This window comes from Erythrolamprus reginae, chromosome 2 (genome assembly GCF_031021105.1).
Source record: "Erythrolamprus reginae isolate rEryReg1 chromosome 2, rEryReg1.hap1, whole genome shotgun sequence".
Classification (NCBI taxonomy): Eukaryota; Metazoa; Chordata; class Lepidosauria; order Squamata; family Dipsadidae; genus Erythrolamprus; species Erythrolamprus reginae.
Window position 1 is genome coordinate 342,144,864 of NC_091951.1, and position 131,343 is coordinate 342,276,206.

Sequence of the window (131,343 nt, forward strand, 5' to 3'; positions counted from 1 at the left end):
AACTCCCCCTAGAGATTAGAACTGCCCCTACTCTCCTTGCCTTTCGTAAGCTCCTTAAAACCCACCTTTGTCGTCAGGCATGGGGGAACTGAGACATCTCCCCCGGGCATATACAATTTATGCATGGTATGTTTGTATGTATGTTTGCTTAGTAAATGGGTTTTTTAAAAATATTTTAAACTATAATTTAGATTTGTCATGAATTGTTTTCTTTTGTTGTGAGCCGCCCCGAGTCTGCAGAGAGGGGCGGCATACAAATCTAAATAATAAATAAATAAATAAATAAATAAATAAATAAGTAAGTAAGTAAGTAAGTAAGTAAGTAAGTAAATAAATAAATAAATAAATAAATTATGGGTGTGGGCACTCAAACATTTACAATAGTGTGAGCCCACGCTTTTTCGCCATCCGAGGAAAAAAAGTTTCACCATCACTGGGCTAGATGGATCATACAAGCCTAATTGACATAATAGTGTGCTAAAGAGAGGGGGGAGAACCATTGCCCCCAGAGCCGTGATGACTCACTTTTCCGAGGAAATCCCAGTCCTCAGAAGTTTAAGAACATAACTGAAACACAAAGCAACAGTGGAGTGCAATTTCATTTTCTTGGTTCCTGTGTCTGCCCCGCTCCCCTCGCCATTTCCTTCCTCAAAGTAGTTGTTTCTGCTTTCTGTTAGTTCCACTCAATTTCTCTTTGCCTGCAACGACAAAATTAATATCTTCCTTACCACCTGCAAGGCATAATATTCACTGTTAGCAGCAAACACTGTTTGAGTTATTTTCGCATGCTGCTAACGCAAAAGAGATTTAGTGGGATTCATATCAAAATAAATGAAATTTCGTTAAAAATAGGGCAGGCAAAATAACCTGTGAATAAATCGCTCTCCTTTGCAAATGATAACTGGTTCCCTTCAATTTTGCTGTGAAAGGGACTGTGTCTGTTTCTCTAGTTTTCTTTGGAAAATAACATTTAGAACTTTTTAAAAGAAAAAAAAATCACAAACCACAACCTAGATATTTGATGGGCTGCCACAAAGAAGACGGGGGTCGAATTATTCTCCAAAGCATCAGAGGATAGGACAAGAACCAATAGTTGGAAACTAATCAAAGTCCCAAGGACAATTCCATCTGTCCATCCATCAACCTGGGGTGGGGAAATATTGACCCCCTCAGAGAGGGTTCGCAACTTGGGCATCCTCCTCGATCACATTAGAGAACCATCTTTCAGCTGTGGCGAGGGGGACGTTTGCCCAGGTTCGCCTGGTGCAATAGTTGCGGCCCTACCTGAATACCTCTGAGACCGCCTTCTGCCGCACGAATCCCAGCAGCCAATTAGGTCCCACAGAGTTGGCCTTCTCCAGGTCCCGTCGACTAAACAATGTCGTCTGGCAGGACCCAGGGAAAGAGCCTTCTCTGTGGCGGCCCCGGCCCTCTGGAACCAACTCCACCCAGAGATTAGGAAAAACCATGCGATAGGGGAAAAAACTGCAAAGCATTTTTTAATTAATATTTTTGAAAAACCGTGGTATAGACTTTTCGCGAAGTTCGAACTCGTGAAAATCGAGAGAACACTGTATTTTCACAGCTCTCTTTTTTAGATTTAGATATATTGGATTTATATGCCGCCCCTCTCCGCAAACTCGGGGCGGCTCACAACAATAATAAAAAACAGTACATAATAACAAATCCAATGCCCACCATTTTACTTGTGTAGTGCAGTGATTTTCAACCTTTTTTGAGCCGCGGCACATTTTTTACATTTACAAAATCCTGGGGCACACCACCAACCAAAATGACACAAAATGACACCCTAAGACACTCTCCTCTCTTTTTCCATCCCTGTCTCCTCCCCCCCTTGAGTGTGTGTGTGTGCACATTCTTGAACCATTTCCAAAAACAGGTGAGGGCTGGGGGTTTTCTCTCTCTTATTTTTTGGGTGCTTTTATGATATGCTTTAAATCAAGAGTCACTTTTCTCTCTCTCTTTTGTTTCTCTCTCCTCTCATTCTCTGTCTCAATCATTTTCTCATTTCTCTTTTTTTCCTTCCCTTTTTGCTCATTTCTCTCTCTCTCTCTCTCTTCCCCTCCTTTTCTCTTTCTTTCTCTCTCTCTCTCTTTCTTTCTCTCTCTCTCTCTTGCTTTCTTTCTCTCTCTCTCTTGCTTTCTTTCTCTCTCTCTCTCTTGCTTTCTCTCTCTCTCTCAGCAAAAAGTTGCGAGACCAAAACCTGACCTTCCTTCTTCGCGGCACACCTGACCATGTCTCGCGGCACACTAGTGTGCCACGGCACACTGGTTGAAAAACACTGGTGTAGTGTACAGGTCCTCAATGGAAGGCAGGTTGGCAGCAACTGTTTTTTCTGCAGTTCTGATTATACTCTGAAGTCTGTGTCATATCTCTCACATTTGCTAAAGTTTTTTGTTTTCTTTATAGTTCTTGAGTAGGGTCCAGGGCTACAATAATCAAAACCACGGGAACAGGTTGTTCTTTCAATCCTACATTCCTCTGTAGGACCACGGAAACTGAGCAGCAGGAGAAAACAGACCCTGTAACATAAATACAAGGAGGGAAAGGAAGACAAGCTCTGCTATACCTTGGGCAGGACATGAAAAAGCAAAGGACAGCATGCTCCACCTAGCCAGGAATACCCACAGGGAGATGTAAGGGTGGAATGGAGAATGAGCTTCTAGGGTTGATGAGAGTTCATTGACTTAATGGGTCATCAACTGTAGGATAGTTTTTTTAAAAAAACAAGGCAATTGCCAACCACCTGGGAATATGAAAGCCTGACAGCCCGAGAGAAAATTATAGCCTTGGGCCATAACCAGCTGCTGAAGGAAAGGGAATCAAATTCTGGAGCCAACCAGGTTATCCTTTCTGAAAGTTCAGAGGAGAAAAAAGCAGGTTTGAAGGAAACTACACAGGAGCCGAGCGCATTTGCAATGGGTTGAGAAGAAGACCATGAAATCTATTTCTGCAAATTTCGTAAAGTCTTTTTTTCTAAGACTTTACAAAATTCTACTTTACTCAATAGAGTAATAAGTTATTACTATATTGGCATTGGACCAGAGTACCTCCGGAACCGCCTGCTACCGCACGAATCCCAGCGGCCGATAAGGTCCCACAGAGTTGGCCTTCTCTGGGTCCCGTCGACTAAACGGGACCCAGAGAAAGAGCCTTCTCTGTGGCGGCCCCGACCCTCTGGAATCAACTCCCCCCGGAGATTAGAACTGCTCCCATCCTCCTTGTCTTCTGTAAACTACTTAAGACCCACCTATACCGCCAGGCATGGGGGATTTGAGACATCTTTCCCCCAGGATTATTATAATTTATGTTTGGTATGTATGTGCTGTCTGGTTTTTAATTATGATAGGGTTTTTAGTTTTTTTAATATTAGATTTGTGCCATTATAATATTGTTTTTATCATTGTTGTGAGCCGCCCCGAGTCTTCGGAGAGGGGCGGCATACAAATCTAATAAATTATTATTATTATTATTATTATTATTATTATTATTATTACTATTATTATTATTCTCTCCCTAGAACAGTGATGGCGAACCTTTTTTCCTCGGGTGTTGAAAGAGCATGGGCGCATGCTATTGAGCATACAGGAGTGCCCACACTCAATGCATGGGGAAGGCGAAAACAGCTTCCCCTTCCTCCTGGAGGTCCTTTGGAGGCTAGAAATGGCCTGATTCCTAGCTTTTGGTGGGCCCAGTAGGCTCGTGTTGCACCCTCCCCAGGCTCCAAAGGCTTCCTTTGAGCTGGTGGAGAGTAAAAACACCTTCCAGCCACCCTGGAGGCTCTCTGGAAGCCAAAAATGCCCTCCCAGAGCCTCTGTGTGAGCCAAAAATCAGCTGGCCAACACACACATGGACGCCGGAGCTGAAAGTAGGGCAACAGCTTGGGTGCCAGCAGATATGACTCCGCGTGCCACCTGTTCCCAAACTCTCTCAACCCAAGAGGACAGAGCTAGTAGCAGTCAACATTTTTGGATCAGTGGTGAAATCCAATTTTTTTTTACTACTGGTTCTGTGGGCGTGGCTTGGTGGGTAGTGGCTTGGTGGGCATGGCAGGGGAAGGATACTGCAAAATCCCCATTCTCTCCTCACTCCATGGATATTTCAAACCCTCCATTCCCACCCGACTCTTTGGCCGGCCAGAGGTGGTAGTGTATTTGCTGGTTCTCTGAATTACACAAAAAATCCACTACCAGTTCTCCAAACTACTCAAAATTTCTACCAGTTCTCCAGACCCTGCTGGACTTCATCCCTGTTTTTGGATACCTTCATAGTTGACTTGCCTGCTATTCTTCTTTGCTTCCCCCTTCAATTCCTGTTGCATTATTTGGTTGCCGATTGGTTTCTGGACACAATTCAAAGTGTTGCTAATGACCTATAAAGACCTACATAGCATAGGGCCAGGTTACTTGCAGAATCGCCATCTGCCATATGAGTCCGAGAGACCGGTTAGATCCCACAGAGTCGGTCTTCTCCAGGTCCCGTCAATTAGACAATGTTGCTTGGCGGGAGCTAGGGGAAGAGCCTTCTCTGTGGGGGGGCCAGCTCTCTGGAATCAGCTCCCCTCCCCAAGATTCGAATTGCCCCCACCCTCCAAGCCTTCCGCAAGAGTCTTAAGACTCATTTATGCCACCAGGCTTGGGGCAATTATATCTTAGACCCTGGCCAAGAAATGATTGTATGATTGTTGTTTGAATTGGTATGATTGATTTTTATGTAGTTTTAATTAATTGGATTTAGCTTACTGTATCCTACTGTTTCTTTTATATGTTGTATGCCGCCCCGAGTCCTCGGAGAGGGACAGCATATAAATCCAATAAATAAATAAATAAATGAATGAATGAATGAATGAATGAACGCATGAACGAATGAACGCATGAACGCATGAACGAATGAACGAATGAACGAATGAACGAATGAACGAATGAACGAATGAACGAATGAACGAATGAACGAATGAACGAATGAACGAATGAACGAATGAACGAATGAACGAATGAACGAATGAACGAATGAACGAATGAACGAATGAACGAATGAACGAATGAACGAATGAACGAATGAATGAATTTATCAACCTTGCAGGAGGAAAGCTTACACTTATCTCTTTTTTTTTACTTCTTTTTTTAAAAAAAATTTAAAATAAATTTTATTTAAACACAAAATACAAGCATTAAAAGTCACACAGAAAAAGAAAACTCACACAGAAAAAGAAAAAAACATTAAAATAAAAGTTGGACAATTTGTGATGCACCTGTAATAATGGTGCTTATTTACTATTACATGAACTGTATATACATATATACATGAGCTTTGGCCAAGATCTCATTCCGGTATATCTTTCGGTTTTTCTTTTATGATCGATTCTCATACTATCTACTTCCCATATTATCTACCATTTATTAACTCTCTGATTTTACTTTTTTTACTTTTTTCCATCCAGGGATGAAACCTACTCCAACAGTTAATATACTTTTGCTTATATGCTACCCAATCCCTGAAGACTCAGGGCAGCTCATAACAATAAAACTGACAAAATATGAAAATCAATTAAAACATTAAAACAGTATAAAACCCCATTAATCTAACCAATACAGTCATATCCTGCATACATACTAATCAAGACTTGCTTCAGACGGGATTAAGATGTTAGTCCTCACGGCTCCCAGGCCTGCTGGCAGAGTCAGGTTTTCAAGGCTTTTTGGAAGGTTAATAGGGCAGGGACAGTACAGACCTCAGGGGATGGCTGGTTCTGAAGAGCCGGGGCCACCACAGAGAAGACCCTCCCATGCGGCCCCGCCAACCAGCATTGCTTAGTCGATGGGACCCAGAGAGCCCTGTGGGCTCTAATTGGTCACTGGGAGATGTGTGGCAGGAGATGGTCCCGTAAATAGTCTGGTCCTAAGCCATGTAAAGCTTTATTTATTTATTTAATAATTTATTTATTCATTCATTCATTCATTGTTAGAGTTGAAAGGCACCATGAAGACCATTGAGTTCAACCCCCTGCCCAAGCAGGAACCCTATAATACACCAGTCAAGTGGCAGTTCAATCTTCTCTTTAAAATGCCCAGAGTGTAGGAGTTCACAACATCCACTGGTAGGTTGTTCCAATGGTTTATCGCTCTGACCATCAGGAAGTTCCTCCTTATCTCCATGTTGAATCTCTCCTTGGTCAGCTTCCAGCCGTTGTTCCTCGTCCGGACCTCTGGTGCCCTGGAGAATAAAGTGATCCCCTCCTCTCTGTGACATCCCCTTGTATACTTGTAGACTGCTATCATGTCCGCTCTGGCCCTCCTTTTCTCTAGGCTATCCATGCCCAGTTCCCTCAGTCTCTCTTCGTAAGTCTTGGTTTCCAATCCCTCAATCCTCTTGGTTGCTCTTTTTTGCACCTTCTCCAGAGTTTCAATGTCTCTTTTGAAGTGTGGTGACCAGAACTGAACACAGTACTCCAGGTGTGGTCGGACCAGGGCATAGTAGAGTGGTATTAAGACTTTCGTGGTCTTGGAGTATATTCCCCTGTTGATGCCTTTATAGGTGATAACACCTTGAATTGTATTGTATTGTATTGTATTGTATTGTATTGTGTTCCCCTTTATAGGTGATAACACCTTGAATTGTGACCAGAAACCAACTGGTAGCCAGTGCAGCACACGGAGTGTTGTTGTGATGTGGGTATACTCACAACAGCTTGTGCGGTGGCGTTCTGGACTAACTTGCAGTCTCCAAACACATTTCAAGGTTCTCCTGCTTGATCAGGGGTTTGGACTAGAAGACCTCCAAGGTCTGTTGCCACTCTGTTCTTCTATTACTCTGGTCCTTGCGTGGGCTCAGCCTATTATTACCCTCTTACCCTCTGTATGTAAGATAAGCTCTCATTTCTTCCTCTGTTCCTTGACCTTTTCTCCCCCCCCCTGCCTGTCAACAGTATCCCATTCCATTATGGAGAAACAAAGATAGAGTTGCCCCTTGCTTATTATAAGGCAGAGGGTAGATCATCTGGTCCTTGGGGTGTTGTTATAACAGAGCTCCCAGCTGCCCAACCAATCCAGCCCATAATGAGAGCTGCTTGGCTTTCTAAAGATCACAGTTACACAACCCATGTCCAGAGGGGTTATTTTTCCGTAGCATAAAACAAAAAGGAAAAAGTATTTCCAACCCTGGAAAACAATGCAGCTTTTACAGAGAGCAGAATGGTTTTTCGTTAAAAGCAAAGTCTTACAACCTAGTTCTGTTTCCTTCCTCCTTTCTTTCTTTCATTTGCTAACTGCATTAGTTGACTGTGGACATGCTTTAAGCCTAATATGTATTGATTTCAGAAGAGTGTTTGACAAAGAACCACATGAGATTCTGATTAGCAAGCTAGTTAAGTGGAGAGTGGATAGAATGAAAATTAAGTCAAAGCAGAAGCTGGCTTAAAAATCATGTCCATCGAAGGTTCTGCATCATATTTGAAGCAAAGTGTGCTGTTGTAAGGTTGATTCCTAGGTTCCTATATTCTGTACAATATTATTATTATTATTATTATTATTATTATTATTATTATTATTATTATTATTATTATTATTTAGACTTGTATGCCGCCCCTCTCCAGAGACCCGGGGCGGCTCACAGCACCAATATAAACAATATAAGTACAAATCTAATAATTATGACTACAAAACCCTCATCTTAAAAAACAATCAATATATCACAATCATATCCACGCATAACTTTTAATGATCAGAAGGGTGGGCATGTCCTAGTTGCCCCATGCCTGGCAACATGGATGGGTCTTAAGGCTCTTGCGAAAGGTGAGGAGGATGGGGGCGGTTCAAATCTCTGGAGGGAGCTGATTCCAGAGGGCCGGGGCTGCCACAGAGAAGGCTCTTCCCCTAGACCCCGCCAGATGACATTGTTTGGTCGACGGGACCTTAAAAAGCTCTCCTCCACCTTGGCTGAAACTCTGAGCATAATTTTTAATAAATCTTTCAGTACTACCTCCCTACCCACACTATGGTCACTTGCCACAGTCATTCCTATCTTCAAAAAAGGAGATCCAAGCAACATTGAAAATTACAGACCTATCTCTTTGTGTTGTGTCACCTGCAAAGTTATGGAATGAATCATAAATAATCCATTACACTCTACTTTGAAGCTAATAACCTACTTTCCAATAAACAATTTTTTGTTTTATGGTTTCAGAAAAAAATTATACTGTAATCTACAACTCTTACACTGTAAAAACATTTGTACCACTCAACTTGACCAAGGTAATCCAATTGATGCGATCTATAACAACTTTTGTCTATATCAACTTTTGCAAAGCCTTTGACTCAGTTGTCCACAACAGGGCTTTAAAGGTCATCACTAACACTTTGAATTGCGTCCGGAAACCAATATGCAACCAATCAGAGTCCCAGCTGATCAGGAGGAAATGGGGATTTTGCAGTAACCTTCCCCTGCCACACCCATCAAGCCACACCCACCAAGTCACGCCCTGCCCACCAAGCCACATCCACAGAATTGGCAGTAAAAAAAATTGAATTCCACCACTGCCTCTATTGTAGTAATAATGATGGCATTCCCACATGCCTTGGTGAACAGGCAGCCCGACGTACTCCTTACAAATTATGTTTGCAAGTGTAATTATAAACAAATTGAATCAGAAACAAAAATACGATATGCCTATACGTTGAGGAACTCCTTAACACAGTTTATGTACAGCAAGTACAGAGTACAGAAATCAATGTTCTGTGTTCAATGTGTTCTTGCTAATTATTTGTGGAACATTTCATTTTACAACCAGTCATTTCCCACTATGATTTGTCTATTAACTTTTGATACGCAGGGAGTTGTTGGGGTTTAATTAAATCCACAGACGGCTGTTTCGTTATATGAAGCAACCACTAGAGGGAAGAAACGGTTCATTTTTTCCCCCCGTTCTTTTTTACCACATCGGTAAAAATCCAGCCACAGATATTCCCAGACGATATTAATTTCCCATCTTGGGTTAAATAAAACAAAAATAAAACACAGCAGTAATTAAAATGGATCCAGGATAAGAAGCTGCTTAACAACTCATGTAAACTAATTTGCTTCCAAGCATTTGTACATAATATTGTTGATAAATAATATCAGCATTGGTTTCCCAACAAAATCAATACAAATAGTCCTCAACTTATCATGGTTCATTTAGTGACCATGCAAAGTTATGACACTGAAAAAAGCGGCATGGACGTTTTTCACACTTGTGACCATTGCAGTATCCTGATGGTCACATGATCAAAATTCAAATGCTTAGCAACTGGTTCTTATTTATAGTGTTTGCAGTGCACTGGGTCATAGTATCCTAGAGCTGGGGTGGCACAGAAATAAAGAGACATTTCCTAACAATTGTGATTGTGATTGTGATTGAGATTGTGATTGTGATTAGCCACCCCGAATCTTCAGAGAGGGGCGGCATACAAGTCTAATAAATTATGATTATGATTATGATTATGATTATGATTGTGGTTGTGTTTGTGGTTGTGGTTGTGGTTGTGATTGTAATTAGCCACCCCGAATCGTCAGAGAGGGGTGGCATACAAGTCTAATAAATTATGATTACGATTACGATTACGATTGTGATTGTGATTGTGATTGTGATTGTGATTATGATTGTGGTTGTGGTTGTGATTGTGGTTGTGATTGTGATTAGCCACCCCGAATCTTCAGAGAGGGGCGGCATACAAGTCTAATAAATTATGATTATGATTATGGTTATGGTTATGGTTATGGCTATGACTATGGCTACGGTTACGGCTACGGCTACGGCTACGGTTATGGTTACGATTACGATTATGATTATGATTAGCCGCTCCAAATCTTCAGAGAGGGGGCATACAAGTCTAATAAAATATGATTATGGTTATGGTTATGGCTATGGTTATGGCTATGGTTATGGTTATGGCTATGGCTATGGCTACGGCTACGGCTACGGCTACGGTTACGGTTACGGTTACGATTACGATTATGATTAGCCGCTCCAAATCTTCAGAGAGGGGGCATACAAGTCTAATAAATTATGATTATGATTATGATTATGATTATGATTATGATTATGATTATGATTATGATTATGATTATGATTATGATTATGATTATGATTATGATTATGATTATGATTATGATTATGATTATGATTATGATTATGATTATGATTATGATTATGATTATGATTATGATTATGATTATGATTATGATTATGATTATGATTATGATTATGATTATGATTATGATTATGATTATGATTATGATTATGATTATTAGATTTGTATGCCGTCCTTCTCCTAAGACTCTAGGCAGCTCACAGGATACAATGTAAACAATACAGCAACAAATCTAATCAATTAAGATTGCAACTAAAAACCCAGTAAGTAAAATCAATCAGCCAATTCATTCACAACCACACATTTCATTTATTAAACAGGGTGGGGGAGCTTGATCTAATTGCCCCATGCCTGGTGACATAAATGAGTCTTAAGCTCTTTCGAAAGGCAAGGAGGGTGGGGGCAGTGCAAATCTCCGGAGGGAGCTGATTCCAGATGGCCGGGGCCACCACAGAGAAGGCTCTTCCTCTGGGCCCCGCCACACGACATTGTCTGGCCGACGAGACCCGGAGAAGGCCAACTCTGTGGGACCTAACCAGTCGCTGGGATTAATCAATGGAACAGCTTGTCTTCAAAAATTGTGAGTGGTCCATCACCGGAGGGTTTTTAAAAGAGATTGGATAACCATTTGTTTGAAATTATATAGGGTCTCTGGCTTGAGCAGGGGTTGGACTAGAAAGACCTCCAAGATCTCTTCAAACTCTTATTCTGTTATTCTGCTATGACAAACAAACATTTGCCTTCTCCACGCAGTATTATTGACTCTCTAATATATGTTTCTGGTGGCAGTGGTAGTTTTTACTGTTTCTGTGTCCAGAATTACATTTCTTTGTATAAAATACCAGTTAACTATTCCTTGTTCTTCAATATTATTAGAAAGATATAGATGAGCCAGTGAACGTTTGTTTACCAATTGACCTTACATTAACACAAAAGCAAATTTATTCACAAGCAAACATGCTTCCCATGTTAATGTTAATTAACAAATACTGATTGCCGAGTCTATTTTTTCCCCTGATGTGTGGCTTATTCATTGTTGCACAAATATCTGTGCACAACCCATGTTATCTCAAGATGCACCTGCTTGCTTTTGGCATAGGCTTCAGTACTTGGGCTCTTTTTTTGACATGCCCAAAGAATAACAGGTAAATAACTTTGCATTCTTCCACAAAATACCAGACAGCGCTGTCAATCACTAGCTAGATATATATACTAAGCCAGTCAGCGAAGCAGTGGAAGTGATGTGCCGGTGCCTGGAGGCTGTTGGGATCTGGATGGGTGTCAACAGACTCAAACTCAACCCGGATAAGACGGAGTGGCTGTGGGTTTTGCCTCCCAAGGACAATTCCATCTGTCCGTCCATCACCCTGGGGGGGGGAGTCACTAACCCCCTCAGAGAGGGTTCGCAACTTGGGCGTCCTCCTCGATCCACAGCTCACATTAGAGAAACATCTTTCAGCTGTGGCGAGGGGGGCGTTTGCCCAGGTTCGCCTGGTGCACCAGTTGCGGCCATATTTGGACCGGGAGTCACTGCTCACAGTCACTCATGCCCTCATCACCTCGAGGCTCGACTACTGTAATGCTCTCTACATGGGGCTACCTTTGAAAAGTGTTTGGAAACTTCAGATCGTGCAGAATGCAGCTGCGAGAGCAATCATGGGCTTTCCTAAATATGCCCATGTCACACCAACACTCCGCAGTCTGCATTGGTTGCCGATCAGTTTCCGGTCACAATTCAAAGTGTTGGTTATGACCTATAAAGCCCTTCATGGCACTGGACCAGAATATCTCCGGGACCGCCTTCTGCCGCACGAATCCCAGCGACCAGTTAGGTCCCACAGAGTTGGCCTTCTCCGGGTCCCGTCAACTAAACAATGTCGTTTGGTGGGACCCAGGGGAAGAGCCTTCTCTGTGGCGGCCCCGACCCTTTGGAATCAACTCCCCCCAGATATCAGAGTTGCCCCCACCCTCCTAGCCTTTCGTAAGCTCCTTAAAACCCACCTCTGTCGTCAGGCATGGGGGAATTGACATGTTCCTTCCCCCCTAGGCTTATAAAATTTATGTATGGTATGCTAGTGTGTATGATTGGTTTTAACTTGTGGTGTTTTAAAATTAATTTAAATATTGGATTTGTTTACATTGTATGGCGATTGCTGTGAGCCGCCCCGAGTCTGCGGAGAGGGGCGGCATACAAATCTGATTAATAAATAATAAAATAAATAAATAAATAAATACTGTTTGTTTTGGATTTTGGAAGCTGTCTAAATCCAGGCATAAACCGGTTTATATTTAATTGTACTGTCTAAATCTAGGCAATTGTGGCTTATCCAATAATCCATAATTAGATAAATAATAGATTCACATGTTGAGTGGACCAGTGGAGGGCTGCAAAAAAATTTACTACCACATTGTGGGTGGTTGCTTATTTTGTGGGTGTGGTTTGTTGACCATGTGACTAGGTGGCTTGACGAACATGTGGCCAAGGGTGGCTTAAAGGTCATGTGACAGACTTAAAGGTGGCCCATTTGACATCACTCATGTCAAGGGTTTCAGTTAAAGTTAGGGTGCCTGGCCTCTCCTCACCTCAAAAAGATACAATTTCCCTTACTATTAATGAACATCCAAAATATACTATTTAATTCTATATACATATGCCATATGTGTACATACATGTTACACACAGGCACACAAAAATATACATTTTCTACTATATAAAGTGTATGTCCACACACGCACGCACAGCTCTTCTAAAATTATACACATTCAACCTCATTTACTGTGATAGGAAAAACATACCCAGAGGTCAATCGTGGATAGTCTAAGGGAAAAATGTTGGGGGTCTGATAATGAGTTCCACGCTTCAACAACTCGATTGCTAAAGTCATATTTTTTACAGTCAAGTTTGGAGCGGTTGATATTAAGTTTGAACCTGTTGCGTGCTCTTGTGTTATTGCGGTTGAAGCTGAAGTAGTTGTTGACAGGCAGGATGTTGCAGCATATGATCTTGTGGACAATACTTAGAACATGTTTAAGGCGTCGTAGTTCTAAGCTTTCTAGACCCAGGATTGTAAGTCTAGTTTCGGAGGGTATTCTGTTTCGAGTGGTGGAGTGAAGGGCTCTTCTGGTGAAATATCTTTGGACTTTTTCTAGGGTGTTGATGTCCGAAATTCGGTGTGGGTTCCAGACAGGTGAGCTGTATTCGAGGATAGGTCTGGTGAAGGTTTTGTAAGCTCTGGTGAGTAGCATGAGATTGCCGGAGCAGAAGCTAAGTAGGATCAGGTTGACAATTTTAGAAGCCTTTTTGGCGATATTGTTGCAGTGGGCTTTGGCACTTAGGTCCTTTGATATTAGTATTCCAAGGTCTTTTACTGCGTGGGGGTTGTTTGTCAGATTTTGTTTATTTAGTTTGTATACAAGGTTCGGATTCTAAACATATCTAGTTCCCACAAGCATTCATGATATGACTTAGCCTCCAGATCCCTTATCAATTTTTTGTTTCTCTTCTCTGCGCTCTTTGTTGGTTTTAATATTGAAAGAAAGCAAAGGAGAACCAAATTTATTTATTTATTTATTTATTAGATTTGTATGCCGCTCCTCTCCGCAGACTCGGGGCGGCTAACAACAGTAAAAAGACAATATGAACAAATATAATATTAAAAGTAATGTAAAAAACCCCAATTTAAGAAACCAATCATACATACATACATACATACATACCATAAATTTTATAAGCCTAGGGGAAAGGAATATCTCAATTCCCCCATGCCTGACGACAGAGTGGGTTTTAAGGAGCTTACGAAAGGCAAGGAGGGTGGGGGCAACTCTGATATCTGGGGGGAGTTGGTTCCAGAGGGTCGGGGCCGCCACAGAGAAGGCTCTTCCCCTGGGTCCCGCCAAACAACAATGTTTAGTAGACGAGACCTGGAGAAGGCCAACTCTGTGGGACCTAATTGGTCGCTGAGATTCGTGCGGCAGAAGACGGTCCCGGAGATATTCTGGTCCGATGCCATGAAGGGCTTTATAGGTCATAACCAACACTTTGAATTGTGACCAGAAACTGATCGGCAACCAATGCAGACTGCTGAGTGTTGGTGTGACATGGGCATATTTGGGAAAGCCCATGATTGCTCTCGCAGCTGCATTCTGCACGATCTGAAGTTTCCGAACACTTTTCAAAGGTAGCCCCATGTAGAGAGCGTTTGTGGTTTACCTAATCTTGAATAATAATAGCAACAGCAATCTGTGTCTCCGGGCTGCCACTTACTCACCAGTTCTACCATTACCTGTTTGTGCTCTCTGGAGGAAACTCAACCTCCCTCCCTTTCCCATGTAAGTAAGGATCCTTTGTAACGTTATGCAATAAGCTGGCAGCAAAATGTGAATGACTCATTGATTCCCGGTAGTATTTCATCCTCTTGCCAGATGCAAAGAGGCAGCCATAATGTCTGGGCACTGCCATTACTGCTGCTGGGTAGCAGAAAGTTTATGACAATGAGCAATAGGAAGAGTTCTCTCTGCTCACCAGCACCACTCCGCTCCCCTGTTCTCATACAGCAGGGAGGTCCAAGGTTGGCATCTTTTAAGACTTGTGGACAGGGGCAGGCAGTACAGAGAAAGAGCAACAAAGAGGATTAGGGGATCAGAGGCTAAAACATATGAAGAACGGTTGCAGGGACTGGGTATTTCTAGTTTAGTGAAAAAAAGGACCAGGGGAGACCTGATAACACTGTTCCAATATCTCAGGGGATGCCGCAAAGAAGAAGGAGTCAACCTATTCTCCAAAGCACCTGAGGGTAGAACAAGAAGCAATGGGTGGAAACAGGGCCACCATCAGGAATTTTGGGGCCCCATACAGCCTAAGTGTCTGCCCCCCCCCGGCCATTTTAAAACTACTGCCCCCCAAATCCGGTGCCATGCCCACCATGGCCACACACCCTGGGCAAGCCCTCCCCCGGCCCTCTGAGGTCAAACACAGCCCTGATGGGGCCCTCAATGAAATTGAGTTTGACACCCCTGGCCTAGAGGCTAAATCCTATGACCAAGGGCTAAGAGAATGAGTATGTTTAGCTCAATAAATAGAAAACTGAGGGGGAATACAATAGTAGTTTCCCAATCCTTAAAGGGCTGCCACAGAGCAGATGGCATCTATTTATTATCCATGCCACCTGAAGGTAGGACAAGAAGCAATGGGCGGAACCTCACCAAGAAGAAATGCAATCTGGAAATAAGGAAAAACTTGGGACTGGGCGGCATAGAAATAAATAATAAATAAATAAATAAATAAATCCCTTCTTTTTTATTAAAAGAAATTAATAGAAACATAGAAACATAGAAACATAGAAACATAGAAACATAGAAACATAGAAACATAGAAACATAGAAACATAGAAACATAGAAACATAGAAACATAGAAACATAGAAACATAGAAACATAGAAACATAGAAACATAGAAACATAGAAACATAGAAGTCTGACGGCAGAAAAAGACCTCGTGGTCCATCTAGTCTGCCCTTATACTATTTCCTGTATTTTATCTTACAATGGATATATGTTTATCCCAGGCATGTTTACATTCAGTTACTGTGGATTTACCAACCACGTCTGCTGGAAGTTTGTTCCAAGCATCTACTACTCTTTCAGTGAAATAATGTTTTCTCAGGTTGCTTTTGATCTTTCCCCCAACTAACTTCAGATTGTGTCCCCTTGTCCTTGTGTTCACTTTCCTATTAAAAACACTTCTCTCCTGAACCTTATTTAACCCTTTAACATATTTAAATGTTTTGATCATGTCCCCCCTTTTCCTTCTGTCCTCCAGACTACACAGATTGAGTTCATTAAGTCTTTCCTGATACGGTTTATGCTTAAGACCTTCCACCATTCTTGTAGCCCGTCTTTGGACCCGTTCAATTTTGTCAATAATAATTTAAAAAAACCAAAATCCATTACTATTAAAACTAAAACAACCAGCAAAACTATTAATAAAAACAGGTGAGGGCTGGGTTTTTTTCTCTGTTATTATTTAAGTGCTTTTACCATATGCTTTAAATCAAGAATCACTTCTCCCTCTGTTTCTCTCTCTTTTCTGTCATTCTCTGCCTCAATCATTTTCTCATTTCTCTTTTTTTCTCCCCTTTTTTCTATCATTTCTCTCTCTCTTCCTTCCACTCTTCTCTCTCTCTCTCTTTCTTCCTCTCTTTCACTCTCTTCCTTCCTCTCTCATCTCTTTCTTTCTTTCTTTCTCTCACTCCCTTCCTCTCTCATCTCTTTCTTTCTCTATCTTGCTTTCTTCCTCTCTCTTACTCTCTTCCTTCCTCTCTCATCTCTTTCTTTCTTTCCTTCTCTCTCTCTTTCTCTATCTTGCTTTCTTCCTCTCTCTCACTCTCTTCCTTCCTCTCTCATTTCTCTCTCTCTCTTTCTATCTCTCTCTCTCTTTCTCTATCTTGCTTTCTTCCCCTCTCTCTCTTTCTTTCTTTCTTTCTCTCTCTCTTTCTCTCTCTTGCTTTCTTCCTCTCTCACTCTCTTCCTTCCTCTCTCATCTCTCTCTCTCTTTCTTTCTCTCTCTCTCTCTTTCTCTATCTTGCTTTCTTCCTCTCTCTCTCTTCCTTCCTCTCTCATCTCTTACTTTCTTTCTCTCTCTCTTTCTCTATCTTGCTTTCTTCCTCTCTCACACTCTTCCTTCCTCTCTGATCTCTCTCTTTTCTTTCTCTCTCTTTCTCTATCTCTCCCCCTCTTTCTCTCTCTCTCTTTTTCTCACTTTCCCTCTCTTGTTTTCTTTCTCTCTCTCTCTTGCTTTCTCTCTAACACTCTTTCTCTCTCTCGTTCTCTTTCTCTTGCTATCTCTTTCTCTCCCCCTATTTCTCTCTCTCTCTCTCTCTCTCTCACTTTCTCTCTATCTTGTTCTGTCATCGCTCTCACTCTCTCTCGTTCTCCGGAAGCTGGCAAAAGTAATTTTCAATTACTTTCAATTGTAATTTTCAATTACAATCAACCTATCTCTCCTTCCTTCCTTTCCCCCCTCCTCTTTTCCTTTCCTTCCTTCCCTTCCCCTTTCTCCTTCTTTCCCTTCTTCCTTCATTCCAACCAACCAACCTATCTCTTCTTCCTGTTTCCTTCTCCTCCCTCTTCCCCTTCCTTCCCCTCCGTCTTTCCCTTCCTTCCCTCCCTATTTTTCCTTCCTTCCTTCCCTTCTGTATCCTCCTGGCCCTCTCTTCCCCTCCCCTCCCCTCCCTTTCCCCGACGAGGGCAGCCCGTAGAGTCACACCCATCCCGGGCCGAGTTACAAGAGCCGCAGCCGGGCGGGGAGCGCCCCACTCGCTTCGTTCCCGCGGCAGGGCTCGGTCAACAGTAGACGGTCTAAGGTTAAAATTGTGGGGGGGTTTGGGATGAAACCAGAGTCAGGTAGTGCATTCCAGGCATTGATCACTCTGGTTTCATCCCAAAGCCCCCCACAATTTTAACCTTAGACCGTCTACTGTTGACCAGAGGTCTGTAAGGGACATTCATAAGTGCACTATCATGCCTACCATCCCCTGTCCCCATTTATTCATGTCTATTTCCTGTATTCGTAATCATGTTTATAATTATATCTGTTATCTTATACATGCTTTGACAAAATAACAAATAAAATAGTGAGAAGCAGAAATCATAAAGAATGAGTGATGGCTATTTTGCAGCAATGTTACACTTTTCAAGCAACAGCACTGATTTAAATTGACAGAGATCTTTTCCCCCCGTCTGCTGAAATAAATTCCCTGGGTTTTTATAAGGGGGAAAAATGGTCACAATTTGTCCCAAACATCGTCCTGATCATGTATGACTGTTCAAATATTCCTAGAAACATTCTGAACCGAATTTAACATTCAGTTCAGTTTGATCTTGGCTATGACTCAGCAGGAAGTGAAGCACCGACAGTTTGGAAAAAGAAGCAAAATAATCAACCTCTCAAGTTTCTAGAATTTTATTAGAACTAGAATTCCAAAAAAAGATGTATAGTCCTGAAATCCCTATTCACATTCCTAAATAACCACGTGAAGGTCTTTTTTGCAAATGCAAATGCAATAAGGATACTCAGAGGGAGCTAATCAAAATACTAAATTACCGGTAGTACAGTGGTACCTCTACTTACTGTTGTGGTTGCTCTGGCCCAGTTCCTGCCCCAAGGACTGTGGATGTGGGGGAGACATCCACATGCTGCAGGCCTGTTTTGCCCCCGGTGGAATCTGCTGATGAAGGCTCCTCTGACCAAGAAGACATGAGTGACAGGGAGGAGGAGAGTGTGGCAGACAGCTCAGAAGGAGATCAATTATCTCTCTCCTCCTTGGATTCAGAACAAGAGTTAATGATACAGCCACGCATGCGGAGAGCGATGCATAGGCAGCAACAACTGAGAGATTATTATCAAAGAAAATGAGGCCACCTGTGGTTGGGTGGGGCTGGGGTAATTAGTGAGGCTGCTTTAAATAGCAGCCTGTGGGTTTAGCCATTGTGGAGGATTATCTGATTGTTGTGTTTCGTGACTGCTTTGCTGACTTTGACCTTTGTGGGCTGATTTTTCCCCACTTTGAAACTAAACCAGAGCAAAGTGTGTTTCACTTTGTGAAAGAAGAAGGACTGTGAATTGCCTCACAGCTGCAAGCTAAGTATCACAGAACTGATAAGGGACTTGTACAAATTACCAGTTTGTTTGGAGACGAGTGCTCTTTGCTATACAAAAAGAGGGCTTAGTTTAAGTGAATTTTCATTGTAAAGAACATTGTTTTTAATTTTCAAATGTGTGTGTGTGTGAAATTTGTACCTGTGAATTTTTGGGAGGATTCTACCAGAGAGCCCGACAGAACACTTACTAACTTAATTTGTTCCATGACCAGGTTCTTAAGTAGAAAAGTTTGTGAGAAGAAGCAATTTTTCCCATCGGTATCAATGTAAAAGCAAATAATGTGTGCAATTGGGGAAACCACAGGGAGGGTGGAGGCCCTGTTTCCTCCCAGGAGATTCCTAGAGAGGCCTCATCGAGGCTTCTCCCCGCCTTTTCTGGCCCTGTTTCCTCCCAGGAGATTCCTAGAGAGGCCCCATGGAGGTTTCTCCCTGCCTTTTCTGGTTACAGTTTTGGAGGTTCAGGTCTGTAAGTGGAAAATGGTTTTTGAGAAGAGGCAAAAAAATATTGTATACCCGGTTCTTATCTACAAAAGTTCGTAAGTAGAGGCGTTTTTAGGTAGAGGTACCACTGTACTTCGTACAAGCTATTGGTGCAGGTTTTATCAATTTTGGAAAAGATCCATTGGAATCAATGGGGCTGAATTTGCTCATTCCTACTTAACTATGACAAAATTTGGAATCAACCCGGTGAATCTTGGTTTCAGAGAATTCTAGAATGCTATGCATTGCATGAATGTTGCCTAAGGAAAAGAAATTGAACGTAGGTTAAGCTGCAGAAGACAGAATTATGTTGAAAACAATCCTGGAAAGGTAAGGCCAAAAAATAAAAATAAAAAATATGTGTGTAGAAGGAGTGCTTCTTAGTCGTTACCAAGATCAAATTGGGTCTTGAAGACAGAGATTGCAATGGTGGAGTTTCCCCAAAGATGCTTATCAGAAGATAACTGGACTTTCTTGGTTTGAAGAAGCTTCTTGGAACAGAAGCAAAATATTTTTAAGAGGGGGGTGGAAAGAATACAGTGTTTGGAGTACTGTGTTCAGTTCTGGAGACCTCACCTACAAAAAGATATTGACAAAATTGAACGGGTCCAAAGACGGGCTACAAGAATGGTGGAAGGTCTTAAGCATAAAACATATCAGGAAAGACTTAATGAACTCAATCTGTATAGTCTGGAGGACAGAAGGAAAAGGGGGGACGTGATCGAAACATTTAAATATGTTAAAGGGTTAAATAAGGTTCAGGAGGGAAGTGTTTTTAATAGGAAAGTGAACACAAGAACAAGGGGACACAATCTGAAGTTAGTTGGGGGAAAGATCAAAAACAACATGAGAAAATATTATTTCACTGAAAGAGTAGTAGATCCTTGGAACAAACTTCCAGCAGACGTGGTTGGTAAATCCATAGTAACTGAATTGAAACATGCCTGGGATAAACATAGATCCATTGTAAGATAAAATACAGGAAATAGTGTAAAGGCAGACTAGATGGACCATGAGGTCTTTTTCTGCCGTCAGTCTTCTATGTTTCTATGTTTCCCTCTTTTACCACGGGTGTTACATTCCAGGATCACCTGCGATAAACGAAAATCTGCAAAATAGCATACAGGAAACACTGTAAACATAAAACAGTAAGCGATTTTTGCAAAGTGGTGAGGGAACACTGTAAATGTAACATTTTAACACCATATGATTCAATAAAACTTTCTCCGGGGCAAGAAGCATCTATAGAGGCGAAAACAGTAGAATAGAATAGAATAGAATAGAATAGAATAGAATAGAATAGAATAGAATAGAATAGAATTTTATTGGCCGTGTGATTGGACACACAAGGAATTTGTCTTGGTGCATATGCTCTCAGTGTATATAAAAGAAAAAGATACATTTGTCAAGAATCATGTGGTACAACACTTAATGATTGTCATAAGGGTCAAATAAGCAATGAAGAAACAATCAATATTAATAAAAATCTTAGGATACAAGCAACGTTACAGTCATACAGTCCTAAGTGGGAGGGAAAGGATGATAGGAATGATGTGAAAAACTAGTAGAAATTGAAGTGCAGATTTAGTAAGAAGTCTGACAGTGTTGAGGGAATTATTTTAGTAGCGTTCAGGGAAAAACTGTTCTTGTGTCTAGTTGTCTTGGTGTGCAGTGCTCTGTAGCGACGTTTTGAGAGAAGGAGTTGAAACAGTTTGTGTCCAGGATGCGAAGGGTCAGTAAATATTTTCCCCACCCTCTTTTTGACTCTGTGCAATATACAGGCCCTCAATGGAAGGCAGGTTGGCAGCAATTGCTTTTTCTGCAATTCTCCTCTGAAGTCTGTATCGGTCCTGTTGGGTTGCAGCACCAAACCAGACAGTTATAGAGGTGCAGATGACAGACTCAATGATTCCTCTGTAGAACTGTATCAGCAGCTCCTTGGGCAGTTTGAGCTTCCTGAGCTGGCGCAGAAAGAACATTCTTTGTTGTGCTTTTTTGATGGTGTTTTTGATGTTAGGTAACCATTTTAGGTCTTGAGATATGATAGAACCTAGAAATTTGAAGGTCTCTACTTGTGATACTGTGATGTCTAATATTGTGAGAGGTAGAAGGGTGGAAGGGTTTCTCCTAAAGTTTTGCGCTACCTATTGTGCTACCTGTTCTGTCGAGCTCTCTGGTAGAATCCTCCCAAAAATGCACAGGTACAATTTCAGACACACACACGTTTGAAAATTCAAAACAATGTTCTTTATACCGAAAATCCAAATAAACTAAGACCTCTTTTGGTATAGCAAAGAGCACTCGTCTCCAAACAAACTGGTAATTTGTACAAGTCCCTTATCAGTTCTGTGATACTTAGCTTGCAGCTGTGAGGCAATTCACAGTCCTTCTTCTTTCACGAAGTGAAACACACTTTGCCCTGGTTTAGTTTTAAAGCAGGGAAAAATCAGCACACAAAGGTCAAAGTTGGCAAAGCAGGCACGAAACACAACAATCAGATAATCCTCCACAATGGCCAAACTCACAGGCTGCTATTTTTAGCAGCCTCACTAATTACCACATCCCCACCCAACCACAGGTGGCCTCATTTTCTTTGATAATAATCTCTCACTTGTTGCTGCCTATGCATCGCTCTCCGCATGCGTGGCTGTATCATTAACTCTTGTTCCAAATCCAAGGAGGAGCTAGACAATTGATCTCCTTCTGAGCTGTCTGCCACACTCTCCTCCTCCCTGTCACTCATGTCTTCTTGGTCAGAGGAGCCTTCATCAGCAGATTCCACTGGGAGCAAAACAGGCCTGCGGCATGTGGATGTCTCCCCCACATCCACAGTCCTTGGGGCAGAAGCAGGGCCAGAGCTAACCACAACACTACCATTGAGGTCCCGCCACAAGGAAGGAAGTGAGATTCTCCTGTAGCTACAGCAGGGTGGTTGAGACCTGTAAGAATTGGAGGCCTGTGCTGGAAAGCATGAAAAGCCCTCTCTGGAGCTCCCAGCATCCTGCTTCCATGTTCAGTGGAAGAACTGCCTTGCAATCCATGGACCTGACGTATTTACTGCAATATCCTGTTTCTATTTGCGCATTCTTGATAACTCAAGGGTTGCTCTGCACACGACTCTGACAGGATTGATGATAGAAAGATGAAGAGAAAGTGTAGGAAGAAGATGTAGAAGTAGAAAATATTGTAAGATAATGTACGAGGGTCGCCCAGAAAGTAATGCACCACATTTTTGAAATGTATGCATTTAATTGTTTTAAATATTGAACACAATGAAACTTACACACAAAAAAGAATGATGTTTCTTCTATACTCCCTATTTTTCTACGTAATCTCCATCCCATTCTATGGCCTTCCTCCAGCGAGATACAAGGCCGTGTAGGCCCTGTCGGTACTACTCCTTTTTCTGGTCACAAAGCCTTGGAGCTCTGCTGAACCGTCTTCTAATGGCCTCCCGCTCTGTGCCCAGCGACTAACCATACTTCTGTCGACTGCAGATTGTCCATAAACTGTACAGCAACATTTGTGAATGTTCCCAATAGTTCGTTCTCTGCAGTGAGAAATTCAATGACAACAAGCTGCTTGTAATGTACATCAATTACAGATGCCATTTCGAAACACTGCTGCAGCTACGTTGTCTGAAGAAATGCAAAACTAACACACGTACCCCTGACAATTCAAATAATATATATCCAAAGAATCGCATTCGTACCATTACTGTGGGCTGAGAAAAAAAAATGGGGTGCGTTACTTTCTGGGCAACCCTAGTAAAAAATGTATACTGTACAGTGATCCCTCGATTTTCGGGGGGAATTGCATTCCCAGACTGCCCGCAAAAGTTGAATTTCCACGAAGTAGAGATGCGGAAGTAAAAACACCATTTTTGGCTATGGACAGCCAAAAACTACCCCCGTGCACCCTTTTCCAAGGCCACGCAAGGAGCCGGGCTTGAAATTGGGGGCGGGGAGCGAAGAAAGTGCGGAGACCGGCAAAGATTGCTTTGAATGTCAGCCACCCCCCCAGCGCCACCGGCCCCCTCGCCGCTACCCCCCGCCCGCCTGATCCACCCCTCTCACCGGCTTTCTTGGGGCACGGGTCCTCCTGCAGCAGCGCTGGCGGCTACGGCTTCTCATCCTCCTCATTCGGCCGCTAGCCACTCTGAGCGCTTTGAGAATGCCCGCCCTGCCCCTCTCGCAGTCCCTTAGCTGAGAGCGCTTTCGTCCCAGCTGTCAGTGAGGGGACTGCAGGAGAGGCGGGGCAGACGTTCTCACAGAGAGAGAGCAACAGACAGAGCGAGATAGAAAGGAGAGAGGGAGAGAGAGAGAGGGAGAAACAGAGAGAGAGAGCAAGAGGGGGGAGAGTGGAAGATAGAGAGAGAAAAAAATGATAGAAAAAAGGGGAGAAAAAAAGAGAAATGAGAAAATGATTGAAGCAGAGAATGACAGTAAAGAGAGAGAAAGAGAGAGAAAAGTGACTCTTGGTGATGACATATGATGTCATCGGGTGGGAAAAATCGTGGTATAGAAAAAGAACCACGGAGTATTTTTTAATTAAGATTTTTTGAAAAACTGTGGTATAGCCGTTTCGCGAAGTTTGAACCCGCGAAAATCGAGGGATCACTGTATATACAAAAAAGAATGTTAAAAAAGGCTGTAGATCTGCTTTAAAAACTATTGTAAAATGTGAAAAATGTAAGAAATATATTTTTTTAAAAAAGAAATGAATATCCCTTCTATCCCTTCCTAGTTAAAAACAGGATGAAGCTAGTGAAAACTGTAATTTGGATTGGGGGCAATGTGGGAAGGGGGACAGAGACACAAGAACTATTTCGCCTCTGCTTTCAATTCAAATAGAGCTACAAATGTAGGCAGTTTAAAAAATATTTAAATTATGTCTCGCTCAGTCTTTTGTAGGTTGCCTGTTTAATTTTTATTACCCTTGGGGGCTCCAAAGCTGGAAGGAGTCCAAATCTTGCTGAAGAGTTGAGAAGACTGGTAACATGCAGTTTAAAACTTTAAACTGAGCAATAATGCAAGACATATTAATTAAAATCTACTACTCCCCGCTGAGTATTATTTTAAAATGTTAGCAACCAGCAAAGATTTACAAACAAAGTCATCAAAGGCTGATTATAGAGGCCATTCACATAATTCTAGGTTTGCAAATAACTTTTGGTCGGGCAAAGCTTTTCAAATGATACCATGGGGGCGGGGTGGTGGTGTTTCAAACTATGGTTCCATGGTTGCTATTTTTAAATGATCTTTTTTGCACTACGGAAGAGGTTGGATCAAAGCCTTAAATGGCCCCTGTTAAGCTCTGGGAGATTCCTCATTTTAAACAGAAGAACCAGCCATGATTGTGGTCAGTGTTAGCTGAAATGTAAATATTTCAATTGAAAAACAAGGAGCTTTCTCAACTTATATCTGCTTAGAAACAATCCAGGCTAGATAGGAAATACAGTGTTCCCTCGATTTTCGCGGGTTCGAACTTCACGGAAAGTCTATACCACGGTTTTTCAAAAATATTAATTAAAAAATACTTTGCGGGGTTTTTTCCCTATACCACGGTTTTTCCCACCCGATGACGTCATATGTCATCGCCAAACTTTTGTCTGCCTTTAATAAATATTTTTTTTAATAAACTTTAATAAATAAACATGGTGAGTAATAATCTGAATGGTTGCTAAGGGAATGGAAAATTGCAATTTTGGGGTTTAAAGTGTTAAGGGCTGGCTTGTGAACTTTTCTTAGCCAAAAATAGTGTATTTACTTCCGCATCTCTACTTAGCGGAAATTCAACTTTCGCGGGCGGTCTCGGAACGCATCCCCCGCGAAAAGCGAGGGAACACTGTATTCTCAATTCAGAAAAAGAGGAAAACATTGAACCACAATCAGTGAGTCACAACACTCTGTGGAATAAACAAACCCAAGTTATAGGGTGTAACTGATCACTGGCTGCTGATCAGTTTCCGGTCACAATTCAAAGTGTTGGTTATGACCTATATAGCCCTACATGGCATCGGACCAGAATACCTTCGGGACCACCTTCTACAGCACGAATCCCAGCGACCGATTAAGTCCCACAGAGTTGGCCTTCTCCGGGTCCCGTCGACTAAGCAATGCCATATGGTAGGACCCAGGGGAAGAGCCTTCTCTGTGGTGGCCCCGGCCCTCTGGAATCAACTCCCTCCAGAGATTCGAACTTCCCCCACCCTCCTTGCCTTTCATAAGCTCCTGAAAACCCACCTATGTCACCAGGCATGGGGAAATTGATATACCCCTCGGCTGTTACATAGAAACATAGAAGACTGACGGCAGAAAAAGACCTCATGGTCCATCTAGTCTGCCCTTATACTATTTTCTGTATTTTATCTTAGGATGGATATATGTTTATCCCAGGCATGTTTAAATTCAGTTACTGTGGATTTATCTACCACGTCTGCTGGAAGTTTGTTCCAAGGATCTACTACTCTTTCAGTAAAATAATATTTTCTCATGTTGCTTCTGATCTTTTCCCCAACTAACTTCAGATTGTGTCCCCTTGTTCTTGTGTTCACTTTCCTATTAAAAACACTTCCCTCCTGAACCTTATTTAACCCTTTAATATATTTAAATGTTTCGATCATGTCCCCCCTTTTCCTCCAGACTATACAGATTGAGTTCATTAAGTCTTTCCTGATACGTTTTATGCTTAAGACCTTCCACCATTCTTGTAGCCCGTCTTTGGACCCGTTCAATTTTGTCAATATATTTTTGTAGGTGAGGTCTCCAGAACTGAACACAGTATTCCAAATGTGGTCTCACCAGCATTCTATATAGCGGGATCATAATCTCCCTCTTCCTGCTTGTTATACCTCTAGCTATGCAGCCAAGCATCCTACTTGCTTTCCCTACCGCCTGACTGCACTGTTCACCCATTTTGAGACTGTCAGAAATCATTACCCCTAAATCCTTTTCTTTTGAAGTATTTGCTAACACAGAACTGCCAATACAATACTCAGACTGAGGATTCCTTTTCCCCTGTTCTGTTTTATGTATGATTTGTTTGGATTGCATGATTGTTTTTTAATAAGGGTTTTAAATATTGGGGGTTTTTTAATATTGGATTTGTACATTGTATTGTTTGTTGTGAGCCGCTCCGAGTCCTCGGAGAGGGGTGGCATACAAATCTAATAAATTATTATTATTATTATTATTATTATTATTATTATTATTATTATTATTATTATTGCATAAGTGCACTAGCGTGCCTCCCGTCCCCCGTCCTATTGTCTCTCCTGTATCTCTCCTGTATTTCATATCTACTATTCTTCTATTCTCTCCTTATCATACTTTTCTACAATTCATTTATTATATTTATTTATTAGATTTGTATGCCGCCCTTCTCCGTAGACTCAGGGCGGCTCACAAGCAACAATAAAACAATGTACAACAAATCTGATAATTTAAAAAACACTAAAAAACCCATTATTAAAAGCAAACATACACACAAACATACCATGCATAAACTGTATAGGCCCAGGGGAGATGTCTCAATTCCCCCATGCCTGACGGCAGAGGTGGGTTTTAAGAAGCTTACGAAAGGCGAGGAGGGTGACAGCAATTCTAATCTCCAGGGTTGAGTTGGTTCCAGAGGGTCGGGGCCGCCACAGAGAAGGCTCTTCCCCTGGGCCCCGCCAAACGACATTGTTTAGTCGACGGGACCTGGAGAAGGCCAACTTTGTGGGACCTAACTGTTCGCTGGGATTCGTGCGGCAGAAGGCGGTCTCGTAGATACCCTGGTCCGGTGCCATGAAGGGCTTTATAGGTGATGACCAACACTTTGAATTGTGACCAGAAGTTGATCGGCAACCAGTGCAGACTGCGGAGTGTTGGTGTTACATGGGCATTTTTGGGAAAGCACATGATTGCTCTCGCAGCTGCATTCTGCACGATCTGAAGTTTCCGAACACTTTTCAAAGGTAGCCCCATGTAGAGAGCGTTGCAGTAATCGAACCTCGAGGTGATGAGGGCATGAGCGACTGTGAGCAATGACTCCCTGTCCAAATAGGGCCGCAACTGGTGCACCAGGCGAACCTGGGCAAACACCCTCCTCGCCACAGCCGAAAGATGATGTTCCAATGTCAGCTGTGGATCGAGGAGGACGCCCAAGTTGCGCACCCTCTCTGAGGGGGTCAATAGTCCCCCCCCCAGGGTAATGGACGGACAGATGGAATTGTCCTTGGGAGGCAATACTCACAGCCACTCCGTCTTGTCTGGGTTGAGTTTGAGTTTGTTGACACCCATCCAGTCCCCAACAGCCTACAAGGGACCACAAACACAATCCACACACACCCAATCAACACCAACTCCAATGTTGCTCCCCATTAGAATACAGGAGTAAAAAAAAAAAGCTTCATAAATCATAGAAAAGGCAGAATTCTTCCCCAATCAGGAACTTTGGAGATGAGGCTGAAATGTCGAAAGAAAAAATGAGTCAGAAGTAGTTTATGCCGCTATGAGGCCATTCATTATATGTGTATTAATTAGTTTTGTCTAGTTAACCATTTAATTTCAGGAGGTCAGTTTTCCTGGAAATGTCCCTTCTTATTCTATCCAGAGAGGAAAGCACACTTCATGATTTTTCTTGTAAGTGCTGTAAACTTTAATCCAATGATGAAGCCAAGACTATTATTTCGCTGAGGTTTACGCTTCAAAGCTTTTCCAGCTAATGCAGCTGTTGCAAGTCAGAGGTTTACAGTATATGGAAAAGGTAGCAATGCGAGTTTTCCACTCACCTTTGAGCTCCTACCTCTGATATACTGTACAGGATGTAAGACATCACAGCCTTTGGGCACCGGTGTCGTTTCAAAAGGCAATTATATCTATCTGCTGAGATCCTTGAATTGTGCGTGTAAAACGTGAGCCAGTAAATGCCCTATTTTCCAGTAAAGTCTTTTTTTCCTATTAAAAAGGAACCTTCCCCAAAATGCCAGTAAAGCAAGATGCTTTCATACTCAAGTCAGCCCTAAAATCCAAGGGAAATAAATTCCCTTGTGCTAATAAGTGAAATGCACAGCAAAAACAAGATGCCCATGGCAACTCCAAATCTCAACTAGCAAATGCTCTGTCCTACACATTGGGAAGAAGAATCTGAACTCCAAATACGAACTGAATAATCAAATTATCACAGATAATCCCCACTCGGTTAATAGACCTTGGTATACTAATAACAAAAGATTTAAGTGGCAAATCCCACTGCAACAACATAGCCAAGAAAGCTTCAAGAGTTGTAAACCTAATCCTATGTAGCTTCTGCTCTGGCAATCTCACACTATTTACCAGAGCTTACAAAACTTTCGCCAGACCCATCCTCGAATACAGCTCATCCGTTTGGAACCCATATCGCATCTCAGACATCAACACCCTTGAAAATGTCCAAAGATACGTCACCAGAAGAGCCCTTCACTCCTCCACTCGAAACAGAATACCATATGAGACTAGACTTTCAATCCTGGGCCTACAAAGTTTAGAACTAAGACGCCTTAAACAAGATCTAAGTATTGCCCACAAGATCATATGCTGCAATGTCCTACCTGTCAGCGACTACTTCAGCTTCAACCACAACAACACAAGAGCACACAACAGATTTAAACTTAATATTAACCGCTCCAAACTTGACTGTAAAAAATATGACTTCAGTAACCGAGTTGTCGAAGCGTGGAACTCATTACTGGACTCCATAGTGTCATCCCCAAACCCCCAACACTTTACCCTTAGATTATCTACGGTTGACCTATCCAGATTCCTAAGAGGTCAGTAAGGGGCGAGTACAAGTGCACTAGAGTGCCTTCCGTCCCCTGTCCTAGTGCTCTCCTATATCTCCTATACCTTTCTTCTATTCCTATATCTCTTCTTCTATTCTTTCATTGATATGTTCTATTCCTATATCTTCTTTTCTATTATTTCTTAGATATATTTTACTATGAGTATCTCCTCTATAACCTTCATCATGTATTTTAGTATATGTATATAGATATATACCCACTAAAACCCTCATTGTGTATTGGACAAAATAAATAAATAAATAAATAAATAAATAATAAATAAAATATTTGTAGAAGGTACCGGTAATTAGATTTGGCAACGGACCAGAATATCTCCGGGACCGCCTTCTGCAGCACAAATTCCAGCGACCAGTTAGGTCCCACAGAGTTGGCCTTCTCCAGGTCCCGTAGACTAAACAATGTCGATTGACGTGGCCCAGGGGAAGAGCATTCTCTGTGGTGGCCCCAACTCTCTGGAACCAGCTCCCCCCCGGACATTAGAACTGCCCCCACCCTCCTTGCCTTCCATAAACTCCTTAAAACCCACCTTTGCCGCCAGGAACTGAGATATCTCCCCCGGGGCCTATACAATTTATGTATGGTATGTTTGTATGTATGTCTGATTAATAATGGGTTTTTTTTAATTATTAGATTTGTTATGAATTGTTCTATTGCTGTTGTGAGCCGCCCGGAGTCTACGGAGAGTGGCGGCATACAAATTAATAATAAATTTCTTTTTGCATCTGTAGTTCCCCTTCCATAACACATCTTTATGGGGCAGCCCCTTAGAAAGGATGGGTTACTTATTTTCCATGATATTTGCGCTGATAGTTTTTGTCCTGGATCCTATTATCCGTGGCACTCACCTACAGTATGTTTGATTTATGCAGCTGTTGGGGCACAGCAATGGGCAATGAAAACAATGGGCAGCTTTTGCAAGATTGGCCTAACACTAAGGAGCATGGAGCCCACAAAGATTTTATCCTAAAAGGCTGCCCTTTTGAACCAAGGTAAGACATTAATCCAGTGCTTCTCAATTATTTTTTGTTACACCCCACCCCATCCCCCAGGAAGAAGTAAACATTTTGCAACTCCCCAACTCTCCGATCTGGGCCCCAGTAGAATTGTAGTGTTAATATTTATTATTTTGCTTATTATAAGCTACAAGCAAACTCTTGGCTGGGGAAGGCTGCTCTACCCACTTATTTATTTATTTATTTATTTATTTATTGTTTGTTTGTTTGTTTGTTTATTTTATTTATTTTGTCCAATACACAATGAGGGTTTTAGTGGGTATACAGTGGACCTCATGATACGAACCCCTCGTCTTAACGAACAACCTGAGATACGAACCCGGGGTTCAGAAATTTTTTGCCTCTTCTTACGAACTTTTTCCTTCTTACGAACCCACCGCCGCCGCCGCCGAGAAGCCCCACCGGGTTTGGCGTTCGGGTTCAGGAGGACGCCGAGAAGCCCCCCGGTTGTTTTAAAAGACGACAGCTGGGCGGCGGGGCTTCTCGGCGGCCTCCCGAACCCGAACTTTTGCCGAACTTCCGGGTTCGGCGTTCGGGAGGCCGCCGAGAAGCCCCGCCGCCCGGCTGTCACCTTTTAAAACAGCCGGGGGGCTTCTCGGCAGCCTCCCGAACGCCGAACCCGGAAGTTCAGGTTTGGCGTTCAGGTTCAGGAGGACACTGAGAAGCCCCCCCAGCTGTTTCAAAAGGTAACAGACAAGGCGGCGGCGTTTTTTTGCGGTTTTTTTTCCGTTGCACGGATTAATTGAACTTACATTGTTTCCTATGGGAAACAATGTTTCGTCTTATGAACTTTTCGTCTTACGAACCTCCCCCCGGAACCAATTAGGTTCGTAAGACGAGGTATTACTGTATATCTATATACACATAGTAAAATACATGATGAAGGTTATAGAGGAGATACTCATAGTAAAATATATCTATGAAAGAATAGAAAAGAAGATATAGTAATAGAATATATCAATGAAAGAATAGAAGAAGAGATATAGGAATAGAAGAAAGGTATAGGAGATATAGGAGAGCAATAGGAAAGGGGACGGAAGGCACTCTAGTGCACTTGTACTCGCCCCTTACTGACCTCTTAGGAATCTGGATAGGTCAACCGTAGATAATCTAAGAGTAAATTGTTGGGGATTTGGGGATGACACTATGGAGTCCGGTAATGAGTTCCACGCTTCGACAACTCGGTTACTGAAGTCATATTTTTTACAGTCAAGATTGGAGCGGTTAATATTAAGTTGTGTGCTCTTGTGTTGTTGTGGTTGAAGCTGAAGTAGTCGCCGACAGGTAGGACATTGCAGAATTTGATCTTGTGGGCAATACTTAGATCTTGTTTAAGGCGTCTTAGTTCTAAACTTTCTAGGCCCAGGATTGAAAGTCTAGCCTGGTAGGGTATTCTATTTCGAGTGGAGGAGTGAAGGACTCTTCTGGTGAAGTATGTTTGGACATTTTCAAGGGTGTTAATGTCTGAGATGCGATATGGGTTCCAAACAGATGAGCTGTATTCGAGGATGGGTTTGGCAAAAGTTTTGTAAGCTCTGGTAAGTAGTGTGAGATTGCCAGAGCAGAAGCTACGTAGGATTAGGTTTACAACTCTTGAAGCCTTCTTGGCTATGTTGTTGCAGTGGGCTTTGGCACTTAAATCTTTTGTTATTAGTATACCAAAGTCTTTAACAGAATACCCTACAAAAATAGACAAACTATCCTGGGTCTTGAAAGCTTAGAACTGCGGCGCCTAAAACACGATTTAAGTATTGCCCACAAGATCATACGCTGCGGCGTCCTTCCGGTCAACGGCTACTTCAGCTTCAACCGCAACAACACAAGAGCACACAACAGATTCAAACTTAATATTAATCGCTCCAAACTTGACTGTAAAAAAATGACTTTAACAATCGAGTTGTCAAAGCGTGGAACTCATTACCGGACTCAATAGTGTCAACTCCCAACCCCCAACACTTCTCCCTTAGACTCTCCACGATTGACCTCTCCAGGTTCCTAAAAGGCCAGTAAGGGGCGTACATAAGTGCACTGATGTACCTGTCGTCCCCTGTCCAATTGTCTTTCCTTACCCCTTATATCATATATATTCTCTCCTTCCCATCTACTTCTCTTCTTTTTTTACTTCCTATCTTTATATATATTACTTAATGTTTATTCTCTTTCATATGTATTGTATATTGGACAAAGAATAAATAAATAAATAAATAAATAAAAATAAATGTGTAGGACTTACCTGGGAGTAGGTCACACTGAACTCAGTGGCGCCTGTTTTTGGTTAGGCAGGCATAGGCTACCATGGTTATGGCCCTCTTTTGACAGGGGGCCAGGCCAGCTTAATCAAACCGATGTTTTGGGGTTGCCGGCCTGACTCATAAGCGCTGCCTTTCTTGAGCACTTACGGCGAATGGTGTGGAAGGAGGTTTTAGGGTGCCGTTCGAAGCTTTTGCCCAGCTGCAGAGGATGTTCCTCCTTGTCCAGCAGCAGGTTCGCCACACCATTCATGGCTACCACGCTGCCCGCCAAGAACAAGAGGAACCCACGCAGCCTTTGCGACCCGCCTGGCTTTCTCTTTTAGGATCGGAGCAGCGTGCAACTGGGAAAACACTCAGTGTTGTGGTTAGCTCTGGCCCTGCTCCTGCCCCAAGGACTGTGGATGTAGGGGAGACATCCACATGCTGCAGGCCTGTTTTGCCCCCGGTGGAATCTGCTGATGAAGGCTCCTCTGACCAAGAAGACATGAGTGACAGGGAGGAGGAGAGTGTGGCAGACAGCTCAGAAGGAGATCAATTATCTCTCTCCTCCTTGGATTCAGAACAGGAGTTAATGATACAGCCAGGCATGCGGAGAGCGATGCATAGGCAACAACAAGTGAGAGATTATTATCAAAGAAAATGAGGCCACCTGTGGTTGGGTGGGGCTGTGGTAATTAGTGAGGCTGCTATAAAGAGCAGCCTGTGGGTTTGGCCATTGTGGAGGATTATCTGATAGTTGTGTTTCGTGACTGCTTTACTGACTTTGACTTTTTGTGTGCTGATTTTCCCCCGCTTTGAAACTAAACCAGGGCAAAGTGTGTTTCACTTTGTGAAAGAAGGACTGTGAATTGCCTCACAGCTTGCAAGCTAAGTATCACAGAACTGATAAGGGACTTGTACAAATTACCAGTTTGTTTGGAGACGAGTGCTCTTTGCTATACCAAAAGAGGGCTTGGTTTAAGTGAATTTTCATTATAAAGAACATTGTTTTGAATTTTCAAACACGTGTGTGTCTGAAATTTGTACCTGTGAATTTTTGGGAGGAGTCTACCAGAGAGCCCGACAGAACACTCGCAGTCTGGGGGAATCAATCGAGAGGGACCATACATGGTCCCTGGAGTCACATATGCTTCCCTGGTATTGCGCCCCACTATTTGAGAAGCACTGCACTAAATAAACGTAAATTGTGGACTACATGTAGCCCATTGTACAGAAGCTGCTTGAAAATAAAGCTACATGCAAGATGTGAATTGTGTGAAAAGCTAAAATTATCTGCAAGTATTTCAGTATTCAGGGGGCATGTTGGATCAACAGCTTTAATACATGCAACACCATGCTTAAAGCCAGACTGGCGTTAAAGAGTGTGGTTGGTGTTTATCCAAGCATTTATACAAGTATAAAATTACTACAAAAATTGCTACCCTTTGAAACTATATTAGCATTCAATCTTTTTTTCCCCTTCTTTTGCTGTTTTTGGTCATCCCCCAGTGGAATATAATTCTTCTTTTCAAAATCTGGCTATATGTTTTCGTAGCATGAACAGAAGCATGACCTAATAGCATATAATTCATATTAGCAGTCTCTTAGGGCACATTAGATATCCCCGAGCAGCTAATTCAGATGTCTTTGACAATGAGAAGAATGTGGCATTGAGCCTTTTGGTATACATGGAAACTATTATGGGATCATTTAATCACATGCCCAATTTTTGAGGCACGTTGGCATGCCACCAAGCAGTTTCTGAAAGTTAGTCTATGAAGCCTGGTAAATTGCCAACATCTACTGAGCAATAACCAGCAATCATACTGTGGCAGATCATGAAAAACAAAGGCAAATTGTTGGTGTAAAAAAGTGTAGTTTATACCATAAAAATGTAGCAGAGATTACCAAAACCTTTTTTGGACTTAAAAGATTAATTTGAACTCCTACAAAGTGTGTTACGAGCTTGGCTTATTCATTCAATTATTTATATGTAATTTGGGAACAATAAATTATATAAGTTACTGTATCTCCAGAAGGCAATTCACTTTGGATTTACAGATTTCAACTCTGCCTAATTCGGATCTCCCAGATCCAAACTCATCCCCACTGCTTCGCTGTTTATTGCCAAAGACTCTAGAAATGTTTTAAAATATGTTCTGCTTATTCTAAAGATTGTGAATCCCTGTTTAAAGCAGCATACAAAACCCACAACAGTAAACATGTCCACACAAAATGCTTACTGAGAGCAAGTCAAAGGGGCTGAATTCACAATGTAAGATTTGTTAATGAAACACACACACACACACAAAATTAAGATACTCCCCTGTGTTGAAGACCCACTTGGCAGTGGGGCTATTGTCCCTCTTTTTTTAAAAAAATGATCAGACTTGGGCAGCTAAAGCAAGGTTTAAAAACCGAGAAACTTTTGCAAGATGATTACAACCATGATCTAGCGATCAGTTTAAAATTTAAATCACTGCAAAGAATAGCAGTTATTATAGAGGCACAAGGAACTAAAAATATCGGGCAATGTTTAAGAGGCGATTTCAGAAAAATATGCCCAGGAATTAAAGTGACAATTTCAGCTATCTGCTTAAATTTAAAGCACCTAAACTCATTAAAGCACCTGCATATTTTCCTATTAAAAGTACCAAGAAGATATAAGGCAATGTCTCATGTGCCCAGATGTGGCTCCGCATGCTACCTTGTGCGTCCTGGCACACATGCACTTTTGGCACCTGTTCTGTCGAGCTCTCTGGTAGAATCCTCCCGAAAATGCACAGATACAATTTCAGACACACACACGTTTGAAAATTCAAAACAATGTTCTTTATACCAAAAATTCAAATAAACTAAGCACTCTTTTTGTATAGCAAAGAGCACTCGTCTCCAAACTGGTAATTTGTACAAGTCCCTTATCAGTTCTGTGATACTTAGCTTGCAGCTGTGAGGCAATTCACAGTCCTTCTTCTTTCACAAAGTGAAACACACTTTGCTCTGGTTTAGTTTCAAACCAGGGAAAAATCAGCACACAAAGATCAAAGTCAGCAAAGCAGGCATGAAACACAACAATCAGATAATCCTCCACAATGGCCAAACCCCACAGGCTGCTCTTTATAGCAGCCTCACTAATTACCACAGCCCCACCCAACCACAGGTGGCCTCATTTTCTTTGATAATAATCTCTCAGTTGTTGCTGTCTATGCATCGCTCTTCGCATGCGTGGCTGTATCATTAACTCTTGTTCTGAATCCAAGGAGGAGCTAGATAATTGATCTCCTTCTGAGCTGTCTGCCACACTCCCCTCCTCCCTGTCACTCATGTCTTCTTGGTCAGAGGAGCCTTCATCAGCAGATTCCACTGGGAGCAAAACAGGCCTCAGCATGTGGATGTCTCCCCCACATCCACAGTCCTTGGGGCAGGAGCTGGGCCAGAGCTAACCACAACAGCACTGAAGCAAAAAAAAAAAAAAAGTTATATCAGCCTCTGCAATTCTTCATGTTCTGCTTGCATCGGCTTCCATTGAAATGGTGGGAGAGGGCACTGGAATTTTGGGAGGGGGGAAGATGTGCTGGAGAATTCTGGGTAGAAGTTTGAAAGCTGTTGGGGGAGGGTTAGCACCAACATCCTCCTCCTGGCACAGTCATGCATCATGGACATGTTTATCGTAGGCTCAAGGTCAACGGCCATTGCATACCAGATGTTGAAAACCTAAAGGATAATGCACCCACCTGACACCTAAGGACATAGGGTGTTGTGAGCGCTCCTCGTCCACCTCTGGCAATGTCAAACTCTGAGGAGGATGAGCCAGGCCCCTCTTGATACCCTAGGCCAGTGGGGTTGCCAGCTGATGCAGAGAGTAAGAGTGATGGAGAAAAAGACCTGAATGAACTCAAGGAACTACCAGAGGTGGCAGATATGTCAATGGGGGATTGGTCCGAGTCAGAGGACAAAGGGAACTTTAGAGTGGATGAACCACTCTTAGATGCTAGATTCAGGTTACAAAGCAGACATAACAACCCTTATATGGTAAAAGGAAGTAATTTGTAATTTTAACTCTAGGGGGTTTGCTGACTATTCCCAGCAGGTATAAAAGGGAAAGATCTTGTGCAATTCTGGGTGGAGTTTCAACGTTGGTTTCATGGATGCTGTGTTAGATCTGGGGTTCTAGAAAATGCTCCCCTGAATACCTGATTTCTCCTCTGCAAAAGTCCTCTGCGAGACACTGCCCACCTGTCAGAATGCGGTGAACTGAATTGTATACCTTATGACTCATTGCCTGTCTTATCTTGTTGGAATGCCATTAGGCCTGAAGACGGTGCCTTACCCCGAAGCTTATCTGATAACTTCACAGCATAGAAATCTATTCCACGAACTTTTAAAGACGGAATTCTGCTCGTAAATGTTGCTTTTTCAAATAGTGTAATTCAAAGCTTAAATCGTAGGTTTTAGACATTTCTTTCGATCTGAAAAGCCCGGGATAGAACATAGGGATTGAGTGGATGGCCCAGGGACTGTTGGGGAGGGTTTGGGGATCTTTGTAATGCGCATTCTGCACATCATTTCCATCAGACTTTGCTTTACTTTTGATGCGTTCACTTCTTATCTAGTAAAAGTGCTCTTTGAAGTCCAAATGGACTCTGAGTTTTACTTTCCTAGATCCTGAAGGGAGGCAGATCTGACAGGTTTATTTATTTATTTCTTAGATTTCTATTCTGCCCTTCTCCAAGCGACTCAGGGCAGCGTAGAACATGGTAAACACACAGAATATACACGAGAAATCTAATTCTTTATAAACATATGCAAAATTAGTAAAGATCTAAAACTCCTTATGCAATCATCCACATTCAATCATTCATATCAGCTGGGGACAATCTTGTAATTCATGGTCCCCATGTTTGCCGGCAGAGGTAGGTCTTCAAAGCTTTAGGAAAGACCAGGAGGGAGGGGGCAGTACGTATCTCCGGGGAGAGTTCATTCCAGAGGGCTGGGGCCGCCACAGAGAAGGCTCTTCCCCTAAGTCCCGCAAGACGACATTGTCTGGCTGATGGGACCTGGAGAAGGCAAACTCTGTGGGACCTAATTGGCCTCTGGGTTGCATGATCTAATTATTATTATTAATAATAATAGTAATAATAATAATGAGGCAGAAGACAGTCCCATAGGTTTGCCATCATTGGACCAGATGATTTCCAAGGTCCCTGCCATTATTTTATGTTCTGGAGATAACAATCTGGGAAGAGCTTTATGTTGGAAAGATGCTTGGTTAGTTGCCTCTGAGTCTACCTTAGAGAAGAGGAAAGCTCAAAATCTTTCCTAGATCAAGTTGAAAATAGGACAAAGTACCGCAGACATTACCAACCTAAAGAATGACTGGGGTAAATGCTCTCTGATATTTCAATCCCTGATCAGGCCTGGCTAGTACTGTACTGTAACTTGCATGGATTTCACTGCTATCTGACTTACACACACAAACATCTATATAGGTAGTCCTTGAATTACAACCAAAATTCAGCTCAAAATTTCAGTTGTTAAGTGAGACATTTGTTCAATGAGTTTTGCAGCACCTTTCTTGCCACAGAGATTAATTGAATCACTGCAGTTAGTAAGCCAGTTGTTAAGTGAATTTATTTATTAAATTATTATTAAATTTGTATGCGGCTTCCCCTTTGACTTTGCTTGTCAGGTCGCCCATTGGGATCACATGACTTTGGGGCACAGCAGCCGTCATAAATATGAATCAGTTGCCAAACATCTTAATTCGGATTACATGATCGCTCCAAAGGTCATAATAGTGAAAAACTGAACCCTCAAAACGATGCTATAGAGACTGCAAAACAACTAGACACAAGAACAGTGTCTAAACCAGTGTTTCCCAACCTTGGCAACTTGAAGATATCTGGACTTCAACTCCCAGAATTCCGCAGCCAGCATTCGCTGGCTGGGGAATTCTGGGAGTTGAAGTCCAAATATCTTCAAGTTGCCAAGGTTGGGAAACAATGTGCTAAACAAATAATTCCCTCACCACTGTCAATCTATCCACTAAGTCTGCACTACTATTACTATTAGTTTTTTCTCATCGTTCCCATCACCCATCTTCTCCACCTTACTTGTTGCTTGTATCTTTACAATTTATATTAATATTGTTTCCTGGTTGCTTATTTGACCCCTATGGCAATCCTTAAATGTTGTACATGATTCTTGACAAATGTATCTTTTCTTTTATGTACACTGAGAGCATCTGCACCAAAGACATGTTCCCCAAGGTCACCCCCCCCCCTTTGCTTCGCACCCCCTATTTCTATTTGAGAAATACTGGGTTAATTATTCTGTCAGGAAATTTTTCGTTAGTACTAAGTTGCTTGTCTCCTTATTTAGTTTCCACCCATTGCTTCTTGTTCTAACCTCTGGTAGGAAAGAAAAGGCTTTTGTGTGTGTGACTGTGTATTACTACTTTCAACTTCAGATCGTGCAAAATGCATCTGCGAGAGCAATCATGGGCTTCCCTAGGTATGCCCATGTCACACCAACACTCCGCAGTCTGCATTGGTTGCCAATCATTTTCCAGTCACAATTCAAAGTGTTGGTTATGACCTATAAAGCCCTTCATGGCATCGGGCCAGAATATCTCTGAGACCGCCTTCTGCTGCACGAATCCCAGCGACCGGTTAGGTCCCAGAGAGTTGGCCTTCTCTGGGTCCCGTCAACTAAACAATGTCATCTGGCGGGACCCAGGGGAAGAGCCTTCTCTGTGGCGGCTCCGGCCCTCTGGAACCAGCTCCCCCCCCCCCGGGAGATTAGTATTGCCCCAACCCTCCTTGCCTTTCGCAAACTCCTTAAAACCTACCTCTGGCATAAGGCATGGGGGAATTTCCCCCCCAGGCCTATATAGTTTTATGTATGGTATGCTTGTGTTGTATGTTCTTTTAAATAATGGGTTTTTAGATTTTAAATATTAGATTTGTTCTCTGTATATTGTTTTATTATTGTTGTGAGCCGCCCCGAGTCTGCGGAGAGGGTCGTCATACAAATCTAATAAATAAATAAATAAACCCTTCGAAGTTTGAACACCACACCTCACCTCCCACCCCCACCCCCATGCTCCTTCGACAAGTCCATTCCCACAACCCACTAAACCTGATTCAACCCTCGCTTCGGGGCGGAGAAGGGCGTTCATAGCACGATGCAAATCCAGCCAGCCGGGTCAAATCAAGGCCTGCAAAAGAGGCCCGTTTCGGCCTCCAGGTCTCCTATGAAGACCGCCCCTTTCCCCGAACCCCACAACAGGGCTCCTTTTTTTCCCGCCTTGGCGCCGCTTTTTCTTCTCCTCAGGTTTTTTTTTCCCTCTGGCGCCCCGTCACAATACCCGCCGGGCCAACCCAACAATCCCGGGCCGCCGCCGCCCTCCCCGCAGCCGAGATTGGGCAGAGCCAGCAGGGTGGGCCGCGTGTGGATGCTGCCCGCGGGGACCGGACCGGAGGCGGAGAAGGAGCCCGACAAACCGCCGCCGCCACCGCCACCCTCGGCATTCGCCGCTGGTCTCGCGGCCGCCCGCCAATCCCAGGCGCCGCCGCCGCCGCTTCCCGCCGCCGAGCCCCGGCCCCTGCTTTCCCCCGCGCGGCCGCCACCCAATCGCCCGGCTGGGGGAGCGGCGCGGGGCGGGGCTGGAGTTGCCCGGGCCGTCACCGCCGCTGCTGCTGCCTGCGGCCGCCGCTGCCGCAGCTGGAGCCGGCGGAGAGAAGCAGCAGCTGCAGCAGCCGCCGCCGCAGCCGCCGCCATGGAACAAAAGAAGCGCTGAGGCGAGCGCGGGCCGTGGCGGCGGCGGCAGCAGCAGCGTCGCCATCAGCGGTGGCGGCGGCAGCAACGCCCAGGCCGCCCCCCAAGAGACAGCAGCAGCGGCGGCGGAGGAGGAGGAAGAAGAGGAGGAGGAGGAAGAAGCAGCGGCCGGAGAGCCCGCCGCCGCCTCAGCCGCCCCAGCATGTCTCCGGGCCCCGCGTAGCCGGAGCGCCTCGCCGTCCCTTTCTTCTTCTTCTCCTCCGCCGGCCATGCCGAGCGGCAGCGCCTCGCCGTCGCCTCCCGAAGAAGAGCCTCCCGACTTGGGAGCGCGGCTGCTGCTGCCGCCGCTGGCGGCCGCCCCGCCCAGGCCGCCGCCGGGCCTGCTGCTCCAGTACCACCACCACCACCACCATGCTCAGCCGTCTTCCCCTCAGCCGCCGCTGCTGCCGGACACGGGGCTGCTGAGGGAGCGGCTGGCCGCCCTGGGCCTGAAGGAAGGCGGCGACGAGGCCGCCCGGGAGGAAGAAGACGACGAGGAGGAGGAGGAAGAGGAGGAGGCGGCGCCTGAGGAAGAAGAAGGAGAAAGAGGCGGCGGCGACTTGGAGCTGGACTTGGAGGAGCCGCCGGAGGACGAAGAAGAAGACGACGAGGCCGCTGAGGAGGAGGAAGAGGAGGAGGACGAGGAAGGCTTCCTGGAGCCCCGGGCAGGCGGCGTCCTCTGCGGCCCGGCCTCGCTGCTTTTGCTGCCCCCGCCGGCCTCCTCCTCGCCGCCGCTTTTGCCCCCGGGGTTGGGCTCGGTCCTGCTGCCGCCTTCGGTCTCTACACTACCGCTCGCCGCCGCCGGCTCGGCCTTCGAGGTGCCCGAAGCGGGAGCGCTGGGCGGGGCGCTCTACGGGCCCGGCGACGATGTCCACGCCGGGGTGATGGCGGCGATGCTCTCGCAATCTTACGGGCCGCCCGGAGCGGCGGCGGCTGCAGCAGCGGCGGCGGCGGTGGTAGCCGGGATGCCGCCCGGGTCGGTTTTGAACGGAGAGCAGGCGGCGCTGCTGCGAAGGAAGAGCGTCAACACCACCGAGTGCGTCCCGGTGCCCAGCTCCGAGCATGTGGCCGAGATCGTGGGCCGGCAGGGTGAGTTGATGGCGGGCGTGGGCCTCGAGGTAGACCGATCCCGGGAAGGGGATTCCTTCCCTCGGGGAGGTAACGGGGTGGCGGCCCTTTGGGGGGGAACCAGTAATAGTCTGCTGCCCCCGGGGGGGAGACGCAGTCGGGTAGTAAGTTTATCCACGATTTATTGAATACTTAATAGTTTTTTATTGACCTTCCTTCTCTAGTACCTTACTACAGTGTTTCCCAGAAGATATTTGGACTTCAACTCCCAGAATTCCCCAGCCAGCGTTCTCTGGCTGGGGAATTCTGGGAGTTGAAGTCCAAATAACTTCAAGTTGTCAAGGTTGGGAAACACTGCCTTACTACGATCCTTAATTCAAAATAGGAAATAATTAAATAGTATATTTTTGCCCATGAATGCTTTAATCATTATCTAGAACTGAACTTTTATAGCAATTCAAGAAAACTGAGCTACCTGCCTAATCTTTTGTCCTACTGAACCTTGTGGGTTCAGCACAAAACCTGAAAATGTGACTGTGCTCTTCAAGAAATAATGCTGTCTGTCATTTGTCCTTTTTGTGGCTATTCAAATAATGGGACTTAATCAATTGAAAAAGAGTCCAAGCACCTCTTTGAAAACTTATCTTGGTGGGTAAGCCACCCCCACCCAGTCATATGACCTTTAAGTCACCCCCTGGTCACATGATTGTCAAGCCACTCCCACTTGGCCACATGGCCGGCAAGCCACTCCTACCCAGTCATGTGACCATCAAGCCACACCCACAAAATAAGCCACACCAAAACGTGGCAGTAAACATTTTGGCAGCCCATCACTGGAGGTGAACCATGCATATCAGGAGTGGGAGACTTTGGGGAACGATTTCTCCCAGATTGGGGACTCAAACTCCCATCAACCCCAACTGAAGAGGAAGATGGGAGTCCAATCCTAAAGCACTTGATTGGGCATGATTATTTTGGGCGGTGGGGGGGGATGATAAAAGAAGAGCCAAGTGGAAGAGAGGGGATGGCAAGAACAGTCCCCAAAAGAAAGCTGGAAAATTGGAATTCCTTCCCTTAAACATGTGTTCACTTTGGGAGTTGTGAAGGTTTGCATTGAATGCCTTTATAAACTGAAAAGTTTGAGGAAAGGATTATATCCGAACTGGTGAAAAATAGGGAACCTTTGCAGCAATCTGGAATAAATGAGAGGCAATCTGGAATGAATACATAAATATTTATTTTTTATTATTACTTATTAATTAAATTTATATGCTGCCCAACTCCTGAAGGATTCTGGGCAGCGTATATATTTAAATAAATCATAAATGCCATGCCCCTCATTGGGATGTGTATAATGGTGTTCAAAACCTAGTTGTGGGTTGGGAGCATTTCGTGCTGAGTAAGAGGAAGTTTGGCCTGGAGCAGTTTGAACTGTTAAGGTGGGAATGTGGCTGGGTGAAGAAGTAGGGAAATGGCCTGATCGGATCCATCTAAATTTGACAAAAGGATTTTTAACAGAAGAACGTGTCCAGATAGGAGGGAAATATTTTGAAACTGTAAAGGAAGCTTGGTTTTTCGAGAGACGAGAAATGGTCTTGGAGGTAGAAGTGCTAAAAACAGTGACACTTTGAAAAATGGGTGTGGTTTGTAAGGAAAGGTCCCTGGGAAACAAACCTTTTTATCCAGGAGGCTTCCACCATGTTGAGTAACATTTGTTAATTGTTTTTTCAGAACAATGGTTATTACAGAGTGCTTGGGAAACTTGCAATTTCATTACCAAATAATTATTCAGTTTCGTGGTCCCATGTTTTGGGGAGGAACAGCTAGGCAGAATATTCACAATCCAGCTCACATACATCACACAAAAGCACCAAAAATAAATAAGAAATATTTGGTACGGGATATATACCAAAGAATATAATACAGTGAACCCTCGATCATCGCGAGGGTTCCGTTCCAGGACCCCACGCGATGATCGATTTTTAGCGAAGTAGCGGTGCGGAAGTAAAAACACCATCTGTGCGTGCGCAGATGGTGTTTTTGCTTCTACTGCTGCCCGCCCTTCGCCCGCCCACCCCGTTGCTCGCGCAACGGCTTCCCTGGGTGCCCGCTCGCTTGGGAACATCCCAGCTTCGCTCCCCAGCTGGGAAGCGGATCTAGGGAGTCCCCACCACGCGCGCGTTGCTGGGGAAAGCGCGTGCACTTGGGAACATCCCAGCTTCGCTCCCCAGCTGGGAAGCGGATCTAGGGAGTCCCCACCGCGCGCGCGTTGCTGGGGAAAGCGCGCACGCTTGGGAACATCCCAGCTTTGCTCCCCAGCTGGGAAGCGGATCTAGGGAGTCCCCACCGCGCGCGTGTTGCTGGGGAAAGCGCGCGCGCTTGGGAACATCCCAGCTTCGCTCCCCAGCTGGGAAGCGGATCTAGGGAGTCCCCACCGCGCGCGCATTGCTGGGGAAAGCGCGCATGCTTGGGAACATCCCAGCTTCGCTCCCCAGCTGGGAAGCGGATCTAGGGAGTCCCCAAGCGCGCGCGCTTTCCCCAGCAACGCGCGCGCGGTGGGGACTCCCTAGATCCGCTTCCCAGCTGGGGAGCGAAGCTGGGATGTTCCCAAGCGCGCGCGCTTTCCCCAGCAACGCGCGCGCGGTGGGGACTCCCTAGATCCGCTTCCCAGCTGGGAAGCGGAGCTAGGGTGCCCCAAGCTCGCGCTCCAGCCCACCGCCGCTGGGGTCTTACCAGGGCAAGAGGGGGAAGACCCAGGGAAGCCTCTGCCCAGCGGGGAAACTCCACCATCTACGCATGCGTGGAAGGGCACGCATGCGCAGATGGTGGAGTTTACTTCCGGGTTGCAAACTAGCGAAATAGCCCTTTCGCGATCCTTGAGGACGCGAAACTCGAGGGTTCACTGTATATCCATATTCATTGAATGGATAGAAATGAATGCTATGGGATAAGGAAATGATGTATAAGTTTAGGACGAGCACAATTCATTGTATATAGAGTTGTCATATTGTGACCACAATTGAGACTGGCAATTGGCAATTGAGTCATTATGTGATGTGGTCGCTAAATGAAACCATGAATATGCTTGTGATCTGACTTCAGTTTCTTCAACTTTAGAGACCTGTGAAGGTCATAAATGTGAAGTTTGAATTGAATTGAACCTTATTTGCCCAAGTGTGATTAAAACACAAAGAATTTATCTCTAGTACAAAAACATTCAGTGTATATGCAAAGCAATAGTACAGTATAATCATAATACAGCGAAAGGAAAGGCAGTAAGGAAGATAATAAGGGTAAATAACGCTAGTTTAGTTGTAAGGTTACTTTTTCATTACTGTTGTTAACTGAATAGTCATTGTATGAGTCAGTTGCTAAGGGAGGACTATACCTATGGTAAATTATTTTCTAATCACAGTGGTTTTAAGAAATCTGCATTTTGATTCAGAAGCACCAATTCCATATAAGGAATCTGGGTTGAGAGATTTTGGGGGACTTGCTTGTTTAATAGAACCCCATAATTTGGGTTTGCTTATTCTGCACACTGGTTCTGACTCACTAATTGTGGTTGGATGTTTTTTCTCTTTTTTCTGAATTGGGAATGTCTAGCCTGTATTGTTTCTAAGCAGACGGGCTCCTTGTTCGCAAATGAACTACTGTATTGCCTTTCAGCTAACACTAAACACAATCATGGCTGGTTCTTCTGTTTAAAATGAGGAATCATCAGATGAGAAGAATTCATGCTAGGCAAACAACCACTAAATGGGGCAATCACTAGAGCAGGGGTCTCCATTCCAACCTTGGCAACGTTTATGATTTGTGGACTTTTACTGCTCCCAGAATTCCTCAGCCAGCATGCGCTGCCACAAGTTGAAAAATAATAATAATAATAATTAATAATAATAATAATAATTTATTACATTTGTATGCCGCCCCTCTCCAAAGACTCGGGGCGGCTCACAACAATAATATAAAAAAGATATCAAGGTTAGAGACCCCTGCACTAAGAGGGAATTTAATTTTCATGGGACTTATCCTTGAATTTCCTTGATGGAAAGTACCCTGCAGATTGGGTCAGGTGATGGTTCATGGAGCATGAGGTTTCACCAAAAGTGGCTCTTTAGGTGGGGATCTGGGAATTGATTCAGACCTCATCCAAATTCATAGAATAGAATAGAGTTCTTTATTGCCAAGTGTGATTGGACACACAAGGAATTTGTATTTGGTGCATACGCTCTCAGTGTACATATTAGATACAACACAATGATTGTCATAGGGGTCAAATAAGCAATCAAGAAACAATATTAATAAAAATCTTAATGATACAAGCAACAAGTTACAGTCATAAGTGGGAGGAGATAGGCGATAGGAATGATGGGAAAAAACTAGATCTTGTTCCTGACATATATGTCAAGTACTCGTCCAGTAGCAGTAAAAGTACCATTCTGATGTAGTCCATTTAGACAGCCAATTTGGTACAGAGATTAAGGCACCAGACTAGAAACCAAGATACTGTACTATGAATTCTAGTCCCATTTTAGAGATGAAATCTTGGGCTAGTTTCTTTCAACCCTAAGAGGAAGGCCATATGACTTCCCAATTTTTTTTTCTTGTTGCCAAGAAAACTGAAAGGATTACTATTGTGTAAATAACTGCCAGGAACCACACTGATTCAAATCCAAACACACACAAAACACAGTATGCTCAAAACCAAAAAAGTGTCTTCGCAATTAATTTTTCCACTTTCATCATATTTATTTATTCAACTTCTATAACCACCCATCTCAATTCAGTTGACAAATATAGTTGAGACAACATAGCAGAAGAAAAATTCTAAATACTTAAAATTACAGGAGCTGATCACATCCAGCAGTTTTGGTGAGTGAAAACCTATACAGTGGTATCTTTACTTAAGAACTTAATTCGTTCCATGGCCAGGTTCTTAAGTAGAAAACTTTGTAAGTAGAAGCAATTTTTCCCATAGGAATCAATGTAAAAGCAAATAATGCATGCAAACCCATTAGGAAAGAAATAAAAGCTCGGAATTTGGGTGGGAGGAGGAGGAAGAAGAAGAGGACGAGGACAGTCGCTGCCGAAGGAAGAAGGTGAGGGGAATTTTAAAAAATCCAAAACTTTAAGGCTTAAAAAAAAAGAAGAGGGACTCTGAGGTGCGAGGAACCTCCCGCTCCTTTTACCAAAAGGCAGTGGCTGCTGCTACTGCTACCTGCTTCCTCTTCCTTCCCTTGCTGAAGGGCTCTCCTCTCCTCTTGCTCGCTCGCTTTGTAGCCAGCACCTTTCCTTCACTATGGTGACTCCTCAATTTGGCTGAAGTCGAGTTAATCCGGCCAGGGAGAAGCGCCCCTTTTGTCTTTCCGCGCCCAGACCCACCAGGAGGCAACCTCGTGCCAGGTCTATGGGAAGCAGGGCGAGGGAGTCACCACAGCAAAGTGGTTTATTCCCTCTCCAAGCACCCAGAGAAAGGAAAACACTCTGTTCGCTCTGGGCTGCCAAAACCTCCTTAAGCGCCACCGAAAAGCTCCTTTGGCAGCCCAGAAAAGCTTGAGATGGCCAGGATTAAAGGGGGAATGACAGGAAACTGGTCGGGCCTTCATGCTGCTCTCAAATTTCCTGGGAAAATTTTCCAGGTTAAGTAGAAAATAGTAGAAAATAGTTCTTAAGAAGAGGCAAAAAAATCTTGAACACGAGATTCGTATCTAGAAAAGTTCTTAAGTAGAGGCGTTCTTAGGTAGAGGTACCACTGTATCTAGCTGCTGTTGTGATGGCCTTGTCCTCTCTAATATTTCTTCTGAAAGCACCTAAAATGATCCAGAGATTATGGCCAGTAAGATCTCTCTGCCCTTATACAGGATTTTAAAAAAATGAAACTACAAGAGAAAACAGGAAGTAGGAGATTTGTCATGTACTGTAACTGAGTGGTTACATTAAGCAGTGGCTGAAAATTGTGATAAGAACCAAATTACAGAATAAGTGTAAAATGTCAAAAGAATTTCAGAGGAGAAACAATAATGAGGCCAGGATAGACAATAAGGAACCTGGACAGAACTTGTTATAAAATTAGGAAACTAGCCTTTTTTTTAAATGTTCACCAATTTTTAATATCAAGTTGTATTATGAAGACACAGACTGATCACTTTATACAGTAATACCTCGTCTTACAAACGCCTCGTCATACAAACTTTTCGAGATACAAACCCGGGGTTTAAGATTTTTTTGCTGCTTCTTACAAACTATTTTCACCTTTCAAACCCACCGCTGCTGCTGGGATACCCCGCCTCCATACCTTCCGTTGCCAGCGAAGCACACGTTTTTGTGCTGCTGGGATTCCCCTGAGGCTCCCCTCCATGCGAAACCCCACCTCTAGACTTCTGTGTTTTTGTGATGCTGCAGGAGAATCCCAGCAGGGGAATCCCAGCATTTGAACCATTAAATATATTTATGCCAATTTATTCCTAACTTCATTATTATATGTATAGTACATGCACAGTCCTTAATGGTTGCTTTGCTGGCAACGGAAGTCCGGAGGTGGGGTTTCCCAGCGAGGGGAGCCTCAGTGAAATTGCAGCATCACAAAAACACAGAGGTCTGGAGGTGGGGTTTCAAGGACTTCGGTGTTTTTGTGAGGCTGCGATTTCACTGATGCTCCCTTCGCTAAGAAACCCCACCTCCGGACTTCTATTGCCAGCGAAGCGCTCATTTTTGAGATGCTGAGATTCCCCTACTGGGATTCCCCTGCAGCATTGCAAAAACACAGAAGTACGGAGGTGGGGTTTACCATGCATGGGAGCCTCATGGGAATCCCAGCAGCGCAAAAACGGGTGCTTCGGCTGGCAAAAAGGGGTGAATTTTGGGCTTGCACGCATTAATCACTTTTCCATTGATTCCTATGGGAAACATTGTTTCATCTTACAAACTTTTCATCTTAAGAACCTCGTCCTGGAACCAATTAAGTTTGTAAGACAAGGTATCACTGTAGTTACTTCTTATATAGAAACTTGCTGATTTCTTGGTTTCAGAGGAAGGACTTGCAATTTTTATAGTAAATAAAATATCCACAAATATCCAAGATATGTCCACTTAGAGATATATCTTTTTATCAATTCGTGAAATATATTTTTAAAAGGACTTAGTCTGGCCTACATTACATAATACATATTCTGCTACAAACGCAAGTACAGAATACCAGGCCAGAGTTCACATCTAAGTGGAATTACAATATTTGGCAGCAGCAACTTCATTCACTTGGTTATATGGGTGGAGATTGTGTGTATCCAGTCACAGCATTTCTAGCAAAACTGATTTCCAGGAAATAGAACTGGAAACATTGAGAAGATGAGTGGAACAGTGATTTGACTTTATATAACAGTTCTTCATTGTAGGCTGGGAGGGGGCATTCGCAAATCTAGAGACCAGTCACACCCTGGAAATAAAAGTGCCACTGAAATCATAAAATAAATCTCAGTGGAGAAAGTGTAGGCTTTTTTGTCCATGAGTCCAAAGGTACCTTTAAAGATACAAGGCCTTTTAAAAACTTCTTCCTGTTATTAATAATAGTAATAGTGTGAAAGATCATTTTGTCTATAGCACTAATCTAGCTCTAACAAAAGTCAGTACAGGAAAGCAAACTTCCCTGTTTCTAAAGTTCATAGTTAATTTGAAGTGTTTCATGAAAAAACTAATGTTGCTACACCTGACATGCTCTAGAACTTCATTGTTGGACACAGTTGAGGCATCTGAATTGGATTTTGTAGCAATTCCAGTGGAAATATATCTTGCCTGTGGACAAGAGCCTCTGTATTGTGGATTTGAGAGGATAGGTTATAGTCCAAATGGAGGCAAAATGCCTGATGGCTTTTCTTAGAGCTCATAATGAGTTTTCCTTAAAACAGAAGAAATAGGTATGGCTCTTAATTTTTATTTTATTTTATTTATTTATTTATTGGATTTATATGCCGCCCCTCTCCGAAAACTCGGGGCGGCTAACAGCAGTCATAAACAGTGTACAGTACAATAATAATCCAATACTAAAAGCAAATTAAAAACCCCTTAATATAAAAAACCAAACATACATACAGACACACCATGCATACAATTGTAAAGGCCTAGGGGGAAAAGGAATCTTAATTCCCCCATGCCTGATGGCAGAGGTGGGTTTTAAGTAGCTTACGAAAGGCAAGGAGGGTGGGGGCAATTCTAATCTCTGGGGGGGTTGGTTCCAGAGGGCCGGGGCCACCACAGAGAAGGCTCTTCCCCTGGGTCCCGCCAAGTGGCATTGTTTAGTTGACGGGACCTGGAGAAGACCCACTCTGTGTGACCTAACTGGTCACTGGGATTCGTGCTGCAGAAGGCGGTCCCTGAGATAGTCTGGTCCGGTGCCATGAAGGGCTTTATAGGTCATAACCAACACTTTGAATTGTGACCGGAAACTGATCGGCAACCAATGCAGACTGTGGAGTGTTGGTGTAACATGGGAATATTTGGGAAAGCCCATGATTGCTCTCGCAGCTGCATTCTGCATGATCTGAAGTTTCCAAACACTTAGTTCATTCCAGTCATATTTAGTTTATATCATTACAGTTTACCAAATTCTCTGTTCACTTTTTTGGGGTAAATGATGGTAAACTTAAAATTCTACGCAAGGCATTTCAGAATATATTTTTAGCTACAATCCAATAGACCGTGGGGTTGTATCTATTAACAATTATCTAATTCTATTTCCTTGTTAGAGATATAATTAGGAAAAAATTAGGGAATTCTGCACCAAGTTAAGAAGTATTCAAATGTAAATTTCAAAAAAATCATGTATATTTAAGGCAGTTTGGCATTACAGGAAGATTTGAATAAATACAATATTGGAGGAGGATTTGCAAGGAGAATTATTTTTTCATTGCTGATATCTTCTTTAAGCAACATAAATGAGGATTCTACATCTGGATATCACCAGATGGACAACATTAGCTAAATAATAGGAAACAGAGGACAGAGAAATGCAGTTCAGACTGAATACAACATTTTCAGATGGTGAAAAAAACTATGCATTATTGTGGTCCTATATGGACTTTGAAAATAAAGCAAAAAATACATGCCAATAAGTTTTGATTGAAGGCTATATATCAAAGTATGACAAAGATATTTGTGTTGACTCCTCTACCAAGAGAAAGAGCGTATCAGGTGAGTCAATGCTTATTCTTGTGCAAAATAGAATTTGAGCCATAGAAAAGTAGAGGGCAATTTTTTTTTAAATCCTAAAATTTCAAAGGAAGAAAAATATCCAAATAGTTTTCAGAGCAGGCTGTATACTAGTTAGAAAAGATGAAGGGTAAATCTTGAGCAATAAGGATACAGGCAATTATCATTATCCATGGTAATTACATTCTGTGAAAATGCTTCAAATATCATATTAGCTGGGCAATTCCAGTGTCTTGCTACTCTACATGTCCACAAATAAGTGTTTCGGGCGCAGGAGTATTGATTTTTTAGGATTACAAAAACATTTTTTTTGAATTTATTTATTTATTTATTTATTAGATTTGTATGCCGCCCCTCTCCAAAGACTCGGGGCGGCTAACAACAATAAAAAAGACAATGTAAACAAATCTAATATTAAAAATCATCTAAAAACCCCCAATTTAAATAACCAATCATACATACAAGCATACCATGTATAAATTCTATAAGCCATGGGGGGAAGGGAAAATTTCAATTCCCCAATGCCTGACGACAGAGGTGGGTTTTAAGGAGCTTGCGAAAGGCAAGGAGGGTGGGGGCAACTCTGATATCTGGGGGGAGTTGGTTCCAGAGAGTCGGGGCCGCCACAGAGAAGGCTCTTCCTCTGGGTCCCTCCAGACGACATTGTTTAGTCGACGGGACCCGGAGAAGGCCAACTCTGTGGGACCTAACTGGTCGCTGGGATTCGTGCGGCAGAAGGCGGTCCCAGAGATATTCTGGTCCGATGCCATGAAGGGCTTTATAGGTCATAACCAACACTTTGAATTGTGACCGGAAACCAATCGGCAACCAATGCAGACTGCGGAGTGTTGGTGTAACATGGGCATATTTGGGAAAACCCATGACTGCTCTCGCAGCTGCATTCTGCACGATCTGAGTTTCCTAACACTTTTCAGAGGTAGCCCCATGTAGAGAGCGTTACAGTAGTCGAGCCTCGAGGTGATGAGGGCGTGAGTGACTGTGAGCAGTGAGTCCCGGTCCAAATAGGGCCGCAACTAGTGCACCAGGCGAACCTGGGCAAACGTCCCCCTCGCCACAGCTGAAAGATGGTTCTCTAATGTCAGCTGTGGATCGAGGAGGACGCCCAAGTTGCGACCCTCTCCAAGGGGGTCAATAATTCCCCCCCCCCCAGATCCTGCAGATTGCAAATGTTTGCCTGTATGTGACTGCAAATGAGAGTTTTAAAATGACAATAGTGTGAGGTGACAATCAAGAATGTGAACACATGGACAAAAATAGGAAGAAAATGAGAGAAGCTTTCCAGATCATCATAGAATTAGAAGAAATTTTAGACATCAATTAAGATTACTCAGAACTAATGTTGGAATAGATCTAATCTTGGTAAATAACGATAAACTATACCGGAACCATTTACAGACAGATTTGTAGAATGATAAAAACAGATGTAGAGAAAGAAAACTCTACGTTCAGGAACAAATTCCATTCGGGAATTATTTATTTTATTTATTTTATTTTATTATTTGGATTTCCAGACCGCCCTTCCAGGGGACTCAGGGCATCTTACAGAATAAAAAGGAACACAAAATAGACAGTTACAAAATCCAGCCATAAAAGTTACATTTGAAAATCCAAACATTTAAAACCTAATCTTAAAACCCCCAAACATTCAGCTGATATTCATCCCCTCCCAGTCATACTATCGGACGGAGCAGAGTGTCAATGCTCAAAGGCCCCAGGCCTGCCGGCAAAGGTGTGTTTTTAAAACATTTCAAAGGGCTAGAAGGGTGGGGGCAATGTGAATCTCAGGGGGGAGCTGATTCTAAAGGACTGGAGCTGTCACAGAGAAGGCCCTTCCCTAGGCCCCGCCAGGCAACATTGCTTGGATGAATCTGGAGGAGGACAACTCTGTGGGATCTGACCGGCCGCTGGGATACATGAAGCAGGAGACGGTCCCATAGGTAGTGTGATCCTAAGTCATAGAATAGAATAGAATTTGTATTGGCCAAGTGTGATTGGACACACAAGGAATTTGTCTTGGTGCATAAGCTCTCAGCGTACATAAAATAAAATACACATTTGTCAAGAATCATGTGGTACAACACTTAATGATTGTCATAGGGGTCAAATAACAGGAAAGTGAACACAAGAACAAGGGGACACAATCTGAAGTTAGTTGGGGGAAAGATCAAAGGCAACATGAGAAAGTATTATTTTACTGAAAGAGTAGTAGATCCTTGGAACAAACTTCCAGCAGACGTGGTTGGTAAATCCACAGTAACCGAATTTAAACATGCCTGGGATAAACATATATCCATTGTAAGATAAAATACAGGAAATAGTAAAAGGGCAGACTAGATGGACCATGGGGTCTTTTTCTGCCGTCAGTCTTCTATGTTTCTATAAGCAATGAAGAAGCAATATTAATAAAAATCTTAGGATGTAAGCAACAAGTTACAGTCATACAGTCAACATGGGAGGAATGGGGTGAAAGGAATGATGAGAAAAACTAGTAGAATAGAAGTGCAGATTTAGTAGAAAGTCTGACAGTGTTGAGGGAATTATTTGTTTAGTAGAGTGATGGCGTTCAGAAAAAAACTGTTCTTGTGTCTAGTTGTCTTGGTGTGCAGTGCTCTGTAGCGACGTTTTGAGGGTAGGAGTTGAAAAGTCATGTAGGGCTTTATAGGTAATAACCAACACTTTAAAAATTGCATTCGGAGACCAGCTGGTAGCAAATGCAGCTCACGGAGTGATGCATAGGTAGTGCCCAACTCATAACCATAATTGAGCCCAAATTTGATAGTGCTAAGTGAGAAATTTGTTAGTTTTCCCCATTTTACTACTTTTCTTGCCACATTTGCTAAGCAAATCATTGCAATTGGTTAGACACAACAGTTTTTAAGCGAATCTGGTTTCCCCACTAACTTTGCTTGTCAGGAGGTTGCAAAAGGTGATCACATGACCTTGGGACACTGCAGCCATCATAAATGTGAATCAGTTGTCAAGCATCCAAATGTAAATCATGGGGATACTGCAAATACTTGTGTGAAAAATGATCATCAGTCACTTTTTTCAGTGCTGTTGTAACTTCGAATGGTCACTAAGTGAACTGTTGTAAGTCGAGGATTACCTGTTAAGAAGTAAACAGGCAATTGCCCCAATAACAAATGTACCATGTGGAAAAGAAATCCCATTGTTAGGGAAGAAGCCACTAAAGTGCTGACAGCTCAAGATGATGGACAGGGCTAGTTTGCAAAAACTCAAGAGATCCTAAGGGAGCAATGATGGTGAATCTATGGCATGGGTGCCACAGGTGGCACGCACAGCCATAGCTGCTGGCACACTCCAGTGTACATGTGTGTGCTGCCAGCTGATTTTTGGCTCACCCACAAGCTCTGGGAGGGGATTTTAGGCTTCCAGAGTCTCTCTAGGACAGTGTTTCCCAACCTTGGCAGCTTGAAGATATTTGGACTTCAACTCCCAGAATTCCCCAGCCAGAATTCGCTGGCTGGGGAATTCTGGGAGTTGAAGTCCAAATATCTTCAAGTTGCCAAGGTTGGGAAACACTGCTCTAGGGGATGAGGAAGGGCAAAAAACAGGCCTACGGGGCCCATTAGAAGTTGGAAAATGGGCTGTTTCAGGCCTCCGGTGAATAATTATGGGTGTGGGTACTCGTGCATAAATGACACACACACACGCTTTTGGCACCCGAAGAAAAAAAGGTTCACCATCACAGTCCTGGAGGATGGGTGTCAAACTCGTGACATCACGTGATATATCACAACGTTTCCTGGAGTGAGCGCGGCCTACACATGACGCATCCAGAGCATGGGCCGCCAGTTTGACACCCATGCACTGGATAATGTGCTAATTATCCAAACATTGCACAAAATTTTCATGCAAACAAAGCTTTTTGTTTACATTCTTGCAAAGAAGACTAGAGCCATACATGGAAAATTGAATGTCAGGTGATCAGGTACATATTAGAAAAGGCATACGCCAGTTTGGTATAGTGGTTTAAATTGCTGGCCTGGAAACCAGGAGACTGAGTTCTAGTCCCACATTAAACCGAGTGACTTTGTGAGATAGTCACTTTCTTTGACCCACCCACCTCATAGGGTGGTTGTTCGGGGGAAATAAGGAGAAATGTATTTTCACTTAGGTTGTTTTAAAAATAATAAAGGTGTAGTTTAAAAAAATCTTTAAAAATTGGATACGATATTAGAAAACTAATATAGGTGAATGTGCAGAAATAAGCAAACTCCCTCTAGAATTATGTAATGAGCAAAAGAAAGAAATATATATCATGGGAGAAACTATATATGGCTTGAAAAAAAACCTTATAAACCTACGAACATTAAAACTGATGAAAAATATATGTATTGACATATATGCAAATTGTATATTGTATATTCACATTAAAAAAAACAACTACCAAGAATATTACTCTGATGTCAAGGAAGCAAATGTTAGTAACATGTTAATAATAATGTTACATGCTTTTTTGCTTTGTACGTTACTTGTATTACTTGTATTTTGCTTGTTTTGCTTTTTGCTTTCCTGTTATATCTTATTGTTATTCTTTGCCCTTATGTTTGTTTGTAAAACTTTAAAACTCAAAATACAGTGTTCCCTTGCTTCCGAGACCGCCTGCGAAAGTCGAATTTCCGCGAAGTAGAAATGCGGAAGTAAATACAGTGGTACCTCGGTTCTCGACCATAATCCGTTCTAGAACTGTGGTTGAGAACCGATTTGGTCGAGAACCGAATTAATTTATCCCATAGGAAATAATGGAAATGTATTTAATTGGTTCCCAGCCCATTGACTTGCTGGGAACCAATTAAATCTACAGTATTTCCTCTATTCCCTATGGGATAAAGATCTCAGGGAACGGGATGAGAGGGAATGTCGTGCGGTTCAGTTGGTTACCTCCAGGCAGTTGCACCAACTTTTTCTTTCCCCGTGGCGGCTCCGGCGGCTTCCCTTCACGTGACGTTCCTGACGCTGCTGTTGCTCCTCGAAGGGAAGCCGACGGAGCCACCACCGCCGGGGAAAAAAAAATTGGTGCAGCTGCTTTTAGGTAACCGACTGAACGCTGAGGAAAGTAGCCCCCACGAAGCTGCCGGTATTGTAGCCAGCCCTACCCTTCCTGCTGCGTGGAGAAGTTACAAGGTAGAGACTGGAAGGCTATTAAGAGGGCGGCCAGGAGGGGCGTTCCGACTCCCATTCCCTCTCACCTCGTCCCTCAGATCTTACATTTCGGATAGAAAACAAAATTTTCTGTTCACTATCCGAATTTTTGTTCGGATACTGAAGCAAATTTTTGCAGAAAATTTTGTTCGGTATCTGAAATGTACGAGAAAGGAAGTGTTCGAAAACCGAGCTACCACTGTACACTATTTTTGGCTATGAACAGTATCGCAAGCCTTCCCTTAACACTTTAAACCCCTAAATTGCAGTTTTCCATTCCCTTAACAACCATTCAGACTGTTACTCACCATGTTTATTTATTAAAGTTTATTAAAAAAAATATTTATTAAAGGCAGACAAAAGTTTGGCAATGACATATGATGTCATCGGGTGGGAAAAACAGTGGTATAGAAGAAAAACCCGCGAAGTATTTTTTAATTAATATTTTTGAAAAACCGTGGTATAGACTTTTCACAAAGTTCGAACCTGCGAAAATCGAGGGAACACTGTAAAAGAAAAAGAAAACTAATACAGGAATAGTGGAGAGAGAAAAAGAATTTTAGATTTACCTATGCTTTACTAACCCCACTATGGCCTTTGATAGTATTGTTCATACCAGAATTAAGAACATATTAAAGTTAATGTGCATATGGGAACACTTGGTTATTCTTTGGAGGAATCGTTACACTGTAAGAACTGCATTTGAAGAAACAGTGATTCAGGATAGGGGAGGGAATGAAACAAGGATGCATTTTTCCCCATAGCTATTTTCATGTACAGCAAATATATTGTAAGACTAGCAAGTCTGGAAGAACTGACAAGTGAAATTAAAATACGATGTTGAAATATTAACAATATGAGATATGCAGACAGCACCGCTTGATCAGCTTAAAAGCTTAGAAGAGCTCATTATAGACGTAAAACTGGAAAGTAAAAACATGTTAAATATTAAAAAGACAAAGGTAACGTCAACTAGCATGTTTTGTGAGTTCATAGTGGACTGCTAAGAAGTGAATGTGTAAACGGTTTTGCTTTCTTGGGCTCAAGAATAAATGTAGAGTAGTGTGCTAGGGGAAAAAATAATTGGAGGCAGGAAGAGAATTGTAAACTTAGACTAGATCCATGGCACGTGTACCACAGGTAGCAGGTGGAGCCATATCTGAGGGTACACAAGGCGTTGCCCTATGTCAGCCTGTGTGCACTGGCCAGCTGATTTTTGACCTTGGAGAAGGGTGTTTTCGCCCTTCCCTGAAGCCTCTGGAGTGTGCAAAAACGGCCCAACGGGCAAACCAGGAATCTATTTTTCTGAGCTTAAAGTTTGCCCGTTGGACCGTTTTTACACTTCAGAGGTTTCAGGGAGGCCTGAAGGTGAAAAACGGCCCAACAGGAGGAGGGGACGCATGCGCAGGGTTGCCTGCATGCAGAGTATGGCATGCATGGGGGAGGGGGTTGTGTTCCAGCATGTATGCGCACTCCCATTTTTGCCACCCCAAAAGAAAAAGATTGCCCATCACTGGACTAGATCATGAAGAATGAATGAATTGCTGTTGTGACAGGGGTCATGCTACCTGAATAAGTCCACGCAGTTTTCTTGGCAACGTTTTTAGAAGTGGCTTGTCCTTGCCTTGTTTTAGGGCTCATTAAGCAAGACTGGCTAAGGTCAACCAGTTGGCTTCCATGTCTAAGACAGTGCTAAAGGTCAGTTTCCAAACTCCTAGCCTGGTACACTCCCTATTTATTTTATTTTATTATTTATTTATTTATTGGATTTGTATGCCACCCCTCTCCGTAGACTCGGGGCGGCTAACAACAATAATAAAAACAGCATGTAAATCCAATACTACAACAACTAAAAAACCCTTATTTTAAAACCAATCATACCTACAAGCAAACATACCATGCATAAATTGTAAAGGCCTAGGGGGGGGGGAATTATCTCAGTTCCCCCATGCCTGACAGCAGAGGTGGGTTTTAAGGAGCTTACGAAAGGTGAGGAGGGTGGGGGCAATTCTAATCTCCGGGGGGGGAGTTGGTTCCAGAGGGCCGGGGCCGCCACAGAGAAGGCTCTTCCCCTGGGACCCGCCAAACGACATTGTTTAGTTGACGGGACCCGGAGAAGGCCCACTCTGTGGGACCTAACTGGTCGCTGGGATTCATGCAGCAGAAGGCGGTCCCTGAGATAATCTGGTCCGGTGCCATGGAGGGCTTTATAGGTCATAACCAACACTTTGAATTGTGACCGGAAACTGATTGGCAACCAATGCAGACTGCGGAGTGTTGGTGTTATAGGGGCATTTTTGGGGAAGCCCATGATTGCTCTCGCAGCTGCATTCTGCACGATCTGAAGTTTCCAAACACTTTTCAAAGGTAGCCCCATGTAGAGACCGTTACAGTAGTCGAGCCTCGAGGTGATGAGGGCATGAGTGACTGTGAGCAGTGACTCCCGGTCCAAATAGGGATTAGATCAAAGTGGCTCAGAACAGTTAAAGCAATGGTTTTTTCAGTGGTAATATATGGAATAAGAATAGATGTGGACAAGGAGGAAGAAGATAAATGCCTTCAAATTGTGGATTAAGAGATAGTTACCAAAGAGTTCCATGATCTGCCGGAAGAACCTGTTGGTTGGTCCTGGAAGGCCGTCTGCTGCCTTCTAGCAGTCACTAGCAAGCAGAAACTTGCATACTCCAGACATATGATGTGAATGGATAATGAAAATACTACGTGCTTTGCAAATTTGAGAGAAATAGAATAAGGGTAGATATTAGGTAAAGGTTGATTGAAAGATTTTGCAGGGATATCTATAGAAGAATCACAGCTTGTCATTGGGAATAGGTCGAGAAATAAAATGACATTTATCTACCAGCAATGCCAGCCAAGTTCCCAAACAATGTAATACAGTGATCCCCCGCTCTTTGCGAGGGTTCCGTTCCAGGACCCCCCGCAACGAGCAGGTTTTCGCGAAGTAGCGCTGCGGAAGTAAAAACACCATCTGCGCATGTGCAGAGGGTGTTTTTACTTCCGCAGCGCTAGCGAGGAGCCTAAGATTGGGGGCGGCGCGGGTGTTTTAAAACATCCCCGCCGACATGAGGGGCTCGCTAGCACACCCCCAAACCCGGGTTGGGGGTTCGGGGGTGTGCTAGCGAGCCTCCCATGTCGGCGGGGATGTTTTAAAACACCCGCGCGACTTTCCAATGAGTCCCGAAGACAAACGCGTTGTCTTCGGGACTCATTGGAAAGTCGCGCGGGTGTTTTAAAACATCCCCGCCGACATGGGAGGCTCGCTAGCACACCCCCGAGCCCCCAACCCGGGTTTGGGGGGTGCTAGGAAGCTCCCATTGTTGGCGGAGACCTTTTAAAACACTCGCGCGGCTTCCAAACCGAGTCCTGAAGCCGCGCGAGTGTTTTAAAAGGTCTCCGCCAACAATGGGAGCTTCCTAGCACCCCCCAAACCCGGGTTGGGGGCTCGGGGGGGTGCTAGGAAGCTCCCATTGTTGGCGGAGACCTTTTAAAACACTCGCGCGGCTTCCAAACCGAGTCCTGGAAGCCGCGCGAGTGTTTTAAAAGGTCTCCGCCAACAATGGGAGCTTCCTAGCACCCCCCAAACCCGGGTTGGGGGCTCGGGGGGGGGTGCTAGGAAGCTCCCATTGTTGGCGGAGACCTTTTAAAACACTCGCGCGGCTTCCAGGACTCGGTTTGGAAGCCGCGCGAGTGTTTTAAAAGGTCTCCGCCAACAATGGGAGCTTCCTAGCACCCCCGAGCCCCCAACCCGGGTTTGGGGGGTGCTAGGAAGCTCCCATTGTTGGCGGAGACCTTTTAAAACACTCGCGCGGCTTCAGGACTCGGTTTGGAAGCCGCGCGAGTGTTTTAAAAGGTCTCCGCCAACAATGGGAGCTTCCTAGCACCCCCCAAACCCGGGTTGGGGGCTCGGGGGTGTGCTAGCGAGCCTCCCATGTCGGCGGGGATGTTTTAAAACACCCGCGCGACTTTCCAATGAGTCCCGAAGACAACGCGTTTGTCTTCGGGACTCATTGGAAAGTCGCGCGGGTGTTTTAAAAGCGCTTGGCTTTAAAAGCGCTTGGCTTCAGGACTCGGTTTGGAAGCCGCGCGAGTGTTTTAAAAGGTCTCCGCCAACAATGGGAGCTTCCTAGCACCCCCCAAACCCGGGTTGGGGGCTCGGGGGGGGTGCTAGGAAGCTCCCCATGATGGCGGAGACCTTTTAAAACACTCGCGCGGCTTCCAAACCGAGTCCTGGAAGCCGCGCGAGTGTTTTAAAAGGTCTCCGCCAACAATGGGAGCTTCCTAGCACCCCCCAAACCCGGGTTGGGGGCTCGGGGGGGGGTGCTAGGAAGCTCCCATTGTTGGCGGAGACCTTTTAAAACACTCGCGCGGCTTCCAAACCGAGTCCTGAAGCCGCGCGAGTGTTTTAAAAGGTCTCCGCCAACAATGGGAGCTTCCTAGCACCCCCCAAACCCGGGTTGGGGGCTCGGGGGGGGTGCTAGGAAGCTCCCCATGATGGCGGAGACCTGTTAAAACACTCGCGCGGCTTCCAAACCGAGTCCTGAAGCCAAGCGCAGAAGTTCGCCTTTGGCGCTTGGCTTCATGACTCGGTTTGGAAGCCGCGTGAGTGTTTTAACAGGTCTCCGCCATCATGGGGAGCTTCCTAGCACCCCCCCCGAGCCCCCAACCCGGGTTTGGGGGGTGCTAGGAAGCTCCCATTGTTGGCGGAGACCTTTTAAAACACTCGCGCGGCTTCAGGACTCGGTTTGGAAGCCGCGCGAGTGTTTTAAAAGGTCTCCGCCAACAATGGGAGCTTCCTAGCACCCCCCCCGAGCCCCCAACCCGGGTTTGGGGGGTGCTAGGAAGCTCCCATTGTTGGCGGAGACCTTTTAAAACACTCGCGCGGCTTCCAAACCGAGTCCTGAAGCCAAGCGCCAAAGGCGAACTTCTGCGCTTGGCTTCATGACTCGGTTTGGAAGCCGCGCGAGTGTTTTAACAGGTCTCCGCCATCATGGGGAGCTTCCTAGCACCCCCCCCGAGCCCCCAACCCGGGTTTGGGGGGTGCTAGGAAGCTCCCATTGTTGGCGGAGACCTTTTAAAACACTCGCGCGGCTTCCAAACCGAGTCCTGAAGCCAAGCGCCAAAGGCGAACTTCTGCGCTTGGCTTCAGGACTCAGTTTGGAAGCCGCGCGAGTGTTTTAACAGGTCTCCGCCATCATGGGGAGCTTCCTAGCACCCCCCCCAGCCCTCAACCCGGGTTTGGGGGGTGCTAGGAAGCCCCCCATGCCGGCGGGAAGACCCAGGGAACGTTCCTTCGGCCGCCCAGCAGCTGATCTGCCGGAACGCAAACTCCACCATCTACGCATGCGTGCAGATGGTGTTACTTCCGGGTTGAAAACTCGCGATATAGCCGTTTCGCAATGATCGGGGTCGCGATACCCGGGGGATCACTGTATATCCTCATATAGGCATTTTTCGGCTTATTTCTCACACAAAGTGACTATACTACGCTTCTTTTATTCACCATATTTCTGACTTGTGTGTATGTGTGCGTATTGCTTGTCCCATACTTTTTCTCTAAAATACCTGAATTGCTCATTGTTATTTGATCACTGTTTCTCTTCGTTAGTGTTTCTGAACATATATGGAGAGAGCAATAGTATTAGCAACAGCTTTTAGACTAGTGATGGCGAATCTTTTATTCCTCGGGTGCCGAAAGAGCATGGGTACGCGCTATCGCACATGTGCAAGTGCCCATACCCATAATTCAATGCCTGCAGTGGGCAAAAACAGCTTCCTCTGCCCTCTGGAGGCCCTCTGGAGGCTGGAAATGGCCTGTTTCCCAACTTCTGGTGGAACAAGTATGCTTGTGTTTCACCCTCCTCAGGCTCCAAAGGCTTGTCTTGAGCTGGGGGAGGGTAAAAACGCCCTCCCCCATCCCCCTGGAGGCTCTCTGGAAGCCAAAATGCCCTCCCACAACCTCTGTGTGAGCCAAAACTCAGCTGGCAGGCACACAAATGCACGATGGAAGCTGAGCTAGGGTAGGGGTAGGCAAAGTTGGCTCTTCTATGACATGTGGACTTCAACTCCCAGAATTCCTGAGCTAGCATGATAGACTCAGGAATTCTGGGAGTTGAAGTCCACAAGTCATTGAAGAGCCAACTTACCTACCCCTACCTACTTACCTACCCCTGAGCTACCCCTACCTACTTACCTACCCCTGAGCTAGGGCAACAGCTCATGTGCCAGCAGATATGGCTCTGAGTACCACTTGGGGCACCCGTGCCATAGGTTCACCATCACTGTTTCAGACTTAGATACCACTTCACAGTGCTTGAGTCTAGTCTTAAAGGATTCGTCAGCTCTGGGGGTCTCAAGGCGGATCCTAGCAATTATTCAAATGAGGCTGACTCGATCCTCAAGATGATTGGCCGAGGACAAACCCATCCTGAAGGCTGGTTCCACCGGATAAGAAGAGGCGTTCACGTAAAATCACAATGCCTGTTTTGTATAGAGCAAAATTGGCTTAGCTTGGATAACACACAGAGCTAAACCCAATCCTTAATATGAGCTCCAGCACAATATATTGAACCAGCCCGAATGGCATAGAATGGCCACATTCTTGTCCTTTTATCTCCCAACCTCTCTATCCCTCCCAGATTGTACAGGTCAGTTATCCTCCTTCAAAGGAACATCTTGTAACTGGACTTGAATACACCCAGCACAATTTCCATTTAACAGAAGGATAACATTCTTGGTAAAACACCGAGTGCTCTCCTATCACCGCCGGCTTGCTAACCTCATAGCTACCCCTTCCTCTATCCAGTTTTGGCTCAGGGAGACAGGTGCTCAAATCCTCCAATTTTCTCTTACAAAAATGTTGTGATATGAGAATAAAATGTGGCAGCTTGTGCATTCTTGAGCTTGGGAGACAAATTAAGATGGAAACTAATCTGAGAGCAAAGTTGAGGGGGGAAGAACCGATTAAAGCCTGGTGTGAAGGGAAGAGGGGGAGGTGAGAGATGAGACAAGGATACCAGCTGCGGTCTGGGCTAAGGAAATGTGCTGAGAGAGGCAGTTCTGCCAGTGATTCCTGCTCAGACCATCTCTGGTTTCGGAGTCTTTTGGCACCCGCTGGCTGTGGATGATACTGCTTTTGTTTGGCAGCTGTGAGAGCTGAAATTGGGGCTTTCAGCATGTTTTTAAAAGTTGTAACAGCATTGTCAAAAAGGCATTAAGAGTTGTTAACCTAATCTTTCAAAGTTTCTTCTCAGGTAACATTTTACTGCAAGCTAGGGCATAAAAAAACCTTTGCTAGCCCAGTTCTCAAATGCAGCTCGTCTGCCTGGTATTTCATGAGAAGAGTACTCTACTCGAGTACCTTATTTATTTATTTATTTATTTATTATTTACTTTTTATTTATTTATGATTTGATTTGATTTGATTTGATTTGATTTGTATGCCGCCCCTCCGGAGACTCGGGGCGGCTAACAGCGACAATAAAACAGTGTACAATAGTAATTTGGTATTAGAAATGATTAAAAATCCATTAATATAAAAACCAAACATACATACATAAATACTATGCATAGAATTGTAAAGGCCTAGAGGGAAAGAGGATCTCAGTTCCCCCATGCCTGGTGGCAGAGGTGGGTTTTAAGTTATTTACAAAAGGCAAGGAGGGTGGGGGCAGTTCTAATCTCTGGGGGGAGTTGGTTCCAGAGGGCCGGGGCCGCCACAGAGAAGGCTCTTCCCCTGGGTCCCGCCAGGCGACACTGCTTAGTTGATGGGACCCGGAGAAGATCCACTCTGTGGGACCTAACTGGTCGCTGGGATTCGTGCAGCAGAAAGCGGTCCCTGAGGTAATCTGGTCCGGTGCCATGAAGGGCTTATGCCATCAGACTTGAAACTTTGGGCTTGGACAACCTGGAACAGTGATGGCGAACTTTTTTCCCCTCGGGTGCTGAAAGATCATGCGCTCAAACTATCGCGCCTGTACGAGTGCCCACATCCACAATATAATGCCTGGGGAGGGCAAAAACACCTCCTCCAACCCCCAGAGGCCCTCTGGAAGCCAGAAAAGGCCTGTTTCCCAACTTCTGGTGGGCCCAGCAGGCTTGTGTTTTGCCCTCCCCAGGCTCCAAAGGCTTCCCTGGAACTGGGGAGGGTAAAAACACCCTCTCCCATCCCCCTGGAGGCTGTGGAAGTCAAAAATACCCTCCCAGAGCCTCTGTGTGAGCAAAAAACCAGCTGGCTGGCACACACATGGACGTTGGAGCTGAGCTTGGACAACGGCTCATGTGCCGGCAGATATGGCTCCGCGTGCGACCTTTGGCACCCGTGGCATATGTTGGCCATCACTGACCTAGAGCTAGGCTGTCTACGATTTGACCTAGTACACAAAATTATCTGCTACAACGTCCTACCTGTCAATGACAGCTTCAATCTTTTTGGCCTGAAAAATCTGGTCATAAGTCATTGCAGTCATAAATTGAGCCACCCACAGACCTGTTTTTTTATTATTATTTCTGTGAGGGTCATTCAGCAAATCACGGTTGTTAAGCAAAACTATTATTCCAATTAGATGTGTTTTTGGTGGAAACCAGCAAAACCATGATGGAAATTAGGGGGAAACATTTTCCACTTTAGGAAAATTATGGCCACATGACCATAAGTTGCAGCTAGTCATAAAGGCAAGAACCCAAAATGTTGTAATATAACCACAAGGGACATGGGTTTTACATCAGATGTAATGCTTTACGCGCACTCGTTCCATACTCATGGTTATTCCAAACAATTATAAAATGATGGTCATAAGTTGAGGACTGACTATCTGCATAACAGATTTTTGTGTTTTTATGCTTCACTTTATGTATCAAGCTGTAACCTTAAAAAATACCTGAAATATTGTGTTGTAGGTTGATTGAAAATGATCAATATTAGACTCAAAAGTTCTTAGTATAGGTTTAGCTCTAAAATATGTTTGCACCAAATTTTATTATAATTTCTCTAAAATATTTATACTAATTCTTGTTTTTTAAATATTTATAGGTAAACACAACTACCGGTATGTGATCTAATTTAAATCTTGTTAAAGCATTTTCAGAATTGTTCTAATTCGATTTTGAGGCTAAACTAGATTTAGATTAAAAGACTCTGCTGTTTTCCCAGTACTGTACTATTAAATGTGAGGCCTATATCTGTCTCAGTTACAGTAATTATATGCTTCTGTGTCATTAAATTTTCAAATATCTGCTGTTTACCACCTGCTCTCAAAAAGCATGTCTACATTAAAATAAGTCATTGACTCAGAGATCCATTTTAAGTTGCAGATTTTCACAACCAACCTAGAGAAGTGATTCATAATTCAGAAACAGGCCTTTCAGTATCTGCCAAAAGGATTGCTTCACTTCACACTCAGTGGAATAGTATTCCCAAATCAGAAGGTATAAAAAGCCATACTTCGCTTTAAAAAAAATAATGCTGAAGGCTCAGCTCCAGACAATATAAAACAGGGGTCTCCAGACTTAAAGTCCCCAAGGTTTGAGATCCCTGATATAGCGACAGCTTGGGGAGGGAGTGAGAGCAGTGGTGAAATCCTTTTTTTTTACTACCGGTTATTGGGCGGTTATGTGGGTGTGACTTGATGGGTGTGGTGTGACTTGATGGGTGTGGCTTAGGTATGGCACCAGAAGGATACAGTGTTCCCTCGATTTTCGCGGGTTCGAACTTCGCGAAAAGTCTATACCACGGTTTTTCAAAAATATTAATTGAAAAATACTTTGCGGTTTTCCCCCCTATACCACAGTTTTTCCCGCCCGATGACATCATATGTCATCGCCAAACATTTGTCCGCCTTTAATAAATATTTCTTTTAATAAACTTTAATAAATAAACATGGTGAGTGTTCTGCCTGACTGGGCTCAGGCAATGTGTAACAGTCCAAGCAAAAGAAATAAACACACACGTGCTCTGCTAATCAGCAAACTTGTATTAAATAAACAAAAAAGGGTTACTCAAAACAGTTCGTAGTGTCTGAAAACAATGCAAGGCTTACTTCAGCCGCATACAAAAACACAGGAAAAAACAAACAAAGACAACCTGGAATGAGCAAAGACGTTTCAGGAGTCCTTTTGAATCTTTGGAGCAAAGAGCAAGTCCCAGAGTTTTCACCTCCCACTTGTCTGAAAAAGCTGGGTTGAAAACTCCAACGGCACGGAACAGAAACTTCAGAGCAGGAACCACAAAATAACACAGATAAACAGCCACAGTTTGCCTTGGCCTTTGTTCCCTTTTATCCGTTTAGCCCTCATTAAGGGAACCACACCCAGCCCTCAGTATAAGAACTACACCCAGCCCAGGTGCTCCTATAATGACTTGTAATACTCCTTAAAGCGATCCCTTCTTTGCATAGCTCTTCGGCTAGGCAGATCGATATATTGATCTGCAGAAGAACCCAGGGACAAAAGACTGTCTGAGGGACTGCATGCCAAATCCCCTGGGCTGTCTGCTGAATCCTGCATCCCAGTGGCCTCGTCCTCCTGGCTGTCTGCCACGTCTTCCTGGCTGTCTGCCACATCTTCCTGGCTGTCAGCCAGGCTTTCGCATTCACTTTGTGCCGCGTCTCCCCCATCTGTGGGAGCAACGGCTGGCCCACACCCAAACACAACAGTGAGTAATAATCTAAATGGTTGCTAAGGGAATGGGAAATCGCAATTATGGGGTTTAAAGTATTAAGGGAAGGCTTGTGATACTGTTCATAGCCAAAAATAGTGTATTTATTTCCGCATCTCTACTTCGCGGAAATTCGACTTTCGCGGGTAGTCTCGGAACGCATCCCCCGCGAAAAGTGAGGGAACACTGTACCACGGTTTTTCCCGCCCAATGACGTCATATGTCATTGCCAAACTTTCATCTGCCTTTAATAAATATTTTTTAAATAAACTTTAATAAATAAACACAGTGAGTAATAATCTAAATGGCTGCTAAGGGAATGGGAAATTGCAATTTAAGGGTTTTAAATGTTAAGGGAAAGTTTGTGCTACTGTTCATGGCCAAAAATATTGTATTTACTTCCGCATCTCTACTTTGCGGAAATTCGACTTTCGCGGGCGGTCTCAGAACGCATCCCCCGCGAAAATTGAGGGAACGCTGTACTCCAAAATCCCCATCCCTCCCCACTCTGGGGTCAGCCAGAGTTGGTATTTGCCAGTTCTCCGAACTACTCAAAATTTCCGCTATCGGTTTTCCAGAACCTTTCAGAACCTGCTGGTTCTGATTTCACCCCTGGGCACGAGACCCAGCTAGCTTAATTAATTATACCAGATCCAAACACGGAATGGCTTGGAAAATGCTGATAAGCAATGAGGAAGGAAACTATAACATATGAAAACAGCACAGGCTGCTCCAGCCGCCAGGATGCAAAACCCACAACAAATAAAAGATTGAAGATCGAGGTTGTGTTCATCAGCGGTGTGGAATGTCCTTGGGGAGGCCAAGAGGTCAAGGAAAAGAGACCCTGAAACCAGAGGCCCCTTTGCTCCATTTAAGTTGAGCGCTTAGAAAATTGCTGTGCTTTTCACTAAATTGTGCCCCACCCCATTTGTATAATCAAGGTTAATTACTTCAGTACTTCTTCTCTGCTGGTAATAATTACATTGTAAGACTAGCTAAGCCAGTATATCTGGCATTCAAATCTGCAGAAAGTGATGCAAGTTCCATTTTCCAGAGCAGGGGAATTTTAAAAAAAAACCTGACTCATCTTGTCTCCTGATAGCAGTAGGAAGTAGGCTTCACGGGGTTTGCTGTATAAATTTTGTTCAGTAGGATAGAACAGTGTTTCCCAACCTTGGCAACTTGAAGATATTTGGACTTCAACTCCCAGAATTCCCCAGCCAGCGAATGCTGGCTGGGGAATTCTGGGAGTTGAAGTCCAGATATCTTCAAGTTGCCAAGGTTGGGAAACACTAGAATAGAATACTTCTGAAATATATCAGAAGTCTTCAAACTTGGCAACTTTAAGACTTGTGGACTTCAATTCCCAGAATTCTCCAGCCAGCATAGCTACAGCTGTATAGAGAATTCTGGGAGTTGAAATCCACAAGTCTTAAAGTTGCCAAGTTTGAAGACCTCTGTTGTATACTGTATTCCTGTACAGTAGTCCCTCGCTATATTGCGCCTTCACTTCATCGCAGGTTTTCAAGAAATATTAATGAGAAAAATCATTCGCGGATCTTCGCTGTTTCGCGGGTTTCTGAGGAAGTCGATCGGCAGATTTAAACAGCCCGCGGAACTCGATTGGCAGGTTTTTCAAAAAATATATATCTAAAATTGTAAATACTGTATTTAAATACTGTATCTAAAATAAATACTGTGTGGGAAGGGTTTATAAACACTTAAAACAATGAAAACTTACCAAACAATTACAATATAGTCTAGAGGACAGAAGGAAAAGGGGGGACATGATCGAAACATTTAAATATATTAAAGGGTTAAATAAGGTCCAGGAGAGAAGTGTTTTTAATAGGAAAGTGAACACAAGGACAAGGGGACACAATCTGAAGTTAGTTGGGGGAAAGATCAAAAGCAACATGAGAAAATATTATTCTACTGAAAGAGTAGTAGATCCTTGGAACAAACTTCCAGCAGACGTGGTAGATAAATCCACAGTAACTGAATTTAAACATGCCTGGGATAAACATATACCCATCCTAAGATAAAATACAGAAAATAGTATAAGGGCAGACTAGATGGACCATGAGGTCTTTTTCTGCCGTCAGACTTCTATGTTTCTATGTAATATAAATACTTAAATAAGTACTATCAGTCCATAAATTCCCCATCGCGGATTTCACCTATCGCGGCCGGGTCTGGAACGTAACACCAGCGATAGGTGAGGTCTTACTGTAATAACATCTGTAAATGCACACATTTCGTTTTGGAGTTGTCACAGCAGCTTGATTACAGAAACAAGCATTGGCTTGTTTGGTGCTACAAGATAGAGATTAAATCCTAGACATCTTTTGTTTCTTCATTGGGTATCTCAAATGTGCTAAAGTGGAGCAAATAGTTTTAGTCTGCTTCAAGACAACATGCTATTAAATTCTTAGCAGAGTCAAAGCAAAGGTGATAATGGTAGAACTCAGACAAAACCTACAGAGTGTAAAATCTTGGTGCTGTTTATCCTACAGAGACAGAACCTGATATATTGGCTGAGAAACAAATCTTGGGTAGGATGTTGATTGCAACCATTCCTTATAATAATACTTGCTCGCTCTTCTAAATTGGTTGGAGAATTCTGGGAGTTGAAGTCCACAAGTCTTAAAGTTGCCAAGTTTGAAAGCCTCTGCTCTAAACTGTCTAAGGTCCATTGCTTAATCCAGCAATTTGCTTCTCACAGTGACCAACCAGATGTTTCTAGATTTCTTACCCTTCCACATTTCCACAGAAGGAAAAGGGGGGACATGATCGAAACATTTAAATATATTAAAGGGTTAAATAAGGTCCAGGAGGGAAGTGTTTTTAATAGGAAAGTGAACACAAGAACAAGGGGACACAATCTGAGGTTAGTTGGGGGAAAGATCAAAAGCAACATGAGAAAATATTATTTTACTGAAAGAGTAATAGATCCTTGGAACAAACTTCCAGCAGACGTGGTAGATAAATCCACAGTAACTGAATTTAAACATGCCTGGGATAAACATATATCCATCCTAAGATAAAATACAGAAAATAGTATAAGGGCAGACTAGATGGACCATGGGGTCTTTTTCTGCCGTCAGACTTCTATGTTTCTATGTTTCTATTGTTATTGTGTGCCAGCTGGTATTTGACGGTACGCTGACCCCAATCCAACATTACTCCTGAGTCTTTAAGACCAAATAGCCTTGAATATGCTGTATGTACATTCATTAATTTGTCCAACCATCTCCCCTCCCCATTATTTTAATACAGTGGTACCTCATCATACGAACTTAATTGGTTCCAGGAGGAGGTTTGTAAGGTGAAAAGTTCGTAAGATGAAACAATGTTTCCCATAGGAATCAATGTAAAAGCAAATAATGGGTGCAAATCCTTCAGGAAAATCCCAAACTTTAGAAGGGAGGCGAACAGAGGGCAGGGAGGAGCATCTAAAGGGGGCGGGTGGAAGAAGCAAGGCTAGGCTAAAGGGTGAGTGGGAAGGAAGAAAGGCAAGGGGGGCACCCCTCCCTTTTCTTTCTTCAAAAGACACCGTTTCAGTTCCTTTGCAAACACCTTGTTCTCTGCAAAAATTTTCCTCCCCCAAGCTGCCCCTCCCTCCTCCCTTTTCTTTCTTCAAAAGACACCCTTTCAGTGCCTTTGCAAGCAGGTTGTTCTCTGCAAAATGTTTCCTACTCCAAGCAGCCCCTCCCTTTTCTTTCTTCAAAAAAGGGGGGGAAAAGAAACCCCTTCATCCCAGCAGCAGCTGCTTGGGTTCGTAAGGTGAAAATCTTAAACACCGGGTTCGTATCTTGAAAAGTTCGTTAGAAGAGGCGTTCGTAAGATGAGGTACCACTGTATTTAGATTCTAAATAGGAAGTCTGTCAAGTTTTGATATGTAGATAATTAAGATTGTAAGTTTGTTTTGTGTCAGGCTACCAAATCTTGATTGTCAAAACCTAGAAAATCAATGGCTAGCAGCAAGATATGTACAGATAGTCCTCAATTGATGACCTACCTATTACAGTCATAAATCGTGACAGTTGTACAGCAGGTGACCCATATTACCAAGTCCATTTTACTCCCATTTTTGCAGTAGCTGCTAAATGAATTCATTGTTTGCTCTGGGGCATTTTTGCCAAAACTTGGTAGTAAATGCTGCTTTTCTGTAGTAAAAACTGCAAATCAGTCAAATGGCCATGGAACCAAAAAACAGCCATAAATGTGGACTGGTTGCCAAAATGTCATATGACTGTGTGGGGGCAGCAATTGGGATTGGGTCGTAAATATCTTTGGGGGAATCCATCATAACTTTGAATGGTCAAAAATTGTCCCATCGTAAGTCAAGGACTATTTATAATAGTAGTAGTCCAAGCCTGGGTATTTGTAGCTCAGGTCTGGTAACCCTAGCTTTGCAAAAATATAGAAAAGTCAGACTTAATAGATCTGCATCTCACAGATTGCTTATCATTCACATACCTTGTTTTATATACTGGAGTCACCTCATTTGAATTTTCATTTATTATCATCATTGAATGAATGTGAATGATGATCCAGCAGCTTCGAGAGCCATGGTTCTCAACTTTTCTAATGCCACGACCTGTTAATACAGTTCCTCATGTTGTAGTGACCCCCAACCATAGGTCTAGTGCCAATTCTCCCAATGGAGCTTTAAGCTGATTGGCAGGAAGGCCAGAGGGACGCCCCCACTTTTAATGTCTGATTGGTCAGATTGTAAAAATATGTTCCAAGGCGCCAGAATAGAAGCTTTAATTGTCTTTTCCCATGATCTTAGGTGACCCCTGTGAAACAGTCATTCAACCCCCAAAGGGGTCCGACCACCAGGTCGAGAACCACTTCTAGAGTAATTTTTTTCAACCTTGGCAACTTCATAATGTTTCTAGTACCCAGAATTCTCCAGCCATGGCAGGAAATTCTGGAAGTTGAAGTCCATTCATCTGAAAATGGCCAAGGTTGAGAAATGCCATTCCAAAGGGTCAACCTATTGTCTTCCCTCTCTTTAAGTATACCCACTCCCCTTGAAGGAGATAGACAATCTAGAACAGGGTTGCCAAACTCAATTTCATTGAGGGCTGCATCAGGGTTGCGTTTGTCCTTGGGACTGGGGTGGGCGTGGCCAGGGTAGGAATGTCCAGATCAGCGTCATTCGTCACTCGTGTCGGGGCACCTGTGCTCTGCCAGTGAAAGCGGGCTCCCAAGCTCTGTTTTCACCTGCCATGGCCTCCTGCAACCCTCTGCCAGTGAAAACAACTTGGGAAACTGTTTTCACTGGCATAGCACTCAGGCCTTCATTGTTTTTTTGGGTGACCCCATTGGCCAGATCTAAGCACTCCGCAGGCCAGCCCCAGCCCCCGGGCCTTGAATTTGACACCCCTGGTCTAGAAACATGAAATAAAGTTTAAAAAAATAATTAAAATAATTAAAAAAGAAATAAAATAAAACACACCAGCTACTCTTCAAGGAAGCCAAAAAGATTTGCTGTCTCTATTTGGAATATTCGAAAACTCCTTAAGACCCACCTCTGCCGTCAGGCATGGGGGAACTAAAACACCTCCCCCTTGCCCATGTTGTTTTGTTGATTGATTGACTGTGTGCCTGTTTTTATATATACTGTTTTTATGAGATTACTAATTTTAAATTGTAATTAGATTGGTGGGCATTGGGTTTGGTATTATGTACTGTGCTGTTTTTTATTATTGTTGTGAGCCGCCCCGAGTTTGCAGAGAGGGGCGGCATATAAATCCAATAAATCTAATCTAATCTAATAGAAACAAAACAGAAAATAGCAGCCATTCTGCTTTAACTTGAATTCCCAGCCCATGTCTCTCCAACACTCCACGGGTTGCATTGGCTGCCATTTGGATTCCGAACACAATTCAAAGTGTTGGTTATGACCTATAAAGCCCCCCCATGGCATTGGACCAGATTACCTATGGGACTGCCTTCTGACACATGAGCCCCAATGACCGGTTAGGTCCCATAGAGTTGGCCTTCTCCAGGTCATGTCAAATAGACACTGTCGCTTGGCGGGGCCTAGGGGAAGAGCCTTCTCTGTGGGGGCTCCAGCCCTCTGGAATCAGATCCCTACTGATCCCACTCTCCTTGCCTTCCGCAGGAATCTGAAGGCGCACTTGTCCCAGCAAGGCCTGGGGACATTAGTCATCAGCCCCTGTCTATGGATGAATGTATGTTAAATGGAATGAATGTTTGGAGTGTTTTAATTAAATTGGGGTTTTAGATTGTTAGTTTTAATTTAATATTAGATTTCAGATTTTGTATTGTTCTTTTTATATGGTGTAAGCCTCCCCGAGTCCTTGGAGAGGGGCGGCATATAAATCCGTTTATTTATTCATTCATTCATTCATTCATTCGATTTTTATGCCGCTCTTCTCCTTAGACTCAGGGCGGCTTACAACATGTTAGCAATAGCACTTTTTAACAGAGCCAGCCTATTGCCCCCACAATCCGGGTCCTCATTTTATCCACCTCGGAAGGATGGAAGGCTGAGTCAACCTTGAGCCAGTGATGAGATTTGAACCGCTGACCTACAGATCTACAGTCATCTTCAGTGGCCTGCACTCTACCTGTTGCGCCACCCCGGCTCTTTAAATTATATTATTATTATTATTATTATTATTATTATTATTATTATTATTATTATTATGTCAATACAACACAGCAAACGAGATCACTATGCTGGATTTCATATTTCATCACCAGTCGGGCGCTTCCCAAGCACCTAGGACTGCGTGATGTAGTGGCGAATTATGTTTGCCGATCCCAGTAAAGCGGCCTTTTGCAATTGACAGATGGAGATTTTGTCAATTCCAATGGTTTTCAAATGTCCGCTGAGATCCTTATTATTATTATTATTATTATTATTATTATTATTATTATTATTATTTCTCTTCTTTCAAGACAAGTAAAGAGATTTTTGGTCAGTTGGTTTCACTTTGCTCCCAGGAAACCAACAGTTGCAGAGATGGAGTCAGCCTTTATTATTATTATTATTTCATTTTTAATTAAGTGCTTCCTTTCTATTTAAGGTGGGCTAATCTGGCCAAGGGGAACAGGTGGATGTAGCTGAGTGGGAAAGCTGTGCCTTTTAAGCAAGCAGCATGATGCCTGCACACAGCTGCAGATAGATGAGCGTAGACTTAAAGTGGTGGCTCAGAACTGGGATATTGAAACTTGAACTGCTGTGACCTTGCTGTGCCTAAGGTCACATCGCTGCAAATGTTTACACTGAGGTTTTTTATTCTCATGAATGAAAAATAGTTCCTTGCTCGCACTTTAACTGCCCTGTAAGTATCCTAGACAGCAATTAGTTGGCTCAGGATATTATTAGCTGCAGCTGCAAAACTGATCATTTATGTCTTAACATGTGTGGGTGTTTAGAAACACTGCTGAATTGTACACCTTGGGGGGGGGGGGGAGACATTTTAAGAATTTGTGGCCTGTCTTCAGTACAAAGGAATGGTTATTTTAGGTGGAGGTAAATGACTCTCCTGAAGCCCTCCTAAAAAGAGGCTTATTTGTAAGATAAATAAGTGACTATTATGGAAAAACAAATATATAACAGCATATGGAGTTGAGTCAGTGTTTATATTTTCCCATATCTTAATGAAGATTGAGGAACACTGTGTTCGTGAGTGCCTGAACAGCAAAAGGCATTTGATATGGAGAAAACATTCATCCAACTCCCCAACTATCTCAAATATAAAGATTTCTGGTGGTAAATATCAGTTGTGTTATTAAGAAAAATAAAAGCTTTTAAAACAGATTAAACAATGTTTCCAAGGAGCTAATTTGGCTTTCTTAACCTTCCAAAAGCTGCAGAGATCATCCAGTAATACAATTTCTGGAAGGGGGCAGAACTGAAAGTATTTCATATGTTTATTCTTTTTTTATGGGGAGGGGGGGTAAGGTTTAACGGTAAAGGTAGCAGCAGAAGAAACCCACTCCTATTCCTTTCTTTAAAGTCTCTGAAAATGACCCCAAGTTACTGTTTGGGAGGCCTATTTCATGCCATTTTTGGTGGCTTGGTGAAGCTGTAAGTTTGTGAAAAGGAGCATTTTGTGTTCCACGATCTCACTCATAAATTTGAATTAAAAGAGATTTTAAAGTCATCTTAGGATGCTGGAAAAGCACAGATAGGTGTTGAGGGACACTTATTGGTAGGGGCATTGATTTTTACCACTCTTATTTTTAAAGAAGCCAAAGATATTATTGGCTTATGTACAAGAGCTTGCCTTTTTCTGTAGCTGAAGAAACCTTTGCCTATTGCAATACTTAACAAAACATATACAGGGAGTCCTCGAGTTATGACCATGAATGGAGCCTAAAACGTATGTTGCTAAGTGAACCATCTGTTAAGTGAGTTTGCTCCATTTTCTGCCTTCTCTGCCATTGTTAAGTGAATCACTGCATCTGACAACAACCTGGTTGTTAAGTGAATCTGGCTTCCCCATTCATAAAGGTGAACCAGTTGCCAAGCATCTGAATTTTGACCACGTGACCAGGGGGATGCGCCAATGGTCGTAAATGTGAAAAATGGTCACAGGTCACTACTTTCAGTGCCGATGCAACTCCGAATGGTTGCTAAATGAACTATTGTAAGTCTACCTGTATAACTTTCACATTTCGAAGGTTCAGCCCAGTATTAGAGCAATGTCTACCATTTTCCTATAATTCTGAAGTTAGCTTAGTATCATAGCATCTTCGTGTTTCTCCCAGTATAGGTGGCCCTTGAGTTAATACTGGTTGCTTAGCAACTGTTCAAAGTTATGATTACCCCCCCACCCAAAGTTATTGACAACTCGGTTCTAAAGTTCTTCCCCACTCACAATCACATTACAGTGTTCCCTCAATTTTCGCGGGGGATGCGTTCCGAGACCGCCCGCGAAAGTCGAATTTCCGCGAAGTAGAGATGCGGAAATAAATATACCATTTTTGGCTATGAACAGTATCACAAGCCTTCCCTTAACACTTTAAACCCCTAAATTACCATTTCCCATTCCCTTAACAACCATTTACTCACCATTATTACTGGTACTGGCCATTGAATAAGACACTTAGTGATTCTGATACTTATAAACATAATTATTTATTGACAATAATTTTTTTTTTGTTATTTGTTTTCAAAAATTATTAGTTTGGCGATGATGTATGACGTTATCGGGCAGGAAAAACCGTGGTATAGAAAAAAAACCACAAAGTATTTTTTAATTAATATTTTTTGAAAAACCGTGGTATAGGCTATTCGCGAAGTTCGAACCCGCAAAAATCGAGGGAACACTGTATTTCATTTTGGCCCTTGGCGACTAGCCTGCATATATGGCTGTTTGCAGCATTCCACAGTCAAGTGACTGCAACTTTTGTTTTTTTGCTGCAAACTGGTGTTTACTGCAGGAGTGAAATCCAGAGTGTTCTGATAGGTTCTGGAGAACCGATAGTGGAAATTTTGAGTAGTTCAGAGAACGGGCAAATACTACGTCTGGCTGACAGTGTGGGGTGAGAATGGAAATTTTGCTGTATCCTTTCCCCAGGAGTGGGGAGGGAATGGGGATTTTGCAATAACCTTCCCTCTGGAATGGAGCAGGAATGGGGATTTTGCAGTATCCTTCCCCTACCACGCCCCACAAACCCACGCCCACAGAACCGGTAGTAAAAAACATTGGATTTCACCACTGGTTTACTTTCAGTTTCCAGCTAAAATCATCCAGAGTAGACAATGAGTTTGCTTAACAAAAAAAGGGTCCCAAAATCAATTCAATCTTGTGCTGAGCCAAGTTATGGCTCAATTGCAGTCATAAGTCAAGAACTGGCTGGATAAGAGAAATATGAGAGTTGAATATGTCTTCTGCCTAGATATTATTGGTGTCTTGGCATGGCATATTTGCAGCAGGAATGTCTCTAGATTGGTTAACTGTTGGTTATCCATTAGTCTACTCTCTCCTCAAGATGACTTAGCAGCCTTCAGACAGCTTGTACAATCAGTAGGCGCAAAAAAATTGCAGGTTAGGAGTTCAGTTTTATTTTGCATTGTGCATTTTTATTTTTTGTTCAGGTTGAGGGATTTTAAGGAGCAAAGTGCAAGCTTTAAATCTGAAATCTGCTTCGCTCCTGCTGCTTATAGAAAGCAAGCCACACCAAGTTCACTCCAGCCTTTGAACCAACAGAGACCGCATATATTTGACTGGCTCGAATTTGGTCTACAAAATCCTTCCTGAGAAAGTTATTGGTAACAACCTATAAATATGAGCCCCTCCTCTGTTGCTTTGGGGTTCAAGTTATTTTAGTGTTGCTAGTTTGAAACAAATGCCTTATTTGGAGCATAGGTTCTGAATTGTTACTTTAAATAAGTTGAAACCCTAAAGAAATCCAAATAAGACATGAATATTTTTCTGAGATGTCATTTCCTATTTCATTCTCCTTTAGAGTTTTATTTGGGGTCAAATTCCTTGTTTCTTGAAGTATTAAATACTTCATGTTATACAGTAATACTTGTATCTAACCAGTAAAAAGATTTAGTTGAAGCAGGTGTCATTTAGAATCACATGAAACACTCAAATCTCAAATACAGTGATACCTCGTCTTACAAACGCCTCATCATACAAACTTTTCGAGATACAAACCTTTTTTTGCCTCTTCTTACAAACTATTTTCACCTTACAAACCCACCGCCGCCGCTGGGATGCCCCGCCTCCGGACTTCTGTTGCCAGCAAAGCATCCGTTTTTGCGCTGCTGGGATTTCCCCGAGGCTCCCCTCCATGGGAAACCCCACCTCCAGACTTCCGTGTTTTTGTGATGCTGCAGGAGCAGCGCAAAAATGGGCACTTCGCTGGCAACGGAAGTCCGGATTTGGGGTTTCCCAGCGAGGGGAGCCTCAGTGAAATCGCAGCATCGCAAAAACACAGAAGTCCGGAGGTGGGGTTTCCCATGGAGGGGACCCTCAGGGAAATCCCAGCAGTGTAAAAACAGGCGCTTCGCCTGGCAAAAGGGATGAATTTTGGACTTGCACGCATTAATCGCTTTTCCGTTGATTCCTATGGGAAGCATTGTTTCGTCTTACAAACTTTTCACCTTAAGAACCTCCTCCCGGAACCAATTAAGTTTGTAAGACAAGGTATCACTGTATATGTTTATCCAATTCATAAGTAGTTACGATTCTAGTAGCTCTGAAATTATCAATTATGGAAATAATGTAGTTCTTATTTGAATAGACACATACTTCCAGCCACTTCATATAATGCTTCCTCATATGAGGTTATTCCCCCTCCTCCAGGTCACAGCAAAATCTAATCTAAACTAAGTCATAATATGTTTATATGAATTCCATTGCACTTGGCTTTTAATTACATTGGCTACCCATTTCTGTATGCTGGAATCTCATATGACCCATAAATCTTGTAAGATTATTGTCATGTATTTCACATAGCAGCTAATCTTCATAGTTCAGTGGTGAGATATAGTTCCATTCCAAAGATAGTTGTATTAAGTGGTTGTATTTTGACAGGGAAGGAGCTGACCGTACTTGGGTTCTACTTGATAAATCTGATGATCCCATGAATCTCCAAGATGTATTATTTTCAGAATAGAATAGAATTCTTTATTGGCCAACTGTGATTGGATACACATGGAATTTGTCATTGGTGCATATGCTTTCAGTGTACATATAAGATACATTTGCCAAGAATCATGAGGTACAACGCTTAATGATTGTCATACGGTACAAAGCAATCAAGAAATAATCAATATTAATATAAATCGTATGGATACAAGCAACAAATTACAGTCATAGAGTCATAAAGGGAAAGAGATGGCTGATAGGAACAATGAGAAGACTAAGAGTAATAGTAATGCAGCCTTACTGATAGTTTGACAGTGTTGAGGGAATTATTTGTTTAGCAGAGTGATGGCATTTGGGGAAAACCTGTTCTTGTATCTAGTTGTCTTGGTGTGCAGTATTTCAGTACTTCAGGTTTCAGTCAGGTCCTCTTGAAAAATTGAAAAGCATAACACTCCGCAGTTTGCATAGGTTGCCGATCAGTTTCCGGTCACAATTCAAAGTGTTGGTTATGACCTATAAAGCCCTTCATGGCATCGGAGCAGAATATCTCCGGGACCGCCTTCTGCCGCACGAATCCCAGCGACCGGTTAGGTCCCACAGAGTTGGCCTTCTCCGGGTCCCATCGACTAAACAATGTCGTTTGGCGGGACCCAAGTGAAGAGCCTTCTCTGTGGTGGCCCTGACCCTCTGGAACCAGCTCCCCCCAGAGATTAGAACTGCCCCCACCCTCCTTGCCTTTTGTAAACTTCTTAAAACCCACTTCTGCCGTCAGGCATGGAGGAACTGAGACATCTCCCCCGGGCCTATATAGTTTATACATGGTATGTTTGTGTGTATGTTTGCTTTTAATAATGGGGTTTTTAGTGTTTTTTAAATTATTAGATTTGTTTTTACATTGTCTTTGTTATTGCTGTGAGCCGCCCCGAATCTATGGAGAGGGGCGGCATACAAATCTAGTAAGTAAGTAAGTAGGTAACTAAGTAAGTAGGTAAGTAAGTAAGTAAGTAAATTAAGTTCTGTGAACCTCAGCTTTCAGCAGATTAAGAAAAGATTTCTAATTGTTTTCGTTGTGGAAAATACATTACATCTGTGAGATTTATCTTTAGTGGCCAGCCATCTGATTTCTTTCACAGGCATACATATCAGGAATTTATACTTAACCGCCCCTATGGGAAATGATTGTAGACCCTATGGGTTGCTATGAATAAAAAGCACAATCTGGGAGTGAGAAAACATAATGTGTGCCATCTCTGAATTATGGATATCACACACTGAACTGTTATCTTTGTTTTACAGTGTTACTTTTCCCCTTGCTTATAAGAGAATAGGATTATCTGTGATTGCTGGTAGGCAGGCAGTTCTGCAAATAGACAGGGAGTTGAAAAACCTTGAATTTATCTGATTGTGTGCAGTGATTTTGATACACGAATAACTTGTGAAAATTCTCCCAGTGGACCTGTTTTTTTGGAGCACATTAGACAGCTTTGGTTTATATTCTTGAGTGGTTTGTGTTGTCAGAGTTCCTCCGTGTTAGAGTATTGAGCGATGTAGTCAAAGTGTTCATTTATGGATTTTCATCACTCATAGTAAATTTTGTTCATTTAAGCACAGCGATACGGAAAGTTAAATTACAACAGAATAATAATTGCCTCATCAAACTGGATTTTTGTAAGTGTCTATACAGTTGCCGGGTCAACTTATTTTTTCTTAAATTGTCTTTCTGAGGCACGACAGATGACCTTAATATTATTTATCCTCTAAGACAGTGTTTCCCACCCTTGGCAACTTGAAGATATCTGGACTTCAACTCCCAGAATTCCCCAGCCAGCATTTGCTGGCTGGGAAATTCTGGGAGTTGAAGTCCAAATACAGTGGTACCTCATCATACGAAATTAATTGGTTCCAGGAGGAGGTTCGTAAGGTGAAAAGTTCGTAAGATGAAACAATGTTTCCCATAGGAATCAATGTAAAAGCAAATAATGTGTGCAAATCCTTCAGGAAAATCCCAAACTTTAGAAGGGAGGCGAACAGAGGGCAGGGAGGAGCAGCTAAAGGGGGCGGGTGGAAGAAGCAAGGCTAGGCTAAAGGGTGAGTGGGAAGGAAGAAAGGCAAGGGGGGCGCCCCTCCCTTTTCTTTCTTCAAAAGACACCCTTTCAGTGCCTTTGCAAGCACGCTGTTCCCTGCAAAATCTTTCCTCCAAGCTGCCCCTCCCTTTTCTTCCTTAAAAAGACACCGTTTCAGTGCCTTTGCAAGCACGTTGTTCTCTGCATAATCTTTCCTCCCCCAAGCTGCCCCTCCCTTTTCTTTCTTAAAAAGACCCTTTCAGTGCCTTTGCAAGCACGTTGTTCTCTGCAAAATCTTTCCTCCCCCAAGCTGCCCCTCCCTTTTCTTTCTTAAAAAGACACCCTTTCAGTGCCTTTGCAAGCACGTTGTTCTCTGCAAAATCTTTCCTCCCCCAAGCTGCCCCTCCCTTTTCTTTCTTAAAAAGACACCCTTTCAGTGCCTTTGCAAGCACGTTGTTCTCTGCAAAATCTTTCCTACTCCAAGCAGCCCCTCCCTTTTCTTTCTTCAAAAAAGGGGGGGGAAAGAAACCCCTTCATCCCAGCAGCAGCTGCTTGGGTTCGTAAGGTGAAAATAGTTCGGAAGAAGAGGCAAAAAAATCTTAAACACCGGGTTCGTATCTTGAAAAGTTCGTTAGAAGAGGCGTTCGTAAGATGAGGTACTACTGTATCTTCAAGTTGCCAAGGTTGGGAAACACTGCTCTAAGACCACCTACTTGTATTAAACTCCAGCAACTAGCGATACCCTCTTTGAGGGAAGTGGGCAGTTTAGAAATAGGAAATATAAATAAATCAGTGTATGATGCCCATCAGTAGTACCACTGTCCCTCAAATTCACGTTCCTGCAAGAATGTAATCCTTAGAACAGTGATGTCGAACCTATGGCATGGGTGCCACAGGTGGCACACGGAGCCATATCTGCTAGCACGCGAGCCGTTGCACAAGCTCAGCTCCAACGTGCCAGCCAGCTGATTTTTTGCTCACACAGAGGCTCTGGAAGAGCATTTTTAACTTCCAGAGAGCATCTAGGGGGATGGGAGAGAGCGCTTTTACCCTCCCCCTGTTCCAGGAAAGCCTTTGGAGCCTGGGGAGGGCAAAACACAAGCCCTCTGGCCTGGGCCCACCAGAAGTTGGGAACAGGCCTTCTCCAGCCACCAGAGGGCCTCTCGAGGTTGGGGAGAGATGTTTTCGCCCTCCCCAGGCATTGAATTATGGGTGTGGGCACTCGTACAGGCACAATAGTGTGTGTGCATGATCTTTCAGCCTCCAAGGGAAAAAAGGTTCGCCATCACTGCCTTAGAACTATCCAGTGGTCAAGCACTTTGACCGAGGTAAGCTACCTAAGCTTAAACATAATAGAGAATTTAGGAAGTGTAACAATTCTCCAGCTAAAGGGGGATAATGGTATTGTGGAGCTGCTGCTTCTCCGTACTGAAGGAGCGGGTCCAGCAGTCACATGGGTTGCTCATGTCCAATCCGGTGGAACTGAGCCTAGTATTAAAAAAGCTTGCTGGATCCGCCCCTTCCCCAGAATTCGCTCAGTTCGCATATCCTGCGGTTGTATTGTGATAGCTCGTTCAACATACTAACACCTTCCCTTCGATCCTTTGCTTCAAAAGTAGTAAGATTTGTTTTATCATTATTATTTACTTGCACTAATAGCGCCAGCCGTTTGCGGCTCGGCTTTTTTCCTTTGGAGAAGTTGCGGTTTCGTTTTTCCCCCGGCGGTTTTGCCGGTTACGATTCCTGCGGCCGCTTGTGGATTCTTCTAATCCTTTGGCCTGGAGGTCCCGGTGCAAGTATTAATCTATTGAATTATTGATTATTTATTGTATACAAAATATTTAAGGGCTTAAGAAACCTCCTGCGGAGTGAGACGCCTTCTAGTCTCCTGGACTTAGTCGATCGCTTCCCCTTTAAGTAATTACGGAGCGATTTTTTCGGCGCGAAGGCCTTCGCGCCCTTTTTAAATCTAGGCCTCTCGTGTTGGCCTCCTGCCAGCCGCGTAGGCCTCAGTCCACCGCGTGGATCCCGGAGCGGGCCTTGGGGGTCCCAGGCTAAATTCTCCACCGGCTAAGCCTCCAACCAGAGTGCCTTGGTTTACTTAATTATAAAGTTTAGGGAGGCTGGCCCCGCTGGGTTTGGGGGCACGAACTCTGGGTTTGCCCAGATTGTCCTCAAGTTTCAGCAGCTTCGAGGCCTCGAAGCAGGATCCATTCCTCTTGGGAAGTCCTTGAAATTCTTCTCCTTATTATTCAGTTATTGGCTCAGCCTTGTCTTCTGTTAATTGTCAGACTATGGCTACTTTTCCCAAGAGAGGCACAACTAAAGGTCCCAGAGAGGCCAGGCCTACAGGCGATGAGATTACTAGTATCCCCCAGGCCTCTTCCTCCTCTTCTCCAGGGGCCCGCCCCTCGACCAAGGTCACCAGGGCCGAGAAGAGAAGGGACCTAGCCCTACAAAAAATCCATGACAAATCAGCAAAACGTTTGAAAGTGCAGGCCCAAGTAATCAGTAGTCAAGACCCCCCAGAGGCTTCTAGTCTACCTCCTTCTGGGGTCCCTGTGTTATCTCTGGATGAGCCAAACCTAGACAGACCCCAACCTAACCTATGGGGCATAGGTCCAGAGGAACCAGATATTATTGAAGATTCCCCCCAGCCAGGATCTTCCCAGGCCTTTAGGGATTCTTCTGCCATTTCTGCTGATATTTCCAGTTTACCTCCTGAGTTCCAGTCTATATTTGCTGTGCTGTCCAAAGCCATTGATGCCAAACTCTCCACCATCAATGAGCTTCCCTTACCTCTTCCTCCTTCTCGCTCCTCCCGCCCCTTGGGTTCTTCCCCAGCGGTCAGAGCTCCTATTCAGGATGATTCAGATTCCTCCCAGGATGAATATGAGGATATAGAGGATGATGAGGATCCTTTTCAAGGCTTATCAGATGATGAGGAATCCCAAATAAAGGTTCCTCCTCCAATTACTATTTTTCCTTCTCAATTATTCAAATCTCTCCTCCTCAAAGCTAGAATTTCTACGGGATTAGCGGCCCAGGAGAAACAAGCCTCCACTTCCACTGATCCCCCCGAGGAGAATTTACCTTACTTCACAGAGGAACAGGAGGATAACGAGGTAATTCCTATGCCTAAATTGTTTAAAGATGCTTTACTCAAACAGTGGGAATTTCCAGCATCTGGCCTTAATCCCTCCACCAAGGATAGAAAGTTGTACAAACTTTCCTCTTCCTATGAAGAGCTTCTATCCTTTCCCAAACCGGATGAACCTGTCAAGATTCTTCACTCGGCAGCGGCTGTGCCAGGCGAGGCGGAGGAAGTCCTCCGCCCAGAGGACAAGCGCATTGAGCAAATGCTCAAAAGAGGATTCACCGCTGATTCCTGGGCCATTAAAAGTTCTGCAGCGGCTTCCTTTTTCTCCAGAGCCATGCTGCTGTGGCTTCGCCAACTTCAACAGCATATTCCTCCCGATGATTTGAGAGGTCAACAAGACTTCAACAAGGTCTTTGCAGCTGCCCAGTACGTGGCTGATGCCACCTTGCAATCTACTAGATTTTCTGCTAAGTCTATTGCAGCTTCTACAACGGCAAGAAGACTCCTATGGATTCGCCCTTGGCAAGCGGGAGTTCGCCAAAAGTGGCAGTTATCCCAGGGTCCCTTAAAGCGCGACCTTCTCTTCGGTGATCTTCTGGATCCACTCCTCACGGAGACCACGGACAAGAAGAAAGTTTTGGGCCCAACCACAAAAAAGGCTACCAAAACGCAGTCCTTTCGTCGCCCAGGGCGCCAGCAAGATCAAGCGGCTTCCTATCAGAGATCTCCAGGTCAGTATTCCCCCCGCTTTCGTTCCCAAGGTAGGAACTCCAGGGGTAGAGGGTTTCGCTTCCAAAGGGGAGCTTCCTCTAACAGGGCTTCAAAAAAACCTAGATGGTAATCTTACCTCCATTCCCATAGGGGGTCGCCTAGCTCATTTCGCCTCTAATTGGCGTCTCACCTCCAAGGACCCTTGGGTCATTGACACTGTTCAAACAGGCCTTCTTTTAGAATTTATTTCTCCTCCCCCTAAACGTTTTATTTCCTGCCCTTCTCCCAGGTCATCCTCAGATTGTAACCGTATGGAGGAGGCCATTTCTCATCTATTGTCCATCAGAGCCATTCAACCGGTCCCTTCCGGTCAGAAGGGCCTAGGTTTTTACTCCATCCTATTTATGGTTCCAAAGTCCTCCGGAGGTTGGAGAGCTATTTTGGATTTAAAGAAACTAAACCTATTCATCAAATATAGGAAGTTTAAGATGCACTCCTTGTCTTCTATTTTGGCCGCCATTCACTCGGGAGATTTCATGGTCTCCTTAGACCTCACTGAGGCCTACCTTCACATTCCTATAGCCAAATGCCACAGAAAATTTTTACGTTTTTCCTTTCAAGGCAGGCATTTCCAGTATAGGGCGATGCCATTTGGCCTTTCCTCGGCCCCTCGGGTCTTTACAAAGCTCTTGGGGTCCCTGGCGGCCTATATCCGGGCGTCTCCCATCCACATTTTATGTTATCTTGATGATATTTTGATTCATGGGAACTCCCTAGAGAGAGTGAAAACAGACCTTTCGGTCACCATGTCAGTCCTTCAGGACCATGGATTTTCCATCAACTTTGATAAAAGTCACCTCCAACCTTCCACATCCATTTCTCACCTGGGATCCATTATTGATTCAGAATCCTCCCAGGTTTTTCTCTCTCCCGAGAGAAAACTCAGTATAGTGGAGTTAATTTCTAACATTTTATCCAATTCTTCAGTATCCATAGTTACTCTATCTTCCCTTTTGGGGAAGATGGTGTCATGCATAGGCATCATTCCCTGGGCTCGCCTTCATGCTAGGGAACTCCAGTGGCTCCTGTTACCTTTTCAGAGATCGGGGCACAGCAACTCAAATCGACGCATTGTCATCCCACTGAGTGTTCGCAGATCCTTCAAGTGGTGGAAGTCTCCGGCCATGGACAGAGGATCCCCGTTCAGGTGCCCGGATCAATTTGTCATCACCACAGATGCCAGTCTATCGGGATGGGGCGCCCACGCCCAGGGGATGATAGCCCAGGGCACGTGGTCCCCGGAGGAAGCTTCCAGGCCAATCAATTGGCTAGAGTTAAGAGCCGTTTCCCTGGCTCTGAAGCATTTCTCTCCTCGCATTCCCAACCGGCACGTTCTCATTCTCACCGACAACATTGCCACAAAAAGCCATATCTGCAGACAGGGGGGCACGAGATCCAAGGCTCTCATGAGGGAGGCCCTCAAGTTGGGCCTTTGGGCGGAAAAACATCTCCAGTCGCTCCTAGCCGATCACATCTCGGGGAGTCTCAACGTCCAGGTGGATTGGCTATCCCGAGCAACGATAGACCCAGGAGAGTGGAACCTCCATCAAGACCTGTTCCATCAAATCACCCTCAGATTCGGCCTACCAATCCTGGATCTCTTCGCGACCAATGCGAACGCCCAACTCCCTCGCTTCTATTCCAGATTTCCATCCCCGGGAGCGGAAGCAATCAATGCCCTCCGGAGTCCATGGCCTCCAGGCCTACTCTACGCATTTCCTCCAATTCCAATCCTCCCGGACGTGATTCACAAGGTCCTCACCGAGAGGGCCCGAGTAATCGTAATCGCCCCTCATTGGCCCCGCCGGCCCTGGTTCGCGGATCTCCAACAGCTGTCCGTCCAGGACCCTTGGCGACTCCCCGTTTCGGGGGATATGCTGCGGCAGGGGGCCTCTTTCCATCCAGACCCGGAGTGGTTCCACCTCACCGCCTGGCTGTTATCAGGAGAGATTTAGAACTGCGTGGTCATGACCCCGATTCAGTGGAGGTCATTTTAAAGGCCAGAAGGGGTTCCACCAATCGAATCTACGACCACACGTGGTCCAAGTTTCACCAGTGGTGTCTACAGGAAGGTCTCTCCCCTCTGTGCATCCCCATACACAGAATTATTTCCTTCCTTATCAAGGCTTCCATAAAGGACTTTCCACCAGCACCCTCCGGCGTCATCTGGCAGCCATTTCATCTGTCCTAGGGGGTCCCCGCAGACAGCCTCTCCGATCCTTCCCTGAAGTTCAGGAATTCCTCAAGGGCATAGCCAACCTCAGACCTTCCAAGGTCCACAGGTATCCATCCTGGGATTTGCCACGGGTTCTCCATTCCCTCACGCAGGCACCATACGAACCCCTAAAATCGGCGTCCCTCAGGTACCTATCCTTTAAGGTAGCATTCCTGGTGGCTATTACCTCTGCCCGACGCATTTCGGAGCTGGCTGCCCTCTCAATCAGGCAGGACCTTTGTCAATTCCATCAGGACAAGGTAGTCTTGCGACTGGACCCCACCTTCTTACCCAAGGTCAGTTCCATGTTCCACAGATCTCAGGATATTGTCCTACCTTCCTTCTGCCTCCAATGAGACCATCCCTTGGCAATTAGATGGCACACCCTGGATCTCACCAGAGCGCTGAGAATATATATCCAACGCACAGGACCCTTTCGGAGGTCAGAAGCACTTTTTGTAGCCTATCATCCCAGAGTCATGGGGGCCAAAGTGTCTTCAACAGTAATAGGCCGTTGGATCAGAGGGACTATATCTAAGGCCTATGAGTCGGCCTCCCTCTCAGTTCCAAGGAACATCACAGCGCATTCCACCAGGAGCGCAGCCACCTCGGCCGCTTGGGCGACTCAAGCCCCGTTGGAGGAGGTCTGCAAAGCAGCCACTTGGGCCTCGCCAAATTCCTTCATCAGGCACTACAAGATTGATTCTTACGCTTCAGCGGACGCTGCCTTCGGCAGAAGGGTACTCCAATCCGTTATCTCACACGATAGCAAGCTAATCCCACCCTAGGGACCATCTATTGGGTATGTCCCATGTGACTGCTGGACCCGCTCCTTCAGTACGGAGAATAGGCGTTGATTGCTTACCTGAACGCCTCTTCTCGTACGGTGAGCGGGTACAGCAGTCACTTCCCGCCCTTGTATGTGTCTTCTTTACCTTTCTATATCTTTCTTCCTCTAACAATGAGAGTTGAACACTACAGAGCTTCACAACTGAGCCTAGTCTATGGATTCGCGAATTCTGGGGAAGGGGCGGATCCAGCAAGCTTTTTTAATACTAGGCTCAGTTCCACCGGATTGGACATGAGCAACCCATGTGACTGCTGTACCCGCTCACCGTACGAGAAGAGGCGTTCAGGTAAGCAATCAACGCCTATTCTTTGACGTTGTGTACCTTGTGTAGAGATGGTGATGGCAAAAATGAGTTTGTAAGCTCAGCTCCAATTTGCCTTTCAGACATAACTTTGTCTCTTAAACCGGAAACAAGCCTCAAGATCAGCTCCTTTAGCAAGGAGGAGTGAGTTGGTAATGAGCTTGTTTATGTTAAACATTTGTTATTCCCTTTCATCACACCTCCTTTATAGATTGTGATTGGAATCTGGGAAGTTGTTGATGTTATGTGCTAGAGAGCATCGCTGTATATGGAGCAACTGCAACTTTGGGAAATTGTACAAAAGGCCTGTGGGTTTTTTAAAAAATCCTTTTTAGGATTGTTGATATTTACCGAAGGCATCAACTTAGAAGAAGCCAACTGGCAGGAACATAAATAAAATATAGAATAAAATAAAATATAAAACCCCCTCTGTTTCAAAATGAAAGCGACGTTTGTTGGCTAGATGTTTGTTGGCTTTAGTGTGCCCGTTGTCTTACATTTCCTTCACCTCTTTTCCTGTGGGTCACAGCTCTGGAATCTGCTTCCTACATATTTGGAATATAATAAGCTAAACGTGGCTTTGAGCATGTACAGAAAAGGGATGTCATGATTGCAGGCTGACTCAGCAACTGTGCCATTTAATCCCCAGCATCCTTCCCAAATGTCCCAATATGCCCAGTGACTTTTTAAAGCTAGTTGACCATCAGGAAATAAAGGTCCATAACCCCTTCATACATGAGAGATCCTTGGTACTCCCTGGGCTTGGTTGCTTTCTTGCAGTCTGTAGTGGTTGGCTCTGGCCCAGCTCCTGCCCCAGGGAATGGGGAGGTGGATGCAGGGGAAACTTCAATATGTCACAGGCCTGTGTTATTGCCGACAGAATCAATTCAGAGTTTAGTTTCCTCGGATGAGGAAGAAGGTGGGAGTAACTCGGCAGAGGAGGGCTTGGCACACAGCCCAGGCAGTCAATCTCCCTTATCTTCCTTTGATTCAGATGATGACGTTTTGGACCCACGCAAGCGCAGAATTATGCGTAGAAGAGACCAAGTAAGAACATATTACAGGAAATAAGTGAGGCCACCTGTGTTTGGGTGGGGCTCCAGTAATTATGGCTGCTGCTATAAATAGCAGCATGTGGGTTTGGCCGTTGTGGAAGAATATCTGATCGGAGTTCGTCAGGAATCCTGTGTTTTCTGGACTTTGTTGCTTTTTCACGCCTTTGAAACCAAAGCAGAGCAACCTGTGTGTGTGTGTGTCTCACTTCGTTGGAAGAAGAAGGGGTGTGAAGTTTCTTCACAGCTGCTAGCTAAGTACTTAATGATTGCTTAAGGGAAATTGTACAGACTACCTGGTTGTTTTGGGACGAGCGCTCTTTGCAATACAAAAAGAGTGCTTAGTTTATTTTGACTTTTGTGATAAAGAACATTGTTTTGAATTTTCAAACGTGTGTGTGTATGTCTGAAATTTGTACCCTTGAATTTTCGGGAGGCTCCTATCAGAGAGCCCGTCCAGGGGTTTTAAACTGGCAGCTGGAAGGCCAGATGCATATCACACGCAGGCCCCGCCCACCCCAGCTCCGCAAATGGGGAAAATGTCATGTGACAGCAACATGATACGTTGAGTTTGACACCCATGTTACAGACCAGTATTGGGTTCCTACCGGTACGCACCACTCGGTAGCTGTGCATGACCGGCAAGAGGGCCCACGCACATGCATGACATTAGTTTTCTGCATATGCGCAGGAAGCCAAATCTCACATGAGGACGCTCACGAGATTTCACCGATTTTTGGTGTTTTTTTGCTTCTGCGCATTCACAGAAGCAAAAAAATCGGCCAAAATCGGTGAAATCTCGCAAGAATCCTCATGTGAGATTTGGCTTCCTGCGCATGCTCAGAAGCCAAATCTCGTGCGGGCGCACACCGGTGTCACAGGCAACCGGTAGCAGTAGCGACGGGGAATCCTTGTCTATTGCAAGTGTTTCATTACCGAAACTAGGTAGCATTCAACTAAGCTCAGAGAACACCAAGGACCTCTGATTTCAACCCTGAGCTACAAATATTCTCCTCCATCTACCCATGGTAAAGCATTTAAGGCCAAAGTAAATTTATGTGCAGTCTGGTGCAATTTTCCTTCAAGATTCCTAAATGGGGAGAAGGGGGATCTGTTGTAACTTTGAGCAGTTGCTAAGCAACTAGTCGTAAGTCAAGAACTATATATGGTTTTCCAAATTCAAATCAATTATACTATTTGTTTTAAGCACCTTTATGCAACTGTAAGAAATATCAACCAGCTATGTGACATATTTTTATTCTGGACAACCTTTTGTCTAACTGGTCATTTCAGGAAATGTAAATTCCTCCCGAAAAAGCATAATGAATAAGATGCTTTATATAAGACTTGAGTAAAATGTAAAAGTGACTCATCTCTGGAGTTTGGTAAGAAATGAATGAGTTCACATATGGTGCTTCTCCATTCCACAGAAGTCCTCAAAATAAAATATAGCAGCCTGTCACTGGTACAGACAGGGTGAGAATTTCTATTCCTGTGTTCTGCATGGAGACAGCGCCTTAGATCCAGCAAGAAAATAAAATAAAATTCGGAAGCAGTTGTGAATGCTTATAAATCAGGATTCTCCAAACATGGCAACTTGTGGACTGTGCTGGCTGAAGAATTCTGGGAATTGAGGTCCACAAGTCTTAAAGTTGCTAAGCTTGAAGACTTCTATGATAAATAATGTCTGTGATAGTATTGTGTATTTTTGGACCTTTTATTGAGTAGATTCTTCTCCCAGGTCTCTTGTTTTTGAGAGGTTTAGATAATGGCTCCTGGCATATATTTAAAAAGAAAAAAGATTAATTGAGTATGTTTCTAAAGAGATGAGCAATTCTTGAACTAGGGCTTTTAAAGGCTAAGGTCAAATTGCCTAAGTAGGTGGAATGTTTTGTGCTATGATTAACAAATGTAATATCCCTCTGAGGTTGTAGTAGATGTCCCTTAGTCTTTACAGTATTATGCTCTTTTATTAGCTCAAATAGTATTAGGATTTAATCTGGACCAACATTTCTGGTGCAGTTCCGGAACTACTTCCGCTAGTAGGAGTTAACCATAGAAAGATAATATCAGGAAAAGAGTCAGGGAGTAAATTTAGAGTTTCCTTACAATGAGTAATCCTAGCTAGCAACGAGTACTACTTCCAAAACATTGAGCTTATCCCATCTTCCTTGCCACTGTCCCAAAGGGGAAAAAAAACCTGAATAAGAGAAATACTGAAAGACCAAGCAGAACTCACTAGTAATAATAGGCTTCTTTTCTGCCGTGCCATCTTCTCATCTTTCTCTTATTTTACAAAAAGGCTTGTAACTTAGAGAACTACCAGTATACTTGTATATAGTTAGTGTGCTCTTTCCTGCTGTCATGCAAGCGGGGAAAAATGTGATTGAATAGCAGGGCATGTTTATCTGTTCTTTATTAGCACTTTTAAAGTTGCCGATCGGTTTCTGGTCACAATTCAAAGTGTTGGTTATGACCTATAAAGCCCTTCATGGCATCGGGCCAGAATATCTCCGGGACTGTCTTCTGCCGCACGAATCCCAGCGACCAGTTAGGTCCCACAGAGTTGTCCTTCTCCGGGTCCCTTCGACTAAACAATGTCGTCTGGCGGGACCCAGGGGAAGAGCCTTCTCTGTGGCGGCCCCGACCCTCTGGAACCAACTCCCCCCAGATATTAGAGTTGCCCCCACCCTCCTTGCCTTTCGTAAGCTCCTTAAAACCCACCTCTGTCGTCAGGCATGGGGGAATTGAGATATTCCCTTCCCCCTAGGCTTACAAAATTTATGCATGGTATGCTTGTTTGTATGATTGGTTTCTTAAATTGGGTTTTTTAAACTACTTTTAATATTAGATTTGTTTATATTGTTTTTTATTGTTGTTAGCCGCCCTGAGTCTACGGAGAGGGGCGGCATACAAACCTAACTAATTAAATAAATAAATAAATAAATAAATAATAAAGAAGGTTTTAAGTAGGGGAAGGGGTGTGGCCAGTGCCGCAGCACTACAGAGTTCCCTGCGCTCTGCTGGGGAACCCCATAGCCGTGCTGCCAGGAGACCTGGTTCGGACAGAACCGGGCCAGAACCACCCTGTAGGGGTTGGGGGAAAAGAGCGGCACCTGCTAGTAAGCTTGGGGGGGCAGCAAACCTCCCCCAAGGACCCACCTTTATCCTCTCCGCCTGCAGCGACTGGAAGAAGGTCTTCATGGCCTTATGGAAGGCCAGTAGGGTGGGAGCACTATGGACATCAGAGGGTAGTTGGTTCCATAGAGCCGGGGCGGCAACAGAGAAAGCCCTCCCATGCGGTCCCGCCAACCTGCTTTGCTTAGTCGATGGGACCTGGAGGAAGCCAACTCTTTGTGCTCTTATTGGTCTCTGGGAGGTATGCGGCAAGGGACGGTCCCATAAATAGTCTGGCCCTGAGCTTTGTAGGGCTTTATAGGTCATAACCAACACCTTGAATTGTGACCGGAGACTAATAGGAAGTCAGTGCAGCTCACGGAGTGTAGGTGTTATATGGGTGTACCGAGGCATAGCCATGACAGCTCTCACAGCTGCATTCAGGACTACAGTAGTACCTCTAGATACGAGCTGCTCCACATGCGAGTATTCCAAGTTACGAGCCACGACGCGAGCGAAATTTCTGTTTGACACCCGAGCTCAAATTTGGGATACGAGCCGAGCTTCCACTAGGTGGCGCAAGAATCCTTGCTTCTGGTTATCTCGGCGCGAAAAACAAAGTCTAAAGGCATTCGTTCGAGATGCGAGTTGATCGACTTACGAGCTCGGGTCTGGAACGAATTAAACTCGTATGTCGAGGTGCCACTGTATTTGCAATCTCTGAACACTCTTCAAGGGTAGCCCCATGTAGAGCGCATTGCAATAATCAAGGCAGGAGACATTTTTGGGAAGAGCCGATGTTAGTTTTAAAATTTTAGAATATACCATCAATCTAAGAGGTGAATTAGGACAAAAAACCCTGGGACAGGTAAAGAAAGTGGAAGAGGAAGTAGAAGGGGAGGAAGAGGAGTAGAAAGAGGTAGAGGGGGAGTGAAGAAGTAAGAAGGTAGAAGGATAGAGAGAGAGGGAGGGGAGTCCAAGGGGAGGAAAAGGGGGCAGACTGATGATTGTGGATTTAAATTGTTGATTTAAGATACGGATTTTTGTATGATTGATAAAAAAGTATATTTTACTTTAATATTTTAAGATACTGTAGATGCATATTAATTTGTATGTGATATAGAGGAGAAAATTTTTTAAAAACCTTTAGGGAAAAAATGATGGTTTTAATAACTCATCTGCCCATACACTGTTGAGTGATTGTGGGGGGGGGGGGGGTTAACCTCTTCACTGCTGTCACAATGTTGAAAAATCTAGATCAGAGATCTCCAAATTTGGCTACTTTAATTCTCCATCCAACTATGGTGGCTGGAAAATTCTGGGAGTTGAAGTCCACATGTCTTAAAAGTGGCCAGGTTTGAAGACCTCTGACCTAGATTCTCTTGCTGTTTTAAACATTGCATAGTAATACAGGTTGATAACACACCACTATACGTATAGCCAGTATGATATTGAAGTTACTGAGGCAGCCAAAAAAAACCCAACAACCCTCATCATTATCTTCACCCTCTATCGACTAATTGCTTCAAGATACAGTGATCCCTCGATTAGCACGGTCTCGATTAGTGCGAAACGCTACAACACGGTTTTTCAAAAAATATTAATTAAAAAATAAGTCCGCGGTTTTTTTTCTACACCACGGTTTTTCCCACCCGATGACGTCATACGTCATCACCAAGAGTCACTTCTCTGTCTCTTTCTCTTTCTTTCCTGTCATTCTCTGCTTCAATCATTTTCTCATTTCTCTTTTTTTCTCACCTTTTTTCTATCATTTCTCTCTCTCTTTCTCTCCCTGTTGCCGGCGTGGTATATGAGAGAGAAAGAGAGAGGCAATCATTTTCTCATTTCTCTTTTTTTCTCACCTTTTTTCTATCATTTCTCTCTCTCTTTCTCTCCCTGTTGCCGGCGTGGTATATGAGAGAGAAAGAGAGAGGCAATCATTTTCTCATTTCTCTTTTTTTCTCACCTTTTTTCTATCATTTCTCTCTCTCTTTCTCTCCCTGTTGCCGGCGTGGTATATGAGAGAGAAAGAGAGAGGCAATCATTTTCTCATTTCTCTTTTTTTCTCACCTTTTTTCTATCATTTCACTCTCTCTCTTTCTCTCCCTGTTGCCGGCGTGGTATATGAGAGAGAAAGAGAGAGGCAGAGGTCGGGCGCATTACCGGGAGGTGGAGGCGGCGTGGGGACGCTGGGTGCCGGGGACACCGAGGAGGGGGTGGACGTGGCCTCTCAGCTGCAGAGCCAAACAAGGGTGGAGGCAACGGCGGAGTCCGGCGCTGGGGCCATGCGGGGCCGCTCATCCAGGGGGGCGTGGACTGGCAAGTCGCCCTCCTTTCTCTCTCTTTCTCTCTCTTATACCACACCGGTAACAGGGAGAGAAAGAGAGAGAGCGGAGGGCACCTTGCCGGTCCACGCCCCCCTAGATGAGCGGCTCCGCATGGCCCCAGCGCCGCCCAGGCAAAGGGGAAACCCCAAGATCGCTTGCCGTATTGCAGCGAAGGAGGCGAAGCAAGGCTCCAAGCTGCAATGCGGCAAGCGATCTTGGGGTTTCCCCTTTGCCTGGGCGGCGGGAAGACCAAGGGAAGGTTCCTTCAGCCGCCCAACACCTGATCCGCTCCGCAGCGCGGCAGCAGCGAGGAGCCGAAGATGGGGTTTCCCCTTTGCCTGGGCAACGGGGAAACCCCATCTTCGGCTCCTCGCTGCTTCCGCGCTGCGGAGCGGATCAGCTGTTGGGCGGCTGAAGGAACCTTCCCTTGGTCTTCCCCGCCGCCCACACGCAAACTCCACCATCTGCGCATGTGCGGCCATGAAAAAAATGGCGCGCATGCGCAGATGGTGGTTTTTACTTCCGCACCACTATAACGCGGAAATCGATTAGCGCGGGAGGTCTTGGAACGTAACCCCCGCGCTAATCGAGGGATCACTGTAGTTCACAAAAGTAAGTTATTTTATTGTTTGTAACCACAGATCCTGATACAGCACGCCATAAAATACAATCAGAAGATAACTCAATTATTTCTTTTGTCTTTGTTGCCCCTTGAATTCTATCCCCACCTAAAAAAAATTGGTTATTGTAAGCTTAATGTAGTTATTTTTTTTAAAAAAAATCTTTTTTTGCTACTTGTAAGAATGTTCTTGACAATTCTTCCCTTGTCTTAAGCTTTGTTGAAGCCCATTGTGTATATTTCTTGTTGAGTGTAGAGCAGTCAAAACATGTATCATTTCTGTGAATAAATACACACACATATACAGTGTTCCCTCGCTTTTTGCGGGGGATGCGTTCCGAGACCGCCCGCGAAAGTTGAATTTCCGCGAAGTAGAGATGTGGAAGTAAATACACTATTTTTGGCTATGAACAGTATCACAAGCCTTCCCTTAACACTTTAAACCCCTAAATTGCAATTTTCCATTTCCTTAGCAACCATTCAGATTATTACTCACCATGTTTATTTATTAAAGTTTATTTAAAAAAATATTTATTAAAGGCAGATGAAAGTTTGGCGATGACATATGACGTCATCGGGTGGGAAAAATCGTGGTATAGGGAAAAACCTACAAAGTATTTCTTAATTAATATTTTTGAAAAACCGTGGTATATACTTTCCGCAAAGTTCGAACCCACGAAAATCGAGGGAACACTGTACACACAATATGTAAAGTATATAAAGTAAAACAGGACACAACAGAATAGAATAGAATATGTATATATTACAGGAACACTGTTCCTCTAGAAAAATTTCCTAGAGGAAGTTGCTTACAATTAATACATTGTTCCTAGTGTGATTTTGAAGGAATTAATTGCACACTTCTCTCTTCTCCATTCTGCAGAATATTCATAGCTTTAAACTTCTCCATATGTATAATAAGCAATATTTCCTTAGATTAACAAAGTTCATGTTCAGAAAACCGATCCTTTATGCCTAGGTTCAGATGACCTTGCTCTATAGTGTAATATGCCACAGAAATATAACATCTGCTAGGAAATAAAGTATTCGAAGTAAGTAACTTTGCATATTTGTTTTGGGTGACTCCACTTTCTAGATTGGAAACTTTCAAAGTACCGTATATACTCGAGTATAAGCCGAGTTTTTTAGCCCCAAAAATGGGCTGAAAAACACAGCCTCGGCTTATACTCGGGTCATTGACAAAGTCACCACACGAGGGCGCCATTGCTTGAGCCAGAGCGAGGAGGCACCAGCTTTTGTCCCCTCTGGCACGCCGTAGTTCCTCTCCCTAGCTCAAGCAAAGAAGGCAGCCATTTGCAATGGTGAGTCGAATTAAAAAGGCCCCCTGCTGTCAGATTCTCCTCCCCCTCCTTTGAAAGGATTTAAACTGTTTAAAAAATGGTATTTTGTGGTAGTTGCTGTCCTTGCTTGGATAGGATCTAATAATGTGTTATGAGGCAGAGCTAGACAGGAATTCTTTTTCTATCTGTCTATCTTTCTATCTATCTATTTTTCTATCTATCTATTTTTCTATCTATCTATCTATCTGTATCTATTTCTATCTATCTATCTATCTATCTATTTCTATCTATCTATTTTTCTATCTAACTTTTTTCTTTCTATCTATCTATCTATCTATCTATCTGTATCTATTTCTATCTATCTATCTATCTATCTATTTTTCTATCTGTCTGTCTGTCTATCTATCTTTCTATCTATATCTATCTATCTATCTATCTATTTTTCTATCTGTCTGTCTGTCTGTCTATCTATCTTTCTATCTATTTCTATCTATCTATCTATCTATTTTTCTTTCTGTCTGTCTATCTATCTATCTTTCTATCTATATCTATCTATCTTTCTATCTATATCTATCTATCTATCTATCTATTTTTCTGTCTGTCTGTCTGTCTATCTTTCTATCTATATCTATCTATCTATCTATCTATTTGGTTTTCTATGCTGATAACCTCACAGCAGCTAATGCTGAAGCTCTTCTTTGGATACACTTATTTGTTTGTTTGTTTGTTTATTTATTTAATTGGATTTGTATGCAATCCCTCTCCAAGGACTCAGGGTGGCTCACAGCATATATAAAAACAGAACAATAATGTAAATCCAATTAATGATGAGAAGGAATCCAGTTTTGAAGGATTTTAACTCTTAGGTTTTAGCTTTGTTCCTGATCGAGCTACTTTTTTTACTTTTTAATTTATTGTTAATATTGTTAATTTGTTTACCCTCTTTTAAATTTACAGAGCTAGTTTACTGGTTTTCTTTAAAATAAATATTCTAAAACATGTCTCAATTAATGTAATTTTATTGTTTTCCATTTTTATAAGTTACCAGTAGCCACTGCATTTTCTAACCTCGGCTTATACTCGGGTCAATACGTTTTCCCAGTTTTTGTGGCAAAAATTGGTGCCTCGGCTTATACTCGGGTCAGCTTATACTCGAGTATATACGGTATTTGATATTTTTGTGGCAAGGATTGGAGACCAAGGATGATTGACAGAACAAATGTTGTAAATGGGCCATAGCTGCTGGTTGGATAACAGGCTCTAATCATCCTCCTCGGGAAAAAAATAAATAAATCCTTAAAGTTATTCATAGGCCCAGACCTGAATAGCACTAAAACTGAAATCTGTTTTTCAAAAGTTTCTATCGTGTTGTAACTTTTATATCAGAATGACAGAAACTTAAATGGAAAGAATCAAAAGTCTGTACATTTCCCAGATTTTGGAAACCAATCTCACCCAGAAAGAAATTGGGCAGAACAGTGTGTAGCAGGGGCTAGGGTGAGATCACTAGGACGGCAAAATAGTTTGTGCCCAGTTTCTGCCTTTAAACTCATTTTCCCCCCCATCCTCCTTTGGTTCCAGTGGTTGCATCCATTCTCAATTATTTTCTTACCACCACCACCACTTCCCCTAGAAAGAAGTAAACATTTCACGCGCCTCCAACTCTCCACCGGGATGATTGTTTGCAATATTCAGCACGTTTTTGCTGAAAAAACCTAAGCGGCTTATTGGCGTGATTGGGGTGTAATGTGTTTAAGTGACGCCTTAATTTATTTGGCTTCATGCTGTCCACTGCCAACATTTTTAGACACAGTAAACATAGCGGTCTTTCTTCGTCTCCCACCATAGTCACAGTGAAGCCAACATTTGCGCTTCCTCGTCATATTTTCTCTTCTTAGCTTTCGGGAGACTTACCGTTTGTCTCATTACTTCCGTCTCTCTCCTCCTTTCTTTTCATCCCTGTTAAATCTTTTTCCATGGTGTCTCTTAAGGGTTTGTTATCTGCACTTATCTCCTGCTGTGTGCTATTGTTTGGTGGAAAAAACCCCTACTCCCTGCGGGGGAAAAAAATGCACGTTTCCCTTAGGTCATGTCCCCCACCCGTATTGCTCCATGCCCCTCCCCCCCCAGGGAGCCCCACCCCACTATTTGAGAAAACACTGCCTTAAAAGCAGGGGTCTCCAACCTTGGTAGCTTTGCTGGGCTGAGGAACTCTGGGAATTGAAGTCCACGAGTCCTAAAGTTGCCAAGGTTGGAGACCCCTGCCTTGAAGGATGCTAATAAATGAAGATTAGGGAACCTGATTAGTCCTGCTGGCTGGTTTTGCTGGGAGTTGTAGTTTAGTGGCTCAAGGATTCATCACTGCAGCTTTGTAGAAGTTTTCTGAAGACTTCTGACAGCGAAACCCTTATCACCTCGAGGTTCGATTACTGCAACGCTCTCTGCATGGGGCTACCTTTGAAAAGTGTTCGGAAACTTCAGATCGTGCAGAATGCGGCCGCGAGAGCGATTGTGCGGCTTCCTAGATTCGCCCACGTTTCTACAACACTCCGTGGCCTGCACTGGCTGCCGATCCGTTTCCGGTCACAATTCAAAGTGTTGGTAATGACCTTTAAAGCCCTTCATGGCATTGGACCAGAATACCTCCAGAACAGCTTTCTACCGCACGAATTCCAGCGGCCGATAAAGTCCCACAGAGTTGGCCTTCTCCGGGTCCCGTCGACCAAACAATGTCGTTTGGCGGGCCCCAGGGGAAGAGCCTTCTCTGTGGCGGCCCCGACCCTCTGGAATCAACTTCCCCCAGATATTAGAACAGCCCCCACCCTCCTTGTCTTTCGCAAGTTACTCAAGACCCACCTATATCGCCAGGCATGGGGGAACTAAGACATCTCCCCCAGGCTTTCTTATATTTTATGTTTGGTATGTATGCGTTGTATGGTTTTTAATTGTTGGTTTTTTTTATATAATTTTTCTTATTAGATTTGTTCCATTGTTATACTGTTTTTTATTACTGTTGTGAGTCGCCCCGAGTCTTCGGAGAGGGGCGGCATACAAATCTAATGAATTTGAATTTAATTGAATTGAAAAGTGGGCTGGAGACGAGCACATAAATGAACTTCCAGTTCATTTGTGGCCTGCTTACAACAGGTTTGCCATCACTACTATAGTTTGTTTTGGGTTTTTTCCTTTTCTGCTCTTCAGAGGAAATGTCACCAGGTATACAGTGGCACATTGTCTCCATGAATCCCTTGAGGGCCTTTTTCATCTTGCCTCATTCTCCTTCTTTTCTTAGCTCACACTTGTCACTGGGAAGGATTTGCCCTCGTGGGGCACGGAAAGGAACTCAGCCCTGCCTCTTGCACCTGCTTCTTCCCTGTGGGTCATTCCCCGTGTAAATAGAATTAAACGTTGGCTTGTTTGAAGGTTTTGTGGGTTTTTTGTTTTTGTCTCAGCTCCTATCCATCAAAGATTGTATTTAATGGTTGTTGTTTTTTCTCCCATGTCTCAAGTCCTTGCTCTTGTTTCCACCCATTCCATTCTCAGGCAGTTTTGGGTTTGTGTTCACATTCAAATTGAGCGATTGTTATTATTATTTTTTATTATTTTTTATTAGATTTGTATGCCGCCCCTCTCCATAGACTCAGGGCGGCTTACAACAATGATAAAAACAATATATAATGACAAATCCAATAGTTAGAATCTAAAATAACAATAATACATTTAAAAAGCCTAAAAAACATTATTATTATTATTATTATTATTATTATTAATTAATTAATTAATGTCGTTTGGCGGGCCTCAGGGAAAGAGCCTTCTCTGTGGCGGCCCTGGCCCTCTGGAACCAACTGCCCCCACCCTCCCTGTCTTTCGTAAACTACTCAAGACTCATTTATACCGCCAGGCATGGGTGAGTTGAGATAGCCCTTCCCCCTAGGCCATTACAAGTTATGCATGGTATGTTTGGTTTTTTATAATAAGGGTTTTTTAGTTGTTTTTATTAATTGGATTGTTCATGTTGTTTTTATTATTGTTGTTAGCCGCCCCGAGTCTACAGAGAGGGCCGGCATACAAATCCAATAAATTATTATTGTTGTTGTTGTTGTGTGCTGCCCTTCTCCGAAGAGTCGGGGTGGCTTTTTGGTCCAATCCACAACAAAAAAGAGGGAATGTGAAAAATAAAATAAATGAAATGTTTGCCACCTTGAGTTAATAATAAAAATAGTAAAAATGGGGAAATTATAAAAATTAAATAAGTAAATTAAATAAATACAATTTCCCTGTGGCTTAAAAGCTCATGCAGATTGTTAGGATATTTAAGAATCACGTCAGCCTCCATCAAAAGGGCTTCCCTGATGTTAAACAGAAGAAATGCCCCCGAATGAATAATCTGTGTACTAATATTCGTTTGATTGAAAATAGCTTTTTAATGGCAAAACAAACTGTAGTAAAATAATGTAGTAATAGGAAAGTGAACACAAGAACAAGGGGACACAATCTGAAGTTAGTTGGGGGAAAGATCAAAAGCAAGATGAGAAAATATTATTTTACTGAAAGAGTAGTAGATCCTTGGAACAAACTTCCAGCAGACGTGGTAGATAAATCCACAGTAACTGAATTTAAACATGCCTGGGATAAACATATATCCATCCTAAGATAAAATACAGAAAATAGTATAAGGGCAGACTAGATGGACCATGAGGTCTTTTTCTGCCGTCAGACTTCTATGTTTCTATGTTCTATGTGAAATTATAAAATAAAAATATTTCAATGGCAATCTGTTTGTCATCTTTTTTCCCTTTATTTTTCTTTATTTTGATTTTTCCAAAATGCTGTGAGCCATCCAAAATAGTTAGTAATTTGAGTAGCATAAAAGCTTAATAAGTTAATTGTTCTGTCGGGCTCTCTGGTAGAATCCTCCCAAAAATTCACAGGTACAAATTTCAGACACACACACGTTTGAAAATTCAAAACAAGGTTCTTTATACCGAAAATTCACTTAAACTAAGCCCTCTTTTGGTATAGCAAAGAGCACTCGTCTCCAAACAAACTGGTAATTTGTACAAGTCCCTTATCAGTTCTGTGATACTTAGCTTGCAGCTGTGAGGCCATTCACAGTCCTTCTTTTTTCACAAAGTGAAACACACTTTGCTCTGGTTTAGTTTCAAAGCGGGGAAAAATCAGCACACAAAAAGTCAAAGTCAGTAAAGCAGTCACGAAACACAACAATCAGATAACCCTCCACAATGGCCAAACCCACAGGCTGCTATTTATAGCAGCCTCACTAATTACCACAGCCCCACCCAACCACAGGTGGCCTCACTTTCTTTGATAATAATCTCTCAGTTGTTGCTGCCTATGCATCGCTCTCCTCATGCGTGGCTGTATCATTAACTCTTGTTCTGAATCCAAGGAGGAGCTAGATAATTGATCTCCTTCTGAGCTGTCTGCCACACTCTCCTCTTCCCTGTCACTCATGTCTTCTTGGTCAGAGGAGCCTTCATCAGCACATTCCACCAAGGGCAAAACAGGCCTGTAGCATGTGGATGTCTCCCCCACATCCACAGTCCTTGGGGCAGGAGCTGGGGCAGAGCTAACCACAACAGTTAATATTAATAATTATTATGCGTGGGTACTCTATGACTGGTGGAAACCTAGTCTGAACCAAGGACCTAAGAATGACTAAAATAGCATCTAGGATTATAGTCCATTCCAAGCAAGGTGGGTTTTTGTAAATTAGAGTTGTTCGTGTTCAGATAAATTAAATATGTCCAGATATCAAGGAAGTCCTTTAGCTATTACTCTGAGAGTTCCAATCATGATTGGTATAACAATAAGCATTCAACTTCAAACTTTCAGTCCCGATACTTTTATCTTTTTTTCGAATTGTTTTTCCTCGACCCTAGCACCACCTAGTAGGGAAGCACCTATGACTTCTTTTCAGTAGCCATTATCGCAGGCACATTATGAACAAGACTCCTGTCTGATTGGATCTTAAAAGCCCCATAACCCACTCATTTCCCCAAATCTTCTCAACTGGATCGTCCCATAGTTCTTGCTACACTTCTAATCCGAATCTCTGGCAAGTTTTCAGTGAATAATTTAGCAAATCAAGTTGCGATGTTCCTGAGAGTCAAGTGTGTGAAATTTTGTTGTAGCCACTGATCGCGTGAACATTTCTTTCATCCTTTTTACTAACAAAGACGACATTTGCTGTTTTTTATTCATGCCGAACCTTTAGCTTAATGCAGTCAATCAGCAGAGCTTGTTCTTTTAGCCACTAAAATAAAACCTTCAGTTTGGTTCTTTAACACTACTCAACCAAATGAATGTTTTTGTTTCTGTGACCATCACTCAGACGTCCACCTGGCGGTGGGGTGTGGATCCTTTCACTGCCGGTTTGCTCAGGGTCACGCGGGTCTATCTATCTATCTATCTATCTATCTCTACATGGGGCTACCTTTGAAAAGTGTTCGGAAATTTCACATCGTGCAGAATGCAGCTGCGAGAGCAATCATGGGCTTTCCCAAAAATGCCCATGTTACACCAACACTCCGCAGTCTGCATTGGTTGCCGATCAGTTTCCGGTCACAATTCAAAGTGTTGTTTATGACCTATAAAGCCCTTCATGGCACCGGACCAGATTACCTCAGGGACCGCCTTCTGCTGCACGAATCCCAGCGACCAGTTAGGTCCCACAGAGTGGGTCTTCTCCGGGTCCCGTCAACCAAACAATGTCGCTTGGCGGGATCCAGGGGAAGAGCCTTCTCTGTGGCGGCCCCGGCCTTCTGGAACCAACTCCCCCCAGAGATTAGAATTGCCCCCACCCTCCTTGCCTTTCGTAAGCTGCTTAAAACCCACCTCTGTCGCCAGGCATGGGGGAATTGAGATCCTCTTTCCCCCTAGGCCTTTAAAACTTTATGCATGGTATGTCTGTATGTATGATTGGTTTTTACATAATGGGTTTTAACTGTTTTTAATATTGGATTGTTACTGTTGTTAGCCGCCCCGAGTCTGCAGAGAGGGCGGCATACAAATCCAATTAATAATAATAATAATAATAATAATAATAATAATAATAATATCTATTTATTAGATTTGTTTGACGCCCCTCTCCGCAGACTCGGGGCGGAGTCTTCTACTCAACACATTGGTTTTCATGTTTTATTCATCCTTACGTTCTATATTCGGCCTTAATCTTTTTGTTTCTGGGAGCTTTCCTTGATTGATTTCCTTCAGAAAGGCTTCCTGGCTTTTCTTAATGTAGCCACTACTTGTTTAATTAATTTGGCCATTAATTTTAACGTAGTCAAATTAGTATTAATATGCAGTGATTAAAAGTAACGCTTCGTGGAGAGAAGTACATTATGAAGACAGAAGAAATTCAAGAAATAACATTAAAATGGCTTCTGTATAATTATTTGCCTGTAAAGAATTATTTTTGAGGAGCCTTCCTGACAGTTTTATTTTCTAAAAGATGTACAGTGATACCTCGTCTTACAAACGCCTCGTCTTACAAACTTTTCAAGAGACAAACCCAGGGTTTAAGATTTTTTTGCCTCTTCTTACAAACTATTTTCACCTTACAAACCCACCGCCGCCGCTGGGATGCCCCACCTCTGGACTTCCGTTGCCAGCAAAGCACCCGTTTTTGCGCTGCTGGGATTCCCCTGAGGCTCCCCCCCATGGGAAACCCCACCTCCGGACTTCCGTGTTTTTGTGATGCTGCAGGGGAATCGCAAAAACACAGAAGTCCGGTGGTGGGGTTTCGAGGACTTCCGTGTTTTTGCGATGCTGCGATTTCACTGATGCTCCCTTCGCTGGGAAACCCCACCTCTGGACTTCCGTTGCCAGCGAAGCGCTCGTTTTTGTGATGCTGGGATTCCCCTGCAGCATCGCAAAAACACAGAAGTCCAGAGGTGGGGTTTCCCATGGAGAGGACCCTCAGGGCAATCCCAGCAGCGCAAAAATTGGCGCTTCGGCTGGCAAAAGGGGTGAATTTTGGGCTTGCACGCATTAATTGCTTTTTCATTGATTCCTATGGAAAACATTGTTTCATCTTACAAACCTTTCACCTTAAGAACCTCGTTCCGGAACCAATTAAGTTTGTAAGACAAGGTATCACTGTATCTCTGTTTTATTTGTACAAACCACAAGTGAGTAACTTGTTTAGGTGGGCCAGGAAGCTGCTCAAGATACCTTCAGCTTATGATTTTGCAAACCTGATGTTGTATTTATTCCCAGAAGCACCAATTTTTGCAGAGAATAGGGGTGACAATCTCTGAAGTTACTTGCCTTGACAAAGAAAGGACTTCTGTTGGATTTAGCTTGAACATATTGTGAATCATAGGGACCATAAAAGTAAATGTGCTGTCATTAAGTAATCTCATTACTCACTGTGGAGAGTTTTGCCAAAACCTGGAAGTAAATGCCGGTTTTCAGCTAAAACATCATAAATGTATTTATTTCTGCCGCCCTTCTTGAAGCAACTCAGGGTGGCGTACAACATTATAAATGCAACAATATATAAAGGAAACCTAAATTACTTTAAAAGAATTATACAAATTACTAAATGTGTTAAAAACTCCACATTCATCCAATTCAATCATTCATAATATTGGCCGGAAACAATCTCATCATTCATGGCCCCCATGCCCGCTGGCAGAAGTGGGTCTTCAGAGCTTTACAAAAGACCAGGAGGGAGGGGGCGGTACGTATGTCCGGAGGGAGTTCGTTCCAGAGGGCCGGGACTGCCACATAGAAGGCTCTTCCCCTAGGTCCCACCAGACAAACATTGCCTGGCCAATGGGACCTGGAGAAGGCTGACTCTGTGGGACCTAACCGGCCACTGGGATGCATGAGGAGGTAGTCTGGTCCTAAGATATGTAGGGCTTTTTAGATTGTCATGTGACTACAAGATGCTGCAAACAAAGTGCAGTCCTGTGACCACAGGGAGTAGTGGCCATTGCAACTTCAGAAATGTCATAACTACCTTTTTTTTGGGGGGGGGGTAAATCTATTCTAAAATTGAAAGATTGCTAATGTCAGACTGAAGACATCAATGACTTGGAGACTTTGGCCTGCCACACTTTATGCTTTAGAAAGTATTCTGCCTGTAGGAACTTGGGAGGGGCTGTTGCAGGAGGGATGTGGAAATGTAGCCATAACAAATTCCTTCTAGATTCTCCATGCTAACGACGGAGACATTCGTCACGCGGGTTTAGCTCGCTGTCCTAGCCAAGCCCACATGACTACTGTCTCCGTCCTACGCATGAGAAGTGGCGGGACCCAGGAGAAGAGCCTTCTCTGTGGCGGCCCCGACCCTCTGGAACCAGCTCCCTCCAGATATCAGAGTTGCCCCCACCCTCCTTGCCTTTCGCAAGCTCCTTAAAACCCACCTCTGTCGTCAGGCATGGGGGAATTGAAATTTTTTCCCTTCCCCCTAGGCTTATAGAATTTATACATGGTATGCTTGTTGGTATGATTGATCTCTTAAATTGGGGTTTTTTAGATTATTTTTTAATATTAGATTTGTTACATTGTTTTCTTTATTGTTGTTAGCTGCCCCGAGTCTTCAGAGAGGGGCAGCATACAAATCTAATAAATAAATAAATATAAATAAATAAATAAATTCAGGCGAGTATCCAACGCCTATTCTCAAGGTCATCCTTTTTTCAGTACCTGCAGCTAAGCTGATGGGAGTAACAGACACATTGACAGAAGATGACTGGTCAACGTGATGAACTGGGTGTGGGAGCAAGGGAACAATCAGTTATTAATTGTGGACTATCTGTAACTTAGAAGATGATTTTTTTAATGGCTAAAAAATAAAATAAAATAATTAAAATGTTTAATTTCTGTTTGTTTGTTTCTGTCTGTTTGCTGCAGGTTGCAAAATAAAGGCCCTGAGAGCCAAAACCAATACGTACATCAAGACCCCTGTGCGTGGAGAAGAGCCCGTTTTCGTGGTCACCGGCCGCAAAGAAGATGTCGCCATGGCCAAAAGGGAAATTCTTTCTGCTGCTGAGCACTTCTCCATGATAAGAGCTTCGCGCAACAAGAATGGCCCCGCTCTGGGAGGGCTGCCTTGTAACCCCAACCTACCAGGCCAGACTACAGTCCAGGTCAGGGTGCCTTACCGTGTCGTCGGGCTGGTGGTTGGCCCCAAAGGCGCTACGATCAAAAGAATTCAGCAGCAAACCCATACCTACATAGTTACTCCCAGTAGAGACAAAGAGCCAGTTTTTGAGGTAACCGGCATGCCGGAAAACGTAGACCGGGCCCGGGAAGAGATAGAGATGCACATCGCCATGCGCACTGGAAACTACATTGAGCTCAACGAAGAAAACGATTTCCATTACAACGGTACAGATGTCAGTTTTGAAGGAGGAAACCTTGGATCTGCCTGGCTTACTTCCCACCCAGTCCCACCTCCCAGTCGCACCCGGATGGTTTCCAATTACAGAAACGACAGCTCCAGTTCCCTAGGAAGCGGTTCCACTGACTCCTACTTTGGTAGCAATAGGTTGGCTGACTTCAGCCCAACCAGTCCATTCAGCACTGGCAATTTTTGGTTTGGAGAGACCTTACCTTCCGTAGGGGCGGAGGATCTGGCTGTCGACTCTCCCGCCTACGATTCCTTGCCAACCCCTTCTCAGACCATCTGGACACCTTTCGAACCCGTCAACCCACTCTCCAGTTTTGGTAGCGAACCTGCTAGTAATGTGAAATCTCCGCGGAAAGGGAGCCAGCCATCCACCCCTCGCTTGTCGCCCACGTTTCCCGAGACTTTGGAACATCCCCTCGCCCGCAGAGTGAGAAGCGACCCCCCCAGCACCGTCAACCAGGTTGGCCTTCCCATCTATATCCCCGCCTTTTCCAACGGTACCAACAGCTACTCTTCTTCCAACGGTGGCTCCACATCTAGTTCCCCTCCGGAGTTAAGACGGAAGCACGACTGCGTGATCTGTTTTGAGAACGAAGTAATCGCTGCCCTGGTCCCATGTGGCCACAACCTTTTCTGCATGGAGTGTGCCAACAAGATCTGTGAAAAAGAAGCACCATCGTGTCCAGTTTGCCAGACAGCTGTTACTCAGGCGATTCAAATTCACTCTTAAATATATAGAGATATTATATATGGACTTTTTAAACTCTTAATGGCTTGGATGTAATGGTACCCCCTAAGTAAACTTATAATGAACTCAGATTGTTATTGGGATTTCTTGAGATTAGGCTAACAGTTTGTTTGAAAAGCATGTACCTCTTTTCCAAAAACAAAACAAAACAAAAAGGCTTGTTCAGTTAACCTTATAGGCCTAATATTCCTCCATTTTGGTTGCAGCTGTGGTACCTCTAGTAAAGTCCTAGAAGGAAGCCGTGGTGTTGTTGGGAGGTCTTAGGGCCTTAGATCGTTTTTTTCGGAGCAGGGAGCGTACAGTGAGCATTTGCAGCCTGTCCAGATCTTGACAAAGTGTTTCTAATAACGGCAGTGAAAGCGAAATCTCGCGTAGCCCGAAAGTAAGAACCCTTATGGGGGGGGAGGGGGGGAGAAAGGGTGCAAAGGATCATGAATGTTTCAAAATAACTTCCAGTGCTGCCTTCTTTACACTGCCAGTTTTTCCAGAGCAGGTTCCCCCCCCCCCCTTCTTTACACAACAATAACAGGCTTCGTTTACCTAACTTTGCAAATAATTTTACCACCCGTCGATTGGTTTCCTGCCATTCGAGCGAGTAGTCGCCTAGCGGGAAGGTTGTTGGGGTTTTTTTTAATTTAACCGGATCATGGTTCGCGGAGAACCAACCGAAGGGGCGAGCGAGGATGACCCTTTTCTCATCCAGTATGCAATTTGAGGCATCCTTAATCTAATCGGGAATGTGTTGTGGGTCTTCCATTGCTGGAGCCTGGAAAAAAAGCCTTCTTTGTTTCAAATCATTGCCAAGGGACACGGGAGCTCCAGCCCCGGACATGGAGGAAGGGGGAGCAGGAAATGCGCCCCATTTTTGTAGCGGTTTAGTTATTTATTGGCGGGGAGCGTCTTAAGATAACGCTCTTCGCATGTGAATTGCTACTAGCTTCCATTGGACGGAAAGCTTCCCTCTGTGCCCTCGGTGTCCCATCACACAAGATGCAATTCATGCTGTGAATTGTCATGTTGTGGCGTGTCCGTAGGGGGTCCCCCTTCCCCACGCAGAGGAGGGGAGGGCGAGAGAGGTTTGCATCCCGCGTGCCTAGAATGACGATGCTGACATTCCATTGGCTCACGTGATCAAGATGTTCTTAAATTAACTGTTTTAGGGAATATCAAGAGTATATAAGAAAATGTGAATCATGTTTATGTTACAACCACACTTGCACATTATGTGAAACTTGTCTTTTTGGGTTGTTTTTTTAAAAAATCATACGGGGAGGGAGGAGAAGGAGTTAACATCCACATTTTTGTAAAATTCAATGATAAATAGCAGTGTCTGAGACCCAGCCAAACGGTTTGTTTCATTTCAAAACTATATTTCCCTCTATCAAGGGGGAAAAAAAAACCTGTATTGATTTCTTTAATGTACATTTCAGCCTATGGATGTTTCTCCTTACGGCACTTCAGCATTTTCCCAAATTTCTGTTGGTGTTTTTAAAAGAACACTCAAATGTTCTGATGGTTTTTATTTTTCTTCCTCCTCCTCCTCCCTCTTCCTCTTTCTCCTTTAAAAAAAAAACCCTTCTCTATCTGTCCTTCCTCTTATTCCCTCTCTTTTTTTGAGCAATATCTTCCCAAGACGAAATAATTTTTCTCAGAATAGCAAATTCTACGTGTATTGAACTAGTGAATATACAGAAATCTTTATTTTTTATTTTCCACTTGAAAGAGTTACATTTCGTATAAAAAAAAAGTTTACAGATAACGGTTTTTATTTTATGATTTTTTTTCAGTATAAAAGTTGCCTTGATGGCATATAATATTATTATTATATTATGAGATGCATAACTTTAACGCTAATAGCTCGTAGAATAGTTAAATGTCAGTATTGAAATCTTACTCTTTAGCCGAGTCTTGTAGATATGAACAATCCCATTTACCAAGCATGTATTTTGTATATTGTTGCATTGTACACTGCAGCTAATAAGCCAAGGATACAACATTAGATGCGTGTACCGTTTCTATAAACCACAGACTTCAGAATGACAAAGCTCTCAATATGGTTTAGTATTTGCTAATTTTACTACACTCTTTTTGTTATGTATATGTAGAAAGGTCATAGGGATTATAAATTCAATTTGAGTAAAGTTTTAAAAAAAGCATATATTTTATGATAAAGGGCCTTTAACTTATGATGGCCAAAGCACTGATATTATATATTTGCTGTAAAGAAAATTATAAGAGTTTTATTTTTCTGATATTAAAAAAGTTACTTAATAAAGACTTGTTTCCATTAACTCGAATGTTTTCTTGATGTTGCACTTTTCATGGCGGGTCAGCGAAGTTTTATATTTGAAATAGTATCTAGATCACCACATTTACTAAGATGTTACAACATGGGATATTTAGGTAATTGAGGGATCGGAAATCAGAGAATCTAAAGTAAAAAAGACAAAACAAAATTAGAAGGTAAACGTAAAGACTATTTTCTGGTGAACAATGGAGTGGGACTACAAGAATTAGTAGTCCCATTGGGATTGGGCAGTATATAAATCAAATTAAATTAAATTAAGAATAGCTTCATTCTATCTGGATGAAAGAAAATATAAATTAATCTAGAAATTTAACGAGAATATTTCATGGTAGAAGGCTAACGTTACAGGCAAAGTAGAGGGAGAAAAATACTATGGGCTATGTCTATGAAGATTCTCAGTCATTCCAGGTCATGATTGTCCCAAAGTTGCTTTTTTGAAAGACAACTGGACTTTGGTTTTATTCTTGTAGATGTTTCACTTTTCATCCAAGAAGCTTCTTCAGTTCTGAAGATGTCTTCAAGGAAAACTAAAGTCCAGCTGTCTTTTGAAAAAGCAACTTTGGGACCTTGTGGGAAATGGTTCTAGCTGATTTAAAAGATTATTCCAATGTGGCTGGAAGGGACAACTGATGAGGGTACAGTGGGTTGCTACCGGTACAGTAGAGGATGGCGCATTGGTAGCACAATATGCGTTGTGTGAACAGCTTTAGTTCTCTTGCACGCAAGAGATTTTGGCAATTTTTTGCTTTTAAACATGCGCGGAAGCAAAAAAAATTGAAATCGCATGCATCCCCTCGTGAGATTTCAGCCCGTTTTTGCATCCTGCGCATGCGCAGAAGCAAAACACTGGGACATGCACACGTGCAAGATAGCAAGCGTGCGCAACACACCGATCGTGGCAGTAATGTCAATCCACCCCTGGTACAATGGAATCAAAATGAAAGAATGTAATTGCTCGGTAGCACATAGATCTGGCATAGGCAATTATTATTATTATTATTATTATTATTATTATTATTATTATTATTTATTAGATTTGTATGCCGCCCCTCTCCGTAGACTCGGGGCAGCTCACAACAGTGATAAAAACAATACATAATGACAAATCTAATAATTAGAATCTAAAATAACAATAGTACATTTAAAAAGTCTAAAAAGCAAGGAACCCCAATATAAAAAACATACATACAGTCATATCATGCACAAAAACTACATAGGCGGGGGAGATGTCTCAATTCCCCCACTCTTGACGACAGAGGTGGGTTTTAAGGAGTTTACGAAAGGCAAGGAGGGTGGGGGCAGTTCTAATCTCTGGAGGGAGCTGATTCCAAAGGGTCGGAGCCGCCACAGAGAAGGCTCTTCCCCTAGGTCCCGCCAGACATTGTTTAGTCGACGGGGCCCGGAGAAGACCAACTCTGTGGGACCTAACTGGCCGCTGGGATTCGTGCGGCAGAAGGCGGTCTCGCAGATATGAAGAAATTTGGACTGTTGTGGAACATCAAACCAATAGCTCCCATCTGGGCTTTGCTCACGCACCCGCAAGGCCATGTTTTAATCAAGGTGCCGGTGGGTGACTAAACTTGGGGTCCCCACACATGATGATTGCCCCTGCCATCTCCTCAAGTTGCTCCAGGCAAGGTGTGAGCTGTGCACAGGGTCAAAAACAGCCCTTTCTCTTACATTTCCCCCAGCCATCAAGTCAACTGAAGGAGCACATGATAATTGCACAGACCTGGGCCAAATTCACCTTCTGCTCTTGCAACATGCTTCTCTACATTTGATTTCTAATTTTCAATTAACCTCACGTAGGCCAGACTAGGACAGACAAAAGAATGAGATGTGAGCCAAAGGCCATAAAACGCCCAGGTCTGGTACTGAATATGTTTGAAGAATATAACAAGTAATTGAGGACCTAATGACACACGGAACCAAAATGCAAGTTCCATTTTCAGTATGTTTGTTTTGAGGTAGCAACGCTTAACCGGACAATTTAAGATGAATTGCAAGTCTGCAATTCAGTGGTGATAAATCTTTGGGCTCAGTGTGTCAAAAATCGGGAAAATATCTAATTTGACTTGGCTGGCATGTCACTTCCCCAACCCCACCCCACCCCCCCTCCAAAAGAAAAATAATTACAATGGTACCTCTGCTAACGAACTTAATTTGTTCTGTGACCAGGTTCTTAAATAGAAAAGTTTGTAAGAAGCCATTTTTCCCATAGGAATCAATGTAAAAGCAAATAATGTGTGCGATTGGGGGAAACCACAGGGAGGGTGTATGCTTTGCTTCCTTCCAGGAGATTCCTTTATAGGCCCCACCAAGGCTTCTCCCTGCCTTTTCCAACCCTGTTTCCTCCCAGGAGATTCCTAGAGAGACCCCACGGAGACTTCTCCATGCCATTTCTGGCCCTGTTTCCTCCCAGGAGATTCTTAGACCCCACGGAAGCTTCTCCCTGCCTTTTCCGGCCCTGTTTCCTCCCAGGAGATTCCTAGAGAGGCCCCACGGAGACTTCTCCATGCCATTTCTGGCCTTGTTTCCTCCCAGGAGATTCCTAGAGAGACCCCACGGAAGCTTCTCCCTGCCTTTTCCGGCCCTGTTTCCTCCCAGGAGATTCCTAGAGAGGCCCCACGGAGGCTTCTCTCTGCCTTTTCCGGTTACAGTTTCAGAGGCTCAGGTTTGTAAGTGGAAACTGGTTCTTGAGAAGAGGCAAAAAAATCTTGAACACCCGGTTCTTATCTAGAAAAGTTCATAACTAGAGGCGTTTGGAGGAAACAGGGCCTCCACCCTCCCTGTGGTTTCCCCAATCACACGTATTATTTGCTTTTATATTGATTCCTATGGGAAAAATTGCTGCTTCTTACAAACTTTTCTACTTAAGAACCTGGTCTCGGAATGAATTAAGTTTGTAAGTAGAGGTACCACTGTAGTTTCTTTGGTAAATCAAACAGAATAGTTGTCAGGTATTGGTGATCTCTGACATGTCACCTTAGACACGTGTGTCAAAAGTTTGCCATCACTGATGTAGGTGATAAGAGATTTTTCTGAGTTTCGTGTGAGGCTGAAAGTTTGGAAAGCAATATAGATTTATCATGGACCAACCAGATGACACTTTTTAATCAATAGCCCACTCTGCTAGATCTAGTGGAACAGCCAAAAACTACTAAAGAGAAGTGGTGCACCCTGGTTCCAGGTCATGTAGATCCCTAGGTGACAACCAGTATGATGATGACTAGCCCCTGAAGCTACTGGAAACCAGTGCAATTCACATAGTGGTTTCCTGTGTGCACTCTATGGTGTGACCAAACAGTAGTTGCATACGAATTGCGAGCTGGCTGAACCTTTCAAATAGTCTTCAAGGGCAGCCCCACATAGAGTGCATTGTAGCAATTGGGAAGTGACGTGAGTGATGGTCAATAGCATGTCCCAATTGAGCAGTGGTGCATATAATCCCCATTTGGTAGACCAGATAATAAAGATTAGACACATAGAAGATTGACAGGAGAAAAAGACCTCATGGTCCATCTAGTCTGTCCTTATACTGTTTCCTGTATTTTATCTTACAATGGATATATTTGTTCATAATCAGTGACTCTCTGTGCTCTCCTCCCCATGCTGTTCTATGCACGACTCGGAGCGAACCCACCAACTCAAAGACCCCTTATTTTATGATAAAATCAAATTCTTTATGGATAAAAGCACACATAACGAAAAGCAGATTTTGAAATGGCAAGGAAAACAGGCCTTTGATCTTTCCCTCAACTAACCTCAGATTGTGCCCCCTTGTTCTTGGGTTCACTTTCCTATTAAAAACACTTCCCTCCTGAACCTTATTTAACCCTTTCACATATTTAAAGGTTTCGATCATGTCCCCCCTTTTCCTTCTGTCCTCCAGACCAGTGTTTCCCAACCTTTTTTGAGTCGCGGCACATTATTCATATTTTCAAAATCCCGGGGAACACTGAAAGGGGGGGGCGGGGCGGGGGGGAGGGCTAAAGAAAAGTTTGGACAAAAAAACCCTCTCTCTTCCTCCCTTTCGCTCTATTTCTCCCTCTTTCTCTTTTCCTTCCTTCCCTTCTTTCTCTCTCTCCATCCCTCTTTCTTTCTCTCTTTTTTGCTCTCTTTCTCTCTCCCTCCTTCCCTTCCTCTATGTCTTTCTCTCTCCTTTGCTCTCTCTCTCTCTGTCTCTCTTGCTATCTCTTTCTTGCTTTTCTCTCTCTCTTGCTCTCTCTCTCTTTCACTGTCTTGCTATATGTCTCTTTCTCTTTGCCTCTCTTGCTATCTCTCTTTCTTTCTCTTTCTCTCTTTCTCTCTCTCTGTCTCTCTTGCTATGTCTCTCTTTCTTTCTCTTTCTCTCTCTCTCTGTGCCTCTCTTGCTAAGTCTCTCTTTTTCTCTTGCTATGTCTCTCTTTCTTTTTCTCTCTCTCTGCCTCTCTTGCTATGTCTCTCTTTCTCTGCCTCTCTTTCTTGCTCTGTCTCTCTCTCTCTGCCTCTCTTGCTATGTCTCTCTTTCTCTCTCTCTCTTTCTCTGCCTCTCTTTCTTGCTCTGTCTCTTTCTCTGCCTCTCTTGCTATGTCTCTCTTTCTCTCTCTCTCTGCCTCTCTTATATGTCTCTCTTTCTTTCTCTCTCTCAGCTGACTGCAAGCGGGAGCCCTGACGGCGGCAGCTGGACGTGCTGCTGGACACCGTATATGCCAGGCCCGCAGCGCCAGCATGTACGACGTCTAGCAGCACGTCCAACCGCCACCGTCAGGGCTCCCGCTTGCAGTCAGCTGAGAGAGAGAGAGAGAGCGCTCCCTCTCGCCGCCGCCATCTCCCCACGACTGCCTGCGGCCACTGCGGCCGCCCCCGCCCCCCGCTCCCATCGCCAGTGCCCTCCCACCGGGCCACAAAGGAAACTTGCCGTCGACGCAGGAGAAGCTCCAGCTGGGCGGGGCGCTGCCGGTACTTCCGTCTTGGGGCTCCCGCTCGCAGCTGTCAACCGGCTCCTGCTCGATGCCGCGGTTTTCGGCGCTCTCCTGCTGGGTCCCAAAGAAGGAAGGCGGGGAAAAGGCGCGAAGAATAAAGCTCTCCTTCTTCCTGCCTTCCTTCTTTGGCGCCCAGCAGGAGAGCGCCGAAAACCGCGGCATCGAGCAGGAGGCGGAGGACAGCTGCGAGCGGGAGCCCCAGGACGGAAGTACCGGCAGCGCCCCGCCCAGCTGGAGCTTAGCGGCACACCTGGCCATGTCTCGCGGCACACCGGTGTGCCGCGGCACACCGGTTGGGAAACGCTGCTCCAGACTATACAGATTGAGTTCATGAAGTCTTTCCTGGTACGTTTTATTCTTAAGACCTTCCACTATTTTTGTAGCCCGTCTTTGGACCCGTTCAATTTTGTCAATATCTTTTTGTAGGTGAGGTCTCCAGAACTGGACACAGTATTCCAAATGGGGTCTCACCAGCGCTCTATACAGCGAGATTAAAACTGCCTTTATTGTGGTTGTGTACAATCAGAGAATCCTGCTAGTGTAATTGTGCTGTATCCCCCCTGTTCTTTATGTCAAGAACTGGGCTGCCACCTGCTCTTCAAGCAGCAGCTATAAGCAACAGATTGCACACCAACTCCAAGGAGGTGCAACTTAGGGTTAATGATGGAAAGTCACTTGATCCGGGGGATCTAAAACTCACAGCCATTCAGCCTTGGCAAAGTTGAGCAATGCCAGTTCTTTCTCATCCAACCCAGAGCCTCCAGGCACTGAGAAAGTATCTCAGCAGCATCACTTGTTTGGCCCAAGGCCAAGTTGTACATCTGATATCGTCAGCATACTGATATTTAACCCACTGATGATAAATGACCTCCCCCCAACCCTCACTCAGCGGATTCACCTAGAAGTCAGATAAGAATGGGGAAGAGTCAAGCTGTAGTAAAAGTTTAGGACAGGACTTCTCCCTCTATACCAGTAATGGGCTGTTGTCCCCACCAGGGGTGGGGGGGGGACGCAGTGAGGGTAGTAAGTTTATGGCTCTCCGTGCAAGCCAAAAATCAGCTGGCCGACACACACATGCACGTTCGAACTGAGCTAGGGCAACCGTTCCCATGCCAGCAGATATAATAATAATAATAATTTATTGGATTTGTATGCCGCCCCTCTCCGTAGACTCGGGGCGGCTAACAACAATAATAAACACAACATGTACAATCCAATAATAAAAAAACAACTAAAAACCCCTATTATAAAACCAAACATACACACAAACATACCATGCATAACTAGTAATGGCCTAGGGGGAAGAGCTATCTCAACTCCCCCATGCCTGGCGGTATAAATGAGTCTTGAGTAGTTTACGAAAGACAGGGAGGGTGGGGGCAGTTCTAATCTCCAGGGGGAGTTGGTTCCAGAGGGCCGGGGCCACCACAGAGAAGGCTCTTCCCCTGGGGCCCGCCAAACGACATTGTTTAGTCGACGGGACCCGGAGAAGGCTAACTCTGGGACCTTATCGGTCGCTGGCATTCATGCGGTAGCAGGCGGCTCCATGTGCCACCTGTGGCACTCGTGCCATAGGTTCGCCATCACTGGACTGAGATATACCTTTGACTCAGGGGTGGGCAGCAGGCAGGACGGGGTGGAACGCAGTTCCACTGGCAGAAATGAAGATGCATGCTCAGCTCCAGCTGATTGGCGGCTGTCACTTTCTGGATTACTGGTCTTGGCTCGGCTCTCCTTTTTTCCCCTGCTACTACTGCTGCGTCTGCGCTCTTTGCTTTTTTCCTCTTTCCTCCTTCCTGGCCTTGGATGAGCTTCCCTCTCTCCTGCCTGGCTCCCCTCCAGTCTCACGTGGCCACCTCCCGCCTGAGGTGCAAGCAGAAGGCATGGGTGGAAGCGGTGCTGGCAGCATTTATGCTTCTGGCAGCACCTGTTTGCCTAGCTACCCAGCCTGAGGTGGGGGGGGTGACCCAGGAAGGAGAGCGCGGGAAACCAGAAGCAAATTGTCACCCCAGCGAGCGACACTGGTGAGGTTGTAAGTCGAGGACTTAACAGTTCACTTGAACGATGATTGTTCAAGCCACTCCCACCTGGTCACATGGCCTGCAAGCCACTCCTATGCAGTTACATGACCATTAAGCCACACCCACGAAATAAGCCACATCCACAGTGTGGCAGTAAAAATTTTGGCTGCCCGTTATAATAGGGTCCCACAGAGTTGGCCTTCTCCGGGTCCCATCGACTAAACAATGTCGTCTGGCAGGCCCCAGGGGAAGAGCCTTCTCTGTGGCAGCCCCGCCCCCCTTGAATCAACTCACCCCAGAGATTAGAACTGCCCTCACTCTCCTTGTCTTTCGTAAATTGCTTAAGACCCACCTATATCACCAGGCATGGGGGAATTGAGATACCCCCCCCCCAGGCTTATATAGTTTATGTATGGTATGCTTGTGTTGTATGGTTTTAATGATGGGTTTTAGATGTTTTTTAAATATTAGATTTGTTATATTGTTACTATTGTTGTTGTGAGCCGCCCCGAGCCTGCGGAGAGGGGCGGCATACAAATCTAATAAATTATTATTATTATTATTATTATTATTATTATTATTATTATTATTATTATTTATGTCCATACAACACAGCAAACGAGATCACTATGCTGGATTTCGTATTTCATCACCAGTCGGGCGCTTCCCAAGCAGTTAGGATTGCGTGATGTAGCGGCGAATTATGTTTGCCAATCGCAGTAAAGCGGCCTTTTGCAATTGACAGATGGAGATTTTGTCAATTCCGATGGTTTTCTAATGTCCGCTGAGATCCTTTGGCACTGCGCCCAGCATGCCAAGTACCACTGGGACCACTTTCACTGGCTTATGCCAGAGTCGTTGCAGCTCGATTTTTAGATCTTCGTATTTCACTAATTTCTCTAGCTGCTTCTCCTCAATTCTGCTGTCTCCTGGGATTGCGATGTCGATGATCCATACTTTCTTTTTCTCCACAATCAGGATGTCTGGTGTGTTATAATAATAATAATAATAATAATAATAATAATAATAATAATAATAATAATAATTTATTGGATTTGTATGCCGCCCCTCTCCGTAGACTCATGCTTCAGAATTCGGTCAGTCTGAAGTCGGAGGTCCCGCAGTAGTTGCTGTTGTTGTTGTTGTTGTTATTATCATCATCATCATTATTATTATTATCTTCATTATTATCATTATTACTGCTTTGACTATTAACCATTTTGCACCTTGATGTTTTTAAATCAATATATCTCATTGCTATGCTAATTGTCGGGTATGTGTGATCTTTAATTACTGTCGGTGGCTCTTGCAGACAGAACATTGATGGAGTTGAAATCCACTGAAAAATCAGGGGGCGAGATTGATGCACTATCCTGCTCCTGAGCTCACCAAGGGTTATCAATAAGATTAATCAATAGCATCCCCCAATCTGGACTACAGCATGTCCAGATAATCCACTTCCTCCTTTGGAGCAGCAGGCCTCAAACATTTTCAACAGCCTTCCTCTAAAAAGAGAAGGTTGGAGACCATCCAGAAAAACCTGACAGGTTTCTGTGGAGGGATGCTTCTTTTCCTTGACAATTTATGTAATAGAAATGGTTTGTGATAAGGAGAATCAAAGCTCTGAGCTTTATAGTAAAAACAACTGCCCCAAATTGGCCAACCGGTTAATGAAACTTGCCCCAAATTGGTTTGCTTTAAATCAGGGTTCACCAAACATGGATTACTTTAGGACTTGTGGACTTGTTGAAGTACTGTATTCAGTTCTGGTCACCACACTTCAAAAGAGACATTGAAACTCTGGAGAAGGTGCAAAAAAGAGAAATCAAGATGATTAAGGGATTGGAAACCAAGACTTACGAAGAGAGACTGAGGGAACTGGGCATGGATAGCCTAGAGAAAAGGAGGGCCAGAGCGGACATGATAGCAGTCTACAAGTGTACAAGGGGATGTTACAGAGAGGAGGGGATCACTTTATTCTCCAGGGCACCAGAGGGCCAGACGAGGAACAACGGCTGGAAGCTGACCAAGGAGAGATTCAACATGGAGATAAGGAAGAACTTCCTGACGGTCAGAGCGATCAACCAATGGAACAACCTACCAGCGGACATTGTGAACTCCAACACTCTGGAATATTTTTAAGAGAAGATTGAGCTGCCACTTGACTGGTGTGCTATAGTGTTCCTGCTTGGGCAGGGGGTTGAACTCGATGGCCTTCATGGTGCCTTTCAACTCTAACAATAAATAAATAAAGGTTTAAAGTGGCCCAAGTTTAGAGAAATCTGCTTTAGTGAACTGGAAAGCACTGGAAACAAAGCATTATGAGGTAAAACAAGCACCAAAGTTCAGTATTGTTCATTAACTCAAACTCTTCCATATATTGACAGGAGACCCAAGAATCCTTTAGAAAGTTCAGTGGCAAAATAGGCTTTAAAAAATAAAAATTCAAATCCCTCACGGAACTATCTGTAGAAAATGACCACCTAAGACAATGGTTCTCAACCTTTCTAATGCCGCGATCCCTTAATACAGTTCCTCGTGTTGTAGTGACCCCCAACCATAAGTCTAGCGCCAATTATCCCAACAGAGCTTTAAGCTGATTGGCAGAAAGGTCAGAAGGACACTCCCACAGTAAATGCCTGATTGGATGGATTGTAAAAATACAGTATGTACCAAGGTGCCAGAATAGAAGCTTTAGTTTATTTATTTATTTATTTATTTATTTGTTTGTTTGTTTAGATTTGTATGCCGCCCCTCTCCGCAGACTCGGGGCGGCTCACAACAAAGTGAAAAACAATTTATAACAAATCTAAATTTCTACTAAAAACATTTTAAAAACCCCATTTTCTAAACACACATACATACACACATACCATTCATAAATTGTATATGCCCGGGGGAGATGTCTCAGTTCCCCCATGCCTGACGACACAGGTGGGTCTTAAGGAGCTTACGAAAGGCAAGGAGAGTAGGGGCAGTTCTAATCTCCGGGGGGAGTTGGTTCCAGAGGGTCAGGGCCGCCACAGAGAAGGCTCTTCCCCTGGGGCCCACCAACCGACATTGTTTAGTTGACGGGACCCGGAGAAGGCCCACTCTGTGGGACCTAATCGGTCGCTGGGATTCGTGCGGCAGCAGGCGGTTTCGGAGATATTCTGGTCCAGTGCCATGAAGGGCTTTAAAGGTGATAACCAACACTTTGAATTGTGACCGGAAGTTGATCGGCAACCAATGCAGACTGCGGAGTGTTGGTGAAACATGGGCATACCTAGGTAGGCCCATGACTGCTCTCGCAGCTGCATTCTGCATGATCTGAAGTTTCTGAACACTTTTCAAAGGTAGCCCCATGTAGAGAGCATTACAGTAGTCGAACCTTGAGGTGATGAGGGCATGAGTGACTGTGAGCAGTGAGTCCCGGTCCAGATAGGGTCGCAACTGGTGCACCAGGCGAACCTGGGCAAACGCCCCCCTCGCCACAGCTGAAAGATAGTTCTCTAATGTGAGCTGTGGATCGAGGAGGACGCCCAAGTTGCGGACCCTCTCCGAGGGGGTCAATAATTCCCCCCCCCTAGGGTAATGGAAGGACAGATGGAATTGTCCTTGGGAGGCAAAACCCACAGCCACTCCATCTTATCCGGGTTGAGTTTGAGTCTGTTGGCACCCATCCAGGCCCCAACAGCCTCCAGACTTCCACTCCATCACTTCCACTGCTTCGTTGACTGGACATGGGGTGGAGATGTAAAGCTGGGTATCATCAGCGTACTGATGATACCTCACCCCATGCCCTTGGATGATCTCACCCAGTGGTTTCATGTAGATATTGAATAGCAGGGGGGAGAGGACCGACCCCTGAGGCACCCCACAAGGGAGAGACCTCGGAGTCGACCTCTGACCCCCCACTAACACCTACTGCGACCAACCGGAGAGGTAGGAGGAGAACCACTGAAGAACAGTGCCTCCCACCCCCAACCCCTCCAGCCGGTGCAGAAGGATACCATGGTCGATGGTATCGAAAGCCGCTGAGAGGTCAAGAAGCACCAGGACAGAGGATAAACCCCTGTCCCGGGCCCGCCAGAGATCATCCATCAATGCGACCAAAGCAGTTTCCGTGCTGTAACCAGGCCTGAAACCCGACTGCTGGGAACCTAGATAATCGGCTTCTTCCAAGGATCGCTGGAGCTGGAGTGCCACCACCTTCTCGACAACCTTCCCCATAAAGGGAAGGTTGGAGACTGGCCGGTAGTTATTAAGTACGGCTGGGTCCAGGGAAGGCTTCTTGAGGAGGGGGCGCACGAGCGCCTCTTTATAGGATGATGGAAAAGATCCCCTCCCCAAGGAAGCGTTGATAATCTCCTGGACCCAGCTCCGTGTCACCTCTCTGCTGGCCGAAACCAGCCAGGAGGGACACGGATCCAGTAAACAGGTGGCGGAACTCACAGCTCCAATGACCTTGTCCACTTCATCAGGTGTCACCAGATCAAACTCTTCCCAGACAGGTGGACAAGTACGGGCCCCAGTCACCTCAACTGACTCGTTGTCAGCTGACTCTGTTTTCCAATTGGAGTCGAGGTCCGCCCGGATCTGAGCGATTTTATCAGCGAAAAACGTGTTAAAATCCTTGGCACTACTCTGCAAGGGCTCCCCAACTCCCCCCTGATTAAGAAGGGAGCGGGTCACCCTAAACAGAGCGGCCAGGCGGGATTCCGCTGATGCAATCAAGGCGGCATGGTACGCGCATCTTGCCGCCTTGAGCGCCACTTTGTAAGTCTTAATAAACGCTCTTACAAGTGTTCGATCAGATTCAGACTTACTCTTCCTCCATCGCTTCTCTAGACGTCTCTTCTGGCGTTTCAACTCCCGGAGCTCCTCGTTGAACCATGGAGCTCTACGGGGTCTAGCGCCATGAAGAGGTTGCAAAGGCGCAATCCGATCAAGAGCCTCCGCTGCAGCCTTGTTCCAGGCTTCCGCAAGAGACTCCGCCGAACTGTGGATGAGTGCATCTGGAATAACCCCAAGCGCCGTCTGAAAGCCCTCTGGGTCCATCAGGCGTCTGGGGCGGAACATCTTGATTGGTTCCGCCTCCCTGCGGGGAAGGATTGGAGCCAGGAAGTCAAGCCGTAGTAGGAAATGGTCTGACCATGACAAAGGCAATGCTTCTAAGCCCCTTAGTCTCAGACCATTACTCAGTTGCTCGGAAAGGAATACCATGTCGGGTGCGTGCCCTCCTCGTGAGTCAGACCCTGTACTACTTGAGTCAGGTCCATGGTTGCCATGGTGGCCATGAACTCCTGTGCCAGTCCACAGGCTTCGCCGAGTGACAGCAGATTGAAGTCCCCCAAGACAATAAGTCTGTGGAACTCCACCGCCAACCTGGCTACCTCCTCGAGCAGCACAGGCAGAGCTTTTGACACGCAGCTGGGAGGCAGGTACGTGAGAAACAAGCCCACCTGAACCCCTAAGTCCAACTTCATCAAGAGAGACTCACAACCCGCAATCTCTGGAGCAATGAGTCCACGTAGGCAAAGGCACTCCCTGGCTATAATAGCCACTTCTCCCCCCCTTCCCTGGGGTCGAGGTTGATGCCATATCTGAAACCCAGCTGGGCAAATTTCAGAGAGAGGAACTCCTCCCTCTGGGCCCAGCCAGGTTTCAGTAACACATGCCAGGTCGGCCTCCTCATCCAGGATTAAGTCCCGGATGAGGAGAGCTTTATTTACCACCGACCTGGCATTAAGCAGCAGCAACCTGAGCCCAGGGCCAGAATTACACTCATCACCAGTACCCAAGATTGAGCTCACAGAGCCAGAACAAGGGACCGTTATTAAGCAACGGTCCCTCGTTCCCCTGGAACAGCTAACTCTGTGGCCCCCGCCATATCTGCCTCTCCCCAGCAACACCGGAATATTCTGACCCTCTGTCACCCCAGAGATTAGTGCCCCCTCCCCTCCTGCCTCTCCGGCGTCAGGTGGGCCAAGTCTATCATTCATACTGTTTCCATTTATCACATTCATACCATAATCCCACCCGCCCCAACCATTACATTCATACCAATCATTCGTCCCATATCTACCCCAATCATCCATTAATTACGAAACCCCCTAGCAATATTAAAATGAATTAAATTAATAATAATTAAAATACTAATAATATATATCACAATATAAAATAGAGAATAAAAAAGTTCATAGATTAATAGTTAATAGTATAAAATCAAGGCTTAGCTATGAATTAAAGTTGGTAAAGTGCAAGGTTCTAAAGTGCTAAAAAATATAGGAAATAATTGAAAATCAACTATCCATCAAGCCAGCAATACTGACACCAGTTCTTAAAGGTGAGTTCGGGGGGGGGGAAGAATTGATCAGGGGGAAAATGTTGTTGAGGGAGAAATCTTGGCATATTGTTGTTAAGTTTTTGGTGCCAGCCACTGCCACTGGCTGGCACTCTCAGGTCTTTCTCTGGGTTCTCAGTCACTTCCTCTCCTCTGCTCTTACAATGCTTCCAGGTCTCCAGACCCTCTGCAGTCTTATGAGGTCTTAATAGAAACTCCATGTGGGCTCAGTAGGGCGAGCTTCAGGCACAGCCTCAGTCTCAGTTCCTCTTTCCTCCTTCCTCTTTCTTTCCTCTCCTTCCTCCCACTAGTTCATTCCTCCATAGTCCCTCCGGCGCCGGGTGCTCCCACCATGCAGCTCCTTGGCGTCTCGGGTCCATGCAGTGGGGGGAGGGCAATTTCAGACGTCGCCCCTCTTTCTCCCCTCTCTCCTTTCCTCTCAGTGCGCGCTCTCTCCTCCCGTCAGCTGTCCTTCCTTGCACACTCGAGACCCCTCCAGGGGACCGTCAGCTTCAGGAGACCTCCTCCAAAAAAGGCTTCCCCCGGAGTCTGGGTCGTCCAAGCCAGTTGTTTCTTGGTTGGCTCCCTCTCCCTCTCCCTGGCCGTCACGGTCCTCCGCTCTTCCCTTCTCCGACTCACCCGACTCACTCCCGGCAGCGCGGCTCAGTTGTAAATAGCAGCCGCCATTCCTCCGCGTCTCCGCCAACCCGACTCCAGGCGTCTTCGTGGCCAAACAGCTCGCCACCGCCACGAACACCGCCGAATCTAGGATTTCTGGAAACGGGGACACTTCGCCTCCCCAGAACTTCAAAGCAGTTGCTGACTCAATGGAGGGTTCCTATATTTTTTCTTTGATATTTAGCCGTAGTCCGGTGGAGCTATATTCCACCCCCCTCCTCCCACCGGAACTGGAAATAGTTCCTAACACCAGGGGAAATTTATCTTTTTCCATGGTCTTAGGTGACCCCTGTGAAACAGTCGTTTGACCCCCAAAGGGGTCCCGACCCCCAGGCTGAGAACTACAGACCTAAGAGGAACTTTTGGTCAGGTTGCCTTTAAAATAATGAATACATGAGTGTTCTGTCGAGCTCTCTGGCAGAATCCTCCCGAAAATTCACAGATACAAATTTCAGACACATACACGTTTGAAAATTCAAAACAATGTTCTTTATACCGAAAATGCAAATAAACGAAGCACTCTTTTTGTATAGCAAAGAGCACTCGTCTCCAAACAAACTGATAATTTGTACAAGTCCCTTATCAGTTCTGAGATACTTAGCTTGCAGCTGTGAGGCAATTCACAGTCTTTCTTCTTTCACAAAGTGAAACACACTTTGCTCTGGTTTAGTTTCAGAGTGGGGGGAAATCAGTACACAACGGTCGAAGTCAGCAAGGCAGGCACGAAACACAAAGATCAGACAAACCTCCACAATGGCCAAACCCACAGGCTGTTCTTTATAGCTGCCTCGCTAATTACAACAGCCCCACCCAACCACAGGTGGCCTCATTTTCTTTGATAATAATCTCTCAGTTGTTGCTGCCTATGCATCGATCTCCACATGCGTGGCTGTATCATTAACCCTTGTTCCGAATCCAAGGAGGAGCTAGATAATTGATCTCCTTCTGAGCTGTCTGCCATACTCTCGTCCTCCCTGTCACTCATGTCTTCTTGATCAGAGGAGCCTTCATCAGCAGATTCCACAGGGAGCAAAACAGGCCTGCGGCATGTGGATGTCTCCCCCACATCCACAGTCCTTGGGGCAGGAGCTGAGCCAGAGCTAACCACAACACATGAGAAAATATTATTTTACTGAAAGAGTAGATGCTTGGAACAAACTTCCAGCAGACGTGGTTGGTAAATCCACAGTAACTGAATTTAAACATACCTGGGATAAACATCCATTCTAAGATAAAATACAGGAAATAGTATAAAGGCAGACTAGATGGATCATGAGGTCTTTTTCTGGCGTCAATCTTCTATGTTTCTATGTTTCTAATACTGTTTTTCAAATTAGGAGGCTGATAGGGATGAAGTTAAAGGGAAAGAAGACAGTCAATTTTTTCCAAGAAGGGTTATTCAAAACCACAATAATACAAGCTCAGCAATCGTGCTTAGTCCAAATCAAGAAGAAATAAAAATAAAAGAATCATCACATTAAGGTCAAAAGGATGAGTCACAAAAAGTGTGAAGGAAATTATTAGGGGGGAAAAAAGGTTTTCCCTCAGGAAATGTTATTTTTTTAAGGGATCATTCATTGACACAAGGAATTTAAGCAGAAAATGGTTTTAAGGAGCTAAATGTCAGTAATAACAAAGGTTATTACTTCAGAAGCAGGAAAGAGGTGAGGAATATGGGGATTAACTCCCTTAAGGAAGGGAATTAAGAGGAGATTAATAAAAGAAAGAGAGAGATTGCAGGGGCTTTATGGCCTGTATATGCCATTGAGACAGAGCCTTCTCTGGGCTTGTGTGGAAAAAAGTGAGAGAAACTGTTCTGTCGAGCTCTCTGGTAGAATCCTCCCGAAAATTCACAGATACAAATTTCAGACACACACGTTTGAAAATTCAAAACAATGTTCTTTACACCGAAAATTCAAATAAACTAAGCCCTCTTTTGGTATAGCAAAGAGCACTTGTCTCCAAACAAACTGGTAATTTGTACAAGTCCCTTATCAGTTCTGTGATACTTAGCTTGCAGCTGTGAGGCAATTCACAGTCCTTCTACAGAGTCTACGGAGAGGGGCGGCATACAAATCCAATAAATTATTATTATTATTATCCAATAAATTATTATTATTATTATTATTATTATTATTATTATTATTATTATTATTATTTCTTCTTTCACAAAGTGAAACACACCTTGCTCTGGTTTAGTTTCAAAGCAGGGAAAAATCAGCACAGAAAAGGTCAAAGTCAGCAAAGCAGTCAGGAAACACAACGATCAGATAATCCTCCACAATGGCCAAACCCACAGGCTGCTAATTATAGCAGCCTCACTAATTACCACAGCCCCACCCAACCACAGTTGGCCTCATTTTCTTTGATAATAATCTCTCAGTTGTTGTTGCCTATGCATCGCTCTCTGCATACGTGGCTGTATCATTAACTCTTGTTATGAATCCAAGGAGGAGCTAGATAATTGATCTCCTTCTGAGCTGTCTGCCCCACTCTCCTCCTCCCTGTCACTCATGTCTTCTTGGTCAGAGGAGCCTTCATCAGCAGATTCCAATGGGAGCAAAACAGGCCTGCAGCATGTGGATGTCTCCCCCACATCCACAGTCCTTGGGGCAGGAGCTGGGCCAGAGCTAATCACAACAGAAACCAAGTGAAGGAGTGTGATAAAGAAAGTCTAAAAATGTTAAACAGATTAAATTACTGAGCCTCCATCTGTCCCCGGAACTTTTGTAAAAAATTGAACTTGTCTATGGAAATTCTCAGCCATTCAGGTCATGGATTTCCCAGAGGTGAGTGGGGTTTTTTTTCCAAAAGGCAACTGGACTTGCTTTTGGTTTTTTCCTTGAAAACATTTTGCTTTCTCCAAGAAATTTCGTCAGTTCTAAATAAGGAGCAGAAGGTTTTCAAAGGCAAAAACCAAGAAAGTCCAGATGCTTTTGGGAAAAAGCTCCTCGGGGGGGGGGGGGAGAAACCCTGAAAATGTATATCTGCATTCTACTTAGATGCTGAAGAATATTCCTAAAATACAAGGATTATCCAGGAAGTAAGGTTCCAAGGCACATACAGTGGTACCTCTAACTACAAATGCCTCTAATTACGAACTTCGCTAGATAAGAACCGGGTGTTCAAGATTTTTTTGCCTCTACTTAAGAACCATTTTCCACTTACAAACCCAAGCCTCCAAAACTGTAACCGGAAAAGGTGGGGAGAACCCTCTGTGGGGCCTTTCTAGGAGTCTCCTGGGAGGAAACAGGGCCGGAAAAGGCAGGGAGAAGCTTCCGCGGGGCCTCTCTAGGAGTCTCCTGGGAGGAAACAGGGCCAGAAATGGCAGGGAGAAGCCTCCATGGGGCCTCTCTAGGAATCTCCTGGGAGGAAACAGGGCCTCCACCTTCCCTGTGGTTTCCCCAATCGCACGCATTATTTGCTTTTACAATGATTCCTATGAGAAAAATTGCTTCTTCTTACAAACTTTTCTACTTAAGAACCTGGTCACGGAACGAATTAAGTTCGTAATTAGAGGTACCACTATATGATTTTAATAGGAAAGTGAACACAAGAACAAGGGGGCACAATCTGAGGTTAGTTGGGGAAAAGATTAGAAATAACGTGAGAAAATATTATTCTAATGAAAGAGTAGTAGAAGCTTGGAGCAAACTTCCAGCAGACATGGTTCATAAATCCACAGTAACTGAATTTAAACACGCCTGGGGTAAATATAGATCCTTCCTAAGATAAAATACAGGAAATATTATAAGGGCAGACTAGAAGGAGCATGATGTCTTTTTCTGCCGTCAATCTTCTATGTTCTATACTTCTATGAATTCCCAGTGTCTTATTATAATTATAATAATAATAATAATAATAATAATAATAATAATAATTAATTGGATTTGTATGCCGCCCCTCTCCGCACTCCCGAAAATGAATAAAATTCTCTTTGCAAAAATATTTCGAACGCAAGTTCTCCTTCGTGAAACCACGATAGATAGAAAGAGAAAACTGCAGTATTCTTCCAACCCAAACACTAATGTGATACTGAATTGTGCAATTTTAACAAACATTCCCAAACACACACCCCTGGCTGTCATCTGTCTCTCCCACCTTGGAAATGTTCTACTTCCTCTTTGTGGGATGAGTGGTGAGATATCTTAATCCCAGCGTTGTCTATCTTTCACCATAAATATCTGGGCTTCAAGTTATCGAAAATCTTTAAAACGGCGGAATTTTAAGTGCTTTGCCTGTTGGGAACTTAAGCAGGGCTGGAAACGAAGCGGCTTAAGACCGCAGAGGAGATACAGTATATTGCAGGGTGTGGCAACTGCTTATCCAGAAAGGTTTACGTGATGAACAAAGTCCTCCAAGCAATCTAGGGGGAATTTCACCAATGACTCACCAGGGCTGCAAATAAAAGGATCCACAAGTTAATGGTACATTGCAACAGCCAAACTTTTCTGGGGGTTTTGGTGGTTTGGTATATACATGGGTGGCTCCTGTTTACGAGTGGGCTGTCCAGGGAAAGAGTGATTCCCACGGACACAGCTGGATAGAAACATAGAAGACTGACGGCAGAAAAAGACCTCATGGTCCATCTAGTCTGCCCTTATACTATTTCCTGTATTTTATCTTACAATGGATATATGTTTATCCCAGGCATGTTTAAATTCAGTTACTGTGGATTTACCAACCACGTCTGCTGGAAGTTTGTTCCAAGGATCTACTACTCTTTCAGTAAAATAATATTTTCTCATGTTGCCTTTGATCTTTCCCCCAACTAACTTCAGATTGTGTCCTCTTGTTCTTGCAGCTGGTGCTTAGAACAAACTTCCAGCAGATGTGGTTGGTAAATCCACAGTAACTGAATTTAAACATGCCTGGGATAAACATAGATCCATCCTAAGATAAAATACAAGAAATAGTATAAGGGCAGACTAGATGGACCATGGGGTCTTTTTCTGTCGTCAGTCTTTCAATGTTTCTGTGATTTTGTATATTTTTAAGGGTGGAGGAAAAAAATTCACCCAAAAAAGAACCCCGCCTACAGGATTGATAAAGCAATGCACTGGAAGCCAACAGCAATATAAGGAAGCTGGATCCTTTATACTTGGTATATGTTTAAGCATGCAAGCCCCATCCTCCAAATCAGGAGTTGCATGAAATGGTACCATCCAAAGAATGCGTGATCCCTAGCTGTAGGCAGGTTAGTGTCAGCCTACATCTGAGAAGCAATAATCTGGATGGACAACCGCCCAAGTTCACAGTTCATTAATGCTCTCGGACCAGTCAAATGGATTATTGTCGAATTAAAGCAGAGGATGAATCAGGCATATTTTATGAGATGCTTTCTCCCAAAGACAGAACAGCGAGGACATCTAGTGGCTGCTGCCCTAAAATTGCCAGGGTTTGCAAAGGATACTGAGATTTCAAACTTTTTTTAGTTTATTTCACTGGGTTTGCGCGCTGCTCCAATCACAAGCATACATCCGAACCAGTGATGGGCTCCTACAGGTATGGTCAGGTACGTAGAACCAGTAGAAAACTTTTGGTCATGTACGCAGAACTGGTAGAACAATTTTGAATTGTTTTTGTCCCCTTCTAGGCTCTGGGTATGTTCTTCCCATTGCAGTAAATGAGGTTGAATGTGTAATTCTCATATTTCAATTTTCCACAAAATTAACCAATTGCTAATACAGTGATACCTTGTCTTACAAACTTAATTGGTTCCGGGACGAGGTTCTTAAGGTGAAAAGTTTGTAAGATTAAGCAATGTTTCCTATATGAATCAATGGAAAAACGATTAATGCGTGCAAGCCCAAAATTCACCTCTTTTGCCAGCTGAAGCGCCCATTTTTGCGCTGCTGGGATTTCCCTGAGGCTCCCCTCCTCCGGACTTCTGTGTTTTTGTGATGCTGCAGGGGAATCCCAGCAGCGCAAAAACAGGAGCTTCACTGGCAACGGAAGTCCGGAGGTGGGGTTTCCCAGTGAAGGGAGCATCAGTGAAATCGCAGCATCGCAAAAACACCAAGTCCTTGAAACCCCAGCTCCGGACCTCTGTGTTTTTGCGATGCTGTGATTTCACTGAGGCTCCCCTCACTGGGGAACCCCACCTCTGGACTTCCGTTGCCAGTGAAGCTCCCGTTTTTGCGCTGCTGGGATTCCCCTGCTGGGATTCCCCTGCAGCATCACAAAAACATGGAAGTCTGGAGGTGGGGTTTCCCATGGAGGGGAGCCTCAGGGGAATCCCAGCAGTGCAAAACGGGAGCTTCGCTGGCAACAGAAGTCCGGAGGTGGGGCATCCCAGCGGTGGGTTTGTAAGGTGAAAATAGTTTGTAAGAAGAGGCAAAAAAAATCTTAAACCCCAGGTTTGTATCTCGAAAAGTTTGTATGATGAGGCATTTGTAAGACGAGGTATCACTGTACATAGATATATCTTAGTTTTCTGTTGTGGTTAGCTCTGGCCCTGCTCCTGCCCCAAGGACTGTGGATGTGGGGGAGACATCCACATGCTGCAGGCCTGTTTCCCCCCCCCCCAGTGGAATCTGCTGATGAAAGCTCCTCTGACCAAGAAGGCATGTTTGACAGGGAGGAGGAGAGTGGGGCAGACAGCTCAGAAGGAGATCAATTATCTAGCTCCTCCTTGGATTCAGAACAAGAGTTAATGATACAGCCAGGCATGCGGGGAGCAATGCATAGGCAACAACAACTGAGAGATTATTATCAAAGAAAATGAGGTCACCTGTGGTTGGGTGGGGCTGTGGTATAAATAGCAGCCTGTGGGTTTGGCCATTGTGGAGGATTATCTGATCGTTGTGTTTTGTGACTGGTTTACTGACTTTGACTTTTTGTGTGCTGATTTTCCCCCGCTTTGAAACTAAACCAGAGCAAAGTGTGTTTCACTTTGTGAAAGAAGGACTGTGAATTGCCTCACAGCTGCAAGCTAAGTATCACAGAACTGATAAGGGACTTGTACAAATTACCAGTTTGTTTGGAGATGAGTGCTCTTTGCTATACCAAAAGAGGGCTTGGTTTAAGTGACTTTTCATTATAAAGAACATTGTTTTGAATTTTCAAACGTGTGTGTGTCTGAAATTTGTACCTGTGAATTTTTGGGAGGATTCTACCAGAGAGCCCGACAGAACAGTTTTCTATCCAATCATAAAACTTCCCCCAAATTTTAATAATAATCCGAATTGAATCATGTTTATCTTTGTTTCAAAGTCAATCTACTCATCTCTTCACTCTCCTTATCTAATGGGAATATTATTCAAGTACTGTATGTCTATATTGTAATACACTTATGGTAATCTTTTTTTAAGCTACTGTATTCTGTATAAACCAGTTCCATATTTCATTATATTTGTCCATACAAAGCATAGAAACATAGAAACATAGAAGTCTGACGGCAGAAAAAGACTTCATGGTCCATCTAGTCTGCCCTTATACTATTTTCTGTATTTTATCTTAGGATGGATATATGTTTATCCCAGGCATGTTTAAATTCAGTTACTGTGGATTTATCTACCACATCTGCTGGAAGTTTGTTCCAAGGATCTACTACTCTTTCAGTAAAATAATATTTTCTCATGTTGCTGTTGATCTTTCCCCCAACTAACTTCAGATTGTGTCCCCTTGTTCTTGTGTTCACTTTCCTATTAAAAACACTTCCGTCCTGGACCTTATTTAACCCTTTAATATATTTAAATGTTTCGATCATGTCCCCCCTTTTCCTTCTGTCCTCCAGACTATACAGATTGAGTTCATTAAGTCTTTCCTGATATATTTTATGCTTAAGACCTTCCACCATTCTTGTAGCCCGTCTTTGGACCCGTTCAATTTTGTCAATATCTTTTTGTAGGTGAGGTCTCCAGAACTGAACACAGTATTCCAAATGTGGTCTCACCAGCATTCTATATAGTGGGATCATAATCTCCCTCTTCCTGCTTGTTATACCTCTAGCTATGCAGCCAAGCATCCTACTTGCTTTCCCTACCGCCTGACTGCAGTGATGGACTCCTACAGGTAAGGTCAGGCATGCAGAATCAAAAGAAAAAATTTGATTTTTTTTTCTTTTTCCCCCTTCTGGGCTCTGGATATGATTTTCTTATTACAGTAAATGAGGTTGAATGTGTATAATGTTAGAAGAGCTGTGTGTACATACACTTTATATGGTAGATAATGTATATTTTTGTGTGACTGCGTGTAATATGTATGTACACATATGGCTTTATATACATAAAATTAAATTGTATATTTTGGATGTTCAGTAATAGTAAGGGAAATTATATCTCTTTGAGGCAAGGA

General features: G+C 44.0%; 1 protein-coding gene across 1 annotated transcript; it reads left to right on the forward strand.

Moving 5' to 3' along the window:
• Positions 1 to 39,670: 39,670 nt before the first annotated feature.
• Positions 39,671 to 109,040, forward strand: MEX3C (mex-3 RNA binding family member C). Its single transcript, XM_070743550.1, is given in 3 exon segments — positions 39,671 to 39,967; positions 39,969 to 41,262; positions 105,503 to 109,040. Coding segments are annotated over 3 exon segments (2,679 nt in total). The 5' UTR covers positions 39,671 to 39,811; the 3' UTR covers positions 106,732 to 109,040.
• The last annotated feature ends 22,303 nt before the right edge of the window (positions 109,041 to 131,343 follow it).